The 144,179-nt window shown below is 29.3% G+C and overlaps 11 protein-coding genes across 12 annotated transcripts; 7 read left to right on the forward strand and 4 right to left on the reverse strand.

Annotated features, from left to right (window-relative positions):
* The first annotated feature begins 5,383 nt into the window (after positions 1 to 5,383).
* LOC119676694 lies at positions 5,384 to 8,449 on the forward strand. The gene is made up of 4 exons (XM_038087950.1): positions 5,384 to 5,916; positions 6,033 to 6,318; positions 7,244 to 8,078; positions 8,145 to 8,449. Exons 1-4 carry the CDS (start codon positions 5,384 to 5,386, stop codon positions 8,447 to 8,449), a joined length of 1,959 nt encoding a protein of 652 aa, XP_037943878.1.
* An 18,314-nt stretch (positions 8,450 to 26,763) lies between these two features.
* LOC119679096 (sex determination protein fruitless-like) lies at positions 26,764 to 93,423 on the reverse strand. The gene is made up of 2 exons (XM_038091267.1): positions 93,337 to 93,423; positions 26,764 to 27,121 (listed from the first exon to the last, which is right to left on the reverse strand). The coding sequence occupies exon 2, from the start codon at positions 27,100 to 27,102 to the stop codon at positions 26,887 to 26,889; it is 216 nt and encodes a 71-aa protein (XP_037947195.1). The 5' UTR covers positions 27,103 to 27,121; positions 93,337 to 93,423; the 3' UTR covers positions 26,764 to 26,886.
* On the reverse strand, positions 46,720 to 47,414 carry LOC119679095. Its single transcript, XM_038091266.1, has 2 exons — positions 47,308 to 47,414; positions 46,720 to 47,151 (listed from the first exon to the last, which is right to left on the reverse strand). The coding sequence occupies exons 1-2, from the start codon at positions 47,341 to 47,343 to the stop codon at positions 46,810 to 46,812; spliced, it is 378 nt and encodes a 125-aa protein (XP_037947194.1). The 5' UTR covers positions 47,344 to 47,414; the 3' UTR covers positions 46,720 to 46,809.
* On the forward strand, positions 53,419 to 56,037 carry LOC119679090. Its single transcript, XM_038091262.1, has 3 exons — positions 53,419 to 54,070; positions 54,205 to 54,490; positions 54,646 to 56,037. Exons 1-3 carry the CDS (start codon positions 53,547 to 53,549, stop codon positions 55,849 to 55,851), a joined length of 2,016 nt encoding a protein of 671 aa, XP_037947190.1. The 5' UTR covers positions 53,419 to 53,546; the 3' UTR covers positions 55,852 to 56,037.
* LOC119679091 lies at positions 61,666 to 62,964 on the forward strand. The gene is made up of 3 exons (XM_038091263.1): positions 61,666 to 62,308; positions 62,365 to 62,551; positions 62,608 to 62,964. The coding sequence occupies exons 1-3, from the start codon at positions 61,772 to 61,774 to the stop codon at positions 62,709 to 62,711; spliced, it is 828 nt and encodes a 275-aa protein (XP_037947191.1). The 5' UTR covers positions 61,666 to 61,771; the 3' UTR covers positions 62,712 to 62,964.
* On the forward strand, positions 67,760 to 68,511 carry LOC119679092. Its single transcript, XM_038091264.1, has 2 exons — positions 67,760 to 67,886; positions 67,996 to 68,511. The coding sequence occupies exons 1-2, from the start codon at positions 67,851 to 67,853 to the stop codon at positions 68,494 to 68,496; spliced, it is 537 nt and encodes a 178-aa protein (XP_037947192.1). The 5' UTR covers positions 67,760 to 67,850; the 3' UTR covers positions 68,497 to 68,511.
* LOC119679094 lies at positions 69,684 to 70,623 on the forward strand. The gene is made up of 2 exons (XM_038091265.1): positions 69,684 to 69,883; positions 69,986 to 70,623. Exons 1-2 carry the CDS (start codon positions 69,827 to 69,829, stop codon positions 70,382 to 70,384), a joined length of 456 nt encoding a protein of 151 aa, XP_037947193.1. The 5' UTR covers positions 69,684 to 69,826; the 3' UTR covers positions 70,385 to 70,623.
* Positions 93,424 to 101,888: 8,465 nt separating the features above from the next.
* On the reverse strand, positions 101,889 to 102,615 carry LOC119683635. Its single transcript, XM_038097423.1, has 2 exons — positions 102,496 to 102,615; positions 101,889 to 102,432 (listed from the first exon to the last, which is right to left on the reverse strand). The coding sequence occupies exons 1-2, from the start codon at positions 102,529 to 102,531 to the stop codon at positions 102,034 to 102,036; spliced, it is 435 nt and encodes a 144-aa protein (XP_037953351.1). The 5' UTR covers positions 102,532 to 102,615; the 3' UTR covers positions 101,889 to 102,033.
* A 22,714-nt stretch (positions 102,616 to 125,329) lies between these two features.
* Positions 125,330 to 125,864, reverse strand: LOC119682367 (cytochrome c oxidase subunit 5B, mitochondrial-like). Its single transcript, XM_038095783.1, has one exon. It carries the CDS (start codon positions 125,721 to 125,723, stop codon positions 125,352 to 125,354), a length of 372 nt encoding a protein of 123 aa, XP_037951711.1. The 5' UTR covers positions 125,724 to 125,864; the 3' UTR covers positions 125,330 to 125,351.
* A 1,582-nt stretch (positions 125,865 to 127,446) lies between these two features.
* LOC119684012 lies at positions 127,447 to 128,209 on the forward strand. The gene is made up of 2 exons (XM_038097942.1): positions 127,447 to 127,545; positions 127,669 to 128,209. The coding sequence occupies exons 1-2, from the start codon at positions 127,510 to 127,512 to the stop codon at positions 128,101 to 128,103; spliced, it is 471 nt and encodes a 156-aa protein (XP_037953870.1). The 5' UTR covers positions 127,447 to 127,509; the 3' UTR covers positions 128,104 to 128,209.
* A 1,401-nt stretch (positions 128,210 to 129,610) lies between these two features.
* Positions 129,611 to 134,182, forward strand: LOC119682813 (zinc finger protein 181-like). 2 transcript variants are annotated; one of them, XM_038096326.1, is made up of 4 exons: positions 129,611 to 129,690; positions 133,106 to 133,256; positions 133,316 to 133,774; positions 133,846 to 134,182. In XM_038096326.1, exons 2-4 carry the CDS (start codon positions 133,111 to 133,113, stop codon positions 134,021 to 134,023), a joined length of 783 nt encoding a protein of 260 aa, XP_037952254.1. In that variant the 5' UTR covers positions 129,611 to 129,690; positions 133,106 to 133,110; the 3' UTR covers positions 134,024 to 134,182. The 2 variants fall into 2 exon arrangements, with proteins under 2 accessions (XP_037952254.1, XP_037952253.1); XM_038096325.1 differs by lacking the exon at positions 129,611 to 129,690 and adding an exon at positions 132,836 to 133,042.
* Positions 134,183 to 144,179: the final 9,997 nt, after the last annotated feature.

Here is a 144,179-nt window from a genome sequence, read left to right on the forward strand (position 1 = left end):
GCCAAAAAGCTGACGCCTCGCTACTGTTGCATAGTATTGGGAATTAACTATTCAGTAAAATGGGTCCTGAGTAAATAGATTCTTGATATATTTGCTCAGCAATTTTTTAGACAGCAAAGTCTGTAAATCTTATAGTCTGCAAACTAAAGCAATCTTTTCAAAAATTAACGGTTTCAAAATGAATGATTTCTTATAAAAAGTTGGCTCGGCTTGCCAGTACCCAATTTATATATCTAGAAAATGCTTCACTTAGTTCTGTAGTTATTAATATTAAGATTTTCTGGAGTTTATCTTGTCTGAAAGATCCATATATTTTACTTCTTAAAAAGTCTTCAATCCAATGTGTGTCACTGAAGCAATCATTAAATTAAATAATTAAATAAATATTAATATATATAACATATGTAAAGACTGATTTGATCTGTACTGATCTATTAAGCGAATTTTATTTCTTATGTAGAAGATCCACATCTTCTGTAACTTCTTCATCTGTATCTTTTTCTTCTAAGAAGAATCATTATTGTGGGTTGACGATTGTATGAAAAGGTTCATTACAATCAAATCCATAAAAATTATGGGCCTCTATAATCTTTGAAAGGGTTTATAGGAACATAACTTGAATTTTTGAAAATAAAAGTATTCTTTAAGAAACCTTAGTAACTTCCTAAGCGTAAGTCAGTAAAATTAGGGTCACATGCGGATTATGAGCTCATTTAAATAACTCATATATATACTAGAAATTTGTATTTCATCCTCAAAAACACAAGAACAATGTAATGGTTAGTTTCGTTAAGTCCTCAGTTAAACTTTGCATGGTAAAATTCTGCTGTTCAAAGTTATTCTGAAATTGGTTTGAGTATATGCTGTACAATTTTCCAGCACAGCATATATCTTCAATATGGATATACTGAGGGGATATCAGTCTAAAACTCTTGAGTGTTATCTATACTATATAATACCTTGTATTGTTAATACTCTATGGTTGAGCTCTATATTGACGCATAGAAATACTGCGTGTTATCTACAGTACTGTCTCTTACTACCGTTAATGTTCCATAATGTATCATGTTTGTATCAAATTTCCCCATTTTTCAAGACCTTGTTTAAAAAAGATAAATCGTAGATGTGGGAAAAATTATATGCAAAATCGATAAGTAATCATCTCAAAGGACTATCTGTAAGTCTTCTGGACCGTCAAGAGCCTGCAAAGAGGTTGAAGGGCTTCAGATTTTAGACGTATAAGAAAGAATTTGAGTATTAGTTATATAATATCTTGTAACTAACCTACTGCTTTTGGGACTTGAGACTTGAACCCACTAAAACCTCTTCTTAGAAATGAATGAAGAAGATTTCCATAGCATTGAGGAAACTACATTCCAGTAATCAGAGGAGAGAGATATGAACATATAAGCTTAAAACCTTACCTTACTATTACTAAGCTAATGCTTGCTGGTACCTCCGTGTTTTATAAGTAAATACTAATAACCCACTTATTGATGTCGGCTTATCTCATTATTTTTTTTATTCTTCTTAGTCACATCATAGAAACAACGAGAAATCAAAATTTATAATCTAAGTCTAATAGTAATAATTAATGGAGCCTTAATGGGGTCTTAAGGGAGACCAGCTATTCAGTTCTCGATAAAGGAATATGCTTTGCTTGGCGTAAAATAGAAAACAAACCCTTGGAGGTAACAATTTTATTTGATATCATGCATTTTATGCGTGTTAGAAGAAAACAAGACGATTATTAAAATTCTGAAGTTAGCATTTTTTTTAATAGAGGGCGCATCATTTACAGATAGAAGGCGCATCATTTACAGATTTTTAATTAATTTAATTTAATTAATTTTAATTAATTTTAATTAATTTTTCTGTTAATTATTTCAATTAATTGTAATTTTTATAAAATGATAATGATTTTTGAGTATTTTATTTTAATTTTTTTCTTCTATTTCTTCTAAAAGATATTAAAAATTTATTTATTAAAATAGAAGAAAAAAAATAAAATAAAATACTCAAAAATCATTTTCATTTAAAAAAAATCACAATTAATTAAAATAATTATCAGAAAAATTAATTAAATGAATAATAAAAATCTGTAAACAAACGAAAGATAATTGAAGGGAAATTACCAAAATAATGTGACAAAGAAATAAAATTGAATGAAAATGCCAATAGCAAAAAACAAAAAAAAAGGAAAAATATTAATTCTGAGAATATGTTTAAAAGGATTAAAATAATTTAAATACGCAAATAATAAATTAAATCGAAGGATTCAAATGAAACGAGCGAGTCACATTCGTTTGCGCTGGTCTTTAACGTAAATTGCTTAAAAGCTTCGTGTATTTTACACGCAATAAAAATTCACTTATTTGGCAAAGTGAAGTGATACCAACTCACTCGCACAAACACACAAACACAAATAAAGATACATTCATACAAAAGCAGAGACTGAGAACTACGTACATTAAGCATATCAACAGTGGAAAAATTGTGTGCTTGCGTGTACGTATGTTTGTGTGTGTGTGTGTGAATGGTACTTTTGTGTATTTGTGTGTAATGTGTTTCATTAAAAATATTGCATGCAACAAATATGCGGGAATGAAACGAAAACCAACCGACAATTACAACAACCACAAGTACAGCTTTACAAAAAGATCCCCTTACACTTGATTTAAAGTGCAAGTGGTGTGCTTGCTAGCAAGCTGTAGCCCGCATGCAAGCTCCATGTAAAACTTATTTAAAGTGTGGCTTGAGAGCTGCACCTGCAGTCGTAACGAGCGCGGTTGCCATTTTTTTGCTTTGGTAGTCTATTTCCCCTTTCTTTTAATTTTTTTTTCCTTTTGAATTGGTTGTGCGTGTGTGTGTGTGTGTGTGTTGAAAAGTGAAATTTTATGGCGTGTAAAATTCGTGAAGGCTTTATGCACTTTTAGCAGTTGCCACTGACGATGAGGAAGTTTCAGTTCAGATGGCATGACGCATTTCCACGCAAGTTGCAGAAAAAATAAAAAAATAAAAAACAGGCTACGCACTTTATGTAAATTAAAAACATATAAAAACACCACAAGATATAAAAAAAAGTAAGAAATAAAGCAAAATAATTGCAAAAAAAAGCCATTTTTAAAGCGAATAAATATTTCATTTTGGAACCACAAAATCGTAACAATTGAAATAATTCAATGGTTTTAAGAAGAAATTCCGAAAGGAATTTTTATGATTAAATTGACTGAGTAATTCTGGATTTCATATACTCTGAACAATGCGAAAGTCAATTAATCGGTTAATATTTTTATAATTAACATAAAAATACTGACTTAACTTAAGCCTCAATACGGACTTAAACCATACTTAAGTCATCAACATGGCAGAATTAACTCATACTCTAGTCAGTTTCAAGACTTAGTTACAAATGTTAAATGGGTTCTATGTATATTCAAACAATTATCGATACAGTCAAAATCGATAATAAAATCGATTTATTATTTTTTATCCTTTTTGATTGGAAAAAATACCGTGACAGCAAAAACTTGGCTTGATAAGTGCTACCTGAATTCTATTTCATCGAGACAAATAATAGAAAAATGGTTCCAATGGTGCCATGGCTAGTAAAGCCCTTCCTCCGAGATGCATATGTCGATCTCTTGCCTCCTTCCATAATCATATCGACGAATATTGCAATGGAACTAACATCAGTGAGGTCGTATACAAATGTGAACTTATAGCATTCCACACAGATGCTATGTCTTCTTCGATATTTGGGTTAACTCCCAACAAAGTTCTCAATAGGCCTCCACCTGTTACCTTATAAGAAGAGCGTTGTCTCCCCCGTGCAACCCGTCTGCCCAAACTTATCTTAATCTTAGATTTCAAAGGAAAGTGTTGACATCATTTTTCATAACCTTTTGTCTCTGAGCTTATTTAAGAGTAGATACAGCATTTGCTGACAGTTTATCAAAAACAAAGAAAGAGAGTTGTTTGGAACTCTTATAATAAAGAAGTATGATATTTTATTTAACTCTTGAAACAATTAAAAAAAAACGTTTTGCATTGGTAGGTAACAATGGATGTAAATTAAATATACTATTTCACTCCAGTGTCGAATTAGTAGTCAGTTGAGAGGACAACAGGTATCTAGCTTGGTTTTGGCCTTTGTATTTTGAGAGAAGTGTAGATTTTTATTAATCAGTTATTTTGAAACAATCTAGGTCAAAATATAAATAGCGTTACTTACATGGCCCAACTGAAGCGTTTCAAGGAGCAAATTCCGAAACAAGAGCACCACATGAAAAAGAAAAAACCCTCTTTCACCAAGACAATGCGTCATGTTACAAATCGTTGGCTATCATAACCAAACTGCAAGAAATACACTTCGAATTGAGCCAGAGTTGATTTAATAATAAAAATCGAACATTTCTTGTTATACTTATTAGAATTCATATTTCTTATGGAAAGTAAACCTCTTCACTTCTCTCTCGCATGTAGTCAGTTCTTAACTAATCTCATATATATACATAGAAATATATAAAAAAACATAAATAACTAATTGAATAACTACTACTAAATAAAACTACAGAACACAAGACAATATCGTTTTTGTTGCATATTAGTTATTAGTTTTTTGAATTAAAAATTGAATCAAATTTTGAATTATAAATAATGGAATGGAAAACAACAAATTGTATCAAAATCTATCTGCCAATAGTGATTATCGCTATGTGGAATGCTATCTCTTATTACCACCACAATTTGAACTAAAATTATTGTGAAGAAAAGTGACGATATACCCAATTAATTATTGAACTCTATGGGTACGTATCAGATTCTTGTTGTTGACTTATTGCCGGTATTTTGCAGAACGTGACTAAATCAATAATTAGAAATAAATACAATGGTTTGGCTTATAAATAGATATTCCGAATAATTCAAATACTTATCTTAAAATTTTTTAATTAATGTATATTAAGAACACAGTTTAATTAAAAAACAACATAGATGAATGTACACATTGGTTCATATCTCTATACTCACATAATGTAATTATAGTTTAAGTAGCGATAAAACATTTGGTATTGCTGTGCAATGCTCTTTGGAGAGCAGAAATCCAAGAACATAGCAAAGTATTTAGAATTTCGATAAAATAAAATTTTATAGTATTGTTTAGTAATGAACGGAAACTTCAAGAAACAACATTAACAACATTAAATAAAAAAAAATGATAAAAATATTGCATATAATAAATTTGATCTATATATTTGGATCAGCATTTTAATAGCTCATCTATTTCACTCATCAATTAATAGTATTTTGGTTCTGTTGATTTAATAACGATAGTGATACTTTATTGAAATAATTTTTTATAAATTTTAAAAAGTTATTAATAATGTCGAAACCAAAATATACTTTAATCAGAGATCCAAACGAAGATTTGAGTCAACTTAAAAGTGTCAATCCTTTGGTCGGAGTAGTGCTCTGTGCTTTAATTTTTTGCGTGTTGCTTTTATATCGAAATTGTGAATATTTATATTCGACTAGTGAAATATTCAAAGAAAACAAAACTAATGTGACATCACATGAATTTGATTTACAAAACGTATCTATAGAACCACTAATAGTTAGGAATAGCAAATACTTCGTAAATACGACACATTGTCATATGCCTTACGCAGATCCATTTAGTGCGGAAATAAAAAAAATATTTAAACCACAAAAATATAAACCCTGTACTAATGATAAACCACTTGTTAGTGTTTTATATGACATGAATCAGGAAAAGTATCTATTATACATCGAAAACGAAACCTTCTTATCACAGCACAAAAATGCGAATAACTCTGAGGCTGTAAATCAGTTGATTTGCTGTTATCGTCAAATAGTACGTACCGGAAGTGGCAGCAAGGCCGATAATGCGTTTAAGTAAGTTATATAGTTTCGGAATAATTAGAATTGTGAAATTATTCTTAATTATTTTACTAAATATTATTCTATTTAAACTATTCTCTATCTCTCTCTGTTTATTTTTCCATTGTCAGATTATTGCCATGTGAAAATTTTGTTCAGAATTTTGTCGTACCCGAGCATATTGAATTCATCATTGTGGAATGTAGAAAAAATTCTACTTTAATACAAAAAGATGCTTTCTCGTTTATTCAGTATAAAAATAAAACCAAGACGATAACATCTGAATCTATAAGAAAGCCAAGTGTCTTCCTGATAGGAATAGATAGTTTATCGCGCATGAATTTTCGCAGAACTATGCCTCAGACGCATCAATATTTAGAAGAAAACAATTGGTTTGAAATGCAAGGATATAATAAGGTAAGAAGAGGACATTAAAATTAATTAATTTAGTTATTATTATGAAATCAAATTATTACAAACATTCATTAAAATTTTTTCACATTTATATAAAATTATTATTACTCTGTTGTGATACATAGTATTATAAACTAGATATCGTTTCTGTCCTCATCGTGAATTAGGATGATGATATTTCTCTAAGACCAATTTTGTAGATAAATTGCAGTATTGAACTTGATTTACGAAGTTTTATTTCTTTATCTGATATCAATTGCATACCTTGCTATATATTGAAATCTCATCCCCTCCCCTCTAAAATCGATGAGCTCCACTAGAATAAGTTCCAAATTATATAAGGTGACAATTCAACCTACAATGCTGCGTCAAAACTCCTGTAATGAATTTTAAGTTATTTTTATTAAGTTTCATAAAATCTCTAAATCTCCTCCTCATCTTCAGATCGTAAGCCTCGACAAAAGTCATTGTAGGGTAGATTCAGTCTCATAGCATGCCTTTCTATTTCGCAGTACCTTGTCAGCACAGATATCGTGGTAGCTGACTAGTACGTTTCTTGTCTAGATTAGACCAATTGAATCTAGGTATTGGACAATGGGGTTCATCAGCTCAGTATTGCTTAGGTATGCTCAGGAATTTTTATTTAATTTTATCAACTTATATCTCTTTACTATATGAAGATTATTTTTCCATTAGTAATAATTTCTCATTTACTGTATACTATATATACAAAAAAAAATTATATCTGAGATTTAATTTTAGTTAGATTGCAAATTTTAACAATAAAAACACTAAATTCATTTGACTAATTAAGTTTCATACACTATATTACAAATTGATGAATTAAAGAAATAAGACTAATGTCTATAATACCTTATAAAATTAATGCGTATTAATTGCATAAAATATTTATTATCTTTACTTCTAGGTTGGAGACAATACATTTCCAAACCTGATGGCCCTCCTAAATGGTAATAATGAAACTATAGCCTACAGAGACTGCAAACCGAAAACAGTGGGTGGACTTGATAACTGCTATTTCATCTGGCAAAACTACCAAAACTTTGGTTATAGAACTGCATATGCTGAAGATGTAGTATCTTTAAGCACATTTAACTATTTAAAGAAAGGCTTTAAAACACCACCAACGGACTACTATATACGTCCAATGGTGTTAGCATTGGAGAAAAATTTAAAAGTTCAAAAAAAGGATGGGTTACCTTATTGTCTAGGCAGGAAGCATTACGGTACATATATTTACGATTATGCATTACAATTGGCAAATCGTTTTGAGAATGAACCCACCTTTGGTTTATTTTGGACAAATTCATTTAGCCATAATAGATACGATACATCCGCAACAATGGATGTCAAAATGTTGGAATATTTAAAAATATTCAAAACGAATGGCATCTTAGAAAATTCTATAGTTATATTCTTCAGCGATCATGGACGTAGATTTGGCACCTTAGTAACGTTAGCTGGTGGTTTTTTAGAGGAACGTTTACCTATGTTTTACATATCCTTACCAAAGTGGTTTAAAAATCAATATCCGGATTTTGTCAAAGCACTACAAATCAATCGTAATCGTCTAACGACACCCTATGACATACATATGACACTGAAGCATATATTAGAATTAAGTCAGCCGGGTCTGACTTTACCAATGGCAAACGGTTGTGCAAAATGCCAAAGTATTTTTCGTGAAGTACCGGTAAATCGTAGTTGTGCTGATGCTGGCATACCAGAACATTGGTGCACTTGTACACATTACGAAAATCAATCAAAAAAAGACAAAATTGTAAAATATGTAACACAAAAAATAATAGATCAAATGAATTCTTACTTAAAAGACAAGACATTAAGTAAGGTATGCAGCGAACTGAAATTAAAAGATATTAATACGGCACACTTGAAAGTGGAAGAAGATGATGGAATACAGTATAACCCAACTTATAGAATTCGTTTTGTTGTATATCCGAAAAAAGCTAATTATGAAGCTACTGCAATATATAATCCTGTTAAGAGAAGTGTAGAATTGAATGTCGAGGATATAAGCTGTCTCAGTTCTTATGAAAACGTATCACAATGCATTAACGATAAACAGGCGAAAAAATACTGCATATGCAAGTGAAGATATTTGCTACATTCATCTGCTTAGCTTGAGAGATCTTCAGCGTTTAGTTAATCTAGTCCGTCTTGAGGTATACATTACTTACAACCGTTTCATTTAATGAACTTTAAGTTACGAGTGCTTGCAGGTGACCATACAGTATAGCAGTGCAAGGTATGGAATATAATCCAATGTATTTGCAACTGTTTGAGATCGGTTAAATATATAGTGATAAATACGGATTGGATTTAATATGTGATAGCTTATTTTGAAACTGCTGTGCAGAAAGATTATGACTCGAGAGGAAAGTTGAGCTGTGTATCTTCCAGATTATTCTGAAAATGTAATAGATAATTCAATATAATTTTTATAAAGAAACACAAGATATTTTTATGTAGTAATTTGCACCTGGCAATTATAAAGCACCTTTGAAATGTTCAAGACTTAATAAAATTAATTATAGTTTAACAGAATCTACATGCCTTAATAAAAAATATTTCAGATATGCATTCAGATATTTTAAAAAACTCATGAAGACATTAGTTCCAATTATATTTGTGCAACGATTTCATCTATATAATATTTATAAATTGTTAAGAATATTGAAATTCAATAAAACTCAATTAAATGCTTCAATAATCTTGTACTAGAATGGATCTTATATAGAAACATTAGGTTGAGTTAGGTTATTGCAGTGGCTGCATAAATTATAATAAATCTGGTGACTAATTATGTTGCTGTATAAATTCCTGAAGGCTTAAAATCATTTCAATACTTAAATACATTCCGAGATGTTCCCGAGGTATAATAAAGCATATGCTTATCTTCTTTTCAGCTACAGTAAGAGAAATCGTAAAAAATATTTATTCAATTAACATGGTTTCTTAACCTAAAATAATCTGTTAGTAAATTCATTATAATACTGAAATTCATTATAAATCTAAAATTTTTCATATCTTTAATATAATTCTTCGAAACGCACACATGTGAATTATTTTACTAATCGTTCCAGTCCCTTTTACTCTTTGAGCACTTTTGCTCTTTCTTAACTCAAGGTATTTTCAAAACCCCTCTTTACGCCTTGACTGGATTATTGTTTATCACTTCATTAGACTAAGCAAAAATTGACCTCTGATCTGCATATCTCCCCGAGGAGCCTGTAACCATTCTGACATTTGATAATGCGGTGTTGATAAGTCTGTCAGTTTCGCAAATAATTTCAGGGCTATATCCTTTATGTATTTTTTGATGGGATTAATCTTGTGGTCCCTGAAGATGTCAGTCGTCCTAATGTACCATGCTACTTTTAAAAATCTTCTCAGAGCCTGGCTTTGTGCAATTTTTAGCTGGCGAATAGTAGTGTTTAAAGCATTGCTAAACGCTACACATCCATATAGAAGTGAGGTTGTCATTCGTCCTAATGTACCATGCTATTTTAAAAAGTCTTCTCTGAGCCTGACTTTGTGCAAATTCAAGCTGGCGAATAGTAGTGTTTGAAGCTTTCTCAAACGTCACACAACCATATAGAAGTGACGGACGAATTATTTGGTTATATATCAGTTTCCTGTTATTAGCATTGAGATTTTTATTTCTAAATAGTGGTTGGAGGTGATGAAGAATTTTGGCACAACTAATTCTTTTCAGTTAAACATGTTTAAACCATGTGAATCGTTTGTCCAACGTCATGCCGAGATATTTAACGCTATCCTCCCAGTTTACTACCATATCACCCACTCTCACTCTCGACGGAAACTGTCTCCACTTACACGTTATAAACACAGCCTTAGTATTTTACTTATTGATTTTTATTATCCATTTCCGGAAATACTTCAGAGTGCGGTTGATATGCTCTTGAAATGTGTTGGTTATGTTGAGAGCACATTTATCTGAGTATAGCATACACGTATCGGCAACGTATAACGCCAGTGTCGAGGGACCTAACATTGGGATATCGGACGTATAAATGTTGTAGAGAGTGTAGCTCTGTTCTTTATAGTTGTACATTTGTTTTAAGTGGAGAATTTTAAAACAACTTGTTTATCTAATAGTGTAAATATGTTTCTTATTAATAAAATCAAGTTATATAAATCAAGTGCAACAGAACTGTTTGAACATCTGTTAGTATAAATATATAATCCATTTTGGGGCTTCAGTTATTTAAGTAATACAAGCTGTTCTTGTATGACATTGTGAAAAAAAAATAACTAAAATATTTTTGTGTATTGTGTTTCTCGGTTATGTATTAAATTTAAATGAAATGAAATTAAATACTTTAATTTTTTTTTAGTTGGATGGACTTTAAATCAAAACATTAAGTTCTGTCCACAAACCATTGCAGTCGTAGTCATAACTGATATTTATTGAAATATATATATATGATCGTAATGCTCATTTATATATAGATCATACTGATCTCATACCGCGTCATTTGGAGCTTGAAAACCGGGACTGCTGACTCCGTTGTAATAAAGAACCTGATGTTTTTAGATGTTAACTTAATATTATATCGAAACAATATAAAATTTTAAATACTTGAGTTGATTTAGAACACAAAGTCAATTAACTTGAATTACATTTTTCATAAGAAACTTCTTTCAAGTACTTGAAAGCTCAGTATATGTAATTGAAGTTATTTGTAAAATAAATAGTAGACTTCATACCACATTCACAGATACTCAGTATATACTAAACTCTTAAAAACTATGCTTTTAGTTAAATAAAAAATTAATTAAAAAATATTTATGTACTCAAACGAAGTAGTGTAGTATAAAATATGCACAAATATTACACAATATTTTTCCGAAGCAGCCTTAGTATCCGAAAATCTTTAATGAATTTAAATATTTACCAGATATGAATATTCATGAATGGCTGCTTACAAAGCTGTTTCAAAATGTTTATGAAAGCAACATATTTATAAATGATTGCAGATACTTTCCAACCAAAAGCGATCAATTTTGTGGCTTTGTGCATATTTGAAAAATTTGTGATATGCAAAATGCATAAAAAGACGATAAAAGCAGTTTTGATGGCACTTTACGCATAGTACGGAGCCACTCAAAACAGTTTAATTCGATTTCATTTGAAAAAGGCAGATGGCAAAACATATGCTAATATCAAAATATGCAAATAAAATATTAAAATTATAAAAATCTACTCCAAAATCTAAGTGCACACTAACATCGTATCAAGTCACTCAAACTTAATAGTGCTTGACTATCAAAGTTGAGGACATTAGACTGTTGGATATGAAATTAAATATCTCCAATACTTCAAACTCAAATATAAAGCCTAATATATTTATTTATCTAACTGTAGTCGTTTATCAAAAGTAAAGTAATGCGATGCTGGCTGCATTCACAGACAGGAGAGGAGAGATAACAAATTGTTGTCAAATTTATAGTTAATTGTCGAGCTCACACTTAAACCTAACATATAATAATTGTCAATATTTAAATATTAAATAATTGCCTACATTGATGTGAAATTATTGCATTTAAAATCGAGGCTAACAGTAGAGTCAATAAGCTAATGATGACTGCCTGGGCACTGTGCACTGTGCCTTGAATTGATTTATTTAAATTACATTTAACACAATCATATTTCATATGTAAAATAAATATAAATTCAACTATTTAACACTTGAAATATTTATGCGATTTTGATTCAAGTATTTAAGGCATTTAAAATTGTTAAATATTTATATTGCAGCATAAATTCAATAGTAATTGCCTGTTGTAATTTAGTTACTCATACGCCATGCATGCCAGTAATGGGCAGTTGTAATGAAGTTTCAATTTGTGTGTACTTTATTGTGTAGCAAAAATTGTTTCAATAAATCACGCGATGAACAAACTATGACAAATAATAATATAGAAACAGAAACGCCTTTAGGCGATATAACAAATTTTTTTATTTAAGTTTTTATATTAATCATACGCACTAATGCTTTTGTAAATACGAATGAAATGCTGAAATGTTATGCATAGGATTTCAAATCACGTGAGTTAAAACAGTTTATGTTGATTAATTTTTAATTCAGATTTCATTTTAAATTAAAACAGTTATAAAGTAAAAATTTTCCCTGGACATAGGTGTAATCAATGTTCGGCATAGGAGGCGGCGACTTCTTTTTCGTCGATACAAGTACGGGAAAAAGTATGCCCAAAAATATATTTGATAATAAAACATTAGAAACGTAATAGATCGATAACGAATTTCCATGTAGAAATCAAGTACATGTACAGTAACTGATTCTTAATATGATCACATTTCTTTCGATGTAACAAGAAATATAATAATTTTTGCTAGACAACATTTTATCCAAAAGCTACAAGTTGCTCAAAGACAGGCTCTCCGAAGGCTCTTCAAAGTACCATAGTACATCCGCACGAATGACATGCTAAGAGACCTTAGAATAGATCCGATCAAAAAATACATAAGGGACAGAGCTCTGAAGCTATATGCGACAACCGACAGGCTGCCCTACTTAGCTCTATCTACTCTCAGAGTAATCACTAACCGCACGGGCGGTACGCAGATCTTAGATCAATCATTAAATAACCACGAAGATTATCAGGAATACTCAAATTAGTATGTGAGATAAGTCAGTCAGTGACTCTGCAGAATCCCCCCAGCTAGCATAGAGTAAAAGTGCCCAGATGCATTAACTCGGAAAAGACAACATAAATAACATAAATCTTCCAACCCGACGGTTACAAAGCTTCTGGTAAGCATTGATAGGCAATTAATTAATTTCCTGATTCTAAATTTGTTTACCTTTATTTCCATGCAAAAAGCAATAAACTGTCCTTTTTGCTCAACAGCATTTATAAACAGATATTTAAAGATATGCCCAATTCCCTAAGGGTTATAGACTTGAGGTTGTTAATAAGTTGCTGAGGTAGACGGTTTGCAAGTGTACAGTATTTGATTTTCTGATTAATAAGTTGATTATTTTTTTTTGTCATGGAAAAAGAAATAATTTTAATTTTTTGCTAAATAGTATTTTTAAGCAGTTATCTTGAATTGTATCCACTGAGGGTTACAGAGCTAAGGTGTTGGTTGCCTATTTAATGCATCATCATGACTTTCATTTTCATCCTAAAAAATCAATGTATCTTCATCAATGTTTTCATCAATGTATTTAGAACTTTTCGATTATAATTAATTGTACGTTGCAGTTAAGCAAATATGGCAAATATAGAGAACCCTAACATGGAAGTACTAGAAGAAGAGTTCCTTTTAAAAGAAAGGACATTTTTTAACCTAGACTTTTATGCCATAAGGCAAGATGACATGCTAGATTTATTACAAATAAAAAATAGTGGTATAAGAGCAATAGCTTAGGAAATCTTTTAAATATCATTGTGCAAAAAGTCTTCTAAGCTAAGTTTTTAAGTAATTTTGAAAGGTGGTAGCCTACGAGAGTTACTCTTAGTTAAGAAACCAATGAGTTATGTCAACTTTATTCTATTTATATTGGAATAAATGAAATTAAATTTTATAAAATAAATAATCGAGATTGTTTAAGAAAAAAGTTGAGTTGATTTGGATGTAGCTGAGTTGATAAAGTTGAATTAAGAAGTTAAGTTTGATGTTGAAGAGTGTATGCTTAAGATCGTAACGAATACAGATGACTATTGTAAGGAGTCTTTGCAGGAGCCTTTATGCAGGAGTCTTTTAAAGAGTCCTTATTAATAACGACAGTACAACAAATCAACTGTTTTATGTTTTCCTGTTAAAAATAACAACGTTCCGTTATTTTATTAATTTAAAAAATTACAAATATTTAAAATAATTCATAATTGTTACTCTTCTTTGTATATCTTGCGGCAAAAATTAAGTATACAACCTATAATATATTTTCATTTTCTGTTTGTGACAATTCAATCATCTGTAGTATTTTCATCTCAAGTATTGTAGGTAAATAAAAAGCTAACAATAGAAAATTGCATTCTCCTAAAAAATATGAAAATATGTGCTACAGGACATTGAAGTTAGAAAGAAATTACTTTCTACACTTGACCATCTGTTAAATAACAAGTTTTGGCCTTAAGATACACTTTATTTTCCACACTTTGCTTGGAACAAAGTGTTGAATGGTGCTAAACCACATGCACATTAACCACATTGCAAGTAAACAAAACACTTACTTATTTCATCGTGAAGGAAAAGTGAAAGCATTGAGTTTTCTTTCATTTTTCTGGAAGGAATTCTCCTTGCAGGCGACTTTGAATGCAAATTGTTGCCAATCGTTTGCAGCTTTGCAAAATGCTTTGTAAATATTTGAGCAACTTTAGTGTTTATGCACGGAAGTGTGCGGTGCGGTGCGGTGCGGTGCATACAGAATGTGCAATGAGCGGTGTGCGGTGAGCGGAGTATTACCGCAAAAGTGATTAATTACACATTCTGAAATACTTTCACAAAAGCACAATGCACAGTCTCAGATACTTCTGCGGACAATGTGGCAAGTGCAAGTGTGAATTGTTATCTGTCATTCATGCAACTACCGGACAATTTGAGAGACAATGCAAACAAACAAATCTTGAGTATTAACAGCACGTTGCAAGCACACTTTAACTGAGTTGGCAACACTTAAAACATTTGCGAAGCCAGTGCGGTACGCTAGGTGTTGCATTGGAAAACCTATTGTGTATCTTTGTTGACTTGCAATTCAATTTCAATTTGCATCTTTCACTTTAACAAGTAAAGTTTATTTCCACTTTTTCGATGAAGAAAATAACCACTCAGTTCAATAAGTATTGGCAGTGAAAATGTATAGATTCAATGAAAAAATTGCAGAACCTCTTAAATAGTATAGAGATAAATATTTTTTAAAACTAAATAAAATTAAATTTATATTAAATATCATAATATTCTTATAATAAATAACAGAAAATGTGTGCTTCTATCTGTGTTTTTAATCAAAAGGTGCTCTTAGGCTTGTCTATTACTCTATTGTTCTATATGATGTATTATTATTTGTGATTATCCTTGAAACCCCATAGAGTTTTATGTAAATTTCAAATTTACAACAAATGATGTGTCTGTTAACTTTTGTTAATCATCGCCGGTAACAATATTTTCATGTATAAATTTCAACAAAAATGCCACATAAAATTTGAACATAAATTTTAGTAAATATTTTTAGCTGATATAATCGGTTTAGTTTACTGTATATAGTATTTTCAAAAAATCTATTCACTGACCTGCGGCATTTCAATAATTATTACTGAAAAATCGCTCAACTTTGCTGAATTTATAAATATTTATAGTTTTTAATGGCCCCAAGAGCAACGTTTATTAATTTGCTAAATAAACCTTAAAAAAAATGGGTTTGATTGAAAGCTATTCGGTGCATTTTGTTCAACATTTGTTACAATAAAATTAAAAAATAGATAAAATATTCACTGGAATATTGAAGTAGATAAAACACATCATTTTGCCCACCGAAAAGCTATATGGATATAATTATTCAATGAGAGAAAGAATGTCAAATTGAATAAAATTAAAGAACTCACAAATTTGGGTTTAGTTATTAACTATTAACATTTACTACTAATATAAGAAAACTTAGAAACATTAACTGCAAATTGGAAAAAGACGCAATTGAATATTTCCAAATGATGTATGCTAAGCCAGTAATCTCTTTTAACATTTATACAGATGGATTTTCAAAATCTCAGCAGATATCCTATTGCCATTAATGTGTTAACAAAACAACACTTCTACACCACTTATGCAAGGAAATAACCTTTGTCACCAATCTTCCACTATTTATAATCACTTACAAGCATACTGCTCACTGAAGACAACCAGTGTGAATTCTTCAGTCAGTCTGTTAGTGGACTGTCAAGACAAGTCATTAAGTCTGCTTATGTTTGTCAAGTTCAGTCACTTAACAATGTTGTCATGATACAGCTGGGATAGTCCTACAAACCAATACCTCTCTTAATTGTGTATACATAACTATTATAATCTGTATAATCTAATCTTATAATCTAATAAATGCAATATTACAAAAGTATAACAGAACTCAGTTCGGATTGATTACTGAATACAATAGCAAATACTAACTGATATACAAAGTACTAGTCAGGAATTGATTAAACTCCAAAGAAAAATTGACTTATTTGATAGCAAACATTTATAGATAACTATAGCAATCAGAGTTGCAACGGTACCTTTTCGAAATAGTAAATGCAAACTGCTATATATATAAAAATATATCGGAATATCTATTGATTAAATATTCCAAGTCTAATATGGATTAAAGGCAATTAGTTGAAGTTACAGGAGCCCTTAGCTGATACTCTTAGAATACAAGCAGAAAGATTGGCTTACATTTTATTTTGCAGATATCTCACACAATCTGAGACGTCAGTATTCTTTAATAACTGAATGAAGTGATACCACAAGGAAAAAGTTTCTAGCTGAGAAACCAATGAATAATCTGAATTCAGATTGATTTGGACTCGGATGTTAAGATTTTTAAACTTGACGTTCCTAAATCTAAATGTTGTTCAGCTGTTATATATTTTTAGACGCATATATAAAATGGATTTTATGATAACATTTTAAAAAATAAAAGAATTTAAAAAATAAATAATTTTTATTTAAAATTCAAAATTTCTTTTTCGGAGCATAAATACAAAATTTAGCACAAGACTCTTTCCGTATAATAACCTTAACTCCAACTAACGAAGCTCAATGATGATCTGGCGATTATATTTCTAAGCCGCCAACAATTTTTAACACCAGTTTCCTGGAATAACCTGCTAACTGCATTTCCCAGTATAAAAGAGAACCTTTATATATCCCTTTTTTTGCTTAACTGTTAAACTTCTGCACATCAACACATTTTAGGGCATGAAGGAGTAGTTGCTGGCTTTTTTATTGATCGGTAGAAATATGATTTTTTAATATTCTCAGGCAAACAGATCCATACTTCAGTAGCAAGATTAATATGATTTTTATCACCAGCATATTGTGGACAAATTGTTAAGAAATCCTTCATGTATAAATAGAAAGGATTCTGACAAAATTCAGGATATTTCTTACACGTTTTCTTAGGTTTGGGCTTACAGGTTGACGGTTTCTCCCCACTTGGTTTCTTTTCGAGCTTATTCGGTTTACAAACACTTGGACAACCCTGTTTAATTATTCCACTTGGAATAAGTTTGTTATAGGATATCCGTTTACAAGTAGTTTGTTTCTTGAATGTGTTTCCCATATTTCTTTATTCCAATACGCTTATAAGGATTCAAATACTTCTTTGTCGTGTGCCTGTTCAAGAATTCTTAGTTCTTGGTTAGTTCCTATCGTCTCCCGCGCCAAAATATTTCATTCTTTTGATAAAATTTTTATTCACGGATAAATACATAAAATTTGTAATAAAAAATATTCTTAAACAGAAAATAATGAATTACTTAAATTTTATTTTTAAATTAAACTTTATTAATTCAAATTTAAATTTCATTTTTTTGTATATTCGGTCTATACTTCATAGGCCTACTTTATATCAAAATTTTATAATATAGTTAGATATTAGGTGCGTTCAATGGATGTCAAAGAGGTGCCTTTGAATGTAGTAGATCAATGTATGTAGAATGTAGATGTATTAAAGGCGCTATACTATTAGGTTTACAGATTAAGGACGTCCTTATGCTAACTAGTGAGATATAAGTGTGGTAGCACTGGTGTATTAAGAAAGACGTCACTTTGAAAAAATTGGACTAGACAAGGACCCGTATCGATTGATAATTTTGTAATTGTTATCGCCTCGAAAACTCGCTTTTGGAATTTTACGTAAACTCGACTTGAAGTTAAGATGATACCATAAAGAAGCGTTTATTGAACCACAGTTTATTGGTAACCATAAAGTACAATTAGTTCAACTTTTACGGCTACCTCTCTGGCTACCTTAAAATTCATGCACAGCAATTTTAATAACTTTCGATATATGTGTGACTATCTGATATATTCTCTACTATGTTCTTTATGTGAACAGACTAGGATTAGTATGTTATAGATTAGTATTGAAAGTATCATTTAGAGTAGTGTTTCGCAATCGTTTTTGTGGAACACTCTAGCTAGGGTTTTGAAAAATTCCAATATCCCCAGTAAGTAATATTTTCAAGAACCTTTCTATCGAATATATATCCCACTATTCTCTTTTACGTGTGTACTATTATAATAGTTCGCAAAGTTTGTTAACTCTTCTTCGTTATAGCGGTTGCAAACTAAACAAGGCCAATTAACAAGGTTCATTGGGGCACCCAACGTTAAGGAGCATAGAGTATGATATAGAGTTATTAAATACATACCTAAAGAAGGTTTAAAATTTTTTCTGATTTTAATTATAATACTTCTGAAAGTAATATATATTAAATATTGAGACCTCAACATTTTTTGATCTGTCATATTCTCAACTTTGTTTTCCTCATGACTAGATAGAGATTATTCTCTTAAGAGTTTTATTCTCTTATTGTTTTATTGATCACCTAATACGTTTTAGACGCTTTTCTGATACTAGTAATGTAACTAAAATATTATATATTGAGCATCATTCTCCTTACTCGATACAGATTATTCTCATATGTTTCACTAAAACAACTACCGTTTCCAATTATTAAGCACTTGGGGGCTTCAGAAGTTTATCTGAACTTAGTCATACCGTTTCATACCGTCATACCGTTTATATTAAATACAGCAAATACTATTTTTTATTATGTTATACAGTATATATATTATTTGTTTTAATGCATAATATATGTATATAGTTATGAGTCATGCAGTTTATATTTACCTAAGAAAATATTATATGGATAACTTATTATAAATTCGATGTACTTCATTCAATCTACAATATATGTATGCATATAAATTTTTGATTCCTTTTATTATTTTGACTATGTATACTGAGTATGCAAATGCCTTTTATTATATGAACTAAAACAGAGACGAATTACTTTCTTAGTAAAGGTTTAACGTACTCCCTCTATATATATACTATATATATCGGTATCTATAGACTCTAGTATCTATAAATACTATAAATCTATAAATATAGATAGATTCTAAATAGACAATATGATAAATACTTTATTGAAGCATTATTCTACTTTTAGAGCAAGTCAGTTTGAAATAATTATATTGAAGAGATTTCACATGCAAAGAAGTATATTATCACATAATATCACATTGCAAGTATATTTCGAGTATTAGGATATATGCTTAAATGCCATTTTTATGCATATCTCAAGAACTACACTATATTTATAATTTAGTTTGCTATAAATTATTATTATTAAGCATTACTTAAATTTATTATATATGGAGTAGATATATACATATAGATAAAAACTAATTACAGTATAAGCTAGAGCAGTTAATAATATTTTGACGCTGAAAATATATTCAAGAAGTGATATAATTTTTATTAAATGCTGTTTTTATAAAACTTTATATGTAGTGTTATATTAAACGTATGTTTATAAATATACATATAATATATTTATTAATATATTTAATTATGTTATATTCTTGAAGTGGACAAATTTAAAGCTGTTTCGAATTCTTTACACCCAAAATAGTTATATGGTTAATATAACATTTAAATAAACTATTCTTATAAATTTCCCATTTATTAACTTTTTTATTTAAGAATTTAATTTAAATGTAATAATAATAATTATGTTAAAGTGCATTATTTAATTTATTTAATTGATTAAGCTCAATTTTATATAGTTTTTTAAAATATTTTTTTATTGGTATTTATTTTATTTTTATTTTTTTTTCAGTAGTTATTGTTTGTTTATTTTTAATTTATAGGAATATGAAAATTATTTAATATATTTTAATTTTTTACGTTATATATATATTTTTTATATTAAATTTTAAATTTTTTCTTATCTTAGGGTTCTTAACAGATAAGGACCACTTATCTGTGATAAAAACTGATATGCATATTTGTATATATGAGATTAATTCCAATGCCATAATTATCTACTTTCTTATTTTAATAGCACTACTTTTTATATTAGTCTAAGTATATACATATCTAATTTGCTAATAGTATTATTTTAAAGCTAACTAAGTTTACCATTATCACTACATTATGCACAACATTCAATACAATTTGAAACAAAACTTACCGGGAATGTTAAAGTACAGAGATGTTGATCGAGGAAGTTGATTGCTTGACATTTGATTATATTTTATATAGTAAATCTTCGAACTTACAATCTAACTAATTATATTATTGAATAATAATTTTTTTAAATGCATGATATATGGATATTTTAAAATATTCTTTACGTATGTATCTTTTTACAATGTTTATAATATATTTGATGGTAGTTATTTTAATATTAATATTAGATATTTATTTTAACGTCATTAATACTTTGATATTTAATATTTTAATAGAACAATTTATATTTATTTATTGCTATGAAGTTAATATTATATATTTTATTTATTATATAGAAAGTGTTAGTAAAACAATTTTTATTTATATACTTAATACTAGAAAATTAAACAAATTTAATATATTTAATTCTTATATGTCTTTGCAGTTTAAACTATTTATTTGAAAAGAAAAAAAAATAATTAAGAAATTAAATTCTTACAAGCTATAGTAACGAATATGCAAGGGATTTGAAGTTATTAGAATAATGTATTTAATAAAATAATTTTTTATAAAATTTAGCTATATTTAAATTGATTGACTTTTGTAAATAAAAATAGTATAAGATAATTATTTAATATTATATTTTAAATACTTTATATTTTTATTTTTTTTTTTTTGAAATCTCTGATTTATTTTTATATGTTTATATATAAGTTTTCTTCAAATCAATTCTGTTAATATTAATATAAGGGTTTATTGTGTTAAGTTTCCTTGTAAAATAAAAATTTTTGTTTAATAAATATATATGTAATATAAATTATATTATTATTTGATATGTAAGACTAATAATTATTTAATAATATACTAACTGTGTTATTTTTAATTATTTTACTTATATGGATTTTATAATTAATAAATATAATTATCAATAATAAAAATTTCAATTGAATAATTTTAGAATAAAACTTATTTAAGATGTTATATATAATTTATAAAAATAATTTGAATTTATTTAATTAACATGAAAAGAATGTTTAAATTTTTATAAAATAATCATTCAGTATAAAAGTTTAGTTTGAACCTTTTTTTAATTATTTATATCAGGAATTTTAATTTTTTTTTTTAATAACGTAAAATTATTTGTTAAAATGATAATAGAGATTAAGGTGAAATTTTTTTACAAAAATAAGGTGCATATATAAAATAAATTGCAGAATTATAAACATATATATTGTTACAAATTTATTTAATAAATTAGTATTTTACAAATCTTATTTACATGAATATATTTTATATTATAATTACTTTTTTTACAGTTTTCTAATTATTTTATTTTATTTTTTAATATGTATATTATTTTTTTATAAGAACTTATTTAAAAATGAAACTTGTTTTTGAATTTATTACTTATTATTTTATTTAAAATTTATGGATTGTTAGTATAGATTTGATAAGGTGTTATTTATTTTATAATAATAATATTTTTAACTATAATATTACAATTTTGATTTGCAAAATTTTTCATAATATGTATACGTATGTAATTTTTTGTACTTTAGGGTTAAATTGAAATTTACAAAGTGCTCGTGACCATGAATTCAGTGAAAAAAGAATTTTTCTTTAATATCAAATTAAATTTATATCATTAACATTTTTTATTTTTTTTTTTTTAAATTTAGATTATGTATTTTTTTAGATTATAATTAACTTTTTTTTCTTTGAGGTATATAAATTTAAAAATTGTTTAAATACTACTAAATTTTTTATAAATTACTAGTTATATATTATTCATATTATTATTACATATTATTATCATACTACTACAACTACTATTGAGTGAATGACTATATATATACATATACATATAATTTAAATTTTATATTAAAACAATTTTAAATTTCATTTATGATATATATTTTAGGTTAAAAATATTTGCTTATAAAGGTTATTATTAAGCTTGGAATATTTGATTTTATAGAATATTATTAAAAATGATATAATATTTATCAATATTTTCGCAGTATTTCTGTGCTTTTATTTTGAATATGAATTTAATGAATAAATAATTAAGTAAATTATTTTTAAAATATTTATTTTCTATGATAACTATTATGAATTCAAACTGACTGAAATGTGCATTCTTAGAGAAGTTTTTTTTTTTTTTAAGCTAATGAGATATATATAATTATACATGTATATACATTATCTAAGATTGATGCAGTAATAATCGTTTTGATCAATTTCATATTCATTCATCACAGATTAATACTATAAAACCGTACTTTTTATAATATATATATATGTATAATATAAATATATATAAACATAATTTTTAAATAACATTTAGCTTAATTTTTTGTTTAATAAGTGTACAATCTTTAAAGTATATGTTAATCTTTAAATTAGTTGTAATATTTATTATTATTTTATTTTATAAATATATATATATATTATTTTAAGAATTTTTTATGTTAATTTCAATTTCAGTATAATAATAATATTTATTATAACATTTTGTCGTATACAATATTTAAAATTCATAAGAATATAGTTGAATTATTTATTAATAATATATAACTTTTAACATATTTATATATTTTTGTTAAAGTTGAGTATTTAAAATAATTAAAATCTACTTTTTTTTATACTTCCATAGTCAGATTTTGCTTATAATATATGTATATATTGTACAATAAACAGATATATAAAATGCACTACAATATTATAGATCATATAACAATGTTTTATATATAGTTATTATAATTGAGTTATAATAATATAGATAAAGTCTTTAATAAAATTTAAACTTTTAGGTATATATTATATTGACTTAGTATACTTTTGTATTGTATCGTTTCGTTTTTAGAATATGAGCTTTTTCGATTATATAGTAACCATACATAATCACATATATATTTGATTATATTTATTATCTATTTAATTATTGATCTAACATTTGATTGTGTCAATGGTTGAGTATTGTGTTATTAAGTTAGAACCATTGTTATATACACAAGATAATACTCGATTTAAAGCCGCATTAATATAACACATACCACATAATCATTCCTAGCAATAAGGGGCTTAGCCAGGATGATTTGTTGGCTGTTAAATTTAATTTAAAATAAAATTATTATATAACATTATAAAAATATTTAAAATTATTTTATAAAATTATAAATTTGTCTTATCTGATTTTTGCCAAATATAATGTCGAAATTAAGAAAAATATGAACAAAAGTTCAACAAAATTTATTTTAAATTATACGACTTCGCATTTTATATATATTAAATATATATGTATACATTGTTAGCTATATTAATTTAATTAATATAAAGTAATAATATATTTAAAACTAGCATTATAGAAGTATATATATTGTTTTAAATTATTATTATTGTAATAGGTATATAATATCTTAAATATCTGGCTTATTAAACTATTACTTAATTGTTGGAAATCATTATTATATATATGTAATTCTATAGTTTAAAATTTATTTTATTTTAGTAACCTCATGTATTTTATTTCATGTATTGTACGAATATTAACTCTGAGTACAAGTATTTTTGATTTTAATAGTTTTATTCTATATTATCAAATGGGACGCTGCTCTGCAATAATATATATTTTATGTATATTTTTATATTTATATTTACTAGTATTTTAATGAAATGTTTAATTTGTGTGTAGTTAATTACTATTTTGTTTATTGTAATATTATTTATATTAATATTATTAATCGATAAGTATATTTTGAATTAAAAGTATATATATTATATAGTCAAAATTAATATTAAAGCTTAATTTATTTTTAATATTGGTTTGCTTCAGTTATATATTTAATTCAGTATTTTTTTTTAATTTTACAACTTATCTTAAAAAATAATTTAATATTTTAATTTGGCGTTCTGTCTTACAGTTAAATGTACAAGAAAAATTAATACAGAGAATTGTAGTCATTCCGATAAATGTATTAAAACTACTTTTTTATTATAACAATTTTTTTTTTGTGAATTATATTTATATTTTTAAAATACTGATTAAGTTAGTTGTAATTAATATATTTTCTATAATTAATATAAGTTTTCTTTTAATTATTTTACTTTTATTTTATAAATACGAATTTAGAAAAAACGTTTATTATTTCAAAAATATTTTCTCAATCGCTGGACTACGGATCGGTGTTGATCAAAGGTGTTAGCACCACGTAAAATATTTTAGCTTCGTTCTTTATGACGTTATGTTCTGGAGAAATATTGGTACCAGTTGTTGCAAAACACTTTCAAAATATTTCCACTTCACAGTGCATTTTAGACTGAGAAACCCTGATATAGATAAGATTGCACAATTTAAGATGTAGGTAGCTCTTTAAAATAGGGAAGAAAGTGAAACTTAAAGAGGTTATATATATTCAGAGTTATAGAAAATTTTGCTGCTGTTAGCGTAGAAAGTTATTTTTTTTAAATATCTTCGTTTACTATATAAGATGTGAATAATTATATATATAACCATTTTTTTTATAATTTACCGTCACTTTATTTTGAATAACTACCGGAATAAATTCTGAAATTAAAATTTATAAATAATGTGGTGTTCTCTTAGTATTATATATATTTAGATATATTTATTATTATTATTCATATGTAATCTAATTGTAGTTATGTATAAATGGTTTTAGTATAATATATATTGAATATTTATGACTATTAATGTGGGATTTAAGTCCTTTTATGCAAGCATGGAGTGCTTTTACTAATATGTAAATGTAAATGTAAATTAATTAATTATAATTATTATATAATTGTTAGATGGTAATTTATTTTTAAAAATAACAGTTTTTTAAGTAATTAATAATAATGATTGTAATACATGTTTTAAATCACATGTTAAGAGTAGGTGTTAATTTGTTATTTATAGCAAATTATGTTATTATATATGGTATATGTATTTTGAATAATGTAACTATTGTTTTAACAGGAATGATTCTGAATAAAGAAGAACTTTTTATATATTTGAAAATTAAAGCTTACATAATGTATTTACATTTCATATATCTTATATTTTATTATTAGAGTTCACTTAATAAAATATATTATATATATATATATATAATATATAATATATAATTTGTAAATATAACAATATTTTTAAAATTAAAAATAGGTTTTATTTTAAATTTTTATAATATAGTTTTAATTTTTTTAATTGTAATATAGTCGGTGTAAATTTTTATATTATATATAATTAAAAATGCAAATGTATTAGATACAGTTTTATTTTTTTTTTAATAATTATTAATTACAAGTGTTACTATTGATTTAAAAATACGTTAGTTACAGTTCATTTTATTAAATATTATTAATCAAAAATATTAGTCTATACTTAAAAATACATTTTTTTATTTTTTTAATAATTATTAATTATAAGTGTTAATATTTATTTGAAAATATATACGTATTAGTCATGATTTATTTTTATTTCTGTATTGATTATTTATTATAAACCCCAATATTATATATATAAAAATTCATTTGTGATAGTAACATTTTTTTTTAGCAATTTCGATATTATTATTTATAAGTTTTAATATTTAATTAATAGTACATTTTTTTAATAATCATTAATTAAAATTATTAATCTTTATTTAAAAATAAATATGTATGTAGTGGTAACATTTTTTTTATTTTTTCAATAATTATTAAGTATAAAGTTTAATATTTATTCAAAAATACATACGTAATAATAACAAATTTGATTTAATTTTTTGAATAGATTAATTTAACTCACTTAAATAATTAGTGAGATAATATTTTATATTAAATTTCATAAAGTTTAACTTTTCATGCATTTTTGTTATTATTATTTTTTATCAGCTTTTTTTCTATTTTTATGGGAAAACGTTAACTCTACAACTTTAAGTTTAGAAATAAAAAAACAAGAATATGTAAAATAATATTAGTAAATTTTAAATATTGAACTTTAACTCATTTAAACTTTATATGTAAAAATATTTAATTTTATAATAGATTTCAGTCAAAACAAATGAAATTGAAGTGTCAAAACTTTTATTGAATTTAAGCCAAAAGTGCATTATTATGCAGTTTTATGCATTTTCGTTGCCTGATATTAGTAATTTGTTTGAATTGTTGATTGAAGAAGTTTTTTTTTAAGTGTTGATTGATGTGATATGCTTTATTTTGCTTTCACATAAAAACTTTCTTTCTTTCTATCTTTCTCTTTGTTTTGGCTTTCATCATATTAGCGGTCTTTAGATATTGTTGACCGACTTTCTAATGTACGTTGTTGCTTGAAAAAACCTTACCTCGGCGACGATGTTTGCGTTGGTGGTGGTGGTGGTGGCGGCGGTGGTGGACGCACCACTGTTGGCGTGTCCACCACATTACTGCATTTATTTGCAGTTTGTAGGTCGAGCGCAAAAGTATTCAAAGGACTTTCATGCGACCGCATTGTCGTAGGTGGACCACGAAATATTGCATAAGGATTTCCGAAGAAATCTTGTGATGTGGCCATCATGCTGTTGATGTCGGAGTAACTGAAAGAAGGTAAATAATACATTATTATGGCAATGATAAACTTGTGAACATTATATTAATAATATAAAAATTTCATTAAAATATCAATAAATTATTAATAAAAAATAATCAATAATTAATCAAACATCAGAAAATTTTTAATATTAATGATATTAAAATTACCATAACTTCCATAACATAGATGGAAGAGGATCCTGAAATGATTAAGAGGAGAGTCCTACTCCAAAGTACTAGTACCCTAGTCTCGGGGTAGAACAATTTGTCTTGGGTTAAGTATTACAATGAGGATTATAGTCAGTGCGTAAGCAATTCCCTCAATCCCACCCCCAAAAAAAAAATTTAAATAATAAAATATAATAGAAATTTGAAATAAAATACAGATTAGTAATAATTTATATTAATTAGAATTAATTAAAAAATTATGAAATGGAAACGATTGTTCATTGCTTAAAAATAATCAATAATAAAATATATAATAAGTAATATTAAATACTCACGAATATTATATTTAAAAGTATAAATCACTGTTAATAATAAGTAAAACATTATTATTATTGGTAATTAATATTAATTAAAATATTAATATAATATTAGCCCTTATTTTTTCTTTCTGAGCAGCAAAAAAATACTCGCAACTTACGAAAGAACACAATGTAGCTACCACAATACTCTTAAAATTTCAAGTCTTAAGTTTTAGTGCAGCCAAATTCAAAAATTAGTCTATTGTGAATGTTCACATTTACTAATAAATTTAAATATCTAAATAAATAAATTAATTTAAATATATAAGATTTTAATATTCATACAAATTAATTTTATATTTCATTAATAATTGTAGACGCATACTCTAGCGGCTTGAAAAGTTATTAAATGATTTTGCTAATTTAAGTTATATCTTTATTAAAATAGCTTTTAACTCAAAGGACGTAGTTAATCATTAGCAGGTTTACATAATTAATTTTTGTTACATGCAATTTAAATTATAAACAAGCCTATAATATCACTAATGAGTTTTCTCTTTTATCTATGCGATAGTATATCCTCGTAATTTATTTACGGTGATGTATCTCATATGGCTACAAATTTTTAACAGGTTCTGTAAAATTGTGCTAAAAATTAAAAATTAAATATTCCGCCGTCCTTTAGCAAGTTAAATAATTTAATTATGTAAACTAATGACGAGACTGCACTCAACTGTCATTAACTTTGCGTTTTACATATTTTATTAAATAAATAACAGAACGTTTTATTTAGTATTGAAAATAAATTGACTTTTTGATTCGTTTTAGTTTAGATTAATTAGTATCTCCATTTTGTAATAAATAATTATAGAAACTGTATTTAAATATTTACACGCGACTATTTGAGAGAAGACTACTCCATAATTGTAGGTTATGCTAAATATTTTAATAGATTTTAATAGATAAAATGTACTATGTACAGCAAATATCAGTATTCATTTATAATCACTTAAGTGTGTGTTACACTATCTGATATATTGTATGACATGTCGACATATAAGTGTCAGACACAATTATTAGGTAGTGTGATAGCATAAGGACTATGACACTATGACCAAATATCATATTTCGTGCTCTTTTAATTTTAATTACACAAAATACCTATAATAAACATCAGCATTCAATGTAATCACTTCAGTGTGTGTTACACTATCTGATATGTTGTATGACATGTCAGATACAATTATTGAATAGTGTGATAACATATGGACTATGACACAATGACCAAATATTGTATTTCGTACTCTTTTAAATTTGCATCATAAATATGTATTTTGTTTCATTTGGTGGGAATACGTGTATATTATACTGAATAAGATTCTTAAATCTATCAGTGAGGTAATCTAATATGAGTTTTACGTAAAATTTAGTATTATATCATATATTCAACGTGCATCTATCTGTCTTAAATCCAATGGATCGCTAGGTGGCGCAGTATAGATGGTCGGCATAATGGAGCTGCAAATAAAATATCCCACTCGTTCATTAAAACAGATAACTTTCGGCTTAACAGTGTACATAATAAATATAACAAATTGAATTTTATTAAAGCTAGTTGAATTTTCTGTAACCTTTCACTTAAGTAGGATAAAGGGGAAAAAAAATACTATTCACTAACTAAATAGACAAATTCCAGATTGGAAGAAGAAAAAGCGTTACTATCATCAAGCGCACTAGCGTTACTAGGATAATGCGATCTAGCAACCTAATCACTTGAAACTTCTTGCATTGACGAATTGCTTATTGCTTCAGATAGGAGTTAAAGGAGCAGATTTATGCATATATATCTAAATATATGCTATAATATTTTGATGTTATTATCTACAGATATTTCAATAAATATATATTTGCTACTACAGTAGATACAGGTATTAGACTCTTAAATAATGTGTGGGTATTAGTTTTAAGTCATTAAATGTTAACGTAATAATGATGCTAATATAAAAGGGAAAATGTAGTGTTGAATACTTGAACTAGTTCTCTTGAATTTATGTAAATTAATTTACTAGACAACTCTACGAACATTATAAGAGCACAAGTATACTATATATAAATAATATTTTATTAAAGCAAGTTAAGTTGTCTGTCGCCTTTCAGTTATAAAAGTTACTTTGTATACAAAAGTTTTATTATTAAAATAAAAAGATTGTTTTATATAAGCTAAATAAAATAAAAGAAATATATATGAAAGTGTTGTACAAACACTTTTGAATTGTGAAATGGAATATTTGTACGAACGTTTTTAAGGCAACCACACCGACTTGTTAAAAACATTACAGAATTATAGTGTAACATAAAGAAATAATTCAATTCTATTAAGCAGACATAACGTACGGTTAACAGATGTTGTTAACATAGTCAGGTTGTTCAAGATGATCTATAGAAAAACTAGGTATGTCCATGTTTTTCCATATTTTATATAGTTAGGTTACAGTCGATAAAGATTTAAACTAGAATGGGTGGAAATAAATAACACTGCCGACCCACAAAATTTATAAATAGATTGCTCAGGAAAATAGCTGTCATGTCGGAGTCCGTATTAAAGCCACTATAATACAAATAAATAGTCTTGACAAGCTTCAGAATTTATAGAAATATATTCGAATAGACAGACTTTCATTAACAATCATAATAACATGTCTATATCAGATCTATCAGTTAGGTATTAACGAAATGTAGCCTAAACAGTGTGCTCCAAATAGATGAGTGATATATTTTTTGACAGTGTAGCCATACAAAAATCTATGAATGATTTTTGTCTCTTTTGCTACCGACATCCCTTATGTATATAGGTAGTTGTCTATAAAAACTGAATCCCTCGTTCATTTAACAAAGCCTTATAACCGTTTAGTACTAAAAAAAAGTGTTGTTATTGTGTTTAAAACGATTTATATTAATCTAATATTTTTATCTAGCTCTATGCTGTATGTAGGGCTTGATTAATGAATTCATGTACTTCATGTTATGTCAGCCAGTGCGTACATATATTAACGCACTAAACAAGTTGCATTTGAATAGGAAGTGCGTTTCTCATTGTATCTGCAGAATGTAATAAAGTAAATATATAAAACTTAAATAATATGTAAAAGTATTATTTTCTTTGTGCAGTACTTGAAAATAGGTAGACTGAAATAAGTACAGGTAAAGGTTGTGCAAAGACTGTGTACAAACGAGTACTTGCCGAAGGCACTTATAACACCTTTAAAGACCTTGATAGTTTCTACTACATGCAACGTTAACACACATTGTTTTCATTGAAATGTATATTATTTTAATTATACATATATACATATATACACTATCTTGAAAAAAATTAAACTAAATATAAACTCTAATATTTATTTTTAATATTAGTAAAATTAATGATTATTTTATGTTAGGAACAAATGTCTTTCTAATATAGTAGTCTATACATAAAAACTACATAATATCTATCTATCTATCAGTGTTAAATCAGATATTCTACAAATGCAAAGTAGAAAGTCATCCAGTTATATGTTAACACTGTTGACAGCATCAAAACAACTTTCTAGAGATCTTCAAATTGGACTGGAAAGAGTCAGCTGGTTTTTAGAGACAAAAATCAAAAATTAGGTTAATAAAAAAAAAATTGGCATAATAACTCTGACCATTTTTCCAGTCTTTATAATATTCGTGCTGTTTTTCTGATGCTCAATGTTTCTAGTAATGGAATCTCTGGCGACCACATTTACAGTGAAATGAGCGAAGTAATATATATTTAGTTCCTTAATTGGCCACACAGAAGTAAGTTTTCTTTGCCCGCATACAGTAATCTTCTTCTGTCATAAGAAGAAGATTTTTAGGGCTTGATTTTTATTTGTCGAGAAATGGCTTTATAAATAACTTGCTTACGTAGCTTAAACGCATATATATTGGCAAGACTAATTGTTTGTTGTATTTCTAGGCAGACTCATAATTGATGTTCCCAGTATAACAATGTCCTTTCAAACGTTCGTATTTACAGCTATTAACAATGACGTGGGTCTCAAGAAGCACAGATGTTATATTGTTGACGAAAATTATTTTTTATTATAGTCGGTATGAAATCATGTCTTCCATTTATTATAATGTGATAAAGTTGGGGTGTTGTTTTTTGATCAGGAGTCCGTTTTTACATCACAAATATCTCTAAAAAATGATTTAACTGCTAATATATTTTATACTATTATTACAGCTACGATAAGTTAAAATAACGAAATGAAAATTTAAAACGAATGCTTTAATGATATATATTTAAGCTTCCTAATTTAAGGATAAAATTTCCCTCAATTGTTGTTGTTAGTTTTTATATATTGTATAGTAAAAAATAAGCCATAAACTTTCCATTTTTATTGCTGAGTAAAAAATGTGATACGTATGACATGTTGAAAATGTAAATCATACGCTCTGTAGTGCATTTGTGCCTCTGTAAGTTTGTGGCTGGCGTGTGTGCTTAAAAGGCCTGTCTGCTCATGAGTTTTTGCATTTATGCAAGTGAAATGCACTTGTAACATCTGCAAGCGACACGTTAAAGTTACTAAAAGTAAAATACAGCAAAAGTTGTAATTATTTATTACAAAATATTAACCGAAATAAGCAAAAACAACAACAACAGCAACAACAACTAACAAAGTTAAAAGCGAACAAGTAAAGATTTTATAAAATTTTTACAAGTCGACACCTGGAAATTATTTCATGTAAAATTTAAATTTCCATTTGAAGAAAGTAGAGAGAAAAATTTTACGAAATAACCTTAAATAAACAAAGAAATTAAATTCTGTAAAATACATAAAATATTTGAGTATTTAATAATTTAAATAATTTATACAACTTTAATCTGTATAAGCCATCACACAAAGAATTCAATAAAAAAAAAATATACATATATATATGCAAAAGTTTGTATTTTTTTTTCACTATTTGAGTTTTCCAGGAGTTAATCCATTTATTCTCTAAATGATTTTATTGATGAAATTGTTGCCCTTAAATTTAAAGTTATAAATAATGGATATGAAGAAGTCTAAGATATTAAAAACTCTATTGAGTTCATTTATAAGCTCAACATCAAATATTAACCCTAAATGAAAATCACGGATCGCGGAATATCAATATTATTTTAATCGGTTTAGAGATTGAGGAGAGAAATCAATTTTAGCAAATCGCATTTTAAGCATGGTGATCACCTTAAATATTGACCATAAGTAAGAATATTATAGCTAATAGATATAGACATAGATATGGATAGAGATATGGATACAGATATAGATATATATACAGATATAGATATAGAAAAAGGTATAGATAAAGATATTGATATAGATAAAGATATAGATAAAGATATTGATATAGAGATATATAGAATATACATACATGTAGGAATATTTATTCCATAGTATTTATTTAGTTATATCTATATAAGAATGTTTATTTAATAGTTATTGTTTTGTTATATATATCAAAGCGCGCAAACGACTGACTACCACGACGACTTAATACCAACTACTGCTTGTTTCTTTAAGCCTCTTCTCGTTCCTTTTTGCTGGCGTTGCCAGATCTTCCCGTTCCTGCCTACATACATATTACATAGTACATAAATATCACACAGATCGATTTAACAGTTTAGGAATTTCTCTAGTATGAACAAAACACAATTAAATTTATATATGTGTTACATAGATATATTTGAAGGTTGTCATTATATATTCAACATTTTTCATTCAAGTAAAAGGCACCTATTTTTAAAAATAGCACACAATACAAACATAAATCAGAACATAGGACATGGAAAACTAACATGCTATGAATATGATATGAGTAGCGCTACTATGGAAAGATTGCAGAAACAATAGCGACGTATATTTAAGAAGCAGAGTTAAGAAAAAATGAATCTCTCCCACATCTCTAATGTTTACGTTCCATATTGCCACCAACATATTTATAATGCGTTGAGTATCCACGGTAGGAAATAAGAAGGGGATATCTCAAGAGTGGAGTCTCAAGCAGTCTTTGCAAAACTCATTGGCTACTGATACGAAGCCTACTATCAAACACGAAGCCAAGGTGATGAGAGGGAGAGAGTTGTAGAAGCTGACACTCTCGAAGAACTTTATTTATAGATAAGAGCAATCATATTCAATGAGATAGGGGAGGTTATTTTAGTGCCTCTTCCAGCTCTCCTTCGCCAGTTATGGAGGATAATTGCTCTCCAAGAATATATATGTACATTCTTTATTAATAAAATACTGAAACTACTTATTAAGTGAATTTTCGGCAACGGGTCTGTCTGCTCTAAATCTATAAAGAGGTGTTGGTGCATCTGGTATCGCTACTTAAGTTACATATCTGTAAATATAAAAAATATTTATTAACTCAGTGCAAGGCAGATAGAATAAGAAAGTATTCTCGATTATAGAGTATCTAATCCAAAAAATTGTTGCAAAAAATCCCAAATCTCAGTTTCATGCTTAAGTAACTGCAAACTATTATTTCCCGCTATCTTTTTTATCGGTTTTTTTGCACTTCTGTTTTTTTGTTGAAAATATAGCTAATGCTTTGTAAACTCAAATCTAAAACCACTTGTAACTTTTTCCACAATTTAGTTTTGCACTTTGCACAATTTCTTTCATCCTTTTCGTATCCTGTTCATGGTTTTTTGTGCGCTCAAAGTGTCTGAACGCGTCATAATTGTTAACACAACAAATAAGGGGAAGAACAAGTTAACAATTGTTGACATGTTGTAATAGCAGTTGTTGTCGCCTTATAAATGTAATAATGGAAAATAAATAAAATATTTATGGTAAAGCAAAAATGGAAAAAAGTAAGACTAGACTGCAAAGAGAAAACTTGGCACAATGCGACCTTCACTTAATGTGTCAAAGGATGAAGGATTTTTTTCGTAGTATGAAAAAATGAAGTTTATAAGAACGAATGGAATGAAATACTATAAGAGGATACTCTATAAATAAGAGCATTAATAGTGGTAAATACTTACTATTCAATAGGAAAAATATTATTTTATTTTATATTTTAAGGTTTGGAAAAAAATTCTTTCTAAAGAAGATTTGATTTATTGAACAATTCACTTTGTTCAAGTACAACTAAAGAAGAAACTATATAAACCGTTTAAAAATTTATATTTCTTAGGAATTTCTTTACTATTAAATATTCTCTCTCAAATTTTACTATGTTTTTTTATGCATCTAAAAGTGTGTATATTGGATTTATTTTTGATTTTAAAAAAATATCTCATGTCTTGAAGAAATGTATATGGGTCAGGCAAAGGCCTTTATGCACTGCAACCAGCTTGATCTATTGTGCACGCCTTTGTATTAAGACATTTAGTATCTCGAGGAGCTAAACCAGATCCTTCGCAGGGAGTTATTGAAATTTTTAGTCCTCTAGTTGGTATGCATCTATAATTTTGTTTCTACTGTGACGTCTGTGGTATCACAGTTGGTAATCTAATTTTCCATAGACTCTTCCTTATCACAGCAGAAGCTACAAATATTTGTGTCAGATATACCTATTTTGTGTGGGTGTTTATTGCAGGTGGCGTGGCCTTATGGTGCACCAGAGCCTGACTTTAGACTCTTTTTATTTAGGTTGAGATCGATGTTTGCTCTTTTGGCATTAAAATTCAAGAATTTTTTGGAATGATTTATGACGTCTGTACCATTCCAATATTGAATGACGCTTTGTTGCATCCATTTATTAGTTTCCTATTTAATGTTCTTTTTATTTAAGTCAAAGAAGGGAGTTGGGCAGATGAATATGGCTCTTTTGCCGCTTTTTTGCTATAAAGGTTCGCCTTCGTATCCTTCATGTCCGGGAACCAAAAGAAGTGCATATAATATTCACTAAAGTTACGTATATTGACAATCTCACAATGTATTTTTGCGTTACTAATCTGGATTTATATTAAATACCAAGTTGGTGTTAAATGAATTATCAAGTGCCAAAAAGACAGATGTAACAAACAAAACAAGAAGCAACAAGTATCAAGTAAAACTTTTCACACCATCTACGTAACTATTTAATGCTCAATTGAACTTAAATATATATATTAAAGGAAGCAATAGCTAAAGTATCAACTAACACCAATTAAACCAACTATAGTTCTTAAATATGAAAACATTCAGAATAATGAAATACTATAGAAAAATGACAGCTAACAGCACTAAAAACAAGAGTATAGAAAAGTGTTGTATAAATTTTTATTGCCACTTATTTATTGTAGAGTAGTATTTTTAAAAATGATGTAGAGGCCTTACAGTAACAAGACGTAGACCCCTCCCATAGGGGCGCCTTACAATTTCCAATTTAAAAGTTGACATTTGAAAATTAAAAGAAAATTGAAATTATTAACTGACTGAAAAGAAGTTCCTTCATTTACGAATTTTGTTTTGTCTATAGAAAAAGTGAAGGATACAATAAATCTTTCCCTATTTTAAAATATATGAATGTTTGACTGATTAGCTGCCCTTTCGAAACGCTAATTGTATATATTACAGTGTGACATTAGAACTTTTTAAGCCCTTAAGTGCGGTTTAGCATAATATAGGTTTCAAAGTACTGTTGTTGAGGATATGATTGAAATGAAAGCCATTAGAATCGTTTTGATTAATTAAATTATAAAGGTATCAAATCATACAATTATTTTAATTTAATTTTTTATTTTCATGAAATTATTTATGAATAATTAAATAGGTGAAATAACTTCAATACCACTGCTAATGGAAATTTGGCAATATTCAAAATAGCTGTATGGGATAGCTGTATTCAATTAATTAAAATAATGAAAATTTTGTTGTTGTAATTCACTACTGTTCGAAACCTTACTAGAATATTTTTATTGAAATCGTTACTACAAACGTTGTATGTTACACAAATCGGACGAACTTTCTATATATAAAACTTAAAAATTCTAAATAACCAGTTAAATATTAATGAAAATAAATGTATACATCATTGTAAGCTATTTTACTACATATTTTAAGCAATAGAATTTAATAACAAAATGGCTACTATGCGTTACTTGAGTAGATTCTATCGCTACTAAAATCAACTAAAAACAAACTAGAACTTCGTAAAGTTCAAAATTTAATAATTCCATAGAGTCTAGCAAAATGTTCAATAGAAGGCATAAATTTAAGAATTTATTTTTGCTGAACTTTTAATTAAGTCCAATTAACACGTAAAGCTATAGAAACCGAGTTAGGTTTCAACTTTAATAAAATATCCTTGTGAAACACTGAAAGTTAGGAAAATTCCAGACGAATGAGAATTTGCTCTTCAATTTTTAAGTTACGCCAATTAAGAAAGTTTAATTGTTAAGAAAACTTTTTGTGTCTGTGGAGCAGCAAAACTTTCCAAACTATTTTCCAACACTTTTAAAAAGTGCCGGAACAAATCAATGCAAAATCGGTGTCAGTAAGTAATTTATGGCTTCATAAGTCAAATAAGAAGAAAAAAAACAAACCTCCATGTCTGACTTGAGTTACGATAAGCACAGCACAACTTATGTAAAATTTCTAAAGTAAAAGGTAAAATAATATTTAAAATAATTTAAATTTAAATTATTTGAAAGTATTTTTATGACTTGAGTTGTGCAAGGACCGTTTTCTTAATAAATATATTTATAAGGAGATACTAAAAAAATATTAAACATTATAAAAATAATATTATTTTATTATTTGTGAATAATAAATGATTACTATATGTCGAGATCTGCATATATCGGAGTGTATAGAAAGTGTTATTTAGTCAAAATGTTATACTAACAGAGCTTAAGGATCTCTCAATGTTACATCTTATATAAAATATCTTTTTCTAGTTTTCAAAAACTTGTATTTCTCCTATTAATACCTTGTCTCTAGTTATACTTCACCAACATATTTTGGATAGCAGTATCTGTATTTCTCACCTTAATTAATATTTTGTAATGTTACACTTCTTTCTCGGGGACTGCCATATTGACGTAGTGAGGAGGCCCAGTAGTTACGTAAAATCTGCGAGCGATGCTGGCAGTAGCATGCTACTGGTAGGACCTTCCTTGCCGGTAAGGTCGAATAAGGAGTAATGAAGCTAAGAGCAGTTCACAACATAGCGTCGGTACTTATAATGTGCGACTGCAAAAGGCGTATGTTCTCCAAGTTAAGAGCGGCCTATTTAAAAGTGACCTGTCACTACATGCAAAGCACAATGTTACAGGACAAACTTTGTGCTTGTAAACCATCGTCAGAGCTTTACACCCTTCTTCAACTATTTTATGGAAATAAAACATGAGTCTAAATACTATGGAATTACAGTCTTCAAATGGTACCCGTACATATACGCACAACGGGTTTGGAGGTGCGAAACTCAAGTTTAAACAGAATCTCTTCGTTAGGTACAGCTGTAACCACATCGCCCAATGTTCTCTGGGAACGTAATAGAATGAAGAAGAATGTGCACTGTAGGATAGGTGATGTCCACAATATTCGACTTGCTAAACTCTTCTAAGCTGCACTCTATATTAACTGTATACTATAACCCGGAATGGGTTTTGAGTTAAGTTTTATATGAAAGTGTCAGAATAACCTTCTTTAAATATGTACATAAAAATTGAAAAACTTAAATAAACCCACCTGTTTTATTGAGGTAGAACATCTACTAAGTTTACAAGAAAATTGAAAAAGGTCAACCTTGCAAAACATGGATTGTTAAAGTAAATGCGTTGAAGTAGTTGAAGTCAATATAAAATAAAATTAGATTCATAATAGTCTATCAACCATCTCTAAATTTTTTTTTAATTGCCAAGTTGTATATGACGTAGAGGCAGAAGAAAGTATTCATTTTAAAAATCATTATTAATTTATCAATATTATTTAAACAAAAGTTTCATTTGGACTTAATTCCTTCATTTTCTGTAAAAATTCAAAAAAATGTTCAACAAAATAATTCATCAATAATATTAACCACAGTTTATTTATGTACAAGTCCTTAGAAAAATTTCTTTCATTTTTCTTTAAATTTAATTTCAGATATTCATTGCATCCCTCTTGTATCCAGAGCAAAAAAAAAAAACTATAAATGGAGTGTAAGTAATATTTTTACAAGAATTTCGTAACCTTTGACATTTTTATGTGCAATTTAAGTAAATTTAATGTTGGAATAAAAATTGCACAAAAACTACACAATTCCCACTCAACTTTTATTCTAAGTGAATTGTTTTTATCGGATTGTGGAGCACATCAAAGCAAAAAATATTTAAGGATCTTAAACTGATTTGACCCTGAGCGATTGTAGAAAATGTTTTATTCAAATCGTTACCTTCGATAGTGGAAGAAAGGATAAATAGCAATCAGAGAATTTATTTTGAGAAAGAATTTTATTTTTTACACAAATTTAGTATTAAAAAAATAAGCCAACATTTGTTAAGCAATAAATAAAAACTGTCTTGAAATACAAATAATGTCAATAAAATCAGATTTTTTAAACAATTCTTAATACTTTTATATCAAATATGTTGAAGTTTAAGAATTGATTGAGTTTGAACCAATATTCCTGATAATGACAATAACAATGATATTGAATCAGAAAATGTTTGATCTGTTCAAATTTAATCAACTTATATTTATAAATCATATTTTATCATATGTTCTTCCGCATAAAATTTAAAAAGACTCAATAAGGATGATAGGAATATTAAATAAACTCAATGAAATAGTGACTTATATTACTAATGTAATATGTCATCAGTTACTTAGTCATTTTAGAGAAAGACAATACATCTTAAAGCTTTAGAAGAAATTATTAGCACTTACAAACTAACACATCAGAATATGGATTTAAAGAAATCCTTTAAAATAATATACAATAGTTCCGGCTATCATTTAATGAACAAATTAAATTGTTCCTAATAATATTACGGAATAAAATCTGGGTCCAGGAGATGTAATCTTGCCGCCTAGACGGGACGGAGTCACATATTTATAGAACAAAAATTTGCTAGTGCATTTGGCAAGGAAAACAGATTAGCAATGTCATGTGGAATATAGCTTCAGTTGCTTCATGATTAAGTCAACTTTCAGTTTCAGAAAAATATGGCGAAGGCCTATTGATAACTTTGTCGTTAGACAATTAGGTACAATTTTTTTTCTGAATAAACAGTTATCAATGTAGTAAAATTCTAACTTGATTTACCTTAAATTTTGTATCAATAAATTTAAAATAACTATGGGTAACTTTAACTTTACCCACAACTCTAAAAATATGCATAACCTCCATAACTTGTCCTTGAATATACTTGCAGTAACTCTATTTTACATGAAGTCCTGCACATTCATATTCACATTACACGCCGCTTGACTTCATGCTATGCAGTATATCCTGGTCCTGTTTGCTTCAGACTTTATGTAAACAGTTTTCCATGCCATCGAGCTGCGGCTTCCACTAGTTTTACATTAACTGCTGTTCAACCTGTGCTTCCTTGAACATTACTTAAATTCTTCCGTTCTATGGAAAGTACGCAAACATGCTTCGAGTATGTTTATGCCTGCCGAAGTGAGGTTAATGCTTAAATATTCACACAAGGAACAGCAGAGTCATCCTTGGTTACCAACAGCATTTGCCAGATTAAATTCATGGCTCCTGTCCATGAAAAGCTAAGCATTCGCAATTTCGACAACACGAAATTCTGGTTTCACAAAACTAAGTCAAAAAATAAAGAACCCGAAAAACATGAAATAATGTGGCAACTTCTCACTTTTATGTGTTCGGTGAGTGTGTATTGCTGTAGCCATTCCGCTTTTGCTTATGTATTGGTGTTAACTTTTGGTAATAAAGTTTTCGCCTCTCATAACGTTAACAATAACTACTCTGTTAACTTGTTAGTACTTCTGGTTTTGTTGTTGTTGTCCTATTTGCTTGTATCTTTTTGGTATTTCTGGCATTGTTACTGGGACTTTTTGTTTCGGATATCAGCTCGGCAAAAAACATTTATAAGTGCCATAATGGGAATTGTTTAGAATTTTATAAACATCACACTTTTAACTTTATTGGCAGTTTTATGATAGACGAGTTTTGACTTTTTAATTAAACCCCTTGACCATATTTATATTTTTGGTTACACAGATATATATATTTTTTTAATAAAATATGCTATTATTAAATTTTATTTTATAGATTTTAACATTATTTATAATGCATCAGAAACCTTAAATTTTGTCAAATTTATTAAAATTTTAATTTCGAAAATTTTTTGTACGTAAATGGGCGCAGTCAAAGAGTATGGGGTATACGTATATAGAGCCCTGGTCCCTAAAAGTGTAAAATAAAATTTCATAATAAAAAGTTGGCACAAATATATTGATCATTGGCAATTATAGACGGATACCCAATTTCAACGTAATGACCTTTTTTTCTGAAAAATAATTTAAATAATTTAAATAATTTTTATAAAGATATAGTAATCTTTAAATTTTGTTAGAAGTGAATAGCTAAAATAAAAAATAATTTTCATGCATTTAAATTGCTTTTGAGGCACCGCTCATATTACTTACTGGCTATGCTTGTGTGTATCTATGTGCTGTTATCTTATTACAATATTTTGAGTACCAATTTTTACTAAATCTTAATCAACATTTATGTAAAATATTTCTTTTTTTCTTTTCATCTTTTCCTTGCTGTTTTTAGTTTATTAAAATACTGCCTTGCAAGAAATCAAACTTAGAACGTCGAAACGAAACGAGGACTCTTTGAACGAAAGCAATGCTATAGATGGTTGAAAATTTCACAAAAATTACTGAACGAATGAAACAGACAAACAATGTCTCATATGGTGAGGAAACAGGAGACAGACTTTGAATACGACAAAGTCAGATTTAAGTTCTCAACAAGAAACAGAAGATCAACTTTAAGCATGATTCCATACTATTTAGACACGCTATCACAATCATTTTGCATTCCGGAATAACCCAGCTCTGGATTATCGTTCGACTCATCATGTTTTTATTACTGCTATGACTGGAAGTGTATCCCTACTGCAAGGCTTTGAAATTTAATGAAGAAATATAAAAAAAATGTTGTTCTGCTGGAAAAATTGAACTGCTTCAATTTGGGGAATCGCGAGAGCCATTAAAAATATTGTATGCATAACAGTTTTAATAGTAGAGAGTTCTATTTTACCATAAATATCGTCAACAATGTCAACGAGGTCTGCTATTTCAGATCAAAGATCATTTAACATACCAGTCTACATTTTTAAATAGTAGAGCCTGCTAATCACACACACTTAGCCACCTACCGCTTTTCTTCCTTTTAATAATAATCTAAGAATTTTTTTTTGAAGGAATCTGCGTTCTTATTATTGTGAAAAGTTTGATTCTTCCAGCTGAAGAATCTGCTTTCCTGAATTTGACATCCCTAAAAAACAAGCTATTATTATTAACATTAACATTTAAACAATTATATTTTTTTAATGAAATATTTTATAATATAATAAAAGCATTTGTTATTGTAAATTTGTTTGCCTGTTGCATTGAATATTCATTGAGACATACCAGAGTACAAAATATCTTTTTCAACATATGTTTTCCTGCTTTCTGCAAATAAATTTAATCGGCAATAAAAGTTGGATTGGAAAAAGGACGGAAAATAATTACATACAAATTACTTTTAATTCTGAAAAAATGTCGTTTTCATGTCAAATGATAAAGCTGCAAGGATAACTGTATTGCACGCACAGATTTAATGCTGTCATAATATAAGGTAACCACAGTGAGTGCTACATTCGGCATTGCCGAATAAAACACATTTTATATTAATTATATGACCGATATATAATAATTTAAGTATTGTATAAAATATTTCAAACTTTTTACTGCTTAAAAAGGAATTGATTTTTATAACAAATTACTTCAATTTATACTATTTTATACATAAGGGTTGACATACGTAAAATTTACTGCTTACTGTATAATTCCATAGTTTCAGAGGTAGGTATAATACATATATATTCTGGAGATAAGAAAATCTAATTTATCCTATTCCAGTTAAGGAATTATATGACCCATACTTGTCACGTGACCCATATTTTCTGATTAGTTAAGTTAATGTTATCAAATGAAATTTATAACCTATTATTGATCCGTTTATTCGTATGAACATGTTAGCAAAATATATCACATCATTTAGTAACTGAGAAAAAGGTGCACAAACAGAACAAACAGGGAACATTTTCCTCTCTGTCTCACTCAAATAACTATAAATTCTCCTAACTTCTTTAATAATAAGTTTGAAAAACGGTTATTCAGAATAATAACTATAAACTCTCTTAACTGCTTCACATAATTCGTTTTAGAAGCGCACGGGTTCACCTCCCGAAATCACTTGTCGATATGCTGTAAAATTTACATATCAGGGACCAGAAACGAATATCAAGTTTTTTGAAAACAATAATTTTTATACTGGTATTAATTTTTTACTCGACAATTTTTCAGTTGTTGTTTTTGGTTTTCTATGTTGACAAAAATATTTTGCCTTAAAACTTTTTCTAATTTAATTTCAAGACCCTCAATCAAAAACTTCCGTGAATTTTAAGCAAGCAAACTATCTAGTTTAAAGAATTTTGTTTAGTTAGGTAAAAGATTATATATCTTATTTATATATATAGGATAACAAATAAGAAAAATCTTCATAAAAACTCAACTTATTATTTACTAAGTGAGCAATCATATCTACAAACTACCTTACTTGTTTATATTATTTAATTATATTCACGAAGTTTCAGATAGAGGTTTTCTATACACAATGGGATCATAATGGGACCAATTCTTGGACCCAAGTGAGGCAGTTTTTTGACGGAATAAGCTGCAACGTGTATTTTATCTTATCTTACCATATCTTTCCGCGTTGAATATGAAAATACAGGAAACTATAAAAGCGTAGTGAACAGCTAGTGCTTATATTATTTAATGAATTATGTTTAATATTTGCAGAATAATTGTATAAAATTTTTGACATTACTACCTGTTGAAGTAAATTACTATAGTTCTATAATTATCTAAATTCTTGTCTGAAATACTTAATTACAATCAGTCATTGTCATATAACTTTACTGTATGCTCCAAGAACACCTATACCGGTCGTAGAGTGCATAGAGCTGAAAAATAATTTTCTTTATGGATTTATAAAATTTTAAAAATAACTTCAAAGTGTAATATGCACTCGTGCCATTTCACAAACCCAAAGGATATTAAATGCATAAGTATGAGAATAAAATTTTAAAATAAAATTAATTATTAAAATACAATTGAATTGTTTAACCTCAAAAGAGATTCGATAAACAGCATGAACATGAAAATATAAAGAAATAATACAAAGAGCAAATAATATTATTATTAAGAAGTATTAAAAAATCCTTTTACAGTTAATTTGTCGTGACATTTAAGGATATTCAAGTACACAAGTTCACATTCCGTTTGTGTGATTTAAACTAATTGAGCAAATATTTTAATATTTATATGCCGAGAGGTTACCGCAATGAACCCGATGATATCTTGGTTAACCAAATATGCACACCTACAAGTCAACCAATCCAAACACAATTTAAGGATATTTCGTAAGGAAAAGAAGAACCACAAAGTAGGAGCAAAGTAGGAGCAAAGTAGGAGCAAAGCACTTAACTGCAATTTAAAACAAAGTTTAAATTTACTCGAAGGATTTTCTGAAGTGTGCTGTTGTTATTAAGCTTAGTTCAAGAGTGTTAAAGTTGCAAACACCGCAAATATAGAAATAAAAGAAATATAACTGCATGAAAACATAAATAAAAGGACTACATAAATATGTTATGTGAAGGAATACACGTACTGTATGTGTGGTGCTAACCGATAACTGAAAGGTATCTATTGTGCTTGCAAATGCGGCCATGCATTGCTAGAAGGAAGTGAACCCAGCACTGCAAATACCAATCTTATTTGCTTTATATATATTTATAGTTTATGTATTTTACTAGAATTATGCACTTCTCGTTTGTGTAGTTCTTATCCTGTTTATTGGCATAAGTTCTTCTTCTTCCTTTCAACAAGTGTATTTCGAGCAGAAAAAAATTATTAGCATTTTTACTGTGAAATTTTTGTTGTTGGGTGCATATTGCATGTATATATCCTGTACATTGTATTTGTTTTTCAATATCCTTTTGCAGTAATACTAATCGGATTATTGGAAAAAATTATGTTCAAATTTTTTTTCTCTCAGAAAATGTGAACAATTAGGACTTAGTACAGTTTTAACCTTACACAGTAAATCGAAAAAAATTGTTGCAATTTACTTATTTGCGGTTGGTATACTAATTATTTTGTTGCAAGCTCAGCAGAGGATTTATTACTCGTATTATATGGATGAGTGCTACAAGAAGAGTAATGAGGTATGTAATTCTCATATAAGTTCTCCATGAAAATATTTCATGCTGTTAGGAGGTATAGAACTCTGCTGTAAATCTGATGTTACTGCAACAGCAGTATTTATGAATATTTAAACATTCTTTTCCTGAGCAACTATCCAAAGCAATGAAAAATTTCTCAAATACAAATGATTTCAAAGATTGGAAATTACTTATATTTGTCTAAGAAGAACAATAATCTGCCTCTCCGCCTCTAAATTTTTGAGAAAATACTGCTGTCGAATATGTTGCCAGTAATAACCTGAAGGCATATTATGCCTTGTTCAGAACTTGGTACTAAAGAGCAAGTCAACAGTATTAACAAGAATATATTTACAGCTTTTATGAGTAAAAACTACTGCTTTGCTGTATTTCAATAGCCAATAGAAAATTTCAAATTAAACATAATTTTTTTATTTCAACAGAAATTTTTACAAAGGTTAGTATTCTTCAAGTATTGCCATGGCATCAAGTATAGCCGTTTGTTGATTCCACAGTTTTCATATAAAAACCAGAAGCCCCATATTAGCTTAATGACCATCCGAAAATACAGACATCATAAACTTGCCAGCTGTCTGTTGCGATTCAGGCGGCTTTGGATGCGGTTCACTGGCTGCAGTTCACTCAGCTGACTGCCAATTCATTTCAAAAGTAAAGTAATGGCTCCAAGATTCATCCATTGTTATATACCGATGCATAAAGTCCATTTTGTCTGTCTTTAATAGGTGTAAACTACTCCTTTTTGGTCAACTTTCAGGTAACGAGACATGCACTTCGAAAGTAAATTTCTTATAGACAAATGTTCATTTAAATTGATGCTGACATGGTCCTCTTAAATTTTTTTTATCCAGAACTTTATTCTTCTCGAAATTTTTTTAAAGATTTAATTTCTTTTTCGTGAATAATACCTTATATTCTTGCAAATATTTTTACATTGTAATTTTTCATCCGTTTCATGAGATATTATAATAAATAAGTAAATAATGTTTACAAAAAATAGTGTAAAGCTTAAGTGCTAGTACTTAAATCATTTCTAAGTTATTAAATCTGAACATGAATGAATGCACTAAATTCTACAAGACTTTTCCTTGGCGTGTAATCAATGTCGGGTTTACACCGCCTTGTGTCGCAAGTGCGATATCATATATTTATGGCGTATTATACATAATTGGCGAGTGCAGTTCTTATCACAATAAAGGGATTACTAAGTGTAAGTGTAAGTTTAACTAGAAAATTGTGTTACATGCCAAAGCGAATAAATAATTTTCTCGTATTTAACGATAAAGGGACAAGAAAAACTAAGACTGCGAATATTTAAAAGTCGTACGCTTCATATTTTATATAATACTTATGTAAGACGAGAGCAGAGCAAATCATTTAGGTCTTTTGCTTACAAAAAATCTATAATCGAATATACTATACAATTTTGGTTATAGATTAAATAGCACGACGTTCTTATCTCTTTATAGTAAGACTCAGATACCGTCCGCTGCACTGTCATATAACCCACTTCATCAATGCTCAGTGGCTTATTAGTTAAGGTCAACGGCATACCAAATACTTTCTTTCAGTCTCACTAAGTAGTAGATAAGATGGTAAATGAGTAGATATAAAAATAATTAAACCACATTTCATAAATTTATTTAATTTAAAATAAATTTATTATTTATTTCAATTCAATGATTGTACCGTTTAAATAGTTTTGGAAATTGCAAATTCATAACTTCGTCACTAGGCAGAAAATAACTTATGCGTCATTTGTTCCATTAAAATCCAAATCATGATATTCCAGTTTGTAATTGCTTGCCTTCGCCAAGTTGTATGGTCTATTTTCAGAGGTTACATCCATTTCACATTCCTCTAACATTTGTGTGTAGAGAGGAACTTTAATAGGTTCCTTTTCGTCAATTGCTCCTTCGATTTTCCCCAATTCAAGCGGTGATTGCATTTTATCGTGCTCTTTCTTTATCTTAAGGAAACGTGCTTTTAGGATGCGAAGACCTGCCTCCAAGTTTGTGATTTGTTGCTGGATTTTTTCTAAATTGTTGAGACTCTGATAACATAATCTAAGCTTATCAGACTGCATATGCTGTGGATGTTTGTAAATTTATTATTTACACAAATAAATAATACACATATATGAATAATTTTATCTATGATAAGAACGACTATCTATGATAAGAACTGGACAATGACTAACTATGATAAAAACTAGACAATTGCTGAAAGAATCCGTTGCACTTACTAATTTTTTTTCTGTTTCCTTGTTACGTGACGACATGTTAGCAAATACTGGAAGTAATTTGGTACCAAAAGATTCTTGAAATATAATGCGCCAAATGGAAGATAATTTTTAATACTATAGACAATTTCTTTTTGTTTGAACTGTAAATTTCTGAAATAACTATCAATTACTTATGTTTATAACTCATAGCCAACTTTAAATTTAGATTAAATATAATTTAAAATGTTTCTTATAGACACTCAAATCTCCAACAGTTTTATATCTGAAGGAGGTTTGTTACCTCTACTCTGCTTGCGTAAATCAATATAGATTTACTTAATTATTTAACCAGAGTCTACGGAGAGTCTACCACTAATATCGACCTCGAAATATCGAGGTATTTCGATATCGAAAAATATGAAGAAACATTAACTGAACAAATAATATATTAACAGATATCAATCGCATTAAATTAAAAATCTGATTTTACATAAAATTACTTTCCTAAAAATTCTACTACAAAGGAAGTAAAGAAAATGCTTATAAAATAATTTTATATTTCATTTAAAAGCCAATAAAAATACTCATCTACATATCCTGCACACTCAGGATATATCTATATACAACAACATTGCCTATATGGTATATAACAAATTTACAAATAAGAGCAACATAAGGTGAAGTAAAGTGAACATATTTCACATATACCTACAATGCCAATTTAAATTTTTTCCATGCCAACTCACAAATTTAGATATGAAAGTATGTCGCTAACACTAAATAAGAAGAATTTGTATTGGAAAACTTTAAACATTTAGATACTCGCTTGCGTATGAGCAACTTTATCTACTCAGCTTACAGGACTCCTGCTGTAATGCACCACAAGCTGCCAATGCACTACTATGTGCTGGCATTCCTAGGAGTGTAAGAAATTTTTAATAGCATTGACGAGAAAGCATCGGTATGGAATTTTAAATATGGATGACGAACCACAAAGTAAATTTATATTAGTAACTGCAAATATTTTTGCATCTATTAAAATATAAAATAAACAATGCCAGCAGTTATGGTGGGAAGCATTTTAGATTCGAAAGACGACACTTTTAATATCTCTCAAATTTATTAGCCAACAAAAAATTATTGAAAGCTCAGCTCTTTTACAAAAATTTAAAAATTATTTGAATATATTTAGTTGAAAGGTGGTTTTACTTTGCATTTGAAGTAAACGAAGACTGACTACAGGAATGATCCTGTGTAGTATAGCTCTTTCGGCAGACGGCTAAAATGCCATAGCTGTAAGCTTTATATATATAATATAATTGTTATTAATTTTTATGTAATACAACCAATTTTAAATGAAGTAAAATTTAGTAGGTATATAACTCGTCCTCGATAATAATGGTTTTTACTATGGTAGGCTTAGCGTGTGGACATAATCTTATCAATAACTTGTTTAGACATGTGATGGTATAAGGAAAGACGTGGTGCTCTATTTTATTAGTTCTTTATTGACCAATTATTTCTTAACTCCAATACACAGTTTTTTAACTTTATTATAGTTAATAGAATGAGTCCTTCCAATTCCTATAACCATCATACTTACTTGACTAATCTTCTACACGGATGCCTTAGATAAGACTTACGCTCTAGCTATATATTTTTTATGTTTTATATAATAGTATTTCAAGTTGTACTTATACTCTAGCTATTTCTTTGTTCTGAACTAATGTAGTTGTGTTCCAAGTAAGACTTCAATTGTACCTATCTTCTTGTTCTGTTACAAACATCACTAGTAAAATGATGCTCGATAGATGCTGTTTTATATAGTAATCCTTCAAGTAAGTGTTCCTACAAAAAACTTAACCTCTAGCTATGTTCATTTCTATATTACTTTAACGGTATCCCAAGTTATCGTTTTTCTTTAGCTATCTTCCAGTTTATGGCCAGTTACAAAACAATGGTGTTCTTTATAAGATTTCCACTGGATCAATGTCCCTATTCTGACTTAATAAACTGATATCTCAAGAGTTCCACTTTAGCTTACACTCAGTTCAGTTTTAATGTAATAATACTCCAAGTAAGACTATAAGACTATGTAAGTGAGAATATGCAATTTTAATGTAGTAATACTCCAAGTAAGACTCCCACTCTAAACGTATTTCTGGCTTTTTTTATGTAATGGAATGTCAAGTAAAACTTTCACTGTAGCTATATTTATGATTAATTTTTTTTATGTAGTTATATTCCCTGTAGGACATACTTTCTAGCTATTGCCTAGAAAGTACGAGTATGCCTATTGTAATATAATGGTGTTCCAAATAAGACTTTAACCCTAACAGGGTCCATTTTCTGTTTCATTATAGCCGTGTCCCCTGTTTAGTTTTAATATAAAGATTCCACTGTAGTTAAGTGTTTGTTTTGTTCTAATATAGTGTTGACCTATGTAAGATTTGATGTCTCAATTAAAACTTTCATTCCAGTCATATCTTTCTTCTGTTCTTATATTGTGGGGTCCCAAGTAAGACTTCCACACTAACTTATATTCCTAAATACTTTGTTGTTTAGAGTTAATTTATATGAATTATAAATATTTAATTAAATTTAGAATTTAATATTAAATTTTATTATTTAATATAAAATACTTTTAATTAACTGCCTTTGAATCACCTTTTTGAGTATCTTTCTATATAAATGCTTTTCATATTTTTACTAAAACTATATTAGCCAACCAATATATGCTGTAAGTATGATATGCTCTTCTTACTATTTATTTCTTCTCTAGCTTTGTTCATTACTATTAAATATCCAGGTTTAAATTTGGCTAGATTCAAATGTTGACTCTTGTAACCTTGCATTTATATACCGGCATCGTCATCAGATATCTAGAAAGACCATTGGTGATGAATATGTAGCAGTATCCGAAATAGTTGTATGGGCAGCTCAAGAAATCAGTTAATTAAAAAATAAAAATTTTGTTGGGCTTGGGCATTTCCTTACTATTATCTCTCTTCTATTTGAAATAGATAGTTAGCTATAGAAAAAAAATAATTTATTATTGTTATTTTTTAATTTATTTAAAGAACATATTTCTTATAGAATATGCATATGTCCTTTAGAATGTATCGTTGTGTTCCTTTTACTGCAGGGTCATAAAAATCAAAATACTTTTTGTTTTGACTTAAGTTACAATATTTCAATATGTATCAAGGAAGCTATTGAAGTATATAATAATTAAGATGATAATAAAATTAGATGAGATATGTAGTGAAGTGCTGAAGTGAAAGGATAGCTTACAGGTAACATAAAATATTAAGAAATAATAAAAGATAAAAACTCTTGGTAGTAAAGACATTAAATAAAATTTTTATGTTAAAATAAAAAATAAATACAAATAACAATTTGCATTTTTAAAGAGCAATGAAATAAATTTATCAATATTAATAATTTTAAGGACATATTGATGACAAATAAATTTTGTTGACCTCAGTTTACAGATGTATTGAATTTCAAATAGAATTTGTAATATACAAATATGTTTATGAAGTATTAATAAAAGAATTTTCAGAATATGTGAAAAGAAATCATAGAGATAAATTAAGATAAAAATTCCAAATATTTTATTTATATTTTTTGTTCCATTTTAATTAATATTTTAAGATTTTTCAAACATTATAATTTGTTTGCTATCTCATTCATAAGCAAAGAGTGAGTTATTTAATAACTTTAATACAAAAATTGAAAAGAAAAATAGTGAAATAAGTTTATTTGATGACATTTCACTTTTAAATTAACCATTACATTTGTTATTATATATATATCTTTGCAATATAATGTCTTTCATATTGTTCCATGCTTTGTTAATTATCCTGAATATATTAATTATTGCCACAAATGCATGCCATATCCAGCTAACATTTCGTATGCATTTACTTTGTATCTCAAAGGACATTGAAATTATTCTTTGTGCTCAGTTTTAAAAAATTTTTAAGTTTCTTTTTATGTTTATAGTCTCAACTTCTTCCTTTTCAATTTTTTGCAGCCTTATCTCTTTACGGTCTCAAGCCTTTCAAAAAATTTTCCAACTTCCTGTACTTTTCGTTCGTCTGCTTTCATTGTCTTTTCTTATTAATTTTTTATTAGTTTTCTCTTTGGTTAATTTAATTTGAACTTTTCTTCTCGAGATAATTATTTTATATGAAGTTAATGTTTGCTTGAAATTTACTTTTGGCTACAATTAAAATTTGAAATTATGTTTGACTTTATACGAACTTTATTCTTTATACTTTGTAAATTTACAATATAAATTTCATTTAAATATTAATAAATCCCATCAAAGTCTTGTAATTTCCATTATTAAGTTTTAAAATAACTAATTAGAAATAACAAAAATGAACGAAGACTAGCGCAAGAGTTTCCCACTATGCCCCTTGAAGTAAATTTAAAGTCAGAATATGGTGGAATTTAGATAGAATATGGCAGAATGTGGGATAAATGACTAGCTGGTGGTGCAATATCAGGACCATGAATGTCCTGAATATATTAAAACTTCTTAGCCAAGATATAAATTTTTGTCGGATTAGTTAAGATATATATGATCTAAAATTATTAGGGACCCAAAATTGATCCCATCAAAAAATACATAAAGTATCGAGCCCTGAAATTATTTGCGAAAACTGACACACTTACCAACATCGCGTTATCAAATCTCAGAATGGTTACAGGCTTCTCGGGGAGGTATGCAGATTTAAGGTCAATGATTGCTTAGTCTGATAAAGTGATAAACAATAATCCAGTCAAGGCATAAAGAGGGATTTTGAAAATACCTGGGTCAAATAGCTTCAACATAATAATAATAATAGAATTATTATAGTATAATATGACAGATTTCCTTTTAATGAATTCAGGACATTGTTTTAAAATAGTTTACTTTATGATTGTTTGGCAATAGTAACTTTTAATGGATACGTGTACTTTCAGATTACTACCAAACATTACTCGTAGCTTCATTTTCATTGGTGTCAATTCTGGCCTTTCCAATGCAATTGAAACTTCATCTATTTTCACTCAAGCAGCTTTCGTGAGCACTAAACTAAATTTCAATATCATTTAACAATCATACTTTAAGAAGAATTACTTACCATCAAAACCAGACTATTATGTCTCATGTGAAATAATGCAGAACCATTAAAAGTACTTAACTTCAATAAAAGTCTATGGATACTATGGAGCATACTTTAAGCAGAGAATTTGAAGCTTAGGCTGATAACTGTGAGGATCCTTTCCACAGAACGAGTGTTATTAGAACATGAAGAAGGCACTAAAGAGAACGTATAGTTCATTGCATTTAAGAATAACTTCGACTAAAGAATCACTGTCCAAGGGGTTGCGAGTTGGGTATATGTTAGTTTATTAACTACAGTCCTGAAATTGTGTTTAATGGGTTCAAAAACAAAATGGTGTTAAAGGTTACAGACAGCTATCTAATAACTGTCTTCGAGATTAAAAGATAGCTTTCATTTTCATTGAATACAGAGTTCTATACACTGAATTGGGGCATATAAATGCAATTGGCATTCTATTTATATTTATTTAATGTCTCAGTGCAATTCGGTTTAAGAATTTCTAGAACGATATAAACCTATAATTTCTCATAAAGAATCTGAAGTGAATATATCAGTCAGTTTAGTGAACATATGTGCTTAATTATCAGATTTTATTATTAAATATTTGCCAGTATGACATTTTATAGAATGGCTCTATATAATGCAGTCTTGTGGACTTGGAGACTTATGAACAGACATATTAGATGTACACGGTTAATATATTCATCAGTAAGATTTGGTGATGCAACACATATTTTTTAATGTGGAATCATATCAAATATCTTAAGGAACACTCGTTAAAGGATTATGTTTCCATACCTGTATATGGATTCCATATTAGAATTATGAATTAGACAGCATGGATTGGTGATTGTGTAAATGGTTATAGAATAGATATTTTAGATAATAGAATATATATTTTGGAATAGGTAAAATGCATTGCATTTTACGTCAATTATATAATTTTAATAGATAGCTAAAAAGATTTTATGGTTGTATGATAAAAAGTATCTTTAATATTGTATTTATTTTTAAATTATTAATTAATATAGACATATTTTTTTAATATTTTTAAGAACATGTAACGAAATGTTTTTCGTTCCGTTCAGTGAATTTTTATTGTAAATACACCAAAATTTTGTGCACATTCGACCGGCAATGCCAAAATCAAAAAATCCGTTTATCGAAGAATCAAGTCCTACTTTGAATCAATCCAAGTATTTTAATTGTTTGACGAAAGTTGGGTTTTGGATTTTAGTATTTTTAGCGTTACTTTTATTTCGCAATTGGGAATACTTATACTTGAATAATGACACAGTCCTAGAAAAAAAAAATTATACAATATCATATAAATATGATTCACATTACATTTCTATAAAACCTTTAAAAATTGGGAATAAAAAATATTTTGTGTATACCACACACTGTCATATGCCCTCCATAAATCCTTTTAGTGCGAAAATAAAAAAAATATTTCAACCACTAAAATATAAAAACTGTACGAATGATGAACCACTTGTGAGTGTTTTATATGACACAAATAAGGAAAAGTATCTACTACACATCGAAATCGAAACCTTCTTATCACAGTACAAAAACGCGAATAACTCTGAGGCTGCAAATCAGTTGAGCTGCTGCTATCGTCAAATAGTGCGTATTGGTACAGGCGACAATTCTTATAAGTAAGTTTTGTTATATTAAAATTCCTAATGTCTGTATTATATACTAAGAATAGGAGTGGTTGAGGAATTCTTCTTAGTTATTACAAAAATTATTCTTATTACCATTCTATCTCTATTTATTTTTCCACTGTCAGATTATTGCCATGTGAAAATTTTGCTCAAAACTTTGAGGTACCCGAGTATATTGAATTCATTATAGTGGAATGTAGTAAAAATTCCACTATCATACAAAAGGATGCATTCTCATTCATTCAATATAAAAATAAAACTAAGAGGACAACATCCACAACCAGAAGAAAGCCAAGTGTATTCCTGATAGGAATAGACAGTCTATCACGCATGAATTTTCGCAGAACTATGCCCCAGACACATCAATATTTAGAAGAAAACGATTGGTTTGAAATGCAAGGATACAATAAGGTAAGAAAAGGTTAAAAAGTGATTTGACTTAAGTGCTAGTACAGAAATCAAATTATGAGAATATCTCTCTCATAAAAACTTTAATTCCCTTTGAGTAAAAAATTTTGGAAAATTTTTGGAAAATATTGGAAAATATTTATTTTGTTTACTTTTAGATCGGTGACAATACTTTTCCAAACCTGATGGCGCTCTTAAACGGCAATAATGAATCTGTGGTGTTTAGAGACTGTGAACCAGAAAGATTAGGTGGACTTGACAAATGTTATTTCATATGGCAAGATTATCAAAAGCTTAGTTATCGAACAGCATATGCTGAAGATTATGCAATAATAGGTACATTTAACTACATATTAGCTGGTTTTAAAAAACAACCAACCGACTACTATATGCGTCCAATGACATTAGCAATTGAAAAGAACTTAAAAGTACAAAAAAAGGCAAACTTATATTATTGTGTAGGAAGAAAACATTATGCTACATATATATACGACTATGCATTACAATTAGCAAATCGTTATAAGGATGAACCAACATTTGGATTGTTTTGGACAAATTCATTTAGTCATGAAAGATACGATACATCCGCAACAATGGATGTCAAAATGTTGAAATATTTCAAAACATTCAAATCAAATGATATTTTAGAGAATACTATAGTTATTTTCCTTAGCGATCATGGTAGCAGATTTGGTGCGTTAGTGAAACTACCTGGTGGTTTTTTAGAGGAACGCTTACCCATATTTTACATGTCATTGCCAAAATGGTTTAAGAATCAATATCCGGATTTTGTTAAAGCACTACAAATCAATCGTAATCGTCTAACGTCCCCTTATGACATACATATGACACTGAAACATATACTAGAATTAAGTGAACCGGGTCTGAGTCTACCAATCGCAAATGGTTGTGCAAAATGTCAAAGTATTTTTCGTGAAGTACCAGAAAATCGTAGTTGTGCTGATGCTGGCATACCAGAACATTGGTGCACTTGTACACATTACGAAAATCAATCCAAAAAAGACAAAATTGTAAAATATGTAACACAAAAAATAATAGATCAAATGAATTCTTACTTAAAAGACAAGACATTAAGTAAGGTATGCAGCGAACTGAAATTAAAAGATATTAATACGGCACACTTGAAAGTGGAAGAAGATGATGGAATACAGTATAACCCAACTTATAGAATCCGTTTTGTTGTATATCCAAAAAAAGCTAATTACGAAGCTACTGCGATATATAATCCTGTAAAGAGAAGTGTAGAATTGAACGTCGAGGATATAAGCTGTCTCAGTTCTTATGAAAACGTATCACAATGCATTAATGATAAACAGGCGAAAAAATACTGCATATGCAAGTGAAGAGATCTGTTCAACTCATCGATCAAATTTCATTTTAGATGTATGAAATATAAAAAAAATTTACTTTAATATATATATTCTCGTTTCAGAGGTTTTAGTAATGATTGTTTCCCAATTGATCTTATCATTAGTTAAGACTGTCTTAAGGTATTTAGCACACGCGTATTATATTTTGTAATTAAATTTTTGTTTAAATAAAATTAAATAAAATGTGTTAATTTAGGAGCTCATTTTTACGAATTTTTTAGTTAGTCAGCGACTAGGCTTCATCGCTGTTTGTGTATTCAATACTTAGGTAACTTAAATGGTGCTGAAGCACTTTGATATTGCTGTGCACTGCATTTAGATTATTTATGAAATCTTTGGTCATTATAAACGACATTATCAAGAGGTTATCAAGATGTTACCAAAACATAATCAAGACATAATAAAGATATAATAAAGATATCATCAAGACATCAGCAAGACGTGATCAAAACAAAATGAATATTGCAAAAATTTATTAAGACGTTATCACTTCATTATGAAGCTATGATCTTGACATGATGAAGTCATAATCAATGCATACGATATGATGAAGACACTATTAAGACATATTAAGTCATGATGAAAGCATGATCATATCAAGTCTTTATCAAATAACACATGATCAAATCAATATGAGATCAAAATTTTATGAAGATATAGTGAAAATGAAGAATAGTTCTAAGATTATTCAAAACTTAACCAGAATATATTCGAGGCATTATCAAATTAAGACACGAGCAAATTAAATGATTTGAAGTAACTTTGAATTAAAATTTTAATAACTATTCATTTTGACAGTTTGGTTTTCCGCTTCCTTGTTTAAATTTTACAAATTTTTTACACATGTGCAAACTTACAAATTTTGACCTATACTACCTATTGGGTCTCAAGATACCGATTTACTTTTTCAACAGTCAACAATTGCACTGTTTTGTAAAGACTATTTTTTTATCTAATGATTAAGCAGTTTACACAATTATTACAATTAAATTTAAAAAAACCATCAAAATGCGTGGAGCGAAATGCAATTTCAGCACCACCTCAAACCAATCATGTCCTTTGGTTTAGGCTCCTGCTATGGTTCTGGCCGCCTTTTAAATATGTTACTTGTTTTCTAACCATAAACTAACTACTTTAGTATTATTTGTAAATGATTTTTTCTGAAATAGATTGTTTTTTATTTCTGACTCAATGACAACATAAATAGTTGGCAATATCCCGCGATTAGTTGGTTATCATGTATGTAAAGTTCTACTGAATTAGTAATAAACACGTTCAAAAGATTTAAAAGGAATTATACATGAAGTGCTAACTTTTATTTAACATGAAAACAAAATATAAAACTTATATAACAAATTTTTTATAACTTATATTTATGTACATTTGACATGCTTTACATGTTTAGTTGTGTTTCCACAAATTTGCAAGGAAATAAAATACAACTCATACAGTTAGAATTTTTAAATTTTATTAGAAATAATAAAAACTTTTATTTGTTTTTTACAATTTACAATACCCTTTATCCATTAAGGATATTGTGCAGTCAGACCGAATACGGACTATTGGGTTTATTTTTAAGGCCACCTCGAGCTTTACACTGACAATGCAAACCTAAAATATTGTAATTGCATTGCCGTACCGTAATTGCGAGATACAAAAGCCAAAGGCGAGAACAGCCTACGAATTTTATATAATTTACTGGAAACTTCATGCACATTAAAATAAAATGAGTATTGCAAGTGCCACTGATACGTCGCATTACAACGCAAATCTTCTTAGAGAGAACTCAAAAGGCTACAAAGATTATTCCAGCACCAGAAGCCTGTAAGCCACAAATAAATAAGAAGCCTGAATATGCAAAAGGAAAGCGATTGCTGCACACATCATCACACTTATGATATTACAACGAGATTTTACTGCATTTGCTTATGATACATCCTTGTTTCAGAGGATGTGACAGAATTGCTTCTCATCTCATACAAATTAAAATAATATACGTAGCAAATTTGGTCGTGCTGCCTTGAATACCACTTACAGGGCACATGAAGTAGGTAAATCTTTATTTTGATTCTTGTTAAAAATACTAACCCAGCAACAAAATTGAGCTTTATTGAAAACGGTTGGAATAAATTTATCTTTACATTCGATAATAGTGAACAATGGAAAGGCTTAACGATATACAGACAATTATAAGCAAGTTGACCGCGTTCTATTAAGCAAGAATTCAGCACTCTCATAAAGATGCCCTTTAAAGATATCAGTCTTGTGGTAGGTTTTTTGACAGCCTATTAAGGAAGCATACTTAAAGACTGAATCTCTCGTTAGTCATTCATTTTGCGGTTGTGAAGAAGACGATGAAAGTTCCTTACATCTGCTTTGCTACTGTCAAGCATATGTGCGGTATCTTTTGACTTTGCTTGGATCTAAAGTTTTTAAAGATCTTGCCCAGCTCTCGTTTACTATTTTAGAAGCTCTTTTTTTATCAAGATCAGGCCGACTTCAGAATGTCTATATGAAAAGAATTTTATGCTTTTCAAAACGTACTAGATGATTTTTCGGTTTCTAATTTTCTTATACGGTATACAATTGACCAATACGTCTAAGTATATTGCTAGGTTTGCCGGTATAATCTAGTGCAGGGCTGTCCAGACCAAATGCGATCGCGGGCTAAGACAAATTTCTGTACAGATTGAAGAGCCGCAGAAACAAATACATACGTTCATAGTTTTTGATATAAATATATTATAAGATAAATACGGTTATAATGTTAAATTTAGTTTTCTTAATTTATCAATAAATGAATTTATTTGGTATACCGTAAAAATAAAATAAAGAGGTTTTACCAGTATACCAAAAGAAAATTTGCGTAATTGTAGCAGATTAAAAACATGTCGCGGACCGCACTAACATTAGTCGCAGGGTACATGCGGTCCGCGGGCCGTACTTTGAACAGCCCTGATCTAGCCTAACTAATATTAGATGCATACCTATGATGAAAAACGTGGTAGAGAACGACCGCATCTTCGTAGGAAGAATCAGTTGACCAATTATTTTAAGGCACTCGGTACAACCAACTAGTGACAGTAAGCAAATGATCGGGTTGGCAGGCGGAACTTATTGAACGCAGTCAAGAACGACTCACGTTTGTACTGGGCAAAGATGTTAGTAGGCAGGCGTGTGCAGCAAATAAAATCAGACTTTTGATGATATGACATATTCTTCTTTAATCAAATAATATAATAATACATAACATAATGTATTATATTAAATATTAAATAATATAATAAACAGTAAACTTCTGTGCTTTTTTATTTACATAAGTTCTTCTTTTGTTCACTTTTCACTTTATACAAAAAAAAAATTATAAAATATGGACCGCCTTGATGACGTTCTAACCTATGTCCGTATTTCCGTGCACAACTTGGATTTGCCTCTGCGCTTGTGTTCTTACATTGCGTGGAATTGGAAACAGGTCTTCCTTGGAAATCACATCAAAGCAATGCTATTAAGAAGACTTAAGTTAAGTAAACTAATAAAAAATATTTGAATGTACCAGTAACATTCAATTCGATAATCTAGTTCGTTTTTCATTTAGAATATTCTCTCTGCTCATATAATCATAATAATCTTATGTGACAGCTTAAACTTTTATTAATATGAAAAATTTATCCAAATAATAAGTCTGTTCCACAAACTACTTGTAATAACTTTGAGTAACTCTGTGTATACACAACTTCGTTCCACCAGCAAATTTTCGTGTAAATCAAAGCATCTGAGAGAGCATAACATCCCTGTTGATATTTGAAAATGCTACACAGACTTTACTCGTACATTTTATTTCAAGTAAAATTTTGTTGATGTGTGAATCAGCTGTTTTGGTTTGAATTTCAATTTTTGTATTGTTTGTTTCCGCGGCACTGGTGTTCTCATCAGATATTACACAATGCTGTTTTATGAAAATCTGTGTAAAGAGCGTAATTTGTCTCTTACTTGTATTACGCTCTCAGTTTGTACCTTTACTTGTGTTTTACTTGAGTTTTACTACGAGTAGCTTGTGGAACAGAACTCATATTACTTATAATATATTTGATATGCTCAGTCATTCACAATAGTTCCTTCTGGGATAGTGCCAACATGACAAAATTCGAACATATTCATATGTAATAGTTTACATTAATACTGCTTTAACGTTTACGTGCTTATGAAACGTAACGTACTGTTAAGTTACATTAGCTTAACGCTACGTTATTTTGATGCATACACGTCAGTCTTGGAGCTCACGTGACTGACTCCAACCACAGAAGGCAACAAAAGTGACTGTGAAAATGCTTAAAGAAAAAATTTTACACAAAAGTACTAACAATTTTTTATTATTTTCCGGCAAGAGTAAAAACATGTAACACATAACAACAAACGATAGAAACTACGAATACAACAACAATCACAATCAAGCAACAACAGCAACAACAATAACCTCTATAACAACGACAATAACAAAAAACCGTTAAAATGTGCAAATTGCTCATGTACACAACATTTCCAGTTTATATCAAATCGACCTTTATGAATGCCCTCTCCTGCACACCTGTACACAAACCAATATCGTAACATACCAACATACAGCTCATATATGCATACATATACATATGTATGTGTACATGTGTGCATGCACTTGGTATGATCCTTCGCTATTCATTTGCGGCTGAAACGTTGACTGAATGCGTTTGCAGCGGCGAATGCGTCGAGAACACGTGTTGGCCGTGTAAATTTTAATAAGCTTTCTGAATTGATTTGTAAGCATGTGCATGTGGGAGCGTGTTAGGGTTAAGGAATTTTTAGATTTTCACAAAATTTTCCTTTCATATTTAGTGCATAATATTTTCCTATGATTTTCATTTATTTTCAAGTAAATTGAGTAAAAAAATGCCAAAAGGAAAGCGCAATGAAACTTTTGCAATGCCAATTTTCCTCACGGTTACGTGTTTATTCAAAAATTTTGCATTCACACTCAAATAAAATTGAAGTTAATCTATTTAACATATCTGTGTATTTATTAAGTTAATTAACTTAACTTTTGTAAGTTAATACATTAAGAACTTTTATCGATAAGGACGTGGGTATTTTAATAATTTATGTGAAAGTGAGGAAACTGTGCATCGTTGCATATGTAAAATTATTTGATTTTACAAAAACAAGTCCCTTTCTAACGATACTGCAAGACAATATTTAAGACCATATTTTCAACACCAATTATATAAAACGATTATTGCACCAATCTGGACACATGGAATACAGCTGTGGGCTACTACAAGTAACTCAAATCTTGAAATATTACAACGATTACAATCTAAAACACTTAGATTAATTATAAATACTCGATAGTTTGTAAAGAACCACTGTATTCATAGATATCTCATAGCAATAAGAAATTATACATCAAAATACCTTGAAAGACTAAACGAACACGTGAACCCATTAGCTATAGCTTTATTAGATGAGCCTTTTGCATGTATTATACCTCCCATTTAATACAATATCCATAAGTTATAAATGTATTTATTGTGTTCAATGGAGGACGATAATCCGAATTATCATAAGGACATGATGAAATTTACATATTATTATTTACATATAATAGATTACAAATAAAAAAAAAACAAAAAAAAAATAAATTATATCTTGGATATATGATTTTCAAAACTCTATTGTGAATGATACTATTTTTTTACTGTTCGCTGGGCAATACTTTAGCGGAACTGTCAAGTTTTGTGTAAAGAATTGTAATAGAATCAAAAAGCGATGTCATAAGTATCGATGTCATTTTTTTTTATTCGACATAACGCGGATTAAAAAAATTGTATTCCATAATATATCACAAAAAGTTTGATCAAATATGGCTAGAACGCTAGAAATCAACGCACAAAGACAACGTGTAGAGGAAGATATGGAAATATTGGCTGATAGTTTTGGTTTAATATTAATAAATGTTTCCAAAGGCAGGTTGGATTTTTATTGTGACACTTGTCGTGAAAAGTTCGAGAATGTAGATAATTTTAGTGAGCATGTAATTAAAGAACATGATCATGAGTTGCAAGAACCTGAAACGAAAACTTTACATGACGATAAGTGTATAGTATTAAGCAGTGAAAGTGATGAGGATGAAGAAAAAGTTCACAAGAAGATTAAAAATGCACGTGATCCATTAGGAACTAATGGAAAAGTTCAAAGACTGCAACAAGGTGAGAATGAGCTTATAACATTAAGTAGTGAAAGTGATATGGACGTAGAAGAAATTCGTGACGAGATTAACAATGAACGTGAATCATTGGAAATTAATGACAAGGTTGAAGAAGTGCAACAATGTGTACAATTTGTCGATGCCATTCCAGTGGACCAAGATGGAAGGGTTAACCGTGCTTTTCGTGTTCAGGTAGAAATTGAACTAAAAAATGTGTCAATGAATATAAATATTTTTTTTATTATTAGGCAAGGAAATTATATTCGAGATTGAATAATACTCATTATGTTAATGAAGTTGTTGGATCGAACGCTAGGATACACCCGGAATTGGATAATACTCTTAACGAAAATGTTACAAGTTTCACCAGATTAATTCAAATTGCTCATGAGATGTGGAAGAAGGATGTGGAGGGGGATGGTAGTAACCGTGAGAGTATGTATATACAATACATTTTTTTTCTGTCTGTAATAAAAATGATCAAATAATAGGTAATGCTTCGCAAATAGTTGGAACTAACCATCAAGGTACACAAGACGATTTAGTTCAACGGGTAGAAAGGAATATATTTAAAAACTCTACTGATAAAGTCTAAGAATTATTTAGCATATAATTTTTTTTATATTGCTATAATATTTAACCAACCAGTGCAACTCACCAGAATATTCAGAATTATTAATTTAACTTATAATTCTGTATATAACACCTATATTTACATAGTTCATAATCATTCACAAATACTCACAAAATGTTAGTAACCTTGTTGTATTAATTAATATTCTAGGAATATATAAACAACAGAGTTAATTTAAATTTAGATTTTATACATTAATATCATATGGAGTGCGCTGGACAAATTTAAGTAAAGCAATATTACTTAATATAAGTCATAATAAATATTTGATTACTATGCTTATTACTTTAAAACAATACTTCAAATAAAAACATTTATGAAATAAATATAAAAAATAAATAATACTAAATTTTTCAAATATTTTCAATTCAACATTTTGTGGGGCCCTATGCTCCTCCTAGAAGTTAAACGATTCAACATATATATATATATATATAGTTCAACATTTTAGCTGCAATGGAAAACATCACACAACAATATAGCTGATTTTCGGAACAAAATTATTCTTAAGAGATAATAGATAATCTATTTTACATTATTTTCGAATCTAAAAGGCTCAAGAAGGGCTTCTAACTATCGAGATCTACTCTACCTTTATTACTTTTTTCTTTTTTTGATCCCAACTGTTTTTTCTATACTGAGATAGAAAAATTTCGTCAAATAGATACTTTTATAGATGGCCTTTTATTAGATCGCATAAAAAGTTTCTTATTCTATCAAGGTCCATTGGATATATACGGAAGGAACTTAATGTACATTTCAATAGAAAGCGAGACGGTGTTTACAAAACTATAGTTAATCTTATGGGATAGATTTTATGGAAATAAATTATAGAGATTTCCTCTTATTTCCAAATCTTCTCGTCATTTATCGTTTTCCTTATATTTTTTCTATACTAAAAACTCGAATATTTCATAGGAGAAACCGCATTAACATCTTTTTCCTGTAAGTATTAAGTTAATTCGCGTTCTTAACACAACTCAATGAAAGTGATACATTAATATTAGCATAAAAACATTGTATCTATTAACTATTCAGCCTAAATTAATTGAAAAACGCTAACCAATGCAGTTTGGAGCTATTAGAAAAATTTCTGCAATCCTACGATAACGATACTCGTATACTATTAGGTGTGACTTGCTTGGTCAAAAGTATAGACCAAATGAGCCTTTAGTGTCAACAGAAGAGAAACTGCGGCAGTGTGACAAATTCTTTTTTAACAGTGCAATGCTGATCCGTGAGCTAATTGAAAGACGATCGGCAGGTTTCTTAGCGAACTACAGCAGTTTGGCAACTTCTTTCTTAACGGCGCTATCTAAATTAATGGAAATCATAACTTTCCAGTTTCTTTTAAAGTGTGGATTTGGGGATACATAGTCAATTTTTTGTTCTTCAGAGAACAGGCGAAAGTACTATATCCGAACTCGAATTGTCCTGAGGCTGAGCTGCTCTTAAGGTTATGTCCTGGTTGAAAAATATACCTGAAATTGTATTATAAGGATGTTGCATAGTGCCGCTGTTGATAATATACCTTATATATATTTTTTATTAGTTTATTTATACGTATTGTATTTTTTAATTATTTAATATTAATTAATATATATAATGTTATCGTATCTGAAGCCTATTTTTGAACTTGACCATAATTAATGTAATTTAACGTTCAAAAGACAATTAATATGAAAAAATAAGTGTAACTTAAATTTCAAAAAAATAAAGCAAAAAATATGTAATTTAAAAACTTTTTGTAAATTTCATCAAAAGTCTGTTACATTAAAGTCGATGTCGTTTCATGCTTCTGTGCTCCTCGCATTGTTAAACTATAAACTTCGCAAAAAACCTGAGAACTTTACAGGCTGTGAAAAAGGATTTATGTAGGCTAAAAAAGTCGGGGCAGCAAGAGTTAAAAATCGTATAAATTTACACAAGGCCACACACTTTAGGAAAGTCGATTTTATAAAAATAACTAAGCAAAAATAGAATGAAACTAAAATAGAAATAAAAATGAAAATAGAAATAGAAATAAAAACGAAAGGACCAAGTAAAAACCAGGACAATCCAAACAAACGGAACGGGGAAATAAAAATCGAGCAAGGAAACGAGCAGCCAGTTTGAGCGCTTACATGGCGTATGTCTGGTAAATTTTTTTAAAAATATTTTAAGTGAAAAAATTTCGGTCACTTTGTGGCAATGTAGGAGCAAGCCAGACATATTTATATGAAAACGAATAACAAAGAAGTAAAGCATCTAAAAAAAATTAAAAAAAAAATTTTGAAAGGGAGTAGAATAATAACAAAAGATATTTAAATTAATAGAAAAGTTTGTGTTACTTTAATTTACATAGAAATTTTGAATATCGTTATTTTAAATTCAACGAAATTATAAAAAAAGGAAGGAATATTTTCATTAAATTTTAAATCTTAAAGAAAAATTATATTCTAGAAGATGACTGGATTGGTCTCCATACTACAGACTAACACTTATAGTTATATAGATTTGCAAAAGATTTGTTTGCTTTCATGGACGCTTAAAGCTAAAGTTATCATTATTACAGTTAAGGAACTAAACAACTATCAAATTATCACCATAGGTGAGATTAGGTTGGAGTGGCAGCCTTACACACCCAAGCCCGCTTGAGCTTAAATAATGGCCCTTTGTGATACTACGGATTAATATTGTTCATATGTACTCCACAAGAATCTCCAAAAGATCACAATGGTCAGCGAATAGTCAATGCTGAAAGACACGACTGTCTCATTCAATTGAAAGTGAACCAACCCGACAAGTCTATAAACTTGGACACGGATCTAATTTTGTAGGAGATGGCAAAAGGTTATAGGAACGTTCTGACAAGTCTTTGTAAAAAAAGATTCTCTGAAAATTTCTATTCTTCTATTGCTCAATGCTAGGCATTGACAAAAAAGGTGAAACACAGATTCCATCTCCTTTGCAGAGCCACAACCACGATAAATGTCATTATGAAGTAAACCCAGTCTAATAGCATATGTTTCTAGTACGCAATCACCTGTCAGTACCAATACCGTAATATCCTAAGCACATTTCGCTTTAGTTGAAGCAGCTGAATGGTAAGTTTTTAGTCTAGTTTGAATTAAATCAGTTTTGACATTTTGTAGAAATTTGCAGGTCGAATTTATGGAAGTTATACACATATATTTCTGTTTAATTGCCAGCTGATATGCTCTGCAGTTGCCTGAGATGTTGCTGTGTGCGGGTACACATGTGAGTTGGATACTAACATGTCTAGCTAGATTGTTAAGAGAAGCCAGAAAATTTCCAACTATTAGAAATGTAACTGCAATGCTTATCAGAGATTTGTTAGCAGCTTGGCTCTCCGCGAAAATAACAATATTTACATCGGCGATCTTGTTGTATAGAAACCATTTCGCTGCATAGTGAACCGCCATTATATCTGACGGAAAGACACTGCAATGCTTCGGCAGTTGAAGCGTGATGGTAAGACCTGATTTATTAGAAAACATGCCATTGCCAACACTTTATCTATTTTATAATAGACAATGTCATTAAAAGTCGGACCCTAGATCGAAAAGTTATATACTTATTTCCTTCCGCTCTTACAAAAACTATTCATCCATCTCTATAATATAGCTGCATTCAAAATCATTACACTAGCTTAAGTTTCTTTTATTTCAGTTTCTTAATAAAATACTTATAAGCGCTAGAGTGTTAAATGCTTTCCAGACTCCCTCAGCAAAAATTGACTTACCCGAGTTGTGGTTTTCGCAAATTTCACTTTCTTTTCGATCACAAAAGCCCTATAAACACTTTGTGCTCCCGTCGAGGCATGCGAAATTAGCTCAAATTAACACGAGCATAAACTAATTAGTGTAATGCATTTCAAAAGTTTTCAAACAAATTTGGATTTCAGCTGGCTTCCCAGCTACTCTACTGCGAAATTTTTTAATGCAATTTTTGCTTTACATGTTGCAATTTTCAGTTAATAGCGGGAGTAAACAGTCGTAAATAAATTAACACGTACTTGTGCTTAAAAACTGTAATGCACACCTAATTAATTTCTAGAAAAATTTGCCTCATAAAAGAAATTATTTCAGAGAAAGGAATTAAAAATAAATGGGGTAGTGTTGGAAAACCAAGAAAAAAATCTAAAAAAAAATATAAAATTATTTTGTATATTTTTAGAAATATATTTTCAAGAAAAGAAAAGAATTTGTTAATTCAATTACTTAGTCTCTCCTATTACAATTACAATTAATCTGCTAAGCTTACTGATGATCTGCTAACTTCCTGTTCTTAACGCGATTGTTAAACGAGCAGATTAATGTCCCCCAATAGCTAGTAGTGAACTTATCTTATAAAATTTTAGAGTCTTAACATTCAAATTTTGCAAATATTAAGATTTCTAATACAAACCCGACGATTTACTAAAAGCTCTTGACAAGGTAAGCTTAATTCCCTATTGGTATTATAGCGACCTAATGCTCTATGTAAGTCCATATATTTTTATGTTTGAAATTACTATTATATTAATAATAAGTTGCATTAAATAACTAACTAAGCAAATATTACAACTAATGTGAAGTGATTAATATGATATCTGAAGTCTTTCTTGCCTCTTGAAAAGGCACGAAACAATAGATGCTCTATTTAGATTGTTTTGGGAAAACTTTTTATAAAAAATCCCGTGTTCATATAATCGCTTAACGTTATGATAGTATAGGCTTATGTGTAAATCAATAGCTTGTATTAAAAATATATATAAATCTTCCGCATGAAGAAGCATATTGTCATAGAGTAAGTGACTGATCAGATTTAAACTGCATTAGATGATAGACACAGAAGAAAGAGTTCTTGACTTCATAAATAATGAATATTGTACCTTATTTATAAATGTTTCACTTAAACTATAATACGAGTAGTTTTACATAATAATAGTTGGCTATGATTCGGATGTTTTCAAACAAATAATATTGTTTTTTTAGAATTATTTTAATAAATAAAATAAAATTAAATATTGTAATAAAAATACTTTTGGCCTTTATATGTTAATTGAATAACTCACAAACATCTAAATTACTAAATAGTTTTCCAAAATTCAACAAAATGCCTTCTAACAGCAAAAAGATAAGAAACGTTCTCGTAAGTCAAAAAAATTCAATATCATTACTTAGTATATATTTACTTAGTCTGTACTTAGTTACTTTTTTGCATTAAAAATTATTAAGAAAACAATTTCTTTGTTATATAGTCAGAAGCCTCAAAAAACACAATAATATCTATGGACTTAACAAAGAATACCTCTTCAAATGACAATAATTATGATATTATACAGCAAATTCTAGAGAATGTTAAAATTATTAAGAAACAAGTTAAGATTTTAGAGAGTAATGTACACGTTCTTAAGCTAAAAATGGCTGAGGCTTCAAAAAAAAAGCAAAAACAGAAGATCCGAATACAAGTACCAGCTACTAATATAGCAATGATGAATGAAGTGAAACGTAATATTAAACATAGACCACCTATCCCAAATGCTCTTTTAAAGACAGTGATCGAAAAGTATGACCAAAAAATTAAACTTTCTGAAGATCAGTCATATAAGAGGAAAAGTTCAAAGAATAAGAAGTTAATTAGTTCTTCCTTCAAAATTGACAATAACGCATTCCCACCATCGAGAGTTATTACAGTTGCGGAAAAAGTAGCAAGACCCCAACACATGATGAATAAATCGGTTCATTTTAAAGGGGCTTAAACATCATTTAAAAAAGTTTTTCATTACTAGTAATAATTTTAAGTCATTCGGAAAAAAAAGTTCCAACAGTCCGTTGTGATAGTATATCATAATTAACTTGACAAACGTACAATATGTGTGATTTGTCAAACAAAATCCTTACAAAAATATGATATTGTAGTTCTATAATTGAGAGGACGAATGGCGATATAACTGCCAACATATCTATTCGAACATATTTATGAAAAGCGAAGTACATTAACCGTTGCTACCTCTCGATATTGTTCTTCTTAAACCATTTATTCTTTCAGATAGAGGTGAATAGATTTGCCACGGCAACTTTAAATCACTCTGTAAAAACAGTGAAGAAACGCTCTCGGTCTCCAAGACATTAAAATTGCTTTGTGAAGGAAAAGAGCAATTAATTGATTCTATCTGATCGTCATTATAACTACCCTACTGTTCAGTGGGGAAGTTATGGCGAAATACTTTACCTTTGTATCCTGCAAATATTATAGTAGGCATACGAACTGCAGGCTTACTAATGATAAAACGTCTTTTCGGTTTTTTCTCGCTTAATATAGATCTTAAGATTCTGCCAACTTTATAGTCTTCGCGAGTACTACATCGTTATTATGAATTCTATAGTCCTTGAAAGTTCTAATTAAGTGGTTTATATTGATAAATTGGCGTCATTATGTGCCTCGTTCATCATTCATTATTCAATATTCCTACCCAGTGAAACCCAGAAAAACGAGACCTTCTGATATTCGCTGTTCGTCAATGGTGTCTTACAATCAATAATTTCATTGTCTTGGATTCAATTACTTTCATGGCTGCCTGACTACAAACATAGTGATAGAGAAAAACGATTTAGACTAGCTTGAATAGTTTAGTTTATTTTTTATTATGTATTTCTTAACATGAAAGACGCTGCAAGTGGTTGGAAGTTAGTATGGATGTTTCTCGAGTACGTAAAAACTTTCGTTTCACTCTCTTTTTTTGAGCCATCTATATAGATAATAACTACAGATTGTAAGTGTATAAAAGTATAACTAAAAAGATAATTTAACACCCGGTTGAGTCCAATTATATTAGGAAAAGTACCTGTTAAAGGAAGACTCTATGTACTATTTTTCTATATTTTATTTAAAATATTTTTAAAATTAGTTGTCCATGATTTTTATATGTTAACATATATTGCAGTCAAACAAATGGAAAAAATTTTGTAAAGAAAAAAAATAAAGTTTTATTAAAAAGTCTTTTGGCTTACGTTTTAGTAATTCTTTAGTATCAAAATTCTAAATTACAAAATTATATCACGAAGCTTAGCGGATGTCTTCTTGTCAGAATGTCTTCTGAAAGTAGACAGAATACTTTGTTGAACAAAAGCAGCAAACCCAAACAGGTAATTGTACCTAATTAATTGTCTTTTTTAAAGTTCTCAGTATTTTTGTTAATAATAATTTATATATTGTACATTAAACATAAAATCATTACAATTGCATAGGATAAAGCAACCAGTAACGTAAGCCTTTCTAAGGACTGCAACAAAACCACCAGTTCTAGGTTAACTATGGCTGAAATTAACGCACTCATTGCGGAAAATATGCGAAATGTGAAAAAGCAACTTGACATATTGGAGATCGGCTTGCATGAGCTGAAGTATGGGAAATGCACCAAGTCGCTAAAAAAGATGCCAGAAGAGCCGGCTCAAGTTCAAAAGCTGACTGCTCAATTGTCTGCAATGGATCAAATTAATGAAGCCATTGAACATAACAAACCTATTGAACTTTCTCTTGCCATGCAAATGTTTGAAGAATGTAACTCACCTGAAGAAAATTTAGATTTAAGAACTAGATTAAGTCTTTTAAAAAAACATATAACCGAGCAGAGAGAGAAACACTGACTTACAATATTCAATCGTTGAGTGAGACTAGTCTGTTAGGTTTTGCCATGGAAGTGTCTAATGTATGAGACTAACTATCTGTTGCCGAGAAAGCGATAACAACGTGACATAATAAAATGTTTGAAACTCCTTTGTTTAGGAACGAAATTAATTAAAATTAAGCCGATGTATAAATAAATTTTGAGTACTATTTTGAAAACCAGATCAATCACTTTTGGAGGGTTATAAAATTAAAATATTTATTTTGATTAATAGTGATATTGTATTGCATCATAAAATTAAAATTTTATTTAAAATCTACAGTGTCGATTTTATATCAACTAGGCACTAGAAAAAAACAGAGCTTAGTATCAGCATCCAGAGATTTTTCTACTCAGAGAAAACTTGTTAAAAGTATCTGTAGCACAGCTTTAGTAAACATCATATATGAATATGTGGGGCTGACAAAAATGTTTTTTTAAGATCTAGCATAAATTTTGTAATCTAGTATCTGATACTCTTCTAATGTGACTCTCTCAAACTTTCGAAACTTTGCCATATTTTCGTGGCATTAGTAGTAACCGTGTCAAGTTAGATTGAGAAGGTGCGAGCTCGAAAAACTGCCAATACTTCCAGCCGAAGATGCTCATTGTGGTGTTCTCAAAGTTGCCTGAAAGAGGTAGTTTAAGAAAACTGTTATTATCCCTGCGTATTATCTTAACTATTTGATTTTCAAATGAAGCTTCAAAAATATGATAAGTGTACTTTCGTTCTTTTTGTCAGATTATGAAGAAAGAGGCTCCAAAACACTTGAGACACTTTATCTGTAGTCTCAGACAAAGACATAAAAAATAATTAATATATTCCATTTTTTTTCCACCACACCAACTCCCGCGCAATCTATTAATGGCAGAGCGCCGCGTTAGTATCCCGAAAAACTTTTCATTTCATTTGCTGTCTAATCTACGTCATAAGACTAAGTATTCTAGCTAATGCACATGTTTCTGTCCTTAGTTTTCCAGACTACAAAAAGTTCAGAACCAACAAATAATAATAAAATACAAATATAATTAAAGCTAATCAAATACTATTCATCTCCTCGCAAATGTGAAGCATTCTGCTCATATATCTTGCTTTAAGGTCCATATTCTCATATTTATCATTTCCATTCTCTGTAATATCCATCCTTAACTTAAATTTCTTAACATCTTATTTGAAGTTTTATAAAAATTTACTCAAATCAAATTATTTTGAAACATCAACAATATTATATAGAATGTTTCATAAATATAACACCTGTAACGAGTAATATAAGCAGGTTTAGTACAACATGGTCACGTCCTTTCTATATTAAAATTATTTAATTGCAAATACATCAACTCAACTGAAAACCACAACATTTCGACAGATTATTTCTGCCATTTTCCATAATCTGATAACATGTAAAAAATACCTTCCAAACATATCGACTAAAATATATGCCACCAAAAATAAGGATATCACAGACTCAAACTGACATATACAACGCTAAAAGCAAGACGTACACAACAAAGGATACGGTCCACAATTTAAATATTGAGCTTTGAGTAGTCCAAAAAGTCCAAAAAAAGACTATTTATTAATAATAAAACAATAACGTTTGCAAAAATGATTACTTCTAAAAATAAAGAGCAACGCGAATATTTCATCATAACTGCCAATTGAGTTGATAATATTGCAAATTCCAATGAAACATTTGTTCATGCAGTAAAACGAAGAAAAAGGATATGAGTTATGTGCCGAAACATGGTTAAATATCAAAATATTGCATTACTCGTAAATCCTAGTGACCAATATTACATTCCCTGGTATTATGATTGCATCACTGCACACACATAATTCACACGTACGGGCAGTTAGTTGCATTACATTTAAGTTGCACCAAAAACCAACAAAATCCTTAACATTATGCAGCACAACTGATGCCATCCAAATTCCTCATGCAACGCAAAAGCACGGCACTCGAACGAACCCTCATTTGGAGTCGAGCATGCAGGCTCAGATACTTGTCGGTATTACGTGTGCTCCTGCCAATCTCGTCACCTGTGTACGTGTAATATTGAATATGAATTTTATATGTGACTGCAAATACAGTATGGGCACTGGCATTGGCTTTGGCTACTGCTCCATACACATTTCCATTTAATTTAAAAATTTTCAAAGAAATAAACAGAAAATACCATCAAACATAAAAGCGGAATAAATTTCAACGAATTCATATTGAGTATTTTTGGTTGGATCGGATTAACGTTGATAGGTCTTTGTAACGCTGAATTAAGAATATTTAAAAATCATTGCGACAATATAATATAAAGCAGAGGACTACAGAGTACACTGTCAGTTTAAGTTTATTCGTTTTATAAAAAATATATTGGTATATTTATTTATTAATTATATGGAAATGTACGTAGAGATATTACAAGCGATCAAACACATACAGTGTATAAATTAATAATTTTGAAAATCTAATGTACGAGTACCTAATAGAGTAAACTCTATATTTTTATTTCTACGTTAGTTCTTACTATTGATATACGCAACCTAAGTAAATGGCATCATGTGTTCTATGGCAAGCTAACCTTGATTGGACTGGCACTTAGAGAGGGTGAGAGAGAGAGAGGTAGAAAAAAACTGAATGAAATCATACATTTTACAAGAATACTTAGGTATGCAACGTGGAGGAAAATATGGAAACTGTTAGTCGAATTACTATACATAGTAAATGTTCTGTCTTATCGGTGCTGCCTTATATGAAAACTAAGGCTTAATTTATACATGCAGTTGTATAATTCTAATATAAGTTGATACTTTTAATTAGTTTAACCAATTTTTAAAAAAAAGTTTATTAATTTTAGTTACATATACCTAAATCTGCCCTACTGAATACTCGAACCAAACTGAACCGTGCAAGAGTCATTATTCTCGTATCACTTCACATGTAAGCCAATGCACCTGCCTTAAAACAGAACACTTTCATTTGGTCATAAATTTAATCCGTGTTCCATATTACTTCCAGTTGTTTTTGTATATTTGTTTTTGTGATAATTGCTGTTATTTTTTAACATTCTAGTTAACTTCTATGGCACGGAAATTCACATTTTATGCAACTTACAGACCCCACTGAATAACGCACCCGTCAAACAGACACGTCATAAATCTTTCGCAATATGAGTTTATTAAATTGTTCCTCTGTCACGTTTAACTTTTTGCAGAGCTTTTGTTATTAGGGAAACTGTTGCATATGACTAAGTTTCATATTGAGAGATTGTATTGAGGGAAGGAAACAAAAATACAGAATTATAAATGAGTTATCACTTTAACGGGGTTAGATTTAGATAACCTTAAAATCATAGTAGCTTGACACGTCTTAACAAATAGAAACTGAAAGTACGAGCTGTTTATTCTATGATGGGAAGATTGGGAACGAGACGCAATAACTTTGCTGCTCTCCATAAAATGTTGGTAGTATGTCAATGAAGGTTCTACCTTCACGACATATGTAATAATAGATATTCTTGTAGTAAGGTTAAAAAAAATTCAATTAATTTCGACGTTACCTTATATATACCACCTTATGTATACCCACCTATACTATTAGAGATCTTTAAGTGTAATTGGCATAGAAAGAGTACTAATGCAGCTATGTGGACGACGGAGGCGAAGAAACAGTTGAACAAGACTTAAATAGTTTTGTAGCTCCGGTTGGATGCCTTACTATGGTAATTTGCAATTACACCTTAAGTTCTCTAATAGTAATATTCAGCTCTAGGACTATATATATTTTTCGCTTTATTAAGGTTTCCATATAATTCCATAAGTAAAAGCCATTAAGACTCCACGTTAACTGGTCTTATCTCAATAATCCCATACACTTTAGGTTTTCTAATAGTAATGTTAAGCTCTCAAATTTCATATAATCTAAAACTATTATAAATAAAAGCAGTTAAGATCCTATAATAAATGGTGGTGTCACTGCTACTACTACTACTACAACATACCCTAATATTTTTTCCAAAACTCCAAATAAACTTAACCACATTCTAAAACATAAAGGAGTTATTCATATGCCATTTTTATATTTTTCTAAAAAATGACTGAAGAAGTTATATAAAAGGTCCCCAGATTTAAAGGACAAACGTGTACACAAAATGGTGGTGCAGTAAGTTTTGATATATGGTGCAGTATTTGACAAAAGTCCCTTCGTTAGCACATAGGTTGTTTATTTTTTCAACTTGAATCGTTTTGTTTGATTTGACTCTATCAACCAATTTGTAGATATAAAACTTTATCAACATATTTACAAAATCAGCAACACCACATATAGTTGTTAGCTTAAAACACGCAAAGTTGATTTACATTTTGAAACATTTTTAAATTCCTTTGTATTATGCGCGTGACTTTATTTTTTACAGTAGTAAAGTTGTAAATTTATTTTTACTTAAATCAAAAAGTATATTTTTTTTTATATTTTTTTCAGAATTTTTTTACAACGCTAACAATTTTATACCATATCAACAAAAACACCTACAATAGCAAACCGCAGACAGTATGGCTTCATTAAAATGCAACAAGGTAGATACTTCAGCAAACTGCACCCACTTCATGATACTGATTTGCTAGATAAAACGCCAATGGATCTTAATTGAAGGTGTAAGTTATGACACGAAAAGCGTTAATACCACCGTTATTAGATGTTTACGAAGGGAAAATAAGTAAATAATCAGAAACATAATTGATAAAAAAATGCAAAAAATATGAATTTATTTTGTTAAAATTCCTCTGTAAAGAGTTGAAAAGCTTAAAATTTTAGTTTTATTGAGGATTGTTATAACATCTATTAGTTTAGATCAACATGTAGAAATCTTAGGCATTCGCCAGTCACATAAAACTAAAAATTTTAATTATTATAATAGGTGTGGATAAAGAGAATATATAACTTCAGAAGAGATTTTTGTAAAATATCACTTATACTTTTCTTTTTTGTTTTGCTTTTAATATAGCCATCCCATTTGTTCATTTGTATAAAATATATAAGTCGGATAAAGAATAGATAAACTACTTGCACTACTAATAAAGACTTATTTTACAGCATACGGAAAGTGAATTTTTTCCACTCTGTTATGGATATTCTGAAGCTGAACAGCGCCAACAGTGACGATTGGTGAATATGTAAGAAACCGGATATCAAGGAAATCCTGTAGCATCTGCTCAGAATTTTGTTCCTACGGGTGGAGTGAATTATTTTGTAAATTATTTTGAAAAAAATTTTTGTAGCTCAAAAATGTCTCTGCATGACATATCACAATTGGAAAGTGCACCCAATGGCAATATTTTTTTTTTGTACCAATATTTTTCATTTTAGCAGCTAAATGAATTTATTTATTTATATAAAAAGTACCAAGTTAATTTTTTAATAAAACTTTCATAGATAATTTACAAAAACTCCAGAAAAATGTGTGAAAATAAAAGTCAAGTACGGTTTTGGTGCAGTTGGTTGAGGAGCGTTCACTCTGAGCTTCAAATTTGACAGCGCACGAATTCGATTCCTGGTACTTGCAGTCTTAAAAAAATTGTTTATGAATAATTATATCAAGAATTATTTCCAAGACCACTGATGATGGGTATTTGGCAATACTCGAATCAGCTGTATGGTCAGCCAAAAAGTCAATTAATTAGAATAATATAAAAAATAATTTTTGTTGTTGTAGTTCACTAGTTTTCGAATACCCCTTTAAAAAATAAATAAGTAAATAATAATTATAAATTTATTTGTAATTAATAAATATATAATAGCTGTATTTTCAGTAAAAAATAAGAATACAATATTTATATTTTCTACATCTTCTCAACAACTGAAAGTAACCAAAAAAATTTTTTTTTGTTGTTCACTACTTTTCGAATACCCCTTTAAAAAATATAAATAAGTAAATAATAAAACAATAAATGTAAATTTATTTATAATTAATAAATATATAATAGCTGTATTTTTAGTAAAAAATAAGAATACAATATTTATATTTTTGCTTGATCTTCTCAACAACTTAAAGTAACCAAGATTTTTTTGTAGCGCAAAAATATGTAACATAAGTTACTTTCTCAACAGAGCAGTAACATGTAGTGTGTTCCTCCTACGTATATAATATATAGCCGTTTGAAAATTTTCTTGGCGGGGTGCAACATCAACATTACTCCAAATTTGGTAAAATAACTTCCAGTTAATATTTTTACTGATGCACGCAGGATATCACACGATGAATCATAATAATTTTCAACACACGTGTTGGAGCTCTTCAAACCACAATCCGTGGCAAATAGTGAAACGTGTAGCTAATAAAATAATAAAATAAAAACGAAAACAAAAAAATAAAAATAATTCTAATTTGAAATACTTTAAGTGAAGAATATAGAAACTGGAAACTTTACAATTATTCGAGCAGGAAAACTATGAAATTAAAACAATCAACAGAAACCGCAGGAAAATATTATTGGTTACCACATTGCCGTGTTACAACGTTTGTGGAATTTGTGGAAAATATTAAAAATAACAATGGACAAAGTTTTAAATAAAAAATACAATAATAAAAAAAAAATAATTTTAATTATGCTAACAACAAAAGGAAAAGACAAATACCTATAGAATTTCCCGCTAAGCTAACCACGTTTTAGTCACAACCAACGTTCACTGTCATGGCCCTGTGTCCTTCAACTCTTCGCATAGTCGCCATTGTCAACACAGTCAATGTGGTATGCTAACTTACATAGCAACTTACATGCACTTTTCCAGCAGACATGCCAAGCATACAATACACTTGTGTGTATCAGTGTTGCACAGCGACAATAACACAACAACAAGAGCAACAACAACAACAACTACTGTGTAACCAATACGCAAAGTAGAGAAAATAACTGAGACTTGCTGTGTAGCACAGCTACTTTCCTATTGCTTTTTTTTGTTTTCTTCGTTTGCTACTTTTTGCAAACAAATAATTTGCAATGCGAACTGGTAGCACTGCGTATTCTGTTGTCGTTCATAGTGTGTAGTTACCTTATAGCGCTGCCTGCTTTGAACTATTTTCTATTTTTGTTGTAGTTGGTAGCAAATACCAACAGTAGGTTGAGTGCAATCAGATATACAACATTAGAAGAAGAAGCGCTGCCAACTTAATGTTGGACACGACGCCACATTAATCGGTGAAACGTTGCACATCAAGTACAGTCAAAGTTTGTTCTTGTATTTTATATGGACACTGTTACTGTTATTGTTGTTGTTGTTGTTGCCACTACCAATTTCTATGCTTGTATTTGAACTTGAATTTTAATGTGATTTGTGTGCACGTTCACACTTTGCGCTACATTTAATTGTTTGGTCATTTAAATATCTTTTATATTTGGAGCATATTTATACTCTATATGTAATAAATAATGAACATTAAATGAAATGAAAAAAAACACTTTTTACTATATTAAATAGACATATGATATCTTATACGTTTCATACGTATATAAGTAGTATGCGTATATATGTACGTAGTATGTGTATGAACGTAGTATGTGTATGAACATAGTATGCGTATAGTAATACAGTAAACATCCTTAAACACCCCCATATAACACGGGCATTCCGACATATAACGCGGGGATTTGAGCAGTTCATAATTAGCTTCGCGTACCTTTGCACGTGTGTATACGGGGTATACGGGAAAACCATTAAAAACGCTTTTTTCTATAACGCGGAACCAATCTACCGCGTTATAGAGAAAATTACTGTATAAGGACTTATAATGCGCACACACACACAGCGATAAAGAAGTTATAAAAACTATATATAATATATGTGGGGTCTGGCAACGCAACGAAGAAGAAGTCATTGAGCCAGTAGTGAAGCTGGAGCGAAGATGGTGTAAACAATTGTACAAATAAAATGAACTTGTATTAATTTATATTATTTAATTGTATTAATGAATGAACCTACATAAATAATTAATTTAACAATGTTTATTTATGGGTACTTGAAGCCCATCTTCCAAGTATGTTGAAACTCAATATATGAATAAAATTGGCTAAAATTTACGCTTGAAATTATGGCATTTTATATAAGATATAAGTCCATAGGAAGGAACACTGAAGCGTCTTTTACGCTACTTTTTACATATTCAGAAAAATGGACGTAAAGTAATTTCGGGTCTTGATTTATCATTGCTTTTAGATGGAAGAAAGTGCTCTGACAGCAAAAGTTTGGCTTGATAAACTGACGAAAGTTGCCCAAACCGACCAAAGAAGCAAATAGACAGCTAACATGATTATGTTCTTCGATCGCTAATGGCTCAAGTAGTGCATTTAAAGAAGGAAATCGCTAAACAACCATATAAAGAAGAAAAAATTTCTTTCATAATGACTGGCATTAGGTACTGAATCTACGATTAAAATAATGTCAATAAATTTTATGATAAAGTTCCCTATTAATATCAGATATTACTAGCCGACGAGTCAAACATTATTACCTCTGTATAAAACGATTAATTACTGACACACCAGGTTAAACCGAAGCAATTAGTAGTGTACACATTAACCCTCTTCACACGACACAAGTTAATGAATATGTATGAATGATTCATTTGTCTTAAGTTGTTGTTATTGTACATATGTTTATTGTTTTCAAAGTGTTTTACAACTTTCTTTGATAAGATGGATGTTCCAAAAATTACTATGGTCCATATTTCATAAAACTCTCTTGATTGCATATTTGACCACAGTAGTGTTGAGAGGGGAAATGTAGCGTGAAGGGTGAATGCCGACTTAAGACGTCGTACCAAAAAATTTCTTAAGTGTGTTGTATGCGTTTCATGAAAACGTATTTGATTAATACGAATGTATATACCTGTATGTTAAAAGATAGGTCTTTCAAAACTCACCAAAAATTTGTCGAATAATAAAGCATTTAGAACTTTTCTTAGTTTTTTATTAGACCAGTGTACAATACTTTGTGCAAAGAATATCAATGAGGAATATAATTTTAAGTTTAAAGGAGAAGGAGAAGGAAAGAAATGATTTGAATTTTAGAAATTAAATTTTTGGTGTCAATATGAACTTGAAAAATAATATGAAGCTTTTGATTTTTTAAATTTCTAATAAATATTGTTCAATGTGTTTTTTATATTTAAATTAAAACAATTATGAAAAATTTTTTAAAAATATAGTAAAATATGTTTCTTGAATTAAAATTGAAAAAATTAAACATCTCACATAAGTGGCAAATAAGTTATTTGAATTTTGATTTATAAGAGTCCATATTTTTATTTACAAATCATTTATTTTATTTATTATTTATTATATTGAGTAATAAAACTATACTCCTTACTTTACCTGAACTTTCGGTGCAATATATAAAATATTTAAATATTGAACATGGAATATGACATTGAGAATTAATTGAAATATGAATAATAAGATATTTTTTTTTCATTGCTTCCCATTGGAATTCTATAATGAATAACTCCTAAAGTATTTCGTTATTTTCTCAAATAAAATTTCTTTAGAATTTTAATGTTATTATTGATTCATATTTGTTTATATATTTACATATGTTTTCTCTTGATTGAGTGCTTGGTGCAGATACTTTTCTTCCACAATAAACAGAAACTCGAAATTCAATACAAATTTAAGGAATACTTTTTCTACGTAAGAATCATTTTTGTATACCAAAAGATGCAGGACTAAAATTGAAGTTGTTAATTTATTCAAAAATTCATATTTGATACATAAAATAAATTTACTTACAAGAAAAAATCAAGAAAATATATTTTTATTTATTTGTATTTTAAAAGAATGGTTTTAAAAATTATTTTCAAAACTAACATTGTATAAATGGATTAAATAATTTGAGAAATAGATATTCCTTTGAATTTACTGGAGAATATTGATGTATCTTTTTAATAAAGATTCCTTTAATGGACAAAGGAATAATGATCCGGTAATATACAGTCTCGCTCTGTATTGTCACAGAAATTGGAATTAAATTCAACTCTGTAAAACCAACATATGTGTAACCTATTAAGTTTTCCAGAAGATTATATTTAAGGATAAAATTTGTCTTCTAGATAATAAAAATTATATTGATGAGGTTAAAGTTATGATAACTACCAATAATTTATTTGTTAAATGTGGCATTAGGAAAAGATGTTGCTTCTATCCTACAATTTACCTAACTTAAAAAACTAATTAAAATTGTATTTAAAACCTTGGATAGTGTATAATTTATTCTACTAAGTATAACATTAGTTCATCTAAAAATTCAAACAATGTATTAAGAAAGTAATATAATCAATTACTTCATCACTATGCTATACATTCCCACTTTCTCTAAACATGTTTATAAAAACATAACGATTTGGTAATTAGATGTTATCAAAATTCTGGAGTTTCTGGAATAATGTTAATATCAAATATTACAATTGCATACACAGTAGGTTCAGCTTGATTGGAAACCGATTATTGACAAACCCCATTCTTAGGTTCTCTTTTCTATTTTTGTGAACCAATGAAAGCACTTATCAGTCAAATTATGCTTTCTTTATAAAAAAATGTGAAATATTTTTCGTGAATTTAAATAAAATGATTTATAACAATTACTTATTATTGCTAACATACATGGATTATTTTATAATACAGCCAACTTTATACATTATGTTATATACACAAAATATGAACTTGTCAATAACCTTTAGCAGACTAGAAGCAAAAAGAACGGTCTCCAAATGCCAAAAGCATAATCTGTAATTTTGAAAATCTATACTGATATGAGTATCTATGCGTTATGAGTATGTAGAGAACGGGACTATGTTCTCAATCAATGATTTATTAAGTTACATTTAAAAGTTTACTTAATATATTCCATTATATAAATAATCTTAACTGCATAGTTAACCTGCCACTAGCAATAATTATTTTAATATTGGTAAGTATAATATTTGCCTTATAGTAATTTATAATTAATAAATCATTTTTTAACAATGGTAGGGTAAGGTTATTCTGGCTGTTTAAAAGCCACACATAAATCTATTAGGTTATGTTAGGTTGGAGTATCAACCTTTTACCTAAACTCTACTTATATTCAAATAATGACTCGCTGAAAGCGACATATAAGCCTATGGGTTCTTAGAGAAAGTATCTCTTTCCTTCTTGTTAATATTAAACAAACTCTAAGACTTTTATATAACTTCTCAGACTTTCATTCCTGTTCCATACAATAATTCAACAAATTTATAATTTTTCAACCGTTCTTAATCCTTGTTAGTAGTGTTTAAAATTTCTTTAAAAATTTAATTTCGAAAGATAAAATTTTCATTATTTTTTTTCTTATAGAATGGTAAATGTTAAAGAAATGGAATATTTGACAAATTATATTTTTCTATTTCTCAAATGAAACCAACATATTTAGCATATCATTTAAGGTCAATGCTTTAGCTTGCATGGCGCAAAAATCTGTCACAATCTTTACAAGGATCATATAGTGCCACATAAACAGAAGTGAACACATAGCGAAATATATGCAGAGACTCTGTTAAGTGCATAGCATGACACTTAAGTTATACCGGAAAGGCAAATGAACGCTATTGTTACTTACAAGTGCTAAAATAATGCCATTATACTGACGACCAACAACCAGGAACCAACTACCGACAATCGACGACCGACGACCGGCACACTGACGCCGCCGAAATAGACTAACGTTTTGCACAGTTACTACACTTCGTCGGACTTAAGTAATACTTACAGCGAAAATATCGCAAGACAAGCTTTTATTACGTTTTCCAAAATTTTATAGCCGACAACTATGCGCTTCTTTACGAATTTCTCCATTTCTTCTTGAGCGGCGAATAAAGAAGATGCCAAAACTGCTCGTAAAAAAGAGAAGCAACATAAAGTGAAATAAGAACAATTGACATCTTGCACAGCTACTTTTCTATTTTCCGCTGAGTTTTTGTAGCCATTTTATTATCCCATTTTTTTTCTTCTGGTCATTGTTGTATTGGCATTGTTTTTTGGCTTGAAATATGTCTTCGTCCCATTTTGCTATTGTTGGTAGTTTTGCATTTATTGCACTTATGTTTATAAGCCGGAGGAACTCTGTGGATGCACATGGAAATTACTTTTACATGACCAAAATGTCAGTATTTACTGGTAGAGTAAGTTCTGCCACAGGAGGAGTAGTGGTTAACCCAATAGCTGCTGCGTAAAATATTGATGTCATCCTTAATACTACTGCAGTAGTTTGAGCTTTATGGCGTAAATATTATATCACCGGGACGAACTTTGTACATGGTTAGTATATTTGTTATTTAGTATAGTAAAGTTGGGAAGAATATCTAACTTTAAGATTTGTATTACTGTTTTAGCTGGTTGTACAACTTAGTTGGTTAAGATTAAAACTTTAGTTACTTATTTTTTTTACAGCAAGATAAGCATTTTTATGTAACTGCCTAATGTCTTAATTTTATTAAGCAAATATTATAGTCTTTTACTATAATAATCTAAATAAATGTCGTGTAAATATCGAAATGAATCGGCATTACTCTGAAAAAAAACTAGTGACATATATCAAACAAACATAGCGGTGAGTCATACTATATACTACAGTACCTTTTACTACACGACACTATAAAACTCTACAGATTGTAGTGTTACCCGGCAACACACTATTTAGCGCCCTTCAAGAGAGAGTTAAATGAAGTCAGTTGATTTAAACTGGGAAAACTTTAAAAGTCAGTATAAAATGGAATACATTACCGAAGAGATGTATGATAATAACCCATGCTTTAAATAGAAACTACTGCAATAGATTTATATATATATAATATAGACTGTTGGCATTTTTATTTACAACTTATTGGAAATGCAGAACTAATTGTTTAAAAATCTAAGTACTAAGTTTTAAAAGACAAGTGAGGTTTGTGGCTCACGAACTTGATCAAAATCTTTCAGGAAATATCACCAAAGTCACGGTTTTAAGAACTACCACCAGGTGATGCTTTTATACGGATATTGGCTGATCTGTCATTAACTCTCTCTCCATTTTTTAGTTATATGTCTTGGCAGTTGACAATTATCGAGAGGTCATCTGCTTACGTGTAAGTTTTCGATATTTTCTATTTTTAAAATGGAAAACAATAACGCATCTTCACATAATGGTATCCTTATTCGTATGTATCCCTGTTTATCAAGAACAGTACGAATACCACCGAATAGTTGATAACTGTTCAACTAATTTGGCTCCCTATTACTTCATCCTGTTTGGTCGACTTAATAAACTACTTCAGGGGACGCGTTTAGCAGCCGTGAAGAGATGTTAAAAAAAATCAAAAACAGCTCTAATGGCTATACAAAAATCGAATTATAAGAAATGTTTTTTAAAATTGCACCAAGCACTGACAAAAATACGTTTCAAAGTAGAGTACTTTGAAATGGACAACATCGCGATTATAAAAAATAAACTTGTATTTTCAGCATTCTGAATATATTCTTGAAACTTTTTGTTCAAGGTGGTATTGTATCTCAATATATAATATAATTTCGTGATATTATTTTCATCAATATGGAATTCAAAACTCAATTCCTTCAGAATTCTAGCTTTTGTTCAAAACTTATCTAAAATTATTGAGGATTGTAAATTGCGATTAAATGGAGTTGACATTAACTTATATATATCACTTTATCGACACTGATAGGATGTGGCAATGTACATCACTTTTGTTATAGAACTCTATTTATTTGTATTCTTAAAACGAATACTTGATACATTGTGTTATAGTTTCAAAGAAAGAAAAGAATTCTCTGTAGCTCAAAATTTTTGACTTATAAGAAAATAATTATTTTACGACAAAATGTGGGGTTCTGAATTCATAATCACACATTATATGCATCAGTGGTAATGTAAATAATATGGAAGAACTAAAGCTAATGATTACTCAATTAACGTATCCTAATCAACACAAAGAACTTGGGGAGAGATAAGAAAACCGATGCAAAACTAATCCTAATTATTATTAATAAATTCTGACGCCTCAAAAATCATAAACTTATCATAATACATATATGCACCATGGCTAACCTGGAATAAGATTTTGATACTAATCTATGGCGTTACTACCAACGAAAAAGGTGTTTTTTTTTATTCTTCTTTAATTGAACAGTATTACTACATAATAGTCCATTTCAACTAATTCGGAATACGAACAAAAGACCTTCTATGGGACCACATCAGCATAACCGATTTAAGGGTTCATGGAAATTGTAGTGTCTGTGAAGTAAGAAAATACAGAAAGAAACAGACATTGGATTTAGAACAAGCGGCTTGTTTTATAAATTTATTTAAGTGAGACACACTCATGAGAATATATGTGACTTTACATTGTGACCGAAAAGTTTTCGGGAAATTTTAAATAAAACGCAAAATTCTTAACCTTCATCAATATTTATTTTATCTCCTTCAAAATATGCTCCATTAGAAGCGATACACAAATGCCAACGTTTCTTCCAATCATCAAAACATTTTTTATAGGCGCTTTCCGGTATGGCTTTGAGTTCCCTCTGCGAATTCTGTTTTACGTCTTATATGGATTCAAAACGCGTTCCTCTGAGTGGTAATTTGAGTTTGGGAAACAGGAAAAAGTCACACGGTGCAAGATCAGGTGAATACGGTGGCTGTTCGATGGTATTTATTGAATTTTTGGCCTTAAAATCGTTGATAATGTTGGCTCGGTGCGAGGGAGCATTATCGTCATGAAAAAGCCATGAAACATCCATACACAATTGGCCACCAAAAGCAAACAGCTCTCACGACCGATGCCTAGCTCTCGTGCTATCTCTCTAACACTCACATGAGGATTTTGGAACACGATTTCCTTTGCCTTTTCAATGTTTTCGTCGGTGGTAGAGGCCGAAGGTCGTCCAGAACGCGGCATGTCTTCGACGGTCGTACGACAGTCCTGAAAGGCTTTGTACCACTCATACTTGAGTTTTCGATAAAACTGATTCCCCATAAGCCTTTTGTAGCATTCGCAACGATTCTGCACACGAAATTTCGTTCGAAAAACAAAATTTGATGCAAACTCTTTGTTCAATATTTTTTTCCATTGTTTTTTTCGCAACGCACTACTGAGGTGAACTGGTTTCAACAGCTGCCGTAAACGAACTTCTGTCGAGATCGCCGCTATTTTTGCTAGTATATTAAGGACTAGTGCTGCCAAAGCACTACATAAACTGGAAAATATCGAAAAATATACAGCGCGCGAATTTTAAATGAGAATTTCCGAAAACCTTTCGGTCACAATGTATTACACTGAAAGGTAGAATAAAGCAGTTTAGCTGTTGCTAAATGAACAATTCGATAGATAAGAGATCGAAAGATATTTTTTTTTGTCTTGAACCGGAACGAAAACCGGAACGGAAAAAATTTCGGTTCGATGTCCTGTAAGAAATAATAGCTTCAAGTGCTTACTGATAAATAAATTTGAGCAGAGCTTACAGTATATTGCAATATGATGACGATATTATCAAAACTTCTGTAAGAATTTGATCTTAGGGTCAATTTTAAGGATTATTTAAAATAAGAGATAATAATTAATATCCAGATAGTAAGATTAGCCTAAGTAATGAACAATCGTATGACCTAGAAATGCTTTTTTCCTAGTTTCGTACTCCGTTGCACTTTAAACTTGAAATCAAATGAACAAAAACTATTTGGAAGTAGTTTCTATATATAGAATAAAATAAAATAAAAATATTCCCTTCTACTGAACTTCAGTACTTTTATCTTTGTTACACAAACTTTTCTCTTGGCTTATCACTTCTCAAAAAAAAAAAAAATTAAATAAATAAAAAAATTATCAACAATGGATGCAAGAAATGCATAAGATTTAGATAAAACAAATTCCCAAGTATTTATAATAAACAATAAAATAAAATAAAAAATATATTTTAAATAAAAATTGAAGTTTTTAGTATTTCGGTAGTTTGGAATTTGTGTAAATTTTATGTTTTTTATTATATTTTACTAAATTTTCTATTTCATTTATCTTTTGCTTAATATGGCAAATAAAGTGAACAAAACCAAAATAAAAAGCAAAAAGCAAAAAAATTCAAAGGAATTGCAATGAAAAAGACAATAAAAGTGCAGTGCAAGTATAAAATGGCGGGCAATTTGGAAAAATTTACAAGTCCTTCAACACTACTGGCGCCAATTACAGGGTGGCCTTGGCAGGACTCATGCCAGCACTGTCTGCTTCCGCTGAATGTCTGCACGTTGTTCCCTTTTGTTTCGGTAGCAAAAGTCGAAGACTGAAATAAACAATAAAAGTGGGTCGTCTGCGAGAGCGTGAAGCCGCAAAACTGCTGGTCGCAGTAATAACCGAAATCGCTTGCCATGTAGAACTACGGAAAACTAATACAACCGAAATGCTTTGGACTCCATACAACATCCTCATCTTTGTTAGGGCTGAGATGAGTACTGCAAGCTGCTGCTGCTACTGCTGCTGCTGCCGCTGCTTTAAATTGCAATTCTGCGGCTGTGATTTTCTGGTATTTGTATCTCAACAAAAATTTACCATTCGCGGCAGACAATAATTTGGTCTGAATTTGTGTTGTTAATAATTTAGTGAACGAAAATTGTATTTTATTTGCATCTTCCATTCAAGATCATAATTCTTGGATTAATTTAAATTTAAATAAATTATTTTCATAGCCATGAGTAACTTTTGCTGTTTGTAATTAAAATTAATGCGCTTATCTATTTACCCTTTGCAAAAGTTGAAAGTTAAAATCCACTTTTTTTTTTATTATTTACGAAAATTAAATTTTGCACTTGAAATTTTTATTTCAAAATAAATTATTTTATATTTATTTCAATAAATTGCAATTTATTATATACATTATCTCCATAATGGATTTTTTTTTATTAACATATTTATTGATTTAAAATGTAATAAATTATATAGAAAGGTATGAGGATAACCACTAAATATGTATGGATAGATCTGATTATTGCAATAAATGTAAGAAGGAGTTATAACATAGCTTATTCCAATGGCTAACAAATCATATTAATTTCTTAAGCCACGCTCTATTCACTTAAAGAGTGTTCACACGGTAAATCTTAATTTAAACCTGTTCCTGCTTCTTATTTTTGTTGTTCTTGTAAATGGAGACACTGAAGGTTACAGTACTCTGTAGTTTTGTATATAAAAATCTTATAAATAAACTATGTTTATTATAGCGTTTACATGAATTCTATTGTGGGCATATATAAATATAGTATATGTCCCCTTAACTCTTATTGATTTTATTTAAATATCAGTTTATTAAGTTTAAAGGATAAGATTGTAATTTGTTACTATTTGTCTCTCTCTTCTCCCTCTCTCTCTCTCTTCTCTCTCTCTCTCTTTCTCTCTCTCTCTATTGCTCTCACCATTTCTCTACTAACACCACTCCATTCTTTATTTCTTTCTCACTGTCTCTATCTCAAGATTATGTCTAATCGGTATTTTGTGGAATAGTTAATATATATACATGTCTGAACTTTTAAGATTTTGAATTAGGTCAAAATTAAATTTTTATAGAAGCTAATAGATATAGTAATCAGATCTGAGGTATTCTGATAAATTTTCAATGAGCACTCACAAAAAAGCTATAAGATAAAACTTGAATTGAATTTTGAATGTCTGAACTTTTAAGATTTTGAATTAGGTCAAAATTCAATTTATATAGAAGCTAATAGATATAGTAATCAGATCTGAGGTATTCTGATAAATTTTCAAAGAGCACTCACAAAAAAGCTATAAGATAAAACTTGAATTGAATTGCGCAGCTTATGAAACAATTTTCTATTGAAATAGATATCCAACGAAATTGCCGGACAACTCTAAACAATTAGTCTCATCGTGCTGATCAAAACTATATATATACTTTTCAAGATCTCTGATACCTGTAGTATTGTATTATATAGATTATTTTTTAGCTGCGTGAGAACTATCGATATCGATAACTATGGTTTGATAGCTGAGAATTTTAAGTTGTGTTGACGTTTCTCAATTCATTATGAATCGTTTAATGCTAGAACAAAATTTTGAAAATTTATTTAAAAAAAAAAAATATATATCTGTTCGCGAAGTTCATATTTTATCCAAGAATTGTGTGCAGTGATGAAGCCCATTAAATGACTATGTCAATAAGCAAAATTGCCGTACATGGAGAGAGGATAAGCCATAATTAACGAATTACCATTAAATCTATTAAAATTGACTGTTTCGTGCGGTTAACACGCTGGCTTCGTCAGTGGTGGACGCCGGTCATCAGTCCTTCTTTCTTTCCAAATGGGGATGGAGTTGTCGTTTCGACGAATGGCGCTATAGACCCGTACTGACTGAATTTTTGTTTCCAAATATTAATTAGTTAAACATTGACGTCATTTGATTCCAACAAGACAATTTACTATATAGATCGATTTATTACGAAATTAATTTGGTAACAAGTTTATTTCCAAAAGTGGTCCTGTTACCTGGCATCGTTAAATCACTTGTTTATGCTGACAAACCAGTAGCACTTGGGAGTCAACGTTCATGCCACCATTGACTACATATAGCTACATTTATTGCAAAAAATATTCAAAAATTAAACTGATCGAATGGACCATGTATCCTACCTATGCCGGAAATCATATTTAAAAAATAAATGTCATGAAAATATCCACCATTTTATAATAAAAAAAATTTCATTAATACTTCTCTCTTGTATTCTCATTTTAAATTTTTATGCAGCTAAAAAAAACACCCGTTATATACTCGTATATCTTCTGAAATTTGTCGATATGCACTTGAGCGAAATTCAAACAATAAAAAAAGAATAAAAGGCCTTAATTTATGGTCTCAATTTATGTCGTCTTATATATTATATAGAGATGTGAACAAATTAAAATGCTCTTGAAATGAGTTGACATGGAAGTTCACGCAAAAACTTTTACTCAAGAATTGAAAGAACTTATGAAGATCATGATTATATTTTACAGTACATACTAATTGACATAAAAGTTGGAACCCATTGCTTTTTAAATACTACAAATATTATTTGAGAATATTATGAATTTTAAAATTTTTTAAAATTTATTACATACGAGTATCTTACAAAAAACCTAATAAGCACATCGAAGTAACTTCATTGATTAAAAATTCTAAACTTATGAGATTGTATGAGATTGGCAGAAAATTGTCATCAATTTACCAAAACTGAAAAATCTTTTGAACGCATTTTATAAGAAAATTCAATGGACTCAGAAAAAAAAAACGTCGTGTTCGATTTTTTCCACCAGCTGATTTTAGTTTTTCATACAGTCAGCTGAAGTATGCATCCATATGTTATGCATCCACATCCATATGTTATGCCCAAAGCAACAATGCACTTGTACTGACATATCACACACAGACGCACTGGCTACTGCACACTAAAGTGGACTCATACGGATACAATAAAGCAATTTATCTTCTTGAAAATGAAGCAGCAAAAATGAACCCAGCAAAGAGTAAGAGTAAAAGTTTGAAGAGGATATTTCAGTTGCTGCAATTGCTGCGTTGACGCAGAGTAACTTATCTCATATGTACATGCAAGCAGCTCTGGCAACCCAACGGTTGAAGACAGGAAAAATACTATCAGGCAATTGAACAATCACTTCGTCCCTTTTACCTTCTCTTTTTGTGCCATAGACTTAAGCAGTCATGCATATATGTGTGAAAATGTTTAGAAGTGAGCCTTTGATGTCCAATTTTTAGCCAACAATTTGACACAGTAAATAAATTATTTAAATTTTAAAGTTCAAATGTGTAAACACTTGTTAATACTACTTCGGTAGGCGACTGACTATTCCTACGTTCCTTGCTCCTTGTTGAGCAAACACAAGCTGTTGTGAATACAGTTTAAATATGCATCGAGCCTTACAGGATATTCGGCTTAGTAGCTATAATTCACTTTAAATCGTTGCTGCAAGCAATTCGTACATGTTATATATGCTCTCTTTTTATCGAAACGATAATATTGCCTTCATACATATTGTGATATATTTCTAATAGTTTAATAAAATTAAATACGATCACAAGTCCCAATAGTGAAATAAAATGCCATTTTACATTTATGTGATTCCTTAGTAAGTTGGAAAACATTTCTCGAAATTGATTACTTATTCATTTGCATACGAGTACGTATATCCTTAAGTTTAAATATTCTTTTGTGACATTTGTAATCGTTGCATGTTATGTGTAAACGACTCTCGTATTGCTTTCAGGTACATTAAGTGCTTGATTTGTTTTCAATCTACAGGTAAATGCCAAATGTTTTGAAATAATTTTCTTCCTCTTGGTCGCTTGCCAGTTTATTGGCTATTAAGACGAAGAAAATAATTGAATAAATTGAACTTAAAAAGAAATTTCATATTTATGTGTTTTTAAATTTTGGAGTTTATGAACTGTAATTTAAATATTATTTAATAAAAACTTTTGAATATCTCTTACATTTATGACCTCCATAGACCAACTTAGTGGCTCTAAAATTTGGTAAGTTGGGGGGAGATTTTAGAAACCAAATATCAAGTACTCATTAGATTTTCAATAATTATCGTTATCCTACATGAGCCTAATATAAATCTACATAAATGACGCTCGATTTTATAGAGGTAGGCCTTTAATGATATGAACTAGCGTCAACTAGGTCTATGTGTAGCTTTTGCGTAGTTAAATTAATCTTACCTGTGCTGAATATTATTTATTTAGACATATTCGTTAGTATATATAAATAACAAATTGGATCTTAAGACTTAGACCCTTAAGAAATATGGTGTTTTCTGTGTGGGGTTATGTGTATATTGGGGTATCAGTATAACAAGCTCTTAATATTTTATACTTTATTAGGACTTTATTATCGAATTTCACATTTCAAAATTTTCACACCCTATTTTAAAATATAACCACATAACAAGATATAAAATATAAAAGTAAATTTATTAGGTCAAGAAAATTTAATTTATAGTTCCATGGCGTTTTTAATAGTTCTTTTTTAATATGTTTTTGTTATTATTTAAGTATATTACGTAGTATGAAAGTATGCTAATTTTTGATTCAAAAGTAAACTGCAATTAGCTTATTTACTTATTTAATTTAAATACTTTATTTATTAATTTTTAATAGTTCCTTAAAATCTTCGAGAGAAACTATATGAAAACTTGTAACTTTGCTAAAATTAGAGGTAAATAAATATTCCTGCGTTCAACAAACAGAGCCTAAGGCAAGTAGCTGAAACGAATTTCGAATATCTGAATCCAAAGATATATACTTAAATATCATAACCGAACCTAAATTTCCTTCAAATATATACTAATTTAGAAAAAGAAGAAAATAATAACTTCATGAGTTTCAATAAAGTTTAAACAAGTTTTTATACTGATCTGTCTGAATGTACCAAATATTGATTAAAATATATTTATTGCTTGAACTTTTCCTATATTTTTTTCGAAACGAATATATATGTATAGTACAAATGAAGCTTTATTATTATTATTACAGTATTGCTTTTGAATCTTCTTAGAAATAAGTCAAATTAAAATTCTGTCAAAAGTTAGGATAGCTTAATTGATTATGTTAAGTCTACGGTTCAACTATACATTATCGCAGAAACTACAAAGTATTTAAAACCAAGTAAATTATGCTCTCTTAGAGGAATTCCTTTAGTTGACTAAAATCCTTAACAAATTGTACTAAAAAACTTATTTATAAAAAATATCTAATATAATCGCGAAATGTATTATATATTAAGTTTGATAAATTTTTATGTTTATTATTTATATACAATTTTTTTAAATATTAAATTGATTTAATACTAATTTATTTATTAATACTAATTGCAATTAAGAATATATATTAAAAGTATATAATATAATCGCGAAATGTATTATATATTAAGTTTGATAAATTTTTATGTTTATTATTTACATAAAATTATTTTAAATTTTAAATTGATTTAGTACTAATTTAATTTTATTTAATATGTAAATATATGTATATATATTATTCCAATATTAATATTAAAAAAGTAGTCATAATGATGTTGTGTTTAATTATTTAAATCTGATTTTCATACTAGTATTTTGCGTTACTCATACGCTACGGTGGACGAATTTGAAGGAGAAGAGGTGTAAAATAAGTTTAAATCGGTACGGAGTCATTTTATAACCCTTATAAGATGTCAATTGAGAATTATTAAAAATATATTTGAAAAAATATATATTAAAATATATCAGGAAAATATGGTATATAAATATTAATAAATTATAGACACTTGGTAAAATAAATTTTTAATAATTGTATTTATGAATACAAAAAGAATAAAAAAGTAACAACAATTAAGAAAAAAATAGAGTTAAGTCAAAACATTAATTTTATATATATTTATATGAGGGGTAAGGATAAAATAACAATGAAGTTAAATAAAATAATGAAAAAAATCCTGAGCTATTTAGTTGTTTAATTAGTTGTTAAATAAGTTACTTTATAAATTTAATTATTTAAGTCTTCAAATAATACATTGAGGCATAATTTTTTTAATAATTTCTATTATTTATATTATTATTTATATTATATATAATATTTTCAATATTATTTCAATACTAAGACGTTGTAATTTCAACTAATTCCTTTGTTTATTTCTATGTAATATATCAATTTAATTTTTGAATACATTACAATATCACAGTAATTTTATTTCAGTTGCATTTAAATAATATCAAAAATATTATAAAATCTTTAAAAAATATATAATCTTTAAAAAAATATATTTTTAACCTCTATCAACCACAAAAAAAATTAATTAGTTAAACTTTCTTATAATTATTTGATGACACTCACCGCTTATAAGGCTCCAGGTTGATGCTTTTCGGTTGAAGTGGTTCGAAAGTCAATTTAGTTTCACAAATAATTTTTTTCTTATTTTAAGTTAAGAAATATTTATGTAACGTTTCAAATTATTTTATTAGATTTAATCGGTAACATTTTAATATTACGCCTCATAAATCAAAACCGATAATAAAATATTAAATTATAATTTTAAATTTAAATTTAAGCGCTGGTTTACTAAAAATAATTACAAAATGTATAAAAAAAAATTCATTAATTTAAAAATTATTTTAAATTATTATTTAGTAAATTTTTAATTATAAGAAAAATTGTTGAAATATATAAGTAGACGCTCTATAGGGAATCTAAATTGTATTTGCATCAGGGTATTGTAATTGTCAGATCTCTTGTACCAAGAGAAAACATTTGAAATGTATAATAAATAGCATGTATATAATTTATAAAAACGAATTATAAAAAATAATAAATATAAAACGGATTATTGTCGAATTTGCAATCAAATATTAAATTATAATATTAAATTTATACGCGGTGACTGAAAATAATATAACATATTTTAAAAACGCTATATAAAAAAAAACACACCAAAATATATATATAAAAAATGTCATAAACAAAACTTAAAAAAATTTTAATACAAACAATTTAGTATAATTATAATAGTATAATTATATAATAAATATTTTTGTTATATAAAAAAAAAAAAAATTTATAAATATCATCGCTAAAACAATTATTATTAAAAAAATTATTTAAAAAAATTATTTAAAAAAATTTCATATTTTGAGGGCTGTGTTATAGAAGTAATAAGTAATCTTTTATAAATATAAAAAACTGTTAAATAAAATAACTTAAAACACCATTTTTAAGCTTATTCATATATTTGAAATATTAAAATATTGTTTTTATTTATATAAAATTAAAATACATAATTGCATAAATTAGCAAAATTTTTATTTTAAATTATATGTGATTCATTAAAAAAAATTATTTTTTATTTTAATAAATTTCGAAAAAATATTTAATTATTGCTTACAAAAAAGGATTTAACATAATATAATAAATAAAATAATAGTTTAAATTTATAAAAATCTTGAAATTTAAAATTTATTTAAAAAATTGAATATTACACAGAAATTATACAAAAATTTAAATATTGGAAATTAAACATTTTTAATTAATTTGAAATTTTATTTTTATCTTGAATATTCAATTAAACGATTTTATATTAAAAACTATTATTTCTTGAATAAAACGAATTTATTAGCAGAAATTATTCAAAATTTTATTTTAAGTTAAGTACAATGTAATAAGCAATTTTTATATAGAAAAATGGGAAAGAGAAAGATATGTTAAAAGTTATTTTATTAATTACATTAAAAAACAGTAGTTCTTTACAGAGAATAAACTACTTTATTTGTTAATAGTTATTTTATAAATTAAATTAAAAAAGAGTAGCTCTTTATAGAAAATAAACTATTTTATTTATAAATTATTGTCTGAAATATTTTTAATATTTTTTTTTTAAAAATTATAATATCTCACAAAATTTATTTGGACAAAATACATATTAAATCAGTTATAAAAAAAAAATATTAAATAAATAAAATATTCACATATATATTAATAATATAATGTAATTGTTAATATAAATAACAGTGTAAAACAATTTTTTTTCTATTTTTAACAAAACAGTAATAATAATTTTTAGTATTAGATTTTGTTAAATTAAAATATAACCATAAGTTTAATTTTAAATTTTGGTAAAAAATCAAATATATACTTTGAATATATAAATGTATTTATCTTGGAATGATCATTGTGAAATATTTCTTGAACTCTAGACAAAGTTTCTTTAAAAGAAGAATTTAATTTATTTAATTTAAGTAATTTTTTTGAAAAGAATTTAGGAATTTTATTAAGAAGAGTATTATTTTTTAATTCAACTTCCAAAGACTTTTTTCCACAAAGCAATTTTTATCTTTTAATATTTTAAAAATAATTTCAATATAATATAAAATATATTCAGAAATTTGCAATTTTTTTTTGAAAATATATATATATAAAAGAAAACTCAAATCAACGTGTAATACAACTTTGAATGCATTTTTTTTTGCACTACTGACCACAATGCTCGTTGAAGTGGCAACGTTTTATTTATAGAAACTAATATTACAACATAACAGTTACATTTTGTGGTAATGTAAAGTTTAACAGAAAAGCAAAGGCACCGGCAGACAAGCGGTCTAAAGCAGTAAAAGGCGCCTTCCGGTTCAAAACAGAAATGCATTTTCATATTAAATTAAGATAAAAAACAATATAATACTAAAATTAGGTATATTAATATGAAATAAAAAAATAATCCTAAATAATTTAAGTTAAAATTCAGCACAAAATTTTTGTACAACGCAGCACTGCACTTGATTAAAATATTAAATAATGCACTTAATGTCAGTTTTATACGTTATAATTTCAAATATTTAAGATTTCAACAACAAATTCATTTTAAAAGTTTTAAATTAAAATTTTATAACAAAATTGAGAATTTTATTCGTATTATTTTAACACTAGAAAGTTAGTGAAAAATTTAATTGTTGCGGTTTTTCAAAAGTTAACTCACTATTTTAAAATTGACTACATCACTTAATAATTTCAACTTATTTAATGTGTTCAGTTGCGTCCTTACTAAAGGAACGTTCACGTACAACTGATTTCTGGAAACCTTCCTATATGCACAGGACTAAACTGCGTTGTGAATTTTCCTTTTCAGTTGCAGTTTCAGTTTAGTTTGATTTTCATGGCGTGTTGCTGCTCCTGTGCATTTCAACTTTTTTCTTTGGTTTTGTTTTTGTTTTTGTTTTTGCATTTGAAAAATTTTCCTCATATTCCCATTTTTTTTTTTGTTATTTTTGCCTCAACGTTTTTGAACTTAACCATTTTATTTTTATGGTTAATCTTGTATTTGTTGTCATGCACTAGAAACAAGCCGACAATAATGTTGGTTGCCAACACAAGTTGTGTTGTAGTTGTGCCGCCATGTACTTGCATAATGCACAATATGAGCGGGATGTCGGCTAAATCCCAATAACCCCTTTTTCCTTATGACAACAGTGACAGCGACGTTAACAGTAGCAGTGGTAAAGCGTTAACATAGGCAGTGCAGCTTAATAAAGCTGAATTTACTATTTTCTATTTTAACTTATACTACTACCACTACTACTTTATCATGTTGTGCGCTGCGTCGGTATTGTGCATTTCCTACCTATTTAAAATAGTACATTCGGCACATTCGTCAGCGACTGCGCTGCTTATACTTACATACTGCCGTTCTTAATACTGCAACAACATTGCTCAGCTTTTATTAACACTTAACAGCGTCAGCACAAATTGTGAAATGTTACATGCTATATCTTATGTCGCTCAAAGTAGAGAGCGTAAAATTTTACACTAACACAAATGCAAGCCGGCAAATTTGTTAGCTTGCTTTCTTTTGGAAATAGACAGCAACCAAATGATTTAACAGTTACATAAAGCACATATGTTTCTAGATTCATACGTATACACACAAACTGTTATTTATCAGTGTACTGTTAATATGCTAACAGCTGTGCATATCCACAAATCTACTCTCATTTTTGTAGTTTTCCTCGCTTTTGACTCCCACAAAGCCAACCGCTTAATTATCTGTTCATTATGTTAAAAGCCCGCATGCATGTATGTGTGTGTATAGGTGGCTGCAACGCGTGCAATTATCAGCTGTGTACAATTTTAAGCAATAAAAAACTTCCTATTGTGATGTTCACTAAAAGCACTTAACGTGGTTTATGTGTGTGTGTGGTTCCACACACATTTAACTTTCAAAATGTTTTATTTTTAAGTTTATTTTTGGATTTTGCTTTGATTTCTTTCTCTGTCGTTTCGATGTTCTTCTATTCTGATTTTTGGCAAGTGATAAAAGGATTTTGTAACTTAAAACGAAATAAAAAAATAATGAAATTGGATTCAGATAAACTGTGTAAGACAGTTGGACAAATGACCTTTATAGACTAACTCTACATCAGCAAAGTTTTCATTCATGAGTGTTAAGATAATGCAGTGAATATCACAAAATTTCAGGTTCTTACTCACCACATTAATAAGAATGGAGAAAACACAGACATAACATAAGAAGGTTTTAAGAGATTAAAACTTGTGAAGGGTATGAAAAGAGATCAGACAACAAATAACGAAGTCATCCCAGAGATCAAACCACCATAGCCAATAGTTGCTACTATGAGGTTAGAATGCAATTGGGTTGTATACCTCTCGCTCGACAGAAAAAACTTGCGCTCTATAGTACGCTCAACCTATTTAGGCTTACCAATCTGTAAAGCATGATCGTTATTACAGATTGGTAAAACAGCACTAAAGGGCTTCCAAACAGAAATTCTTTTTTAGATATTTGGTTCTCTAGTAGTTAGCGACGTCTACCGCTGCCGAATGAACCATGAGCTGCATAAGCTTTTTTACAACATTGATGTAGGTATGTCGTTCAGCGAAATAATATACAGCGTCTTCAGTGGCTTGATCATGTCGTAAAAATGGATGAAGACACTCCAGCGAAAAAGCAATTTAAAACGGTGCTTGAAGGAGGAAAGTGTAAAGGTAGATCGTGTCTTCGGTATAGTTATCAGATTGAGGAAGCACTAATCGTACTTGGTGAACTGGTAAACCTGGAGTGGAGAGAAATGCTGCGTTAGTCCGAAACTCGGTAACGGATTGTTGTGGACATTTAGTTAAGTAAGTAATTAGTATATTTCACTGTTTTATCAGAAACAGAGTATAAGTATGGTGGTCTTTAAAGTATTATAGATATCTTTCTCTATCTATATTTGATATCTCTGACTTATAGATATCTCTCTGTATCTTTACTTGAAATTTTTGTGTTTTCACAGTCACAATTTTGGCATAAACAGACTGTAGGAAATTAATAGGTTAATATAAGACTTATAAATCAACTATATTACATATACAAAGTATATGCAGATAATAAGCTAATGTATGACAGAATAAAAAATCGTAAAAATACTTGTTTATTTCTTTGCATATAATATCAGTGCAACTTAACAGAGTATGTGTAGAATAATAACACAATAAATTTATTAAAAACACTTTTTTTTTATTTCACATATCCAACCTATCTATTTACTTAAATCGTTGAGTATAACTTTTGGTATTTGTGGCACTTAATTCGTATTGACAATTTAAAGCAAAATCAGTTAATAGCTCAGTAAACTACATAAATGTAAAAGCATATGTGCATGTTAAATCACTGTTAAAAACCCGGCACGTGTTTCTCTCAATACACAAAATACACCAACACATACAAAGTAAGAGTAGAAACGCACTTTTGGTTTTGTTTTGATAAATAAATTCGCTGCAAACAGCAAAAAAATTCTACATACATAAATTTCTGTATACATTGCCAGCAAGCTCAAGTGCAACAATGTCACGTGGCAATTAGTGCTCTATACACAATATATTTTCATGTTCCTATTTAGCCAACAAGAGATACCGTACTCTGTTAATAACAGTAAGCAATAGTTACTAATTGAGTGACCTTGTGTTATGCTAAATGTAAGTTTACCATGTATGCTTTTGCATGTTAATGTTAGCTGGAACTTTATGCTACACAGTATGAGACTTGTTGGAACTTTGAATATATGTGAAAATTTGTTGCTCCTGCAACTGCAACCGCAACAACTGCACAACTGCAAGTGATATTTTTTTTATTTTCTCTACTGGTAGTGCTCCACCTCTTGCACTACGCACTTTAGCATTTAAAAACTTTACTTCCTTTTTATTATGTAGTTATTATATATAACAGAGTGGAAATGTTGCAGGCTTAGTAACTATGCCATTGCAGCATGAAAAGCTGGCATTTCATAAACGAACTTCCATTTACGAATTTTGACGAACTAAGTCATATTTCTGTACATTTCTGCCTGCCAACACCATTGCCCCCCGCCTCCAATATATAAATATTACAAATACACAATTTGCACGGGATGCAAGTTGCAATATGGACAAGCAAGTCAGTTATAATCTGACCAAATCTTTAATGCGCACTGCTGCAACTTTTTATTGCACATAGTTAGTAGCAACAAATGTTGTTGCCACTGTTGTTGTAGCTGTTGTTGTCACTCTTGTTGCTATTGTTGGTATTGTTGTTGTTGGTGTTTGTTAATGTTTGTTAGTGTTTGTATTGATGTTTGCATTTTGCATGTAGTATGTAAATGTTATACGACAGCAAGCATGCTGCCCCATCATAGGTGGGAGAAGTAAAGTGCAACTACTTTTACTTATGTACAACATGCCACATGCCAAATGCCACATGCCACATGGCACATGGCACATTTCCAACTACATACTGCAACATTGCATTTGATTGGATGGGCAACATTTTATGTATGCATTTTATGTACAATTTTTATATGTAAAACAAGAGTAACTAAAACTAAAAGCAGCAAATATACAACAAAACTATAAGATTTTGCCTAGTAACAGTACAAATGAAATTGCAAACGTTACACACACACACACACACACACATTCATACACATACGAAAACAACTGAGTTCATGAGCTTGTGCTTTGGCAAGGGTTTATGCTTTAAAAATAAAAGGAAAAAAGCAACAACCGTAGTGAGATTAAATAGAAATTATTCGAAATATATCCATATATGCATATATGCATATATAAATTGCTTTTAGCAAACATTTGCATTTTAATTTCGATTTTATTCAAATTTATGAAAATCGTTTTTAAGTTAAAGATTTAAGTTATGTTTTTTTTCTCCTTAAATTTTATTGAAATTTAATAGAAATGTACCTCAAAATTTAATTAAAATTATTTTTATACTTAACAGTCTCTAAGTGAAAATATCTACATAAATTTTTAGTTTTACATAATTTTTTTACATACTAAGCTTGCATGTAGGCTCCACCTTTTGCAACATGTTCCACTTTGCACTCTTGTAATTTCCCCTCATACATTTCTAGTTTTTTTTTACTTTGCGTTACCTACGTAAGTAGGTGCCTCATGCCCCATGTACGGGAACTTCATTATTACGTTGCTGATCATTACGTTGGCGCCTATTACGTTGGCTTACGAATTTGCAGTCATTTCATTCGCTGCTCGCTTTCGGTTGGGAATGTTTTTACAGTTTCGTAAGTTCGTCGCTTACATTCGGTTTGTGCTTGATTTTGTCGTGAGTTGTCCTTTGCGATGGAAGGACCTTAAGAACCAGCCTGTCGACGGAAATTTTGTAATTTTTTACGTAAATTTGTTTTTAAAAATAAAATAATTTTATTATTAAAATTATTTATTTTATTTAAATTTAAAAATTATTTATATTTTTAATAAATAATTTTTAATTGTCTTAAAAATATATATATATATATTAATTTAAAATAAAAATAATAAATAAAAATAATTTTAATTCTAAAAACTAAAATATAGAATTTAATTGAAATATTGTAAATATATTTTATTATTCAATCATGCCTATAATAGTTTCGTTTTTGATTTGATTTAAATAATTTTTATGTACTAATAAAATATGTTAATAAGAAAAATAATATTTTTATCACAAAACTATAATAATTATAAAAATATAATAAAATAATGCAAAATATTTATATATGTTAAAGATTATTTACATTAATTATTACTAGTTTATTATTATATATAATCATTAGTTTTAATATTTTTAAATATATTATAATATTTATATCTCAATACCTATTTTGAACTTAAGAGCATTAATTTTCTTTAATATATATTTAAATATTAACTCATTCTATTATATATTTATCATTTAGTTTAGATTTAGAATTATTAATTAAATTATGATATATGATCAAACTAATATTTTAATACTAACAAAATTTTTTATCAATAATTAATAAGTTTTTGTTTATGACCGAGTTTAGGTCATTTATTTAACACATAAAATTATATGTCGTCTTATGTGGTGGTACTTTACTGTTGTTACTGTTGCATAGATGACCTTCCTGCATTTTTATAATATTAATACTAATAATCACCATTATGAGCACATAATCATTTCTGTGGCAACAAGCCCATGCCTTCAGTATATTGCCGGCATATCGCCCATTCCTGAAACTTACATTTAACATCTCAAGGAAGTACAACTAATTCGCACGTCAATTTTCTGAGTGTCCCAACTCCATTACAGGTATCCCGAATTCGAATTACAGTACCTATAGTAACTTCATTAACACTCCCAAGTAGTATTGGCAATACGAGGGCTCAGTGCAACTAACAACTGGAAATATTATTAATAAATAGTACACCTCATATAACTCCATTATCGCGAATCCGAATTACAGTACCTTTAGTAACTTCTTCAACACTCCCAAGTAATATTGGCAATACCCGGGCTCAGTGGCAACTAACCACTGGAAATATTATTAATAAATACTACACCTCATATAATACATAATCCCATTCCATCAACTATAAGTTATACATTATAAAAGTTTGTTGATTTCGAGTTAGTACTCAATATTTATTTATAATTTAGTTTTAGTTAATTTCGTCTTCAAAAGTAGTCAATTTTAATTTCCAGAAAAATCAGAATCTTGAATCCCACACAGTAAAACATAACACTTCCATAAAATGAACTTATAATTTGTACATTTTAATAATCTCTCGTGCACGAAGCTCTGCCTCATTTATGCCTTTTCTATTTGCATCACTGTGTTTTGAAGAATAGGCATTTACACCATGCTCTTTAAGCAATTGGATCAACAGCGGTATTTCGACCGGTCTCTTTTGATCAATTGCTTGTTGGATTTTTTCCAATGTAGTTAATTTGGGTGGTTCTTGCGTCTCAGCCATCTCTTTTTCTTGTTTTACCTGCAATTCCATAACCCGTTCATCTAGTTTCTGCATCTGAGTTTCCATATTAGCTATGCGACTTCTGATTTGTTTCATATTTTGAAGAATCAGCTCACTGTAATTGGTTTTACAATCAACATCACTGTCCTCTACTTCCTCAAGGCTATCAATGGTCACATCATCCTAGAAATAAACAATATATATTTATTGTTATTAGCAAAAATAAATCTATCACTATTGACTTACTCTTTCCTTTTCAATATTTTTATTAGAGGAATCCATTTCACACAGTTTTTTTGACCGAATTTAGAAGCCGAAATTAAACTAAAAATCTGTAAGCCGAAATTTTTGTTAAACAACACACAATTTTTTTATTTTTGACTAAATTCTTTTCAAGTTTTTTCATTTATTTATATATAAAAATCAAAGCCTACTTTGAGCTTTGACACTATACTATATACTGTATATAATAGATCGGTTGACACCACGCATTGATCTGATCCTCACAGAAACAAGATTAGAGTTCTGTTAAAAAATCATGTGCCATACTTCATTCGTCCACAGAATAACTTTCGAATTCGCCAGATGCAAGTCCGATGGACTATTCCATCTGGGCCATTTTGAAGAGCAAGGTGAGGACTAAAAAACATGCCAGTATAGATGCGCTGAAGAAGACCATTATTCAGGGATTCGCCAAAATACCGGCAAATTACATGCGTGAAGCTTGCAACTCATAGACTATAGTCTTCATAAGCACCTCTTAAGCAAAGTAAGAGACTGTGGCGATTTGCAGTCATTGCAATACAACAAAATAAAACACTATTTTTACTACTGATTTATATTGTACCTCAAATAAGGAAAAACGTGACATTTTATAAAAATTCAAGTTCCTTAGTTAGACTACAAACAAATCCTTCAAATGCTTACTTACAGGAAGAAGCGGAAATATTCTCCCAAAAATTTTTAGAAACTTAAGAAGACTTAAACTTAAGTTGTAAATAAATGTAATTTAAATGCAAAATTCATTGAGATAGCTGAACTTTGGCCTTTGTTGAAAGTGTTAAGTGCCCTCATAAGGAGGCACTATTTCCATAATAAAATAATAAATTCATTTCCATACAATTAACTTTTCATTAAAATGCGCTTTTAATTTTCTCAATACACGATTTGCCCTCTTTAAGTATTCGACAACAAACTTCACAGAAACTTTCCAACAATAAAAGTGCCCAATTAGTCTTGTTCCAACATTAATTTTTGGGCAACTGCTATTACTCCTGTTGCTGCTACTGCTCCTTTTAGTCCTTTAAGTACGTCAGCTGCAAGATACCATTACCACTGCCACTGTGCCTCCAATGACTTAGAGCAGTTCCAGCAGTTTTGCATTGTCTAATCCAATTCTTTGGAGCGACATCAAAGCACAGGCATCATTTTGCTGGTCTTGCAAAAATTTTCTTGCACTACGGATTTATCCTTAAATTATTCTTAATGAAATGCCCATATTTGAAAAAATTTAATTCAACAAACTTTTTCAATTATTTTATTTTTTTTTTCTATCGTTCCTGGTGCAGAATTTGTTCTTTCTACTGATTGTGTTTTCGATTTTTTTTTAAATTGTTTTTTTTGTTTTTTTTAAGTTTAACTTTTTAGTTTGTTAAACAAGTGTTCACACTTCCCTTAATGTCGCCCCAGAATGGCAGGTTTCGCTTTCATACTTTGACGCATGACACCGGTGCCGAGTCTTGTGGTAAGTTTAATTATTTGCTTAAAGGCATTGACAGGATGCAGTGCAATTGTCAAGTTTAACGAATTAAATCTTATTTAATTTTACCCACTTACCCCTTTGTATTTTTACTCCTACAATTAAGTCTATAAATGTAGTTCTTTGCATAGTACTTTTTAGATTAGAAATTTATATTTCTATGATTTAACACCACATGACAAAATATGTTACGAAGGAAATTTTTGCTATATTAGGGATCCCTAATCATTAGGGAATCCCCTAATCGGTCGATATGCCTAACGATTAGAGATTATCTTACAAGCACTATGAAGAGTAAACCTTAATAGCTGCTATGTTCATAGATGAAGCATGTCCTAATCGTAGTTTTACTAATGTACTTACTGCACCATTTTTGGTTCACCATTTGAAGCTACTCTATACGTATAGCGTATTTATCTGAAGACATCTATATAATATATGGTAATGAGATATAATGAGAAACTGTATATCACTCCTGGTCAATTAAACGGTTTTACAATCGCCAAAAATCTTTTTATAACCGGGAACCCATATCGTTAAAAGATGTACGATATTCTAATACTAATTAAAATATTGCACAAGCACCAGCGAGGGTGTTAGAAATATAAATATTCCTACAAAATATTTCATTGTAATGATTAACAGCAATATCGACTTGAAAAATACTACAGTGATCCCATAGCCGGAAGAGTACTTTAATGTAGAGCTCATCAAACAAAACGTCACCACTCACCCTATTATTAAGTTTTGAGTTGTCTGTAAAATCCCGTTGCCTCTAACTCAGTATTCCTTTACAGGGCTATGAATATAATACTTGCAATCAAATGGAGAAAGTTTAATCAATATTGGGAGGGATTATGAGACCAAATTTTAATACGTAAGAGTATTCTTTATATAATCTAGACCATTTAAATATAAAATGAAGTCTAATTGCATAAGTTTAAGCCTGCTGTTAAACTAGAGGGCAGTTGGTAGCAAGTAGAATCGTACAAAGGGCCACTTTCGCTAAGAGAGTGGCAGTTTTTCCAATCTTGTCTAAGAGCTTTTGATTAATAGATTTAGATACTAGTTTTAGAATAAGATCTACTCTAGTATAATATATAAAAACAGGCACATAGTTGCTTAAGGATTTAGAACCCATTTTTAACCTCGTTTAAAAGTTTTTAATAAACTGTGTTTAGACAACACAGTCTATCACATTAGGCAGTCTTAAAAAAGAAATATACTTCACTACTGTCAAAGTAATCCACAGGTTTTCGTGATAACTTAAACCTATTTGCAGTTGTTGGATTTGTTACATAGACCGTCTATATAAGATTAGTCTTCTATTTAATAATTGGAATACATAAAATTTGAATTATCCGCAGTTGTAAAGAAGACGAAAAGCCTTATAAAGCTTCAAAGCTTTAAAAGCTTTAAATCTAAGATAATTCTGTTATTGAGTTAGTTTGAGTTGAACGTTATCTTATTTGAAGAGGGTAGAAGATGCTAACTTGATGTCAAACAATTTTCAAGATAAGCAATCTATTATTTCAAATATTGCCAACCAAATTATAGGCAATAGGATAAATAGGATTTGGTGTTTTTAGTGATCTACAAAACCAGAAAAACATCAATATGGAGAGGTATTCAAATCTTTTTACACCTCACTTTTCTAAATCTTTAAATAATATTAATTTTTTGACATAATTTTCTTTTTAGTCACTGAAATTTTCACAACTATAGTTTAATTACGCTCTGTCTTATCAATCTGTTGAATTAGGGTCTTTAAAGTATCGTTTTGCGGAGGGTGATGTTGTAATCTCCGTAAATATCTATGTATATTATTTAACCCACTTTCCGTAGCAGTAGTTGTTGGAATATTCTGATAAACCATTGAGATTGGACTACTGGGAAGGTAACATTCACAAAATTATTAATAGTATATAGTCTCAGTTGCTTAAAAATTAATCTTCTATAGTTTCTTTTATTCAAGTTGGCTGAGGAGCACATAATCCGGAAACCATATTCTTAGAATTATTTTGTCGTTCCTGGGAAGGTAACATTCACAAAATTATTAATAGTATATAGTCTCAGTTGCTTAAAAATTCATCTTCTATAGTTTCTTTTATTCGAGTTGGCTGAGGAGCACATAATCCGCAAACCATATTCTTAGACTTTTTTGTCGTTCCTGTTAAACATTTTTTAAGGACATTTCTCCGATTTGAATGTCTTTTATGTCACTTAATAAATTCAACCTATAAAAAAACCAACATTTACATAAATATAGATTTATTATATAAATGTATATATATCTACATATATTATATATTTATATAAATAACATAAAAAATTGCTTAATAAATTGCTGTCTTAATGTGCTTGAAATTCTTGTTTTTATTCATCTTTTCAGTTTCGGGTGACAACATATTGCTGTGATTATCACTTATAAGTTGGGTCCTTGCTAGAAAATATTGTTTGATTTAATACTTTTGATGCAGTGCAACGTAAATTTTGCTCAGCTCACGTATTTTGGCTGTTTCTAAATGTATCTCAGTGTCTTGTTTATGTGAGACATGACCTCAGCTATTTATTACTTATCTTGCAACTGCAGCAAGTGCGTTGTACTCGTTATTCCATATTCCTTGGTTCCTTGTGCTAAATTGTAAATATCCTGAGATTCGGTTTTTTGCTAATACATACACGTAAATTGTTAGTTTTTGATTATGAGTCAATATTGCAGTGTTTTGTAGGAATTAAATATTTGTCAAGCAAATTACGAAGAATCAAGGTGTCGCATCCAAAGTACGAGCGAAGTATCTTAAGTAGCTGCAGGTGAGAATTCCAGGTGTAAAGTCAGTCGTCTATTTATTAAAATATGAATTATGTGAAGTGATTTTAACAAACTTCATTACTTTAATTTAGTTTCACTAAACTAAATACAAATACTGGACATGATTTATACGTTAATTTGGAATTTGATTTGTTGTTTTCTTATGCCACTTCATAGATAATTCATTTAAGAAATTATGAAGTTTAAACTTAAGGAGCGTAACTATAAATTCGTAGCATAAAGTAATTATATTTCACTTACTTAAGGCACACATAGTCTTAGTTCAATATCAGTAAGGAAAGAAATTTAATTTAGTACGCATTCAAGTACTCGAGAATTTGAAATTGTTATTTACAAACATAACAAATTTAAATCCAAACTTCCTTCACTTGTTTGTTTATCCATCAAACATACAACAGCTTTGGAACACTCGGTACGTAATGAAATGTATTACAATCCTGTGACCACACAACCGGCATTTTGTGATTAAAGTTTTCTTATGAGCAAATAGCACAGACGCAACAGTAAAAGGATAATGAAAGGATATGAGTTGAGGATGAGTTGTTTTTGTTGCTGCGAATGAATCGAATGTGAGTTCAAGTTGGAGTCGCTGCTGGAGTTGGAGTTTTGGATTTGAAGTTGCAATTGGCATCGGATTCGGAATCGGAGTTGAATTAGTGTTAAGTTGAGTTCTGTTGAAAAGTTAGTGAAAAATGGCTTATTTTTCTGCATGTATTGATGCGAGACAACAGCTCAATTTATATGTTGATGACGAAATTTGAATGCAATCTTAAGCACCTCTGGGACTTTGTGCAAAGGAAATGATAGCGTGAAAGTCTTTTCCATAATTAGAATTGGGATTGAAATCTTGTTGATGTTAAGCTGATATCCTGCAAATTTTTTTCCCATCAATTTTTATCCTTATACTCTGGTGTTAGTATGATTCTCTCTGCATAAAAATTAGTTTCTAACAAATGTGTAAAGTTGAGGGACAGCAAATGTTACAGTGAAAATATTAATATGCAATTTAAAATTAAATTTTTTAATTTTAAGTAAGCGTTAATTTCAAAAATAAACTAAAAATGTAACAGCTGTTGCATATGAAATTTTTTTGATATTAAAATTATTCTAAAGAGCAACAATTTTATAAATTCAACTAAATATTTCAACAAAATAAAATTGGCTTTTAAAATAAAAAAGAAGAGATGCTCAAAGATTTAAACTTAATCAGAATTGAAATCAAACTTCAAATCTCAAATCTATTAGTTATAATTATAGAAAATATTTATATTAAGTACGTTTGCAAGTTAGGCGAAGTTGATGCTAAACCAAATGGGAAATTTTTTGGGATTTTTTGCACTGCACACATTTAGCCATTTATGAACACGTATCGACACATCACTGCATTATCGGCACAACTTAGAATTTCCCTCATTTAGAACGCAACTTAGCCTAACTCGCACACGTCCTAAATATGATTTTAACGTCAGTTTTGACAGTAGTGACTATTTTACTTAATAGAAACTATTGTGCTTAATAGTGAAGTTTTGAACAGTAGTGAATTGCAACAACAAGAATTTTTATTTATTTTTAATTAACTGTTTTTTTGGCTGACCATGCAGCTATTTCAAGCATTGCCAAAGTACAGCTTTGATCTAGTTGGCTGACTCAAATTCAAAATAAATAAAAATTTTTGTTGCAGCAATTCAGTACTGTGCGAAACCTGTATTTGCTATATTCTAAATATATACTAAATATATACTAAATTTTGCGTATTGTATTAGTATATTATAAAGGGTATGGTGTATATAATATGTTTTAAATTATAAGTAATTTTTCATATACGACATATATTTTATTATATGCTATGTATTATGCATTCTATATTAAGTATTTAATTATATAAAAAATTATATTAAATATTAACAATAAAAATATTAAATATCAATATTATTAATATTATATTAAATTTTAATTTATATTATATACAATATTTAAACAAAATATAAGAAGCAAAAGTTCTTACAGGGTAGGGGTTGTTCTATCTAATTATCAGATAGATAAAGGATGTCAAATGGAATTCTATACAAAAAAAGTGTCAAATTCGTCATCTTAAAGTCTAAATCTTTAGAAAGCATGACAAAATATAATAAATACATTCAAGATATCATTGTTCTAGAAAGAAAAAAGACATAAACTGTTCTGAGCGAAAACAAAACGGAAGACAAATTTGTAGCAAGTGATGCGATCTGTGATCATATCAATTAGTACTCTACAGTCCTTACGACAACAACACAAATAAATGCAGAGTTACAACAAAGTAGCTTTTCTACTGATTCCAGGTAAGACCAGTTTGGTTGTACTTGAAAATATCTGCTACCTACGTCTGCAGATAGCACTGGTGATAATTTCGCCAGTTATTAAGTTCGATTAAGATTGAATTCAATCATGAACAGACAATTTCACAGCTGATTGAGGCAAGTTGGGAAATAAATACGGTCTACACGATATCGTATTAATACAGATTCTTGTGAGTTCGTCCGCTATTTACATTAATGTCTTGAAAAAATCGGTTTTTTGTAAACAGAATTTTAGAAGTTTGACGTTGAGGGCAATACAGAAAAAGTTGACGAGCACTGGTCTACTGAATCAAATGTATTTATTATTCAAATCTGTTGGTCGTATATCTGTTGGTTGTACTTTATATCTTCTATAATCCAAAATGTTGAAGCAAAATGTTTAACTTATCTACATCGCAATTTATTATCAAAACAACATGCCGTATTTAACCTATTATCGTTTCACACCAAATAAGTTTAATGCAAAAAATTTCAATCTATTATCCTTCGCGCGTACGTCCTTTGTTTTCGTTATCCTTTTTACAACTTCCTTCCAACAACCATAAAATGTACAATTTGTTCAGTTTAGGTTACTTTAACGAGTTCGACAGTGAAGCTGGCATTTGTGCAGCATCATCGCATTGTTCCTCAGTCTCTCAAGGCTTCAGACTGGAGTAGTTCTGACAGCAACTTCGCTATGCACTGCAAAAATGAATTCAATTAATTAAATAATCATCCAATAAAAGTTGTGCAATTTTATTGCCAACTTCTTTACGACATTCTTAGCAGATATTTAGAATGCTAAACGGCCACATTCAGTTGTACGGAAGGAAGGTAGCGTTCCTTTACTTTTCTTAGATAAGGTATTGAAATATTAAAAAGTTATCGTTCAATGTCTGTCCGCACGTCGCCTATTTGAGGTCGCAAGAAAATATAAGAAAAATTTCGTTTTTCCGGCTATGCGCCATAAACGTTGAATGCCGTGTTATTTGCATAATAATAAAAAGGCCAAAAGAAAAACTTTAAAAAAATAAAAAAATTAAATACATAAAAATTGCATGTAAAAGTAAAACCGAAAGGACTAATTCTATTACCAATCCCAGCTACATTTACTTGACTAGGCTGACATTGACAATGAATGCACAAAGGATTTTCGTAGGCTGGCAACTATTTCGAGGCAACTCAGGACATCCGCTTATAGTAACGGAACAGCGTAGTAATTGAAAGGCTTAAGGAAAGTTTTATATTTTCAAATTTCGAATGTAAACAATGCAGGTAGAAAAATATCAAATATATTAAAATTCGTCTACTGACCAGGGGCAATAAAAAGTAAAAGCTCATCTTAATAGAAAAATCTGCTTTCAATTTATATTGAAATTTATACTAGCTTTCATTTCGCTATCAAGAAAGGCGTTTAAAACTGAATTCTCTTCGCAGTTTGTTCTTGAGTTAATCTACTATTTGATTGCCATTTTATTTTGAAACTTTCTGTTGCACTAAATATTTGACTTTATTTTTAAATGAGTTTTTCGAAATTGAAAATCGTGTACGAAATTATAAGAGACATTTTTGTAGGTGTTGTGCGTATCCTTTGTACTCTCATCTTATTAACAACTGGCAGTGCACCTGTGCACAGCTCCACATTTCTGAGATTGTATCAAGTATCTACAGATTTCTATTTACCTTATTTTGCTTAAATTTATTAAGTAGTTTCATTAACAAACGTGTTCAATTTATATTTAGCTTGGCAATGCTATTTTGTATTTACAATATTACCATTTTGGTAAGATACATTTTTTTTATTTTTTAATAAGTAATTCTTAAAGAAAGTTTTAGTATTTCGCATATAATTGAAATGCATTGTAGTTGAAAAAGACATTTAAAAGTTTTGAATTCATTGGTAAAATATATATCTGTATTTTATATTTCATATGACGTGCCACATTTTAATGGTACTGCAATAACCGAAAATGTTCTAGAAATATTATACTATTATTCTCAACCAATTGCAAATTCAAGTTTTTTAAGTATGACAAATTAAACTTAGAATATTTCTGGCTAAAATTTGTTTTTATTAACCGAAACTCTATTAATAAAAAATGAAATGAACTTACATTATCGCACCTATTCACATATTTAATATTACTGCAATATCTAGAACTTTAAAAGCCAGAGATAACATTGAAATACTGTTCAACAAATATAATAAATAAATTTTAAAAAAGCTAGTGACTAAAAAAAAACTTACAAAACCAATATTGTTCATTGATTTGAGTAAAAATATAATTGTGTACATATAATTGTTAAAGCTATATCAGCAGTCTGTTTGTCATCGAGATTAGTAGAAGAATGTAAGGAATGTATCAGTCCAAGGTTACTCTAGTCTGGGTTCCCGGGCATTCTAATATTGTGGGAAATGAGCGTGCTGACGAGCTTAAACTAGGTGCCTCTTCCACGGATACTCCCATTTCGATCCCTGCCCCTGTCAGCTACGGGCGTAGGCTGATTTATGACCATTTTTTGCGACAGGCAAATAGTAAGTGGACCCTTACTGCCTTAGCAGCCAGGTCAAGGGCTACTTGGGCCATCTATTCCAAGTATAGAACCTCTGACTTAATCTGTAGAAACAAATCTGAGATATCTAGGCTAATATCTGTCTTTACGGGACACTGGTCCATAGGACAACATGGAGCTAGACTCGGCTTTCCCTGTGGTACCTCTTATAGTGCGTGTCTACCAGCTCTTGAAGAAATGACACCAGAACACCTGATGTGTTTTTGTCCAGGTCTGGCCAGAACTAGGTTTAAGCTTCCAGCATTAGCATTAGCCAGATTCTTACCTTTGTTAAAGCTTCTGGCTGGTTTTAGTTTGACCCTCTATCTACTACCCACTATTAAGAGGTTTTTTATGGATTCTAAACGGTTTTCCTTTTTCTTTTAGCCAATTGTGGAGGATTCGTCCTCCCTCCACCACAACTAACTAACTTACTAACATATAATTGTGTATATAGTAGTACATACTACGTTACAAATATATAAAATAACTGAGACCAAAGACGAGGTGTTCAAAATAAATATTGCAAAATTATCTAAAAACATACAAACTAAGAAAAATCGTATATATATATATATATGTACATAGAAAAACCTGAAATTTTAAGACAACAATCTTCAAAAATTAAGATGGCAAGACTAACAAGCCAAAATTGGTATGGAAGAGGATCCTGAAAATGTGTAGTTCTAATACTCGAATATGCACTATAAAGTATTATAATCCATAATGCTAGGATAATTTAGCTCAGCAATTTACTTACTATTAAGAGGGGAATTGCAACTGTGACCATCGTATCTATTGTGCGTTCTTCTGGGATTAGAGTAAATCTCTAAATCTCTTAGAGTAAATATATACATTCTCAGAATTTTATTTAGTTTGTGCATTAGCTCAGGGCATTCTAGCAGCATATATATACCTAGCTGACTCTACATTTTTTTCGCAGAATCCATAGTTTGCAACCGTACGTATTCCCATAGGTGAGCAATATATTCGTAACTAAATACGTTAGTATTTGAACACCTAAAGAAGTGATGATTTCGTCGCTATTGTAATTGTTATGTTAATTGTGGACAATATTCTCACTGTGAATTTAATGTGAAGATACTAACTAACGCGAATGATGTTGTTATTTTAGTTATTTTTATAAGTGATGATATGCAGGCAGTTTTAGTTAAACTTATTACCTAAACCGAAAGATATGAACTAAGTGTTGGCTCAAGAAAGACTGAACTGATGCTGTTTACCACTAAACTAAAGTATTCACTTTCGCTAAACGAATAATAGTAAATATTATCAAAAAAACGTCCAATACCTGGGAGCTATGGATTAGAAAGGCTTAGAAAGCTTTATCCGATATTACTGTGTACAGACTACCTTTAATGGCTACCTTTAACCAAGTGCTACAATATGCAAAAACTCAGTAGAATTCAGCAAACCATATTAAGGATAGATGTCATACAATAGAATGTTTAGACTCTAAGAACTGTATGATAAATTTGTAAACTGTACTTAGATGTTAAATCTAGTAGTAGTTTCTATTGCTAGAACCTATTATAATTAATAAGTGTAAAGATTTACATTGTTAACAATATATATATTATGACGCTCAAAGCTTCACACATATTTAAAAGGAATTTTATTCTCCTTAAGAGTTCTGAACAAATAATTTTGAGCTTATAACAACTGCAGTAGTATACAGTATAAAAAAAACTACATTTATATTTAATATTTCTAATATTTTTTCAAAGAAAAAATTTAATACAAAAGCTATTATTCCATGTTTATTCATAGCTAAATTAAATTCTTTTAGCTGCTTTTAATGTAATCAGAAAAAAAAAGGATATTAAATGCTATCAACTAGTTTTTGCTGAAAGAAAGCCAACATATGTCAAGGAACTATGCACAGAGAGAAACTGCTATGCACACTCAAATAAAGCGGAAGAAGTCCTTTTAATACGCGGAACACATCGTTTAAATGCAAAGTGAGTTAGCAAAAAGGACTGCTAAGAAATTTCGTAACGTATACGCCACGTGAACCAAGTATCAACGACAAAAAAATGTACGTAAAAATGATAAATTTTTGAAGTAGAAAATATTTTCGACTATGAATAATTTTTTTTTTATGCAAAAATATAAAAGTCATATAAGTGAAACGAAGTTGAGACATTATTACAGCCGCAAGATAACTTCAAAGTATTTAAATTTTTATGAAACAAAAACTCTAATTACATTAAACAATAAGAAAAAAATTAATAGATACATTAAGGCAGATATAATAAGGAATTTACTTATAAAGTATAAAGTATCTGCAAGTAGGATAAAAAAAAGCTACTTATTACGAAACTTTACTTAACATTCATCATTACAAACCGAAACTCAATATGAGTGGCTAGCAATTTGCACCTTGAGTTCCTCAAATAGTTGTTGTTGTTAGTCAATTTTTGGCTCCGTGCCGGGATTAATGTTGGGTGCATAAATTTTCATTGATAACGAAATTTAGTTGAAACAAAAAATAGAATTAACTTTTCATTATGCAAACTGCAAGTTTATCTTCAAAAGCTGTCAATGCATATTTTAAGCACACAATATTCATCTCTCAACAAAAACTGTAATTTATGTTGCAGAATTTCTTGAGAAGCATGAAATATTTTATAAGCAAAAAACACGTACCGCACGCAACTTCTTAAATGCAAGTAAATTCATAAATGCCAGGTTGGGTTCCGCACAGTTTTCTTCCTCGGCGCGGATATGCGTTTTACGCCAACATTTCTGGAAACTTCAGAAAGTTAATTGAAAAGCAGGTAACACCACTAAATTAAGTAGTAAAAATAGTAGTGCATGTATGTACGCGCTTGTACATGGATGTGTTTCTCTGTGTGGACATGTTAATATAAGCCAGCTCATCTGGCAAAAAATATTTATCCTTCCCGTTGTGTATCCTAGGCGATGAAAAATTAATTTTCGTTGAAAAATGCATAGACGCGTTAACTTAAAACTGTGGAAATTGCTTTCCTTTATGTTGAACTGAAATTTTTAATTCGTTGCTTAACTTAAGTCACCTTACATACATGTATTTTCTTAAAAGTTTACTTCTGTGAACAAAATTTAACAACACAATTCTTTTATGATATAATAAGAACATCTAATATATCGATAATAAATAAATAAATGTGGAACTTCAAGCAAATGATGATGACAGTTATATCATAGAACTTATTGATTCAAACTTATTGAATAAAAGTAGTTTAATTTCGAAGCATAGAGTAAAGCTGCCAACTCTACTATCCAGTAGCTGCAAGTTGCTCAAAGTCAGGCTTTTCGAAAACTCTTCATAGTGTCATAGTACATCCGCACGAATGACATACTAAGAAACCTTAAAATAGACCCGGTCAAAAAATACATAAAGGGACAAAGCCTTGAAGCTATTCCGGAAAACCGACAGACTGTCATACTAAGCACTCTATAATCTCAGAATAATCACCGCACTGGACAGTACGCAGGTCTTAGATCAGTCATCGAATAATCACGAAACTTTTGAGGAATACATAAATTAGTCAGCGAGAAGGGTGGGACTCTGCAGAAACCCGCCAGCTATCAAAGAGTAGAAGGGCCCAAATGCACCAACTCGGAAAAGACTTAACATAAGACAGTTTATTTTGGTTACAGATAAACAACATTGTTATCAATATTGGTATAAAAAGTAATATCACGCCTTCGCTTCGTTCAAAAAATCTCTCCACACATTCTTATTATAAGTCGTAGTCGGATACTTTTAAACCACGAGTTCCTGGTCCAAGCATCTTTAGCATAAGCTTTACATAAAAGCCAGCAAAAAGGGTTACTTTATGCATACATAACATAATTATTAGTTTGCTGATTTCTAATAAGTACTCGTATTTAGCTCTTTTTTGAGTCTATAAATAGATTAATATACTACCTTTTTCGTTTACTTTTATGAAGAAATTATATAAATATATGTAATAGAGCATCATTTTATTTTTAAACTACAACCAGAAATTGTCAACATCTTAATTTAATTACTAATTCATGAGGTTTTTATATTTATGAGTGCAAAAACAATTCCCTATATTAAGTAAAAATGCATTAATTTTAATGAATGCAAAAAGAAAAACGTTTAAAAAATATAAACAATGGCACAAATAAAATGAAATTAATTATAACAGAACAGAATAATAACAAAATTAACATAATTCAATCTGATATAATGAGCATGACCTAGCAATTATGAGGAATAACTTCATAAAATGAAACAATTTTGCAAATTAACGACATAAATTAATTAAAAATTTATTTTTTTATTTTTATTTACTTTTTTTCTTTGTACACAAACCACAAAAGCAACTTTGGTAATAATACAATTTAAGCCTTTAATTAAATTTATTATTAAAAAATACAGGAAAGTGATTAACAAGTGAAATACACTTGTATTTCAAGGATTAGGACATCCTTCAACCAAAAAAAAAAAAACTAAAATCGATTTAAACTAATTAACATTAAACGATAGGATATCACACATTATCCTATATATTATCGATAGGATGATGTACCTTCTGCTCAAAAAGAATTCGGATTTTGTAAAAAAAACACTAATTTAAATTTTATTCAAAATTTATTTTATCTCCTTCGAAATATGCTCCTTCTGAAGCGATACACATATGGCTACGCTTAACCCAATCTTCCATACACATTTCATAGACCCGTGAAGGTATGGGTTTTAGTTCCTTTGGCGAGTTCTCTTTTACCAATTCAATCGATTCAAAACGCTTACTACGAAGGGGCAATTTGAGTTTCGGGAACAGGAAAAATTCGCACGGCGCCAGATCTGGCGAATATGGTGCCTGGGCGATGACTGTGGTGCCGTTTTTGGTCAAAAAATCGCGTACAACAAGAATTTTCCATAGTACAAATCGCTAAATGCACTTGAGGTAGTCTCACATTAACAGCTGCTGTAAACAAACTAATTAACAGATGGCGCTCAAATTTTTGAAAAAGGTCTATTACTTAAGAACAAACAACAAAATCTTTTTGAGCAGAAGGTATATATTGCTATATGTGCTATATGTTATGTACAACCCTCCGGGGTCGCATCGATTATTCTACATCCCTTTTAATAATTTAAGGAATTGCGCCACTTTATATATTATTAGGGGGATTTTATTTTTGAAAAAGGTCTATTACTTAAGAAGTAATTAACAAACAACAAAATCCGGATACTTTTTGAGCAGAAGGTATATATTGCTATATGTGCTATATGTTATGCACAACCTTCCGGGGTCGCACCGATTATTCTACATCCCTTTTAATAATTTAAGGAACTGCACCACTTCATATATTGTTAGGTGGCTTTTATTTTACAACATATAAATAAACTGTCTTGACTACTCTTTATTACATTTGCTTTGGATGACAACCCAATTTGTAGTGCTTTCGATGCTGAACAGAAAATTTTATACAAAGATTATAAATTTTGTAATCTCTGTATTCTGTAAGACATATCCAAGGCATACCGACATTCATCTCAGAAAATAATTCATAGAAATTTTTAAAATCTTAACATTAAGAAATAAAACAAACTGTAAATTCTATTGAGTACAAACTATTACAATTTTGTAGTTTATCGTATAAATTTAAAACATTTCTATAAAACGATGCTTTCTCATTGTCTTTAAGAAGAAATTATCCAATAAATATTAATATTGTTTTGGGGAAACAACATAAATGCTTCCTTACGTCAATCAAATTACAAACGAATTTTTTATATTTACGCATGGAAAGCGTTCGCATTTGTTGAAGTGCCCCAGAAGTGCGCGGTATTAAAAACCCATTTAGTGTACGAGTACTACGAGTATTGTTGAGGTACTTGTATTTCTTAATTTTATTTTTATATTTATTTTACTTTTTCCGAACTAAATGTTAACACTACGCTATTAAAATCTATTTGCTTCAATTAAATTCTCTTCGATGCGGGTGCAGATGCGTCCGTTGCAGTAGTTCACCCATCGATGGCATTGGCAGTTTTATCGGCAGTTTGCTCGTTTGCTCGTTTGCTGCTACTGCAATATTTGAAATGGCATATTTTTTGAATGGAAAACGCAATTTCGTTTAGTAATTGCAAATTTTAATGTTTTGTAATATATTTTTCCTTAACTACTTGTACAAGTAATAATAATGAAAATTGTTTTTCAATTTAGTGGAATTGCATCAATAGCGCAGAGAAAATTGTGAAGCATATTGAAAAATATTGCACGTTTAAATAAAAACATTAAATATAAATCAGTTTTGTATAGTTTTTTAACATATAGCGACGCCAACGAGCTTACTTGCTTGAAAATGAAAATTAATGCAAAGAAGAAAAATGGAGAAAAATAAATCAAAATTATTCAAAATTTGAATTTTATTTCTTAATATAATGGTACATATATGAAATATAAATTTGTATTAAATGAACATTCACTATTTCACAATTTCATTCTTATTTTGTGCACTTATCTCCATAATCTTCTCATAGTAAGTTTAATCGCCAATAAATATGCATTAATTTCAACAAAATCTCATAAATCCTTGCACTGATAAAAATCTGCACATTATTTATTTACAGCATAAATTAAATTAAAAAAAAGATATATGGAAAAAAGCGTAAATAAATAAATTTTAATTTACAATTCAATTTTACAGTTTAATATTGGCCACAAAAGCACTCGAAGCCTTTGCCAACAAATAAAAAATTATGCAAATTTAATTTACGTGCCCGCCTCTGGCTCAAAATGCATATTCGCATATATGCATACATACATACATACAAAATATATCAAAACAATAAAAAATGCATATTTTCACATAACCACAACCTGCGATGTGCACTAAAAAAAAAAATGAAAATGCAAATTAAATAATCACACATGCAAATTAGTAATAATCGTGTTAGGCTTTTTATAAAAACATTTGAAATTCACACATGACAAATAGTTTTATGCACCTAAAAGTATGCAAAACATTTTGCATATTTACACAATCAACGTAAATATTCCAAACATATGTGTTGCTAAGTGGTTTTGGTAGGATGGCTTGGTTATGGATATGAATTTATTGCTTTCATGTCGAAGCATACGAAATTTCTCGAAAAGATAAGCATTATGTCCTTGACTAAACATAGGTAAGAGACCCTGTTTGAGTGCAGTTATTACAGTTTTTAAGTTGATAAGTCTCGTATTTAGTGTATAATAAGTTTCTTACGCATATATATTAAGATTGCATATAGTTACAAAAACAAGCCGAAAAGCTTGTGCGGTTACAGATGTGGGTGCTGTAAGTGAACGCCTGATCCTTGAGTCCCTTCTTCGATTCCATTCCAAAAATTTTCATGCCAAAGAAGCAGCTCGGTATAGTCAACTCTCCACTAAAAAAAGCGTTTAAATTTTGCAAGTAATGGAGTAAGACCAACATGCAAGGTGTCAGAAGATAGCGGAACCAGCCATATGACAATTTGGAGTCATATTAAAAGAGAAGGCTATGCAAGCTAGCAACTAATCGGGCTGACTGGCGGAGGCTACTCGAAGCGGTCAAGCACGACTCACGTCAACTAACATGTAAGGGCGTCGATGTTTGTATAACGCAAAGAAATTTGATTCAACTAAAACGCAACAAAACAAAAACTTGATAAAAATGGATTAAATACGAGAATATCCATAATAAACGATTATGATTCAGAGCCGGTGAACCTGCACAAATGATGTAAATCCTGAATTGACGCAAACAAGGTTATGTTGAGTTATTGCTGGAATCAGAAGGGAATTGTCTATTACTAAGTGCTGTAGCCTAGTCGAATGGTTAATTCGTTTCTTTTCTACTCACGACTCTACAACTTAAATGGAATACTCAAGGAGAAGAGACCAGATTTGTTCAAAACAAAACAGAGTTGTGTTCCATCATGATAATACCAGAATGCGATTGAGAAGTTTCAATGCATATAGTCCGGGTATGAATCGTCTGACTATTATTTGTTTCGGTCTCTGCAAAACTCTCTTTATAATTAAACAAAAAAAAAGATGCAATAAAACCGGAATAGATCTATTCATCATAGCCTTATATTTTAACCTCATGTACTTGGGCTTTTTATAAATTTGAGCACAGTTTGTAGTTTGGCATATCGAAGTTTGTATGAAGCTATAATAATAAAATGTAGAAAAATTTGTCTACAAAGAGTAAGCGTTCGTAAAGAATAAGTTATCAACTTATATTGTCAATTTGACTAAATAGACAAATAATAGTGTCAGAAAAGTACTATTTATTTAACAGAGACCTTGGGTTATAGTGATCTGTGAAGTTATAGTTAAAATTCTTAAGTATGTCTTGCTTTACGATAACACTCTTTGCTAGGATGAGAAATTATTTTACTTCATTATTTCTACATTATTGGTCTACATTATTTTTTTTCGAGTTGTATTCCGTAAGGCCATAGAAAAATTCAGTACCAGTAGAAAGCACAACTGCCTTTTTTTGTCTAAATCTTAGTGCATTTTGTTAGCATTAGGTTAGATTAGAATGGGTTGGATTGTGGGATCCACAATCATATGCACCTTCGTACCTTTAAAGTCATACAACTTATTTTCGCAGCTATTAAGATATTATTAAACATAAATTAATAAGAAAATCAATTATTTTTTGACCAGTAACATTATTTTATTTTCATAAATAAACGAAAAACTTCGTTTATTAAATAAATTTAATCAAAAAAATTGTCCACTTATCTTTTCAGCAAGTGTTAGTACTCTAAATGCTTTTTAATTAAGTAATTAAAATTTAAGGATAACTGCTTCTTGTCAGATTAATGCCAATGTGGCATATACATCCTCTTAAGGATACTCATCAGGATAATTATGCAAATTTGAACATTTTCATTGATACAAAGGGAAGCGGATGTATAAAAACTTGTTAAGAATTTACCATTTGAATTTAATGCTTTTTCTGTACATTTTTATTTATTTTATTTTGGTTGCAAAAATATTTAACAATAAAATTTGTTGAAAAACATTTAAGAAATTTGCATAAAAGGCAAAATATTTGTGGCTTTGATTGTGGATTTTTGTTATTCTTAGTTTTGGCAAGAAGGAGCTAAAGCGTCTACTCTTGCTGCCACAACTGCTGCTTTACAAAAGGAAGAAGTCCAATAAATAACAACAACAATGAGCAATGAAAACAGAAGTGTTATGTTTAACAAATATATATAGATGTACATATATATATATACTACCCATATGTTTATAAAGATAAAAGCAGTACATTTTCTGGTACTCTTACAGCAACAAAAATACACTAAAGAAAATTGAGATTTTACAATTGCATAAGTTCTTACCCATGGAGGAGGAAGGATACAAGTACATCTTACCAAATGAAAGTTTATCTATTTATATCTAAACAGATATATATAAATATATTTGTTCGATAGTACGACTGTTGTGTTTTTTTATGATTTTCCGCTTAAGAAAACTGCAAATCGTCCAAATATTTTGTGTTTTTTACACACACTTTACATGCTGATCTCCTCTTTCTGCACCACTTATGTTTGTGCTTCATTTTCTGACCACCAGTTGGAAGTTGCTTGGTTAACTTGGAATACAGCCACTCAACGAGTTGTCGTACATCTTCATCTAAGCTTCAGCCAAGTAGCAATGGCACTCAAAGGAATACAAGGCATATCAATTCAATTTGATTGTGGAACATGATGATAACGATGATGATGATGTGTGTATGACTCAGTGAGTTGATGAAGTACTTACTGTATCCGTAGAAGTTCTTCTACTTTAAATGTGCCGTTTGGCAATGTCTTGCTAAAGAACTTCACAAGGAATTTATTTTAAGTAATAAAAATTAAACAAAAACAAAATTATTTTTGCAAGCTATAAAATTAGCAAAGAGAAGTTTACCAGGATTTTATTTTAAATTTGATTAGTTAGATTTTTGTTGTAATTTTGAGTTAATTTTCTGTTATTCTGGCAATAACGAATAATGTATTTCTTTAATACAAAATTCATTTGATAATCAAAAAGTTTGTCAGATTGAGTTCACCTGACCCAAACCTTCCTGTCAACAAATTGATTAAAATATCCTTCAAGCTTTAATAAAAATATTATATATCATTGCAGATTAATAAAGATTTATAAAGATAAATAAAAATAACAATGTGTCGCTTTAGATATCATACTTCAAGCAACCATTAATTATTTCTAATTAATTTCTCCATATACTTATAGGTTCACTTATCTTCAATAGCATATGAGTGGAATAAATATACTTATAATATAAGCATAATATAAGATAATATTCTTATATTCTTATTATTTAACAGAACATCTCATGATGTGTTGTTTCTGAGCTTAAAAATACTGTCTTTAATTGAAGAAGGATAAGATTTTGAACGTCTCATGTACATACTAGACTTTAATCTAAACATACTGGAGCAAAGATTCTATCTTCTTATTGACACAAATCAAAAGCTTTTCGATTGACAATATCCTGCCTATCATTAAGAAATGCGTATACTGTTACACTACTCTACAATATCATACATGTTACTGTAGCTGTCAAACACAGAGTATAAGATAAACAGATACAGTACATGTTGTTTGAAGTAAAAACTGAAAGATAATGACAAAAACTAACGTCCCAACTATAGAACAGGTCAAGGCGGAATAAAAGGGAGACACTGAGATCTTCATTTATTCTTCAGTATAAGCTTCAAGCAATGAGGAATAACAATACCAAAGAAATAACCTGACAGTAGAAAGAGTTTCAGCAATTGGTGGAATAATGACAATGACAAAGTGTCCTTTGGCTCTGAAGAAAGTCCGTAGTCCTAGCGTACTAAGATAAGAGTAATAAAACTGCCAATACTTACTTACTCATTTGGCCATAAAACCTGTTGTGGGGTTTCGATATAAGACAGCACTTCTGCTATTACGACTACATAAATGGTCTTAGAGAGACTCGTCTTCCTGTATGATGAACTGCTTCTAAAATATATGATTTATGATATATTTATCAATATAATAATATAGTAAGCATTATATCAAATAAACACACGTTTCATTATCTTTACAAAGATTTTAAATGATATAAAAGCTTTTATGATAGAAATTTTTTGTCAAGGCAGGCTCCCTTTAACTCTCTATATCTCGATTAATATCTGAAATGAATCTTAACGTTCCTTAAAACTATTTTATTAAAGGTTTTTACTAAGGAACTATCTTCTTTACTTATCCAACTTTAACATTAAAAAGTCTATCTCCATTCATATATGCTAGATCGTTAAATTAAGGATCAAACACTATTAATTGAAATTAAATAAATTATTTATAAATTCAAATTTATAATATATATAAATTAATAAATTAATTTTAATTAATTTACCTCATTCTCTACTACAAAACTGAATGACTATAGTATATCTGTTGAGCATGACCTCCATATAAAATCCTTTGTATAACAATGAGATGTTTTATATTTGTCCCAATAGTTATGTAGATAAAGCAATTCTTAATGTAAGCATAAGCTATGCTATTTGAACATAAATTAGAATATCTTTTCTACACCTGTTCCGAGTATGGTTCACTTAACTTCCACACAAATTTTTCAGCTTAAAGTTCTAAACAAAAGACCATTTGAACCGTGTGTTAAATAAATGCAACTGAAATGCAATTTGCAACTAAATTGGCTCATTAGCAATAAACACCAAACAATTTCAAGTGTAAATCAAGCAAAAGTTTAAAGAAACTTGAGAGCAAACTTAAACTACTTTTTTCATAATTAATTTACTACAAAAATACATACTTATGACCGACACTTAGAGAGCATGATATGAATCTACACGGACCAGTACTCGTGTATCCATATACTATAGGTACGAGTACGTAACTGGCAGTAACAATACGCTGAGGCGTACAGTCGAAACTGCCAAAGTTTTTCAATAAAATTTTCTTAAGTATCGGAAACAAACTGCATAAGTTCGCTTTGTTTGAAAAACGGAAGAAAAACGTCTTGATTTTATGTGGAAACCAAACACTAAATTGTGTTTAAGTTGAAAGCTGCATTTGCTAATATGCAACCGCAAAGTAAACGCATCCTTCGAAATGACACACACACCCAGTGGTATTGCTTGTCTTGGTGGCAGCTGCGAATTTGAATTTAACGGTCAAAATGCACATATAACCAGAGGCACGCATTTCTAATCGTTGATTTATAGTCGCTGACACATTCTGATAAATACGTTAAGCCGGCTTATGATATGGGAACATCCTTTGTTTGATTATTTGATTTGGAATTTGTTTTAACTTAAACATTTACATTAACTTTTCTCTATTAGAAAAATTATGTTTTATTTTAAAATAGTTTGCATTATACGGTGTAAAAATCTGATGGAGACGTGTATGACAGAAGACGATTAGGTGTGTAAATAGTAGTTGGAATACCAAAGAACAAATTTCTTCTTTTGTGTCTTAAAACATGTTTTTGATTCAATTCGCTTTGATTAAAAGCAGAAAATAGGAATAATAGACTTAAAAATACTTAGCACCATAAAATCATGAGATTTGTCATGATACTCATGACAATTCTCGAGAACTTCAGCATTTGATTCAAAGATTCGAGATTCATAACTGAATTTATGCCTCATTGCGTTCGTACGCCTTCCCTATTGGGTTTGTAATAAGTTCTTCGTAAAACCAGCTTAAGATTTTTTGCGATTGCACCAATAATAAGCGCAAGCTTAACGACAAGCACTTTTTAAACTCCAGCCATACACTTAACCACGAATTATTCTCACTGGTCATCCTGATACTTGCCTCTTGATGTTCTCAAGGGGTACGTCATGGCGCATATGCGTCGTTACAGCTTGACGAATTGTATTCAACCACTTCCATCATCCCGAACACAGTGGTGGTTAACCACTGGAATATAGCACTTAAAAAAATAGATACAAAGCGCATATAAACTGTACTTAGCCCTACTAATTTCTATGTTGATGGTCTAGCTTACCCACATATGATGCCTATTCTACTCTATTTAAATATAAGTGTAATAAATATAATTCGATTACTTTATATTATATACTAATTAATTTAAATATAATTATTAGAAAAATTAAAAAGTACAAAATAAGATAAATAAATAAACAAATAAAGCGATTACATTAAAATAAATGCGAATTTTGTTCTGGTCTTGTGTTCGTTCTTTTGTCCATGAGAATAACCAATAAGTATTCAAAAAGTCACGGTCTTATAAAGTTACCACTGACGGCTTTCACCCAGAGACTATCTAAACCCATCGGAGTGGAAGGGAATACAAGCTTCATGGTCAGCAAAATTAATAATTTACACATCACCTAAGTCAGTATTGAGATTTAAGTTATGACTATGAAATCGGTCCATGTCCATAAAAATCAAAAAAACTCAAAACAAAATCCTATAACAAATTACTCCAAATGTATTTGCATATAATACACTTTTAAATTATTAACTCATTTATTATCTCGCAAAATTTTAAAAACACCTCTAACAAATTTTTTATCTTTAATTATACTTGTATTTAATTTAATTATAATTATAATCAAATAATTTAAAAATTGTTATTCGTAATTAGGTTCATAGAATGGTTCCACCGGTTCCAGTTCAAACCAATACCCACATTCGCAACGCTTAGGGCAGTCCTTCTCAAGCCACATCCATTGCGCAAACCGATTTCCACAGCAAATGCAACCTACTAGACGTGCATCAAAAGCCGACGGAATCATGTTGGGTTCATCTTGAGTGCCTTTTCCACGTTTCATAATAGTCTTTATCTGGAAAGGATCCTCACAGCCATCAGCATACGCTTCAAGTTCTTTGCGCTCAATTCCAGTAGCATGCTCCATAGGGTCTGGCATCTTACGGAACATTCCAGCAGATTGCGAAACGAAACGGCGACCATGGATGGCAGCGATTAATGTGCGGCGCAACATAATAAAAATCTTAAAAATTGTTGTTTTAAAAATAATTCAAATTTTACAAATTGTAGTTTTAAAAAATTTTCAAATTTTTAAAAATTGTACAAATTTTTTGAGAAAATTTTCCGGAGAAGATTAGAAACTATCTCTGCAACAAAATTATTTTAACTGGATAAAATTTTTTTAAAAAAAGTCATTATCTTACCAAAAATATTTTCAGACTACTTTGTTAGTATTTAAAAATTGTAAATTTGAATATTTGTATTATGAGATAACCAATTCACACTAGATGGCGTTAATGCATTTTTTAACAGTAGCTGTCCTTTTCTTAATGTTATCTGTTTTGTTTTATTATTGAACTCATATCTTAATATCTTATTCTTCCGACTAATACTATATTCATATAGCAATGCTATTTAAAGTTTCAGTTCGGGTCGCTTTTGTAGCCTATATTATTTTGCTCTATTGTGAGTAGTTTTAAGGAACGCTTGTTATTTCTCTACAAAGTAAAACAACGCTAACAAAAATTATCAAAATATATTTTTTTTATATTTTAACAACTGCACTATTGTTTTGATGGAGGATTAAATCAACTTAAATCTGTTAAAAACAGTGAAAAAATTTAATGTAGTGGGTTGAGCTTCTACTAAAACAGTCCTAACACCCAGCAGAAAATAAAGTCTTAGAAGGCTTGTTTTACATTGTGATCTATATTTTATGGTCATAATTATTTATTTACACTGGAGTAAATACTACAACGGAGATAATGTTTAAAACTATGTAGGCCTTTGGTTACAACGTCAACTTTTAAAGCGTCAAAATTCAATATGGGAACAAAATGCATATTGCTTAAAATTAATAATAGTCACTTTGATATTAGACCTTTTCTTTTGTAAGCATATCGCAAAAGAACAACACAAAAAGGAGTGCTCTTTTGCCGGCAAGTCTGGAAGAACCAGAAATTTTGTTAGACTTATGTATGCAATACACCTAATAAAATTTGAAGTTGAAGTTTCGAAAATAAATAACCTGCGATTTGTGTTGCTTTATTAGTTAAGTGGTTTCATAAAAGTTGGATTAAATAAGCCAGTAATAGGCCTTTTCTTTTGTAAGCATATCACAAAAGAACAACTGCTTATTTTAAAAATAACATATGAAACAACTAATAAGCAGCTCAAATGGCATGGTTGCCACGACTAAAAAATCGTCTATTGTGAACGTTTTTTAGAAGTACATACGAAATTTCCAGTTAACTGTCAACGAGTGACTTCGTTAATTCTTCGTATTTCGTGTTGTCATTGTTCGTAACAAATACGTTACTTTTTCTATTTATTATTTTACTATTAAAAGACTTGAAAATTCATATTTTATTCACAATAAATAAAAAAAATCGTACCAATAATTGCAAAGAATTATTATTAATTTTAAAAATTTTAACTTTAAATTTTATTACGGGTTTTGCATACATAACATAGGCCTAACAAAATATCCATTTTGTTCAGAGTTGCCATCGAAAACAATGCTTATTTTATTTGTTCTTTTGCGACATGGTTACAAAAGAAAAGGCCTAGTGGTGTTGTTTCATATGTTATTTTTAAAATAAGCAGTTGTTCTTTTGTGATATGCTTACAAAAGAAAAGGCCTATTGTAAAGTTTTTTAAATTTTAAGTTGGCTATGAATTTTATATAGAAATATATGATATAATATGTTCAGCATTGAAAAAAAAATTTTTCATTTATTATGAAGAAAACTTTTGGCTGCAAGTATTAAGTTCTAAATTACGTCACGAAACTTGATAATATGTCGTCCTCTAAAGAAAAAGCTGAAGAGGAGCAAGTAAGTCTAATACTTCTAAACTTTCTTAAATGTTTACTTTTTTGGTTAAAGGGATTACCTTAAATATATTTTTATTTAAATTAGTCTTTATTGAAAGTAATGAAAATAAATTGTTTATTGCAGGTTCATGTCTCCATAGAGAATTGTGAAGATCAAGGAAATGGTAAAGATAACAAAAAAATCCATTTCAGTGACTTGGTTCTTGAAAGTTTGAAAGAAATTGATTGTAAAATGATTAGCTTGGAGCGCTTTATCCATACTGTAGACGAACGAGTAACTGAAGTGCAAAAAGAGCAACAAAGACAGATGGATGAAATGCAAAAAGGACAACAAAGACTGATAGATGAAATGAAAACACCACCTGAACTATCAACAAGGGAGAAAATTCAGCAAGCACTAGATCAAAAGAGACCTGTTGAAACATTCCTATGTATGCAATTTCTAGAAGAGCATGGTATAATTGCCTATCCTTCATCATTCAGAGACATTAATAAAAGAAATGCCAGAGCAAAAAAGGAAAGGCGTACACACAAGTTTATTAAAAAGCACAATTTATAACCTTAAGTTAATCTTTTTATACGAGGTGCTGTCTATTATTCAAGAAGATGTGAGTTAGTAACTTAAGTGAAATTTTTTAAATAAATGAGTATTTACTGAAAATATACAACTAATATGGTTTTTATTTTTCATTAATATAGAGCGAATTATAGGCATAAGCATTTATTTTCTTGACTTCATTTTTCGTTTCATGTTCCTTAGTTTAGAACCTAAACTGTTTTCTTGTCAATAATTGTTTAGAATTGTTTTTTATTTTGACAAATAAAAGTATTTCTAGAACGGCTTTAAGTTTCTTATACATAGATTGTAGGGATAGCCTACAGAGGTCCTGAGATTGTTGTCTTCGTCCATACAGCTACACCGTACTTGGCCGCTGACTTTACCCGATGTAGCACAGAAATACGGAGGTAATTTGTTGAAGTATACTATAACCCTCCTTTGCCAATGTTAAATTTTATTAGCAATAGAACATTTTACATATAGACACTATTTACATATACATATGCAATATATGTCAAGTGCCACTTTTTTAATAAATGAATCAATCGATGCTATGAAGTTCACATTGTAACTGCTAATAACCGAACAACAAATACAAGAACTCAAAAACTTCCATAGTATATGTACATATATTTACATGATTTTTAAATGATATTTATTGTATGTTAGACTATAAGCTACAGGAAGTATTTTTTAATTTCTTGATTTTTATTTTATAATTTATAATTTATTAAGATATGTATAATATACATATCAACAGCGCTCTCTCGTCAGTTCTACAACATTTATACGTCCGATATTCCAATGTTAGGTCCCTCGACACTGGCGTTATACGCTGACGATACGTGTATGCTATACTGTATGCTATATGTATAGCATATACGTGTATGCTATAAATGTACTCTCAATATAACCAACACACTTCAGGAGCATATAAGCCTTTATCCTAGAGTATTTCCAGAAATGGAAAATAAAAATTAATAATGAAAAAACTAAGGTTCTGTTCATTATGCGTAAGAGGACACAAAACCTGTCCAGAGTGAGAGTGGGAGATATGGCAATAAACTGGGAGGATAGCATTAAATATCTATGCATTATGGTGAAGAAACGATTCATATGACTTAAACATGTTCAACTGAAAAGAATTAGCTGTTCCAAAATTCCTCATCACCTCCAACCGCTATGTAAAAATGAGAATCTCAATGCTAAGAACAAGAAGCTGATATATAACCAAATAATTCGACCGTTACTTCTACATGGGTGTGTAGCGTTCAGCAAGGCCTTAATAATCACATAATCACTTCTTTATATATGAACTTGTATTAACAATAATATTTGAGATTATAATACGTATTGTGAACTGTTATTCACAATAGTTTGACGTTTCCGATAACAGCGCTCAGTATATTTTACAATTTAAAGGTTATGTTTTCCTTTGAGTTTCTTTTTGTCATTCATGTTGATTAGTTCAGTTTTTATAGGTTTTATTTTTGTTATAAAACTGTTATTATTTTATAAAAGCCTATATTTGCAGGAAAAAGCATTAGGTGTTCAGATTGCGAGTTTTGTTGGAAATTTAAAAGGACGGTAAGATATATAATTAAAATTCTCTTAAGCGGATACTGATGTGGCTAAGAACTGTACCCGTCTAAAATAGCTTAAATTGATGTTGCATTCATAAATGTATATAGTACATATATATGTATATTTATATACCATATATACACTATTAATAATTAATAGATTTAAATACATACATACATACATATTATATATATTAATTAATAATGCGATTAAATAATTTTTAATTATTTCTAAATATTCCTCAGGTATGCATATGTCACTTTTCTCTTGCACTCTCCAATTAGAAGTTCTATAGACATAAATTTTATACTGAACTGTTCGGTATCTCTTAACATGGGAGTGCTTATATTTTAACTTCGAATTTAACTAACACCTATAGACATATTAATATATTTACTGTAGTGCCCTGAAAGTAGATGGTTTGAAAGTATTTTTAAAGTTACTCCATTACTCATGAACTTAGTTTACACTACATTTTGACAAGATATTGTCGCCACTTCCTTAACTAAATATGCAGTTATATGTGCCCACGCATAACCCAATTGAGCACATAATAAAATTGTAAACATGAAATTTTATTAGTCCAACTTATGCACCAAGGAGCAAAACGTTCTAGGACCTTTGCGTCCGTTTTATATGCACAGTCAGGCAAACTGAAAATGAATGAAAATAACGAAATAAACGTAAAAATAACTAAAATACTCGTATAAAGAAATGTATCTTCATTCGGTTCATGCTTAAAATACATTTTTTGATACTTTATTTTTATTAAATTTGTCCGTCTGCCGAGGCAAAATGACTTTGCTATTTGGGCTGCTAGAGAGATGAAGTCCACAGCTGCTCCTATGGAAGTGCATGGAAGTGTACGGAAGTGTAGTCAAATGAGTTAAATGCTTACTACGTTTTTGGGTAGTAAAATTTTTTCATTTGCCTTTTTATATCAATTTTGTCTTATTTTTATTTATTCATATTTTTTTTTATTATTATTTTTTTTTTAACTTGAAATTGTACTAATTTTCCAGCGGGAAAAATTTAAAACTAACATACGACAACCATCAACAGAGTCTGTACTAGAAAAGATGTTCTGTCAGTTGAACCGTAAATTATTTAAGTAGAGCTTCAATGAGTTCCATCTTATAGAACGTTTTGTACATCAGCCGTAAAAAGTAAAAATTTCTTTAGCATAAACAGAAATTTTTCAGTTTCATTGGAGTACACAAATGAACATAGTTGTCTTGGCATAAATAATTTTACATACCTTGGATATAACATACATGTTATATATGTTTCGGATTGAGTTGGATTCTTGTGCTAAATCGTATATGCTTGCAGAAAGTAATATCTTAGGAAAAGACTATGACAACGTTCTGAAAGTTATACTAATTTTAATCACTTTAAGAACTACAATTTTATTCTCTTCAGAAATTATTACATCATTCTAATATTTCACTATTTCTTACTGGCTCTTTATCAAGAGAAAAAATCCTATATCGTTTAACGCAGGAAAAAATTATAAAAATTTTCTCGACTAAGAATATTTTTTAATATGTAATATATAATGTCAAAAATATAGTAAAGCAGCCAGGATGATATCAAATGGGGATATACTAAAAATATTTCTATCATAGTTTTTTTTGCAGTTCACAAGATTAATTAGAATAAGATTAAGCAACAGTTTAATATATATATATATACCAATACATCAATACGTTACAAGCTAACTAATGTTAGTATAAAAGTATAAGTATAGGACACAAGTATAAAATCCGAAATATATAAGAAATATCTGCAGATTATATTAATGGATTTTTAGTAGATATTAGTGGATTATATTGTTTATGAGTTAAACGCCCAAGGAATTTTTTTTTTTGGAATTTTTCGTCAAAATGTTTTTTTAAAGCTTAATTAGTAAAAGGTGGGGGTGTGGAGTGAAGTCCTAAATATTTTTGTAAAGCTAAAGCTTCAAACATTCAAAGTAATGATATATATAAATTCTAAAGTTTTTCTAATATAAACAAAAAATCCATGAATAGTGATAAAATTTGTTGTTCGATTAATCGAACGTTGAGCGAATATGTGTTAAGGTGAGATCTATTCTCTAATCACCCTCTACCCTGTATACGACACTGTAAGATTGAAACAAAATTGAGCACATATATCATGTAAAGGACTGATAGCTGTATTTCAAGGGCAGTAATAATTTTTGTTTAAAATAGGACTGAACTTAAAACAATTAGCCGAACTTATACGGTTAACAATAGGTATATGGCAACAGCAAGATTAAATAGAACTTTTTTAAGACGTTAAGAATTATCTACTATTTCCTGTATTTCGCATATATTGCTAAGAATATGGGTGACATAGAAAAAGATCATATTATTGCGGTTATCTTAGAAATCTACTTAGTCTAGTTGGTCTCTTGTGTTGTAGTGCAGATTTCAAAGAAAGAATAAAGGCTAAGTTGCTCTTCAAGGGGATTTAAAAAAAATAGTTGGCTTTCACGCTGTTAACAAAGCATTTTTGCCATTCAGATAGACAGTTGAATATGATTTTATATTTCTCAAAATAACGGAATCATGTTATAGTTTTTAGATTGTAAAAAACTGCAAGAGCCATTAGTTAATAAACTTAATTATTCTTTATGAGGCTTAATACTAAGCTAAACAGCTTAAAAAAGTAAAATATTTATATATGTAAAATATGATTTCTAAAAGGGGGCCATGAATTTTTGTATTAAATAAATCATTTGTCTTAAAAATATACTTAGTATTTTATGCAATAAGAGTCTGTGTTTTTATAAAGGATATAACTATCAAATAACTCAGATTCGCTCAGCGGAAAAATTAAATATAAACATTATATCTCCATGAAGTCCAAATTATTTTGATGATTATTATGGTTAGCCATCATTTATGTATCATTTATCATATAAGCCTAGCCAAGAAGTAGCTTGTGATATAACCTTCTCTAAAAGAATCCTTCCATTATAAAGAAGTAAATAATGTTCCGTCGAATGTCATTGTAAATAAATAATTGAAAACCCTAAATTAATATTGGATTGCTTAGTTTACTCTATTTTTTTTAGATATTTTATTTAAATTTTGACAATTTTTTTTCATTACTTTAATTAATTTTTAAAAACAAAATTGCATTCAATAATTATCCGTGCTTTTACTTTTCCGATTTGGTGCTTGATTTCAGTTTACTTGTACTTCTAAAATTGATCGCAACTCATTAGTTGACCTACACATAAGTTGACTTTTTTCGATATAATTTCTTACAATAGAAATGGTTTTTAAGTATCTATCACGCCGTTATGACGAAGAGTTCCAAACAAGGGCATATAAAATCAATGGCAATATTATTTATATTTTTTATTTTATTTTAATTTAAAACTAAAATTTTTGTTTTATTTTAGAAAGTATGATGAATGTCAAGAATGCACCAGTAGTTATTAAAGTCAGTCCAGTTAATGAATACACAAAACTAAAGTCCGAAAAATCAGTGAAAACAAAGGATAAAGTACAGTCAAAACCCAAATTCAAGAAACTACTACGTAAACGTGATGGGTAAATGTTGATTTTGGTCATATATAAAGAAAGTTCTATCATATCATAACTCACTTTAGGTATGATGTAGATACTATACCAATCACAACACGTCATAAACTCGAAAAAATTCTTAAAGTACCTTTACTTGAACGTTACAAGGGTGTGAACGATGGTAATCCGAGTTATAAAATTTGGAAACCCGATAACCAATCTCCGATAAGCAAAAAATCTTCAACAAATCTTGAGTTATTAAAAAAAGATTTCATTGGTAAAACTAAATCTCAGAATAAGTTTGAAAATGACAACGAGATGGACAAACTTATGGAAGCTGATGAAATAAATTCCATTCGGTCAAATGAAGTTAGTGGTACCAGTAGTTATGGTATTGAAGATAGCAATAAACAAAGCTATGATTGTTTGACTTGTGGAAAACAGTTCAATAAACCCTGGAAACTAGAAGGTCACTCCCGTGTGCATACTGGCGAAAAACCACTGGCGTGCCCATTAAAATCATGTGACAAATGTTTTGCTAATCAGTGAGTTTCTCTCTACTATAGTTTGATCATATAAGATCGCTATATATAATTTATAATTTATTTTACTTTAGTTCTAACTTACGTGCTCATCAACGTGCCAAAGGCCATCACGACTGGTCCTTCAAATGTTCGCTGTGTTCTAAAGCTTTTATTTCAATGATGTCTTTAGGTCGCCACAGTGCTTCCGCATGTCAAAAGTATATATTACAACAGAAGCGGGCGAAGGCTGTTGGTAAAACTATTACATGAAGAAGATGAACATATTAAATGCCTTTTATAGAATTATCCATTTTTAATATAATATAAACAAATATAAGTTATACTAAGAATAGAACTAAATTGTAATAAAGCTGAATCATATCTTCTCTCACTGCATGTGATTCGACATAAGAAATAAAGATATATAAAAACAATACAATCTTATCTGAGTCAAGATCTGTACCATACATATAGATAGATAGATACTAATGGCGCCTCGTCTTAAGATAGTGACTCGTTGGTAGTTAAACAAGTTTTGCATAACAATTCTTGGATGCATTCTTGCGAAGAGGAAGAGAGGTTTTTTTTAAAAATTATATATTCACAGTCCTGTATATTCACAGTAAGTAAATCCAGAAGTGTCAAATAGTAGAACCCCATTATTTTTTATTTAAAGCATGAGCATAGATGGGAGCATATCAGTCATTAGATAAATAAATTTTGCTTATAAATGGGCTGGGTGAGTTATTGCGTTGAAGGAAGTTTGTTTTCTATTGCAATGCTTCCACTGCATTATTATGAACAGCTAGTAGATCTTAAAGCAACACATAACACAACCTCAATATTCCCTGTTTCTTCTCTACACAGTCAATTATATGTATTCTTAATGTAAAGCATTATTATGGTAGACTGATATAATCTTGAAGAGTTTCTCAAGAAGCAGCGTTAGACTTCTTTAACAATATTTAAGGTTTAGAGTATATGGGAATCATTTTTTTTCGTTATAATAACTCATATTTTTTAAATAGAATATATATATTTTAAATAAGTGTCTTATTAATCTAAACAGCAATACATAAGCAGATTAATGAAGTATTCGTAAAATAGTTCTTGATAAAAATCTTTGAAGTAGCCCTCGTATAAAATATATTGATGTTTATGTTGAAACATTCTTTCCATACAAACTGGCCTCTGTGGTCTGACAACAAGTGTTTACGTGGTAAATTTTCTTATAGAACTTAATTTGTCTGATGCTGAGTAAAAATTCTCACAAAATATCGTGGTCTATTTTTTTCACATTTTAAGCGGCTTATGATGCTACGCTGGATGTCGCCGGCGAAATCCCTTAGCGTAAATGTCAACTCAGCTGAAATGTATTTTATTAGCGGAATTCGTGATGCGCCCACTCTTGGTTGGCGGTTCTGTTGTGGTTCGAGAGTTGTTAAAAGTTTTACACTAAATTTGGTGTCAAAAGGAAACACTAATTTATGTCTTGACTGAGAGAAGTCACAAAAAATTCCTATACAATTGCATTTATGCAAGAAATGCGCTTAAAGATGTGTCCATCATTAAATCTTATGGAAAATTCAGAAAAATGAATTGTAGATACTTTTGCTTAACAAATGCGCTAAAACATAAACAGTTTTAGCTTACCACGATTAGTGCGAGGTTTATTCAGAAAAATAGTTGTCTATTTATGTCGAATACTTCGTGCACAGTGTCCTGTATTTTACCTATCAAAGGATTTATGAGGCCCTGGTGTGTATTTTATTGCGAATTTGTGGCATTTTAATTAGTTTAATTTGTGCAATTTCACATGCAACTAATATCCAACCTAAGTCAGTACGGTTATATGTAAAATTAAATGTTAGATATCAAACAGTTAATAATTTATAGACAATGTACATTAGTTTTACGAGGTCCTTGGAAAAATTGGTCCCAAAACGTGGCATTAGTTGCGTTTCTAATTGCGCCACAAATTCAAAATCGTGAAATTGTCAGTAAATGCAGCTAAAATAGTAAATTTATGTTTAGATATTTATTTTCCTTTTTTTTTCTTAATACATAATCTAAAAAAATACTGTTTAAATATTTAGAATTTTAGACAAAAGAAAATTTTGTAGATCAATTGATACTAATACCGTTGGTTACAAGAATGAAATTTATGTAAGAAGTTTTAAGAAGTAATTAATAAAACAAAAACAATTTAAATTCTAAAAAATATGAATTGTTGAGGCTAGTTGAGTCAGTGCACCTGAGCACTTTTACTCTCTCTTAACTGCGAGGTTTCTTCAAAACCCCTCTTTGCGCATTGACTAGTTTATTGTTCATCACTTCATCAGACTAAGCAATAATGGACCTCAGATCTGCATACCGCCCCGAGGAGCCTGTAACCATTCTGAGATTTTGATAATGCGGTGTTGTTAAGTCTGTTAGTTTTCGCAAATAATTTCAAGGCTCTATCCTTTATGTATTTTTTGATGGAATCAATCTTGCGGTCCCTGAGGATGTCATTCGTTCTAATGTACCATTGTACTTTGAAAAGTCTTCTCAGAGCCTGACTTTGTGCAATTTCTAGCTGGTGAATAGTAGTGTTTGAAGCTTAGCTAAACGCTACACAACCATATAGGTAGAAGTGACGGACGAATTATTTGGTTATATATCAGTTTCTTGTTGTTAACATTGAGATTTTCATTTCTGAATAGCGGTTGGAGATGATGAAGAATTTTGGCACAACTAATTCTTTTCAGTTGAACATTTTTAAACCATGTGAATCGTTTGTCCAGCTTGATACCGATATATTTAACGCTATCCTCCCAGTTTATTACCATATCACCCACTCTCACTCTCGACGGATTCTGTCTCCGCTTACGCGTTATAAACAGAGCCTTAGTTTTTTCATATAAACGTTAATGTTTCTTAAAATTTTTTAAGACATATGTTCACTTAAAAGAAAATCTTCATTTTGGACTTACATTTTTCTACTTATTTAAAAATTTTATTTATTAAATTAATCTAACACATATACACATATCATCCATACTTAATGCATAATTAAAAAAAATTTGTACTATGCATCAGTGATATACCCTGGGATTTAATTTTTTTTTTTAACGAAAAATGATTGCATACGAGTATATTTTTGCCTGAAAAACTTTGTGATGGTGTACACAGGCTTTTTGGGATTATTTCAGACACATATGTTGCATTTGCATTTCATCATCATTGACAACTTTTAATTCAACATTAGATTTTGTTTTTGTTTGTGAAACACTACGATATCTTTTTAGAAAAAAACATTTTTTATGATGATGCAAAATGAAATCAACTTCACCGAACGGAAAAGTTAATTTGAGGTTTTGATAACGAAACTTTTTCATTAATTATACTAAATTTCTACCAAGAAGTTGAATAACAAGGGGAATAAGGAAAATATTTTGCAGTTGGATATTGTTTAAATATAATACAAAGAAAGATATTCTTCTTCAATTAAACTGTATCTATAGCATTAAAATGATTGACAAAAGCAGTGTTAGACTTAGGAACCCCGGATAAAATATGACGATCTCCGAATATCTTATTACATACAAAATTGTTTCTTCAACATTAATTAACATTAAAGTCAAAATTTTATAAAATAATGGATAGAATCACCACTCTGCAAATCTTTATCAACCATAGACTTCACTATATCTTACTAACTTTCTAATTAAACACAATACCTGAGCTTGAGTTATGGTTATTGCAGCTAATAGTTATTATTAATAAATAGGCTATGAATGCATCCCGACCTAAAAGATCTACTGTGCGCCTAAAGGCCCAACTAAAACAATTCTAGACGCTTTCAAGGTAATCGAGTATACGTCTTGCCGCTGCTGAGTAGTTGCATAGAATATGTTCTGATGTTTCCTCATGACAGAGTCGACAGGCATCACTTTCTACCGCACCTATAATCTTCATAAGATAACTAAGTTTATAGTGTTCTGTAAGAAGTTCAGTGTATCGTTTCTGCTAAGATTAAGGATAGCATCAACTTTGATATGTTTAGGATCAGTGAATCTTCCTGACTGCCGCATGCCCGTTATCCCACAGAACTGCTCTAGATCAATGAAAGAAGTACATGTACCCTTCTTTGCTAGGGAGTCTACTATTTCATTGCTTTCATGCCCTTCATGTCCCGGTAACCATATAATAGTAATATAGTTCCTCCTCGATGCTAAGGTATTGAGAAGTTGAAAGCATTCACAGACCATCTTTGATTTACTTATAGTTAGTATTGACCTAGAAACGTAAGTTGATGGTATATTATACGCAGAGTTGTAAAAGATGTAATAAAAATATTTCCAAAGACACCAGAACACTCGATAGTTACCGCCACATGTAGAGGAGACAAATTGAAGCGGAGTCTTAATGTGAAAGGGTAGTTCCTTGTATACATTATACCATAACTATATGACAACCATACCATAAACTAATACCATACCATAACTAATTGATATAATGCAGTCAATTACTTACTTTTGGCAAGATTTTTGTGCTCACATGTAAATAGATATTATTACCGAGCATTTGGAAAGCCACAAATATTTGTATATGTAAGTAATAAATTATGTATTAAATGTGTATTAAAATTATGTATGTGTTAAATTGCTAAACCTCTGTCGGTATAAAGATCCTGTAAGAGTATCAACATGTATCTTATCGTGGAGCATTTATGAAGTTCAGTCAGGAACATACCTAATTAAGTTATGCTAGTTATTAAGGTACATACAGTACAGCATATATTACCTTATCTAATTATAGTTAGTGTTTACTTAGGCACATATGTCTTGAACATCAATATGTATAACCATTTTATACAGTTCCTCTTGAAATGCTGTCACTGAAATTATTTTTAACCAAATTATAATGAAGACGAGGAGATTAGATAAGACAATCGCTTCAGTTTAATCATAATTTAATGCACACGGACTCACACAGATTGCACATTGATTCTAGAGACAATTGAAGGCACTATTACTGATTGTACAGTACTACTCGCTGATGTTATTCTCTGGAAGTTACCTAATTATTTGATTGCTGTCAATATAAAGTAGTTTAGAAGCTAGATCATCATACACCAGTTCAGTTACCTATTGACACCAAATATATTACAGTAAATAAATTTATCTCAAGCAAAAGTTAATCAATCCATTAAAGTTTTTACTGGCTGCACTTAAAGAAGTTTTGTTCATACTACCTTAATATGGAATATAGATTCAAAAATTTGAAAAGTAGCACAATTTACTATTAAAAAGAATAACGACTGATGTTTTTCCGTATTTAAAAATAATTTTCGCATTTACAAAGTTTTTTATGTACTTGAAAAAGTAATATTGTGCCAGATTCATCTCGTTTACACTTTCCCTGAACATCTTGCAAATATTTAAAAAAAACTTCCCAATTTTTACTTATGAACTAAGTTTTTGACATAAATGTACTTTTCCGCAAATATTTTTCCAAAGTTCTCACTAAGACCGAACTCGTTAAATGCTAAACCTTGTCTTTACGTTAACATCATCACTGCTAACTCAACGTTCCTTAATACGACTTATTAGAGGGTAACCAGTGAATGTCTGACATTCGTCTGGGAATATCTTTCATGCAAAAATAACTTCAAGGTGTCAATACTCTTTTGTCGTATTTGAATTGTATTTCCAGTGCAGTTATAAAGTTTTCCACCAAAATAAAAAAAAAAACTAGAAATTAAAAAAAAAAACATTAATAGAAAAAGTTTTTGTATTGCACCTACTAAATACCAGAAATACCAGGAACACATCTCACACGCATACGTGTATGTGGTATGGAAGTTGTAGTTCTTATCAACTTTTTTAAGTTAAGTAAAATAATCTTAACGAAATAAAACTTTGAAAATGCTTCCAAAGGAAATGGTTAGTTTTTATTTTAATGCATATCACAAAGGTGTGCGTTTCCGGTTCAGAATCAAACTAAACATCTAGATACATTTCAAATGCAATTGCAGTATTTCCGCTTTCAGTTTCAGGTGTGATGCTAATGATTTCGGTCGGTCGTGCATGCGTCTTCCACTCCTCTCCTGTTGCTTTGTAGCAATGCAATAACAAATTCACAATTCCAACTTGCTAAGGACTATCTTATTGACTAAATGTGACATGTCCAAGACATGTTTATAGGACAAAAAACATAATTGGATTCATCCGTTTGTCTAGTTTCAGGCATAATAATTACTTTTATCAAATTCAAAGCTTTAAAAATCAATTTAATTTCAATTTGCTTTCAAATGACCACAGAATCCTTTTTAAAATTATTGACACTGATGCATCAATACCTCAACACTACGTATATGGTGTATATGGTATGCCAGATAGTTATCACTTTGGCAATCGTTTCAATAATGTACATAAACGAAGGTTGTAACTCAAAGGACTTGTAAGCGGATGTTTATTTCCTTTGGTTGAAGCATTTAAGTAGCTTATTATCTCAATCAAAGGGTCTTGTGTAAAATAATTTTTTTTTTATTTTTTTTACGAGTTAGTTCTTTATTGAGCAGTGAGGACTATTCTCACTTTTTATTAAAACATATGAATATCTTCTAATGTAAAAAAAGAAATGAAGCACACATTAAGTGAAAGTAGTTCTTCCAATAAAACTGTGAAGATACTTACTCTGTGAGTATGTATTGCTGTTATTCATGGTACATCACCTAGTATATGTTTTCCCTCAATATACTTAATAAAAATTTAAATAAATTATATGAATTTATGCTGAAATAAGAGACTATATATTGTACTAAAAGAAAATAATAATACATTAATAATAAATGAGAATATATATATATGATAATAATATATATGATATATATATATGATATATATGATAATATCAACTCTAACATAGTTATCTACCAAAAGTTGGCCTAGTTGACAATGGAAAGTATCATGCACTTTTTTACATATAAAAATATAGATATGATGTAAAAATATATGTTGTATGAAACAAAAAAATCGCATTTTTTTGGTACTTATTCGTTTCTTCTATATGTTTCCTCTTATCTGATTTTGCTTGATTTCTTCTTCTATCTCTCTTTTAGTATTCTATCTTTCTGTTTCCCCCTCTCTGTTTCTCTCGATCTTTTTTTCTCTCTATTAATCTAGTGTTCTTACTATTTCTATAAATGTTTCTTTGCTTTCCCCCCACACTTTTTCTTCCTCTCCTCCTCTCTCTCTCTCTCTCACAGTTTCTTTTTGTTTAACTCACTCTCTTTCTATAGCGCTCTTTTTGTCTTTATCTTATTTTTGTTACTATCTTTATATCGGTCCTTTTACCATCATTCGCTCTCTTTTTATCTTTGTCACTGTCTCACTCACCTTTTTTCATGATTTTCTAACTATCTTTGTATCTATTACTTCCACTCCCCTCAATCTTCTTTCCGTTCTATGAATTCTTTTACTAATCTTTTACTTTATTTTTACTGAATCATTTTCTCCACTCTTCGTTTTTGAAACATTTTTTTTTTACCAGTTTAATGACCTTAATGAGAATCTGCATATATAACAGACTTTAAGCAATATTAATAGTAAAAAAGAAATATGTTAGTTAAATATAATTGACCGAATCACCTTACTGATGGTGAACGTTTCAGTACGTAACGATATCCAATCATTTTATATTATTTTAATTAATAGAACTTTTGGCTGATCATACAATTATTTCAAGTATTGCCAAATACCCATCATTAGTGGTCTTGGAAATATTTCAGGCATTTAATTAGTCGTAGTGGGATATCTAACGGGTCACCATTGACTACGTTACCACCTCAACAAAATGGAGATACCTCCACCTCCGAAGAGATAGAGTATAGACTCTGCTTAGAAGCAGAGGAAATATCTAGTCACATTCTATGTGAACTGCACAGCTTTGATCTGAGCCAGGAGGAGGTCACTGGTTCGAGAACTGCTCTCACCTTCCGACATTAGGAGGTCCTCAATGACCGACATTTTAGCCTTTATTCGGAATGTCTTCTGTTCGGTTAGGTTCTGTTGTAGCACAAAAGATCAATCATAGTCGCAGTGCTCTGCTCAAGAGGGAGCTAGTACCCCGTTCATTCTTATTATATTATTAGTCGTAAATATTTTGTTGAAACTCTATTACATTAGAATGAAATCATAAACCAGCTGTAGAATAATTAAATTAATAAATCACATCTTCATTAATTTAATTAATGAATTTATTTAATTCATAAATGTTAATTTCGTATCTTCATTAACACCGACAAGAACTCAATTCGAAAAAATTAGCATACATGACTCCTTATTACCCATAGTTATAAGTATTGTCTATTTCATATCCTTATATGTCTTAAGTGTCAGTCGTGAGTACTTAACTCACTTATGGTTTTATGGTTGTTGAAATATCACGACATTTCCACATAAACGAATTCTCGTCATCGTAACAAATTCACTTCAATAACAATTTTATCCTGTGGGCAAATTGTAATTCATCAATAAAACATATGCACAACATTGATTATGGTTTATGTAGTACATGGAGCACAACATGGAAATACAATTTAAATTGCTTAATTAAATAGCACATTTAGGCCCAAAGGATAATACAGGAAGTAATTATTACAAACAATCATAGGAGACTTTTTTATGTTGAACCAAAAACACATAATAAATATTCTCAATAAAAAAATATATTTATTTAAACATTTTTAATATTGAAGTATAATATCAGTACATATATATATGTATTGGCAAATATATACTAATATATATATATTTATTATAGGGATAAAAAACTCACACGAGTTTTAGATTTACGCCAACTAAATAAATTAAATTTCCATTGTCACCTTAATGGGTACGAAAACGTGTGATGGCATATTTACAGGATTCTGTATGGTACTGTTTTATATAATGGACCACAATAACAGATAGTCCAACAAAGCATAATTATTAAACGCAAATGTTGTTGACACTCCTTCGGTCTACTGAAATAATTGCGCAGTGTATGGAGTCTAGCGATTTCCGTGGACGTCATATGATTATTCAAAAAGATTTACTGCTTTCTTTTTTGCAATTAACTTAGAAATTATTTAATTATATCATTTAAAAGGGTATATAATAATCTGCATAATAAATTTCATCTTTCAGGAACAGAGATTTGCATATTTCATGTGTCATCCCTAAAGGATATGATATATCACAGCCTAATGAACTACATTCGTTTGTAGTTTACTTAGATTTATTGTTATTATTTATATTCTATTTTCTTGATATGAAATTTATATTTCACAAATTAAATAGTGACTTTCTGTTATTTAAATTACAATAGTTGGGAAAAAAAGTTGCAATACTTTTCCAACAATATTCAAAGAAGATTTGAATCATCTAGTCAGGAAGTAATCCTACTTAACGAACCATAAATCTTATTTCATGTTTATTCTTAGCTAATAAAACCCGATACAAATAGGTTTCCCAATATACAAAGTCAGTGGCATTGATTTCATACTGTTGTATACTAGTATTCAAAAGATTCTTTATAGCACTTTCACTACATTAAAGCAACGATTTAGATTTTTTTAACTATACCGTGTTAGTCGCTTAATATCATTAAATTGTGGTACTAGATTTAAAAAACACACTTTTAAATTCTTTTAAATGATAGATTTAATAGAAACTCATGTGAACCATGCTTAAAGAGCAATTGGACAAATAGAGAGCTATAGACTGAAGTGCTTGAAGCTGAACTTTAGGTTAACCACATCTTCAAAAAATAATTTGAACCATTTGTTTCTTACCACATCAGACTTTAACAGCAAGCAAGTATTAACGTTTCTCTAAAAATATCAAGTTACTTTCATAGTCCACACTTGACTACTTTCATAACCACACTTTTGAAACAAACATAGTATAAAAAAATTTTACTTAAAATACGCTCGTTTTTAATGATGTACTGTCATTACTATCCAAATATTCATATAGTTTCAATGAATTTATATATTTATAATATATAATACATACAGAAATGAAAATCTCAATGCTAAGTACAGGATAGCTGATATATAACCAAATAATTCATCCATCACTTCTACCTATATGGTTGTGTAGCGTTCAGCAAAGCTTCAAACACGACTATTCGTCAGCTAGAAATTGCACAAAGTCACGCTCTGAGAAGACTTTTGAAAGTACCATGGTACATTAGGACGAATGACATCCTCAGGGACCTCAAGAATAATCCAATCTAAAAATACATAAAGGATAGAGCCCTGAAATTATTTGCAAAAACTGACAGACTTACCAACACCGCGTTATCAAATCTCAGAATCATTACAGGCTCCTCGGGGAGGTATGCAGATCTGAGGTCAGTTAATGCTTAGTCTGATGAAGTGATAAACAATAAT

This window comes from Teleopsis dalmanni, chromosome 2 (assembly GCF_002237135.1).
Source record: "Teleopsis dalmanni isolate 2A chromosome 2, ASM223713v2, whole genome shotgun sequence".
Taxonomy (NCBI): Eukaryota; Metazoa; Arthropoda; class Insecta; order Diptera; family Diopsidae; genus Teleopsis; species Teleopsis dalmanni.

Coding starts and splice junctions, on each gene's coding strand:
- LOC119676694 (XM_038087950.1), top strand. CDS start 5,384: ATGTCGAAACCAAAATATACTTTAATCAGAGATCCAAACGAAGATTTG. Junction 5,917..6,032: donor AAGGCCGATAATGCGTTTAA/GTAAGTTATATA, acceptor TTCCATTGTCAG/ATTATTGCCATGTGAAAATT. Junction 8,079..8,144: donor ACCAGAACATTGGTGCACTT/GTACACATTACG, acceptor AAAAAATAATAG/ATCAAATGAATTCTTACTTA.
- LOC119679096 (XM_038091267.1), bottom strand. CDS start 27,102: ATGATGGCCACATCACAAGATTTCTTCGGAAATCCTTATGCAATATTT.
- LOC119679095 (XM_038091266.1), bottom strand. CDS start 47,343: ATGTCGTCACGTAACAAGGAAACAGAAAAAAAATTA. Junction 47,152..47,307: donor AGGAAACAGAAAAAAAATTA/GTAAGTGCAACG, acceptor AAACATCCACAG/CATATGCAGTCTGATAAGCT.
- LOC119679090 (XM_038091262.1), top strand. CDS start 53,547: ATGCCAAAATCAAAAAATCCGTTTATCGAAGAATCAAGTCCTACTTTG. Junction 54,071..54,204: donor ACAGGCGACAATTCTTATAA/GTAAGTTTTGTT, acceptor TTCCACTGTCAG/ATTATTGCCATGTGAAAATT. Junction 54,491..54,645: donor AAATGCAAGGATACAATAAG/GTAAGAAAAGGT, acceptor GTTTACTTTTAG/ATCGGTGACAATACTTTTCC.
- LOC119679091 (XM_038091263.1), top strand. CDS start 61,772: ATGGCTAGAACGCTAGAAATCAACGCACAAAGACAACGTGTAGAGGAA. Junction 62,309..62,364: donor ACCGTGCTTTTCGTGTTCAG/GTAGAAATTGAA, acceptor TTTTATTATTAG/GCAAGGAAATTATATTCGAG. Junction 62,552..62,607: donor GGATGGTAGTAACCGTGAGA/GTATGTATATAC, acceptor ATCAAATAATAG/GTAATGCTTCGCAAATAGTT.
- LOC119679092 (XM_038091264.1), top strand. CDS start 67,851: ATGCCTTCTAACAGCAAAAAGATAAGAAACGTTCTC. Junction 67,887..67,995: donor AAAAGATAAGAAACGTTCTC/GTAAGTCAAAAA, acceptor TTTGTTATATAG/TCAGAAGCCTCAAAAAACAC.
- LOC119679094 (XM_038091265.1), top strand. CDS start 69,827: ATGTCTTCTGAAAGTAGACAGAATACTTTGTTGAACAAAAGCAGCAAA. Junction 69,884..69,985: donor AAAGCAGCAAACCCAAACAG/GTAATTGTACCT, acceptor ACAATTGCATAG/GATAAAGCAACCAGTAACGT.
- LOC119683635 (XM_038097423.1), bottom strand. CDS start 102,531: ATGGATTCCTCTAATAAAAATATTGAAAAGGAAAGA. Junction 102,433..102,495: donor AAAATATTGAAAAGGAAAGA/GTAAGTCAATAG, acceptor GTTTATTTCTAG/GATGATGTGACCATTGATAG.
- LOC119682367 (XM_038095783.1), bottom strand. CDS start 125,723: ATGTTGCGCCGCACATTAATCGCTGCCATCCATGGTCGCCGTTTCGTT.
- LOC119684012 (XM_038097942.1), top strand. CDS start 127,510: ATGTCGTCCTCTAAAGAAAAAGCTGAAGAGGAGCAA. Junction 127,546..127,668: donor AAAAAGCTGAAGAGGAGCAA/GTAAGTCTAATA, acceptor TGTTTATTGCAG/GTTCATGTCTCCATAGAGAA.
- LOC119682813 (XM_038096325.1), top strand. CDS start 132,976: ATGGTTTTTAAGTATCTATCACGCCGTTATGACGAAGAGTTCCAAACA. Junction 133,043..133,105: donor AAGGGCATATAAAATCAATG/GCAATATTATTT, acceptor GTTTTATTTTAG/AAAGTATGATGAATGTCAAG. Junction 133,257..133,315: donor CTACTACGTAAACGTGATGG/GTAAATGTTGAT, acceptor AACTCACTTTAG/GTATGATGTAGATACTATAC.